We start from the raw sequence: 107,559 nt of genomic DNA on the forward strand, positions 1-107,559 counted from the left end.
TGGAACAGGGGGATGTCCTGTGAGTTTTGCCTGACAGCCCCAGACTGCCTTCTTGATATTGGCACAATTTTTTTTTTCTTGCCAAACTACTCACTCTTCTGGACCAAGAGTGCCTCAAGGCACTGGCTTTCGGCATTTTGTTTCACTTAGTTAGTTTACTTTTGATAGCATCAGAGCTCTTTTTCAGACTCTGTGCTAAACCATGAATGATACAGCTGCCACAGGTGGAGGGGCTGGCGGCCCCAAGGACCTAACGTAGCTCACCTGAAGACTCCTACCTTCCCAAGTTTTATAATTTTCTTGCCAAAAATAGGTCCTGGGAGTTTGAGAAACCTCTTATGAACTGGAGAAAATGAAATCACAGAATCTGAGGGCGGGAAAAAGGCCGGAGTCCAGCTTCTGGCTGGACAGTGAGTCTGCTGAGGCTTCCAGTCTCTGGGAAGGGCCTTGGCAGCCAGAATGCTAATGCTTTGCAGGGAAAACCCTTTTTATAGGGACATTGGACCACTCATTGCAGAGACATCAACTGGATAGACAGCATTCCTTTCCCTCTGGGACAGCAGTACAGAGGACAAACAAGGAGCTCGTGGGCAGGGATCCAGGGCCAGGGGCCAAGCCACCCCGTGGTCAGGCCACTGACTTGGCCAGCCAGAAGGCAGGGGGTAGGGTGGTGAGGGGAAGGGTAGCACAGGCTGCGCTCACAGGCCCCCTTCAATAGCTTCGTTGCCACTTGCAATCAACCCGCAGAGCCACACCCAGCTTGGCGGCTTCCTCAGCTCATTCCAGGGCAAGTTCTGCTCTGTTGGGTGCAGGCCACCCAGCAAAGCAGGTGACAGTCCTGACTGTGGGCTGTGGGCACAAGGAGAGCCAGCTTTGGAGAAATAGATGCCATCACTGGCCAGTTGCTGGGTCACATGGTAGGGTTGGCAGCCGACCTTCAGCTGCCGCCTTGGGGAGACACAAAGGTGGAGGAAAAGCTGGATGGTTCTCCAAGAAGAAAGTCAGAGACTGAGACGAGCACCCTGGGACGGCAGCTCCACTCTCCACGGTCCACCTTGCTCCAGTTACATGCAGATAATGGGCCTGCATTTAGGGCCTGCTCTTAGGGCCTGAAGCTGTGCTCCCTGCAAGGCTGAGGGCTCATGTACTGAGGGTGCCAAAAAAAATGTATACACATTTTAAGAAAGAAAAAACTATTAAAATTGTAATACTCAATATAGACCGATAACAAAAGATGAATACAAGTCACGTTTGACTTCTGCAATTACAAGAGGTGTTCAAAGTGGTTACCATCAGCGTCCAGACACTTCTGATGATGGCAAACTACTGCTTGAGCAATGTTGACCAAAGTGTCAATCGGTATACATGTTTTGGCACCCCCGGTATGTGCCCCCAAGCCGGGATACCAGGCATGGGTGAGTCTTGGGACAGGTGGACCTTGTCAGGAGGGATACAGGGCAGCTTCTGTAGTCAGGACCCTTCCTCAGTGGATGCTGGTTCATCCTCAGGGTTCTCATTCTCTGTGAACAGGGAATAAGATGCTTGTCTGAATCCTCTGGGTGGCTTATGCACTGGGTGTCTCCTTCCTGCTTGGCTATTGTGCCAGGTGGGCCCATGAGGAGCTGAGATGGCGATATGGGGTGAGTGATCTCTGAGGTCACCTCCAGTACCACCCTCCCTGGGAGAGGAGGGGCCAGGGAGAGGGGTGCAAGGGAATTGGAGAGCACGGACACAGAGGCAGCCAGCATCTTCATTGTGCTGGAGACGATCCTGTTGTCTCAAGACCATGAATCTTCTCCTCAGAGGCCTTGTCGGGGAGCAACACCTCCACAGTATAGCTGACCTTCTTGGCGTGTATCAGGCTGTAGGTGTTGTCGAAGCGCAGGACATCTACAAGGACGGAGAAGGAATCAGGCAACTCGAGTACAGCCCGTCTGCACACCTGGTGCCTCCCAGGACTGTGGGTGAGGCTGGAGGGTCAGCCACTGTCCCGTCCCCAGCCCATTGCCCACAGCCATCTCTTTGGATGAGGCCTGTGTTCACTAAAGGACTAATAACACCCCCCAGCAGGCCTCAGCCCCTTCTAGGTGCCAGGCATTACGTCAGCACTCAGAGCTCCCTGAATCCGCAGGGCAGCCCATGGAAGGTACTCTCACCCCATTACATGGATGAGGCTTAGAGACGTCGATGACTTTCCACTGATTACAGAGCAAGGGAGGGCAGGGACTAGGATTCCCTTATCTTGATGCTCCAACCTAGAGAGGAGCTCTGCTTTCCCCAGAGGAGAAGGCTGAGTTCCATAAACCATGTTTTCATCAAGCCTTTCGTAGAAGGCATGTCCTTCAATGCCAAGGTCCAATGTGGACTCTGGGACGTGTGGAGTCATCCAGTTTCTGTCTCCACTCTCCTAATTCTCCCTTTCCACAAAGGTGAACTGGAGATGTATTAGTAAGCATTAGTAAAACTTGTTCTCCTTCTCCAGAGGAAATCAAGCATGGGTCCCCCTTCTTCTAGCTCCCTTCCCGGTAAAGATGGGAGCTCCGCAGATTTGCTGGGCAGTGCTGTTTCTCGTAACACTGACCACACTGTATTTGGTCTGGGTAGCTGGGGAAGGAAGGATAAACACCTGGAAGATTCATCTCTTCAGGATGCCCAGAGTGGGGTGGTCCACGCATCTGGGCAGGCTGGGACCCCTGAAGCTAAGACCATGGCTGTTTTGTACCTGTCCAGCCCAGTGTAGGGGCTTCCTGGCCTCTGATTCTGCAGCCCGGGGCTGTAAGTCTTGCTTTCCACAATGTGTCTCTGCCTTTGTACCCACACCGAGGGCCACTCATCAGATCCAACACCCCAAGCCAATGCCTGTGGCACCCATGGGATCTAGGAGCATGCACAGACCCCCATGCTCTCCCTGAGAGCTGGAAGTAGAGGGGAAAGAGAGAAGCCAGACTGGCAACACACGTCAGCTCATTTCTCTGCCAGGAGGAAGAAAACAACTCCAGTGAACCCTGCGGCTCTTACAGACGCCAGGCTCGTGGCAGGTGAGGCTCCCATCCTCTGGCACCATGTGGGCGTTGTAGCGCTGGCTGGACAGCACCTCCGTCATGTCCCCTACCCGCTGCCGCTCCCCCTGCTTGGTCTTCAGGAAAACCCCAAAGCCGATGTCTGCTCCATCTGATGCAAACTGCCACCTGCAGGTGACAGGGCTGTTCTGATGACCACCTGCCTGGGCTCCGGGCCCCTCCCAGCTGTGCCCAGGTGTGAGTGGCCACCATCCCTACCTGAGCACACAGCCTGGGAACAGGATCTCGTTATCCACCTGCAGGGAGGAGCCGCGGCCCACGGTCGCCGTGTGCTCATACTGCACCCTCACCTGGTTGTGCAGGTAGTAGCTCTTGGGCACCTCGCCCCCGTAGTTGATCTGTGGGTGAGGGTGGGTGAGTGGGACCATGGCCATCGCCCCTCCCTCCCCGACTGCTGGACACCCTGTACCTTGGTCAGGCACTTGGGGTTGCCATCGGGGTCAGTCATGGTCCCCCCATACTCCATGGGTATCTGGTCGGGGCTGATGAACTTTGATATCTCCTGCTTCCAGTTGCCTGTGGGAGTAACAGTGAGGGCTCCGCCGGGACTCAGGAAGGCTGCCAGAGGCAGAGGGAGCCAAGCCCTGGGAGGGGATCTGATGTGTTTTTGGCTTGCTCCCTGGGTGCCTACTCCTGAGAGTACCCAAGAGCTTTACATGGCCATTCAGGGCCCAAAACCTTGCCTGAGTGGACAAAGGCTGACATGTGTCAAGCCAAGGTCAGCACCTCAGTAAAGAAGACGAGCCAGGGTAAAATGGGGCCTTGAGCACTGACTTCTGATTCCTGGGCAGATGAGGAGATGGGCACAGCCAGCAGGTCAAGTCACTCACCTCCTAGAATGACTATCTTCTTTTGAGTCACTTCAGTCAAGAATGACTTGACCAAGTTGAAGGCCACAGGGAACAGCCTGGGGGCTGAAACACATGAAACTCCCTGGGGAAGCCACACCAGACAGGACTTGGATGAAGTCATGCCCAAGGGCATGGGCTGGACAGGAGTTAGGCAGATCTAGATTCTGCCACTTGCTGTGTGACCTTCAGCTAGTTACTCACCCTCTCTGAGTCTTAGTGCTGTTAACTATAAAATGGAGATTAAATTAAACACTATATCCATAATACTTGGCACAGTGCCTGAGTCTCAATAAATGGTTGCCTCCCCTGTTCAGCTATAGGGTTTTGGCAGTGTGGACTCCCCCGTGGTGCCTCTTCGTTTCCACTCTCCAGTTTTTCCCAGGTTGACTTGGAATCCTCTTGGGTGCAAGTAGGTGGGACCTCATGGCCCATCTGAATTGTTCATGCTTACTGGGAGCTTTCTGTGGGCCAGGCTCTGTGCTACGCCTTCTCCACAGACTGTCTCATTTAATCTCACAGCTGTCTTATGAGAAGGTGTCATTACATCTCCATTTCATGGAATGGGAAAACTGAGACTCAGTGAGGTTCAATAGATTTGCTCAAAGTCACAGAGCTAGCTGGATTGGAAGCCAGATCATCTGACCTGGAGCACACGCAGGGACCCCTTCGCTATACCCCTGTCACAGACAGGGACCATTCCTGCTCAAAGTATGCCCACCAACCTATGTGGTCCATGGACCATCTGTTACCAGCCCACTCAGATAAGTAAAGAAAATAATAGTAAACATTTAGAAACTTATAACTTATTTGACATTGCTGCACATGCTTTTGTATATTCCAAAAGTTATCAGTCTATGAAGGACTGAGCTCAAAACAAACAAATACAAACAAACAAACAAACAAACATTCTTCACAAAAGATGCTTTGAGAAGCCTTGAACTCAGCGGCTTACCCACTCTCCGCCACATTCCCCACTCCACCCCCCACCAGTCATCCTCACCTCGAACAACAAGTAAGTGCTTTATCGTCTCAGGATAATTTGCTTCCACGAGGGCAAAATACTGTGGAGTTAAGAAGAGTCTGGTCTAGGCCACGCTCCCACATCCCTGCCTGGATTTGGTGGCCTCTGAGGTTGTGGAGATGAGCCCTCTACCCCGCTATTCCCTGACCCACCCCATCTTCTGTGACACACTTCCTCCTTGGAGCTTCACTGGCTGCTCTGTGGGCCCCCTGGGGGGTATCCTCCGTCCTCCATGAATCGGAAGCTGGTGTGGGCAGTGGCTCCCTACTGTCCTTGAGCCAGCTGCTTACCTTACCTGTTGGTAGACCTCCACAGCTGGCTTCCACAGGTGTTTCAGGCTCAGCCCCTCCAAGTCAAACACAATCACTGCCGTCTCGATCTTCCTGCCCAGCTGCATGGGACAGAACAGGTCTATAGGTCAGACAACAGCTCTAGTTGGAAGATCCTGGCTAGAGAGGCCTGGGCACCACTCCCACCTTCCTGCCACCTCCACTCCTGGCTGCCCACAGTGTTTTCCAAATAGATTGGACCCATCTAAGCTCTGACAAGGTGCCGCATTTGAGCCCTGGCACGGTGGCCCTTATCACACTATTTGTTCAACACTATTGCCTGGAATTAGTTAACCGTGGAACTACAGACATCCTTGGTTGTCCAGTGGGCATCTTTCTGTACAGTAGTATACTACGTCGGCCAGTGTCTGTAGTCACACAGCTGTGTGCAAGCCAGAGCTACGCTGGCAGGCTGTGTGGCCTTGGGTGGGCTTTTCACCCCTCTGAGCCTTCATTTTTTTTTTTTTTTTTTTTTTGTAAAATGGGGATAATTCCAGGCTCTAATAGAATTGCTGTAAGGACTCAATGAGCCCATGTACCTGGCACGTGACTGGTCCCCGGTAAATATTAGCAGATATTATTAGTAATATCGTCATCACCATAATCATTGGCTCCAGTTGGGAACATCCATGCCATGGAAGACGCTGCTTTGACCTATAATACCAGCCATCTTGTTTGAGAGACACACATCTATTCAAACCAGGAACTAAATACAGTGCTTTACAAATCTCTCATGCCTGCCACAAATCTCTGTGGAGGTCCTTTGTGTTTAGCGCTGTGCCAATTGCTGGGGACACAGGCTCTGTGCATGTCATGTGGAGTCAGCCATTCGTCAAAGCATCCCACAGTGACATAACAGCTCCCTCTGGGAGTCTTCTCCTTATGCTCATTATATACTTAGACTCAAACCAACAAGGCATTAGATTCACTCTGAAGGACACAGGCCAAGAAACACAGAGTTAGGGGCAAGGAGGAGATCTGCGAAGGTGGGTGTGGGTCCCTCTTGGCTTAGAAGCCCCATGTCCCACAGGACTGAATCTTTTTTTTGAAGCAGCTCCATAGTAGCTTCTAGGGACCCACAGGGATGTGCCCGGTTTCCAGGGTCACTGCTCTCAGGGACACCCAAAGCAATGGCTCCCCCCATCAGGTGTTTACAGTTATGCAATTTACAATCAGTGGATGTCTTTTTCATAAGTAAAGCTGACCTTCCACTGTTCCCAGGGTTACCGGGAAACAGAATGAGAGCGTTCACTGCACCCGAGGTCAGCATCACTCCAGGTCAGAGGAGAGGGGAAAGGGCTTTAGTGACTCTAGGCTCATGCCAGCAGAGAGTGCCATGCACCTGTTAGATGTTTGTGGATGGGTGACTGGAGGAGAAGCCATGTCCCAGGAGAGCCTGGAGTGCTGGGCTGGGGGGAAGCAGGGACAGGATCCCCTGTGCCAGGCACTCACCTTCTGACTCTGTAGCTCACACTCCTTCAAAAGCAGTTCAAAGGCTTTGATGCGCTTCCGGATCAGTTCCTGCTTGGAAGCTGACAGGAGGAGACCCTTGGGGTCCAGGGCCCCGACTAAGTCGAACCACACGGGGCAGCCTTCATAGTCGTAGCCGCACAGACCACCTGAGTCATACAGCTGGACCACCTGGGGTGAGGTACTGATTCAAACCAGCCCACCGGGCCATGTCCCTGCTCCGTCAGGTGGCTGGACATGGTTGGCGGTAGTGAAGTGGGGGGAGTCGGATGGCCTAGAGGATGCTGAGTGATGCTCACCTCTGAGGCCTGCCATGTGAGGATGTTGTCCAGGTCCTGTTGCTTCCGGAACTCCATGTGCTGTGGAGACACAGCAGGACCTGAAGGCTGCCTGCCCCAAAGGCCTTGAGGGCACCTGGGGACATCAGGCCAGTTCTCTCACTCACAGTCAGCAAGATCCTGCCAGAGCATCCCCAGGTTCTACTGACATGGCACTGGGGGTGGGGATGCCAGGAGGAGAGCTGTGGGAACCCGGGTCTGAAGCAGACAGGGATCCGAGGAGGAAGAAAGAAGAAACATGACAACAGGACAGGGTCAGGGTCCCCACTCTTGGTCTCTAATTCCTGGGGAACAGCCTGTGGAAGGCAGGATGCTGACGAGAACGAGGGCTTACCTTCCGGAGCATGTCCTCGGATTTCTTCAAGTCAAAGTTCTGAGCTGCAAGAAGAGTCGAGGTAAGAAGAGGCTTGAGGCCAGATCTAGAATGAGCCGTTCTCTGGAAACTCATGAGGAAATAAGGGGTTGTCCCAAGACTTTTCCTGACACGCCAAGAATATATTGGGGGTCTGGAAAGTTTGTTAAAATGCAGTGATCTTTAATTCTCTAGATGACTTTGGAGGGCCCTTGATTTCAGTTTCCAGAACTTTTAAAACTCAGAGGTTGGTTTAGCTTGTGATATTTGACGTCCCACTGGGAGCAGAGAGCCCCTCAGAATTAGGGGTAGTGAAGAGTCAGGCAGACTTGGGCTTGAATTCTAGTTTTGTCCTTTTATTTGCTGTGCAACTTTGAGCAAGTCACTTACCTTCTCTGAGCCTTAGGATTTTTAATCTGTTAAATGGGAATAATATCTTTTTCAGAGTTATTAAAAAAATAACATGAGACAAAGTGTATAAAGTGCTTGGCATGTTACCTGGCTCACGGTACATTCTCAGTAAACAGTAGCCATTGTTGTGATCACTTATTTTGAAAAAATAAATGCACTTTAATTGAAAACATGGTACTCTGTTTTAGAAATGCCATGATTGTTGTTCATTGGTTCACTGAGGCATTAGTGTAGTGATGGGCCTTCAATCAAATCCAGGATCAGAGATTTTCAAATGGAAGGGACCTGAGATGCTATCACGCTTCCTCTGCCTTGATCATGAGATACCTCCAGAAAAAAACCACCAAGGCCACCAGCTCTGCCTTGATTATCAAGTTCAAAATTCATTCCATAGGCTGTGCTGAGTTGAAATGAATTTTCCCTAAGCCCTGAGGTGGTTTCTGTTATTATAATAATTTTACACTGTTGCAGCAATTCCTAGAAGCTACTTCTCTTCTACATCCACTTCCTGAAGTGTTTGCTGGGCACCTGCTTGGTGCCAGATTCTCTAAGGGGACAATACAGCTTGTCTTCAAGGCACCAGAGACAGACCCAAAGGCAGGTCCTGAAGACCATGTTTAGCGATATCTGACTCAAGGTCAGTCCAGGCCTGTCACCCTGAGAACTTCCCAGGTGTTAACTCTAACCTCACGTTGACCCTGTGCCCACCTGATGCCAGACATTACACCCTCTACTTTAACACTCACAACAGTTGGTGGGGAGGTAGCCTTAGGTGGATTAAGAAATTGAGGCTCAGCGGAGATTTTGTGCCACGCCGATTTGAAGGGGAGTTTAGATTCTAACACAAAATGGGCTCATTCCAGAGCTTGCGTTCTTTACCGTTCTGTGGCACTGTCTCCCCAAATCTTCCACACCTTCTCTTGAGAAACCTCTGAACCTGCCAGCCTTACCTCGCAGCCAGCGCAGGAGGAAGTAGTCATCAGCTTTGGGCATGGTCGGCAGCAGGTCCTGGAGGTTACCCCGGAACTGGGGGGTGGGGGTGGGGAAGATGATTGTCAGAGGGCTCCCACGATCCCCCGGCCTCCAATTCCATCCCCGGCTCGTCCCACCCTCAGTCAGCCAGTCAGCCCTGCCCAGGGACCCTGCAGGTGAGGACGGCACAGTTAGCAGCAGCCGCCTGGGCCATTTTGCCACCTGGGAATGGGCCACCCCCTCCCCCCCCAGCCCACCATGGTAGGAAGAGTTGAGTCCTTCTCAAACTTTGGAGGATCTCTGCCCCCCCAAGACCATCATTCTATAGGTCTGAGGTGGGGCCCTGCCATCCCTATTTTTGCCCAGATCTCTGGCGAATTTCATGCAGGCCAACCAGAGCATTTGGGGAATATTGCCCCTGATACTGCATCTTGAGGGCCTGGATTTGGAAGCAAGTTACTTAACCTCTCTGAACCTCAGTTTCCTCATCTGCGAAGTGGGAATAATGATAAACTTGTGCCAATCAAAAGAACTTGGGCAGGTAAAGCACTTAGCGTCAGGCCTGGCTTGCAGCAGGTGCCACATAAATGTGGGCACTCAGCAAAAGTGGACTGCCCAGAGTCCTGGACAGTGGAATCTTTGTGGAAACAAAAGCAAAGGTCAGCAGGTAGGGACTGAAAGAGAGGTCAGGGCTGCCTCATCGGGGCCCTGTTGGAGCTGGGGGAAGGAGGGCGGCTGATCTGCTGGGGGTAACTTTTGCTACTGGCAGAGTTTGGGGAAGCCGCTAGGAATTTGGGTTTGGAACCGAGGCTCAGGTTTGACATAGAGAGGAGACCCCACTCCCGTAAGGATGAAGGGAACGAACGGTGAGGCCTGGGGGACTGGGTGTGCTGGGGAAATCTGTGACTGAGAATTTGGAATTAGAAACAGGTGCCAGCGGAGCCATGGGAGCTGTCTTGATAGCCACCCATCAAACAAGCTTTAGCACCATAATGATGTTTAAAATAAGAATGTATTCACGTATTGCTCACACAATTAAAAATAAATAATCAACTTAAACATCTGCCGTGTTAACAACACGAGCAACGACAACTGCTGTAACAATCCCCAGTTGGGACAGACACCTGGAATGGAGCTTCTTTCACATTGACCAGCTGTAACCTCTGTGCTCCTGAGGAAGAGTTTTTTCTGGGGGGGCAAGGGGGAGGGGACGGACACTACCTGAGAAACAATAACTGCACCACTCAGCCCCTCCAGAGGACCAGATTCCCTCCTTTGAACCTGAAGCAGGAGGGGCAGAGGTCATATCCCTGCTTTGCAGATGAAGGAATTGAGGCTGGGGAGGAGGGGTCGAAGGGGTGGGGGGTCTTCCCCAGGAACAGAGTGAGGAAGTTCCAAGGCCAGGAGGAGTCCACGTCTTCCAATCTCGAGGCCACTCCACCCTTGGAGCACATGTCAATCAGCTAAGAGAAAGCCACTAAGCAGGTGCTGGGAAGGGCCTGGAGCAACGTGGAGGAAAAACTCATCTTAGGATGAGGCCATGTGGAGAAAGGAGCATCTGGCAGTGTGACCACAGGAGGTCAAGACTTAGGAAAAAGCGGGAAGGAAATGCTCCCAGGACTAGACCTCTGGGACTGTCAGTGGCCTTTCCCCCTTCCTACTTTTCTCTTTTTCCCTAATTTTAAAAATAGCATTCATTTCTTTTAAATAATGGTAAAAAGAAGAATAAACTCTTTTTACATTGTTTAAAGCTCTTTGGCCCACAGGCACCTCCATCATAATTCACCCCCAAAGGCCAGGTGTCCAGTCCCTCCTAGGAGCCTAGTATCTGGGGCATCTCTGAGGCCACTGCCAGTGGGGAGGGGAGGGTTCACCAGGGGACCTTCTGTCCTTCACCTGAGGACGCCTCCTCATCGGGGGACCCTCTGCTTCTGGAACCTTCTCTTTTACCTGGGAATTCACCAGGGACCCCATCATTCATCTGAGACCCTTCTCTCGTTCACCAGGAATTCACTCAGGTCCCCCCACCCCTCTTCACCAGGGGTTCTCATTCCTCCCTGGAGCACCCTTAGGTTTTCCCCAGGTTAGGAGCCTAAAAAGAACTCATTGTCCAGAAGTCTGAAGCTGCCCTTTCACAGGTCCAAAGTGTGAGGCAGGGCTGTGACCCACCCCCATCCCCCACCCTGAAGTCCCAATTTACTGTCCTGGCCATCTGCAAACCGAATTAACGCTATGGCACCTAAGACTTGGCTACGCTCGCCCTTCCCCATGGCCCTGACACTTCTAGGTGTGGCCTTCAGTACTGTCTTGAAATCACCAAAAACTTCTCCATCTCCCTTTAACGAAAACATTGACAACAGGCCCAAAGAGAAACCAAACAAATGTGTTGCAATCTCGGCAGGAGATCTGGGAGTCTGTCTGCCCAAAGCTTCTCAGAAGCCGGATGGATGGCAGCGCCAGGTCACCCACCCACCTCTCCCCACAACCAGAGAACAAGGGCCTGGAGCGGGCAGGAGTGAAAAGCTGGATTTGCCCAGAGAAGGACTCCTGCCGGGTTTCTATACACAGCTGCCACAGCAACTGCACACAGGCAGTCTCCAGGGTCCCTCCTCAGTCGTCAGATAGAGGCTCCAGCCCAGGTGGGCAGCGTCTGGCTGCTCGGCCCCTCCCCAAGCCTCCCCACCACGAAGCCCCTCACCCTGGCCAGCGCCTCCTGCTGCTGGGAGCTCAGGTCCCCGACTCTGCCGCTCATGGTGCCCGTGGGTGCCTGGCTTTGCCACTCGTGGTGCTCATGGGCTCCTGGTTTTGCCGGGTACGTCAAATGTTTGTCCCGCCCCGATGGGAGAGGGCTAGCTTCACCCCGCCCTGTCCCGCCGGGCTCTCCTCCCCTCTGGGGTTTTTGCCAAGGCCAGTCGCCAAGACGCACCCTACCTGGGGCAAGGAGGTGCCACTTTCCCTCCCAGAGCACAGATTTCAGTTGGGGGAAGCAGGCGCCCCCACCCCGCATCCCAGGGCAAGTTTCAGGGAACACCAAGATCCCCTTCCAGCAAAATGGAGGAACTTTTTATAAACTTGGTTCCACCTTCTAGGTGGTCCTCAGGACTTTATTCCCAAGGGGCCCCCAACCTTCCTCCCCTGACTTTGAACACAGGCTGCACCCTGTTAGTGTTCACTAACTGATAGGAGAGCCCTTATGTGCAAGAGGATTCCAGGCTTCAAGATGGTCTGGAGGATTAGATAAGATAATCTGCCATGGTTCTGCCTGGCATTGCATACCCGGCAAGTGTTGGCTGGTAGGAATATTGTTTCATAATCATTGCTTTTGAGGCTGTCACTGGAGCAGCAAGCCACAGGGGTAGAGACCCAGGAATGGCTCCCTTGTGAGCTACTGGGCAGGAGCCACAGCCCAAAGGCCAGGGAGAGGGAGGTGGCAGTGGGGAAGCCCTGGGTGGAGTGATGGAGGGGTTGGGAGGCCAAAGGGTGTTGGGTGGCTGACACAGGTGTCCAGGATGGCATCCAAGAGTCAGGCAAAGGTCACTGGGGAAGGTGAGAAAACTCAAATTGGTAGGGCAGGAATTTTCCAGAGAGAGGAGCAAATGGGAGGTAAAGGTAAACAGGGAGGTAAATCAGGCCACCAGAACCTTTCCCCTCTGCCCTCCCTTGGGCTCAAACGAAGTTCTAAGCCAGCGCTGACCAGCCTGGTGGCCACAAGCCACATGTTGCTATTGAGCTTTGGGAATTGGCTTGTCACTAGGGAAAATGGAGAAGTGCTGTGAGTGTAAAATCCGCACCAAATTTCAAAGGCCTAATACCCCAAAAATTAAATAGATTCCATTCATTCATATCTTATATTAATGACATGTTGAAATGATAATGTTTCGGGGTATATTGGGTCAATAAGATATATTGTTAAAATGAATTTCACCTGTTTCTTTTACTTTTTTATAAATTAGAATTTCTCAAATTAATAAACTTTATTTTTGGGGCAGTTTTAGATTCACAGCAAAATTGAGCAGAAAGCATAGAGAGCTCTCATATACCCCCCACCCCCACACACAGCCTGCCCCACTGTGGACCACACACAGCAGAGGGCTACATTTGTTAGAACTCAAGAACTACGTCATTGTCACCCAAAGCCCATAGTTTACGGTAGGTTCAGTCCTGGTGTTGTACATTCTATGGGTTTGTACAACTGCATAATGACATGTGTTCACCATTGTGGTATCTTGATGTATCATACAGAATAGTGCCACTACCCTAAAAATTTTCTGTGCTCTAATCTTTTAATTTTTAAAAATGTAGATACCAGGAAAGTTTAAATTATGGGTGTGACTCAAATTTGCAGCTTGCATTATATTTCATTTGGACAGTGCTGTCCTAGACTTTAAATCTGAGCGAGAGAGAGAGAGAGAGAGAGAGAGAGAGAGAGAGAGAGAGAGAGAGAGAGAGAGAGAAAATACAAAAAGCTAAAAGAAAGTAAAAGTGACACCACATCTCTGGAAGGGCATGATCTGTACCTAAAAGCAATGACAGAAATCACAAAGGGACAATCAGTTGTAAGGCATTAAGTCAGTCATTGCTGACGTGAAGTTGGGAAAAATAAAATATACAAAACCGGATATCTTTTAAAGAACGTGTGCAAATTGATAAGAAAAATAGTAAGACACTAAGAAATGGACAAAAGACTCAAAACACCAATTACCAGAAGAGGAATGCAATGAAGCGGATAAATGCTCAACTTCCAGATCATCAAAGAAATGTGTATATAAATAATAAGATACTTTTTTCCTCCACCAAATTATTATAGCAACAAAACAAACATACACAAAGCCTTTAAAAAAACAATAGAGTTAGTTAGCCAGAAGTTGGTGAAATGGAGACATTCATACATTGCTGGCAGGACTAGAAATTGGTTCAGTTTTTCTAGAAAACTATTTGACAATATGCATTAGGATCCTTCAGTAGTTTACCACTTTGCCCAATCATCCTAACTAACAGAAAATATTTTCAGCTTAATGTTGTTTGTGCATTATTAACAGGAAAATTGGAAATATTTTTTCAGGAAACCACGATGCTTAATGTGGTTGATAAAGAGTTTATAAAACACATGGAAAAAAATCGAAGGGAACAATTTGGAAAAGATAGGACAACATTACATATGCCGTATGCTTCTGAAATGTAAAACAAAATCCAGTCAATAAAAGAAGGGCCACACGAGAAAAGAAGTTTGTCCCCAACTTTCTCCAGTGGAGTAGGAAAAGTGATATTTTTAAAATGCCACACGTCACAAGGTAACTTTATTTAACCAGCACTTAAAGGTATTTTCTATGGGCCAGGCCCTGGTCTAAGGATTTTGTAAATATTAGCTCAGTGCTGTCCAACAGCTAGGTAGTGGGAGCCACACAGGTAACTTGAAATTCTCCAGCAGACACATAAAAATTTTTAATTTGAATAATATGTTTTATTTAATATAATGTACCCAAAATATCATTTCAAAATGTGATCAATGTGACCAATAAATGAGATAAATTAAGAATTCATAGTGAGATATCTTGCATTCTTTTTATTTTTGTATCAGCTCTTTGAAATCCAGTGTGCGTGTAGCATACTAGCACATTTCAATTCCAACTAGCCACATTTCAAATGCTCAAATAGCCACATGTGGTGTTATGGGTTGAATTGTGTCCCTGCCCCACATTCAGATGTTGAAGTCCTAAACCCCAGCACTTAAGAATGTGGCCTTACTTGGAAACAGGGTCTTTGCAGAAGTAATTAGTTAAGATAAGGTCAAAGTGGAATAAGCTGGGCCTCTAATCCAATATGACTGGTGTCCTTATTAAAGGGGGAAATTTGGAAACACACACGCACAGGGAGAATGTTATGTGAAGATGAAGGCAGAGTTTGAGGTGATGCTTCTACAAGCCCAGGAACACCAAAGATTGCCAGCAAATCATCAGAACCTAGGGGGGAGGCGCGGAACAAATTTTTCCTCATCGCCCTTAGAAAGGGCAATGCCTGCTGACACCTTGGTCTTGGACTGTTAGCCTCCCGAACAATGAGGGAATAACATTCTGTAGTTGGAGCCACTCAGTCTGGGGTATCTTATTAAGCAGTCCTAGCAAACTAATACAGGTGGTCAATGTTTGCCATATCAGTCAGTGCAGTGTTAGCTCATTTAATGTTTTGGACACATTCTGAGGGAGGCACAATTATTATCCCTGTTTTTGGACCAGGAATCTGAAGTTAAGGAGCCTCCTGAGGTCTCACAGTCAGCAAGCACAAAGCCAGGACTGGAATCCAGGCAGGGTGGTGCACGGCCAGCTGCTCACTATGTCATGTCTTTCTGCCTGCCCAGCTCCGTGTTCCAGGTCACGTGGTTCCTGAGGTCCCTGTTGGTCCAACACAGAGCAGATGTCCTCCCCTGAGCCTGCAGTACACTGCCGCTTGCTCACACTTCAGTTATTGCTGTGTGTGGGGGACTTTCGTTCTAACCACCTGGGTGCCAGGGGTTTGGCAGACGACTCCTCTCTTCCATGGTGTGCCTGGCTCCTCCTGCAATCCAAAAAGTGGCGCATTCTTTTGGTGCCCCCTGGCGTGTGAGCTGAGAAGCTGGACTGCAGTGATGTGTTGCCATGGTACATAACACTAAGTTCACACCTCTTGCCCACTCACTGCAGTGTCTCTCCCTCCCATCTTTCAGGTGCCCCCAAAACTCCTGGCATCGCTCCATGGCCAGAGGTGTCCGGCTTGCAGTCCTAATTCAAGCCTATAAGCTGCCAGCTAAAGGAAACTCTGTGGGGTGAATGGCATCTCCATTATTGGGGTGCAGTTAAGCTTTGCAGGAGCCCCTGCCCACACTGTCCGTACATTATGGCTAAATCAGTCCCATCCCGCAGACGTCTAGGATGGACAGATGCCACTGGATGCTCCTCCAAATACATAGGATTTGGAGAGGTTGGGAGGAAGTGTCTGCTTGACACAGATGCCAAGGGCAGGGTGGCCTCATGCTTAGGCCTGCCTAGGTGGTAGAGATTAGGCTCCAGGGCAGCTTTTGGAGGGTTTCCTTGGCTCCCTCCATTAACTCAGGGTGACCCCAGGGAAAGGAAGGACCTGGTGTGGCCACATCCCCCCTATATTCTGCTCTCTAGGAAGAGAGATGGTCACAAGGGCCTGGGAGAGAGGAGTGGACAAGGGGAGACTGACCCATGACCCCACAGACCTAGCTAGGACCACGGGAAAAGGGGGGTTTGAGGTCTGGGGCCACAGCTGAATTTCTCTTTCTTCCTCTATGAAAGCCAGGAGGTCCCTGACCTTCCCGTGCCACAGAACATCAGGTGGGGGGTTTGTGGAGAGATCTATCTCCCCTTGTTGCTCCCTCCTACCACAGGGCCTTTGCACATGCTATTCCCTGTGACTTAAACACCATTCCCTCACCTTCTCCTTCTGCACTGCCTAGTTAGTGCATCTTTACCATCTCTGATCCCCCACTAAAATGCTCCCAACAGAACCCTACTCCCCCTTTGTGAGCATTATTCTCATTCGACATTGCTTACTTGAACTATTTGACTCACCCCCTTCACATGAAGACCTGGGCCATAGTTGCTGTGCTCACCACTGTACGCTATGCTCCGAATTTCAGAGGCTGATAAACGCTAGAGCCAGAGTTTGAATGCTTATCTGTCTACCCTCAAGGCCTGGATCCTTTACATTACCTGCCCTGGCTCCCTGATGATAGACTGTTATAGTAGAGGCCTAAGCAAGTGCACTGCATTAGGGCGTCCACGGAATGTCCCCCAGAGGAGATGGTATTTGAGCTGGGCTTCTAAGGTAGGAATGGAAGGAAGACGTGGAGTTTCTTTAGGCGGAGGCAACTGTCCAGAGAAACTCACAGAATAAGAGGGAAGAGGGATGCTCTGAGGGCAGGGGGCTCGGAAAGATTGGAGTCACGTCATGAAGGAACTTCAGGCTGCTCTGGGGACTTTGGGACATGTCTTACAGGGATAGGGAGCTTTTGAAGGTTTTAGAGGAAGGGACCGGTGTGAGTCCACCTGTGCCAGGAAGATAACCCTGGGCCACGTGTGAAGAACGAGGAAGACAGCAGAAGTTGAAAGCAGGGATATTGGTCAGGAGGGTATTGCATAAATCCACAGTGGCTGTGGGCGAGAACCGGGGAGGAGCAGACAGTGAGCAGGGGCGGGTCAGAGCCTCACCTCTGTCTGGAGCAGGGGACGGCGAGCCTGGAGTGGAGGCTTTGAGTGGGCAGATAGTGGAAGAGGAGGCAGGTGGGGTCAGCTGTGGACACCACAATGATCTAGCCTGGCTCTAGCCTTCAGCCTGTTCCCAGGGAGAGTGTAGCAAAGATGTTGAAGTGGATAGGGTGGTGGGTGGGAGGGGCAGAGCATGCGGCCAAAGGGCCAGACCCAAGGAGACCCCTCTGTCCTCATCTTGGTGCCCTGGTGCCCTCTTCTAGCCCACTGGACTACAGCCTATGGGGCACTTCTCCATCACCCCCCACCCCAGCTCCATGGTACCATCTGTGCCGGAGAACATGGCAGAATCATGGAGGATGAAAGGAGCCAGCCGATGGATTTTGGAATCAGCTGAATAAATTTGTTATCAAAAGTTTGGAATAGATTGTTGAGTAGGGGTGGATGGTGAGCCCTTAAAAATGAAAGCAGTGAGCCCTGGGAGCCTACGTGGGGTCACCGAGAGTAAGACCTGTTGAGTGCCCACATTTCCATGTTTAGATAGGATTTCCACGTTTGGACAGGATTTCCAGCAAAGTGGTCAACTAGGGAAGTAGTTTGGCTGTCTTCTGGGGCTACCAGTAAGCTGGGCAATGCATGCGAATAGTGGATGCTTAGGTAGAATCTCTGCTGATGGCACAGCCAGACCCAGGGGCCAGACCCAGGTCAGGGTCATGCTCGTGGGGTGATGGGGCCTCTGGGGCTCAGAGTGAGGCCGGGTCTGAAATCTTAATCAGGAGCTTGGATGGAGACCCACGAGTGAACAAATTCTCAGATGCCCTAATACTGGGAAGGCAAGTATGTGGTATGTGTGTGTAAGACAGAAACAAGCATCAAAAGTACTTTCTAGATAGGGAAAGTTGTGACATTGAATTTCAGTTCAGAGTGGCAACTACAGAGCTGCTTGCTGGGTAATTGTATTAACCATGTCTTTGACTTTCTATATTCTGATGCTTTGATACCTGGAGGTACTGCCCCTCCCAGGAATAGCCAATTCCTTGAGATTGTAAACAACTCTCCTATGAGTGTGCTTTTTGAATACAAACCAACTAATATAGAACCCACACTCTGACCACCTCCTGCATCAAGCTCCCACACGCTGGCCACTACTCCTCTGCCCTTGTCACCCTAGGGCCAGGTGCTAGACAACCAGGGACAGCCCCTGTGCCCCAGAGCCCGCTGAAATTATTCAGATTAGCCAATCCTAGTCCTACTTCCCCTGCCTCACCCATTCCTTCCTGTGGAAACCATAACAAAGGCTTTCGCCACAGTTCCTCCCTCTCCCTCCTCCTTATGACCCACACGGTGCTTCTCCCTGTGGCCCCCTGTAGTATGGCCTGCCCCCTTCTCTTGGGAACTGAGTGATACCTTATCCTTTCAATGGCAATAGTTTCTAGATCTGTTGGTCTTACTATATGTCAAATTTTCTATTAACACAATATATTTTAGAGCAAGAACTCATGGCTTGGTATTGGTTCATAGAAAAGGGCCTACAGTTTTTGCTGTGTGTGTGGTCACAGGAGATAAAAATCGGGATGGTGTTTTGTGTTGCTTTGCTGTGGGCATCTGGCCACCACTGGGACACTGCCCCAACAGTCCCTATGATGCAGACCTACTGTGACAGAAGGGCTGGGACTGGCTGTTGTAGAATCCCATCCAGACCAGGGAGCCATTGCCACACCTGAGAGCCCAGACCCAACTCCACTCTGTGCCTGCGGGAGCCAGGGTCCCCCACCTGGTGGGACCTGGATGCACGAGGCACCTACCCTGCCGCCCATCTCCAGGTAGAGCCATTCCCTGCCAACACTTACAGACACCTGCCTTAGGTGAGGCAGGTGAGGCTCCCATCCTCAGGCAGCAGGTGGGCGTTGCAGCACTGGCTGGACAGCACCTCCATCACCTACCCACTGCCCACTGCCCCTTCTTTGTCTTTAGGAAAACCCCAAAGCCGGTGTCTGGCCCATCTGATGAAAACTGCCACCTGCAGGGGACAGGGCCCCTCTGATGACCACCTGCTTGGGCTCCGGGCCCCTCCCAGCTGTGCCCAGGTGTGAGTGGCCACCAGCCCTACCTGAGCACACAGCCTGGGAACTTACCCAGCTGCAGGGTGGAGCCGCGACCCATGGTCGCCGTGTGCTCATACTGCACCCTCAGCCTCCTGGGCACCCCGCCCGTAGCTGATTTGTGGGTGAGGGTGGGTGAGTGGGACCATGGCCATCGCCTCTCCCTCCATGACCTCTGGGTACCCTGTACCTTGATCAGACACTTGGGGTTGCCATCGGGGTCAGTCATGGTTCCCCCAAACTCCATGGGTATCTGGTCAGGGCTGATGAAATTTGGCATCTCCTGCTTCCAGTTTCCTGTGGGGGCAATGGGTGGGGGGCTCCACAGGGACTCAGGGAGGCTTGCCTGAAGGCAGAAGAAGCCAAGCCCAGGGCTGTCCTGTGGTGTACTTTCCACCCTCCCTGGTGTGCTCCTGGTGCCCATTCCCCTAGGATGGAAATTGAGAGGTTCTTGGTCTAGACTGGGAGCTCAGCATATGTTCCTGTGTTGACAAGTTCCTGCCCCCAGGCCTGTCCCTCCAGGCCCGATACCCTGCCCCCTATCTGTCTAGGTATTGGCGCAATGGCCATCCGGGTAGGGACTCAGAACAGCACCTCCTGGAGCGTGAGGCTGAGGACAGGCTGGCTCTGACCTGGGTTTTCCTTTCCTTTGGAGACTGAACTCAGCCTTCCTGTCAACCCATACCCTCAGCTCCTGCAGCTCCAGCACCCTCAGAACAGGGGGGCAAACTTGTGATAGCTCCCCAGCCCTGCCCCAGCTTCTCTGAGATAGTCAAGGGTGGTCCACAGTCAAAGGAATAAGGGCATTGTGGGAACAAAGTAGAAGAAAGCAGGGGTGAATACCCAACATACCCTGAGATAGGTATGTACTGCTTAAGTATAACGGCAACAAAGGGGCTGGCCGGGTGGCTGGAGCATTGTGTTCCTAACACGGAGGTCACCAGTTGGATTCCCACATGGGCCAGTGAGCTGCGCCCTCTACAGCTAAGATTATGAATAACAGCTCTCCCGGGAGCTGGGCTGCTAGGAGGGAGGGAGCAAGCCAGCCAGGGCAGGGGCGAAGAAGGGGGGCAAAATAAATAAATAAATAAATAAATAAATAAATAAATAAATAAATAAATAAATAAATAAATAAATAAAAGCAGCCGGGGACAGCTAAACGGCTGTTGGTTAGAGCGGGTTGGAGCTCGAGCTCTTAACAACAAGGTTGCTAGTTCAGTTCCCACATGGGATGGTGCACCCACCAGCAGCTAAAATGGAAAACTGCGATTGGACTTGGAGCTGAGCTGCGCCCTGGAGAAACACACAATGTTCCCCAATTAAAAAAAAAAAAAAAAAGGGCAACAGAGAAATCAATGTAAAAGCACTCCCCCCGCCCCCCCGAATGTGACAACATAACACTAAGTCAAAAATAAGAAATAACAGGAAAACATAAATTTGGGAAAATGTTTGCTACAAATATGACAGAAAAGTCAATGTGCTTAATATGTAAAAAGCACCTATAAATCAGTAAGAAAAATACTTTTCTAGATGATGGGCTAGTGGGAGCACAATTTAGGTTGGATTTGAATCTGTTTCCTGGGCTGCAGCTCTTTTTGTGTAAATAAATGCTTTAATTAAAACAAAAAAGAAAAAAGAAAGAAAGAAAGTGGGTGAGAGATACCAAGAAGCTGTAAACAAACAAAAAAAAAGTAAAGCATAAAGGAAAATTCTAATTTCACAAGTGAGAAAAGAAATCCAAGATATAAAACAATAATAATCATTTTCCATTTTAAAGATGGCAAGAGACTTTTAAATTATTAAGGGCCAATGTTGGTAAGCTTGAGGAGAAATGGGCACATTCAAACATAGCTGATGAAGTTAAATTCTGACGGAGGTGGAACATTACACTGTAAAACGTGTCAGAAGTCCTAATACATGCATTCTCCTTTGGGGAAAAAAAACCTTGCCATTTCTAGGATTTTATCCCATGGAAAAAATTCCGGATGTGTACAAAGATTTATCTATAAAGATCTTCACTACTGACTTTTTCCTAATGCAAAAACATTACAAACAACATAAATTTAAAAACTTTACCAAAATGGAAAAATGTTTATCACATGATACGTGAACAAGGTATGTTGCAAAAGGGAGTATGTATGATATAAGCCTATTTTAATTTTTTCAAAAAGTATTTCTCTGAAGCGACAGTAAATGTTAACAGTAGTTTTCTGGATGACAGGATTTCCGCCTCCATCTTTATATATTTCTATATTTTCCAAATTTCCAAATTGTATTAATTGTATAATTTGGAAAACTTGGATCTTATTCTCCCTATTTTACAGATGAGGAAACTGAGGACAAGGGCAGGGAACATGACTTAGCTTACTTGCAGCTAGTAACTGGCAAAGCCAACCCTCAAATCCACATCTCCCAACTCACATCTGCCCCCCCATGCTGCCTCTGTGTGTCTCTCAGACGGCTGCTGGCCCCTCTGCCCTCTGCGAATGGGCACACTGGCCTCAGCAGTTGATGCCACAAAGCAGTGGGGTCCACATGCTAGTTGGTCCTGGAGCCCAGTGCCCTAGGATGCAGGAACCATCAGGTCTGTGGAGGGCCAGACCCAGCCCAGGCTCCAGGCTGGAGAGGAGGCCCAGAGCTGCTCTCACCTCCCAGTATCACCAGCTTTGTATGTGTCCCCTCCATCATGCATGACTGGCCAGGTGGAAGGCCACAGGAAACAGCTTGGGGGCTGAAACAGGCACTGTTTCAGGGTCTCTTAGGGTGTCAGTTCCTCACCCTGTTGCCTCACGTCTTCTGCCCCCCACTGCATATCTTGGGGTGGTTTATCCACCTTTCATAACAATTAAATTCTTCAAAATCTCAGGGTAATTTTTGCAGAGTGCTGTGAGAACTATGGAACCAAACGCAGGTCAATGCACAAGCTACAGGTATCTAAATACTGACCCTTGTGTCCTCTCCCTCCTCACCCTCCATGCCCCCCAAGGATAGAGCTCTAGTCTCTGCCACCAGCTGTAGGAGGCACGCCAGACACCCAGGACCCACCAGGCAAAAGAAGCTGCCATTTACCAGTTTCTTGGATTCCTGGATCCTACAGACCTTCTGAAAGCAACTAGTACAGATTCCTGACAGGCTGCAGGGGGATGGCCCCGCCCACTGCAGACCAGGAAAACCTGGAAGGACTATGGAGGGTTCCCCTGCTTGTGGCTTGGACAATAGTTCAGCTTTAGGAATGAGACAGACTTTCTTTAGCATAATAAAGATTTCAAATTACAAGGCACGGCTTTTTTTTTTTCAATTGAGATATAAATCTCACCCTTTCAAAGTGTACATCCAGTGATTTTTTTCAATAGAGTCACAAAGTTGTGCAACCATCCCCACTGTCTAGTTCCAGAACATTTTCATCACTTCACAAGGAAACCCTGAACCCTTTAGCAGTCACTCCCCATGCCCCTCTCCCTACAGCCCCTGGCAGCCACTAACCTCTCTGTCTCTATGGATTTGCTTATTCTGGACATTTCCTATCAATGGGCTCATACTATATGTGGTCTTTGGGGTCTGGCTTCTTTAATTTAGTATAATGTTTTCATGGATGCTCTTAAAAATTTTTAAGTTTTAGGGTCTTTGCTATCCTGGGTTGAGCAGAAAGAAAGGGAAGTGTAGTCTGGCTGCTCCTGGTATCCACGCTTCCTTAGGGCCTTCCTCCCCTCCTCAGAGCTCCCAGAGCTGACTTGCTCCCAGCCCCCTCCCAGAGGAACGGGAGGGACATTCACAGGGACCCTGGTAGGCCGTGGTGACCTGCAAGGCATGAGATGGTGCCCATGAGATGGTGCTGAGCTGACTTGGTACAGCCCTGAGAGACTGTGGGGTTGAAAACATCCCTGCAAACAGGAAGTAAGCAATGAGGACCCCACCTCCACCCCACATCAACAAGTGGGGGGGCAGAGGCCCAGGTGTGTGAACCATCCTGCACCCCCTGGTGGGGCTGCCTCACCTCCCGGGCACACGCCTTTCCTGGCTTCCACAGATGTCTCAGGCTCAGACCCTCAACATCAAAAACGGCTGTGATTTTCTGAACCTTCTTCCCCAGCTGCAAGGGAAAGAACGACAGGGGGTGAGACCTCATGAGAGTCTGTCCCACACACCTGACCCAAGATAGGGTTGGGCCTGAGCCCAGGGCACTAGCCTGGCTTATCTCAGCTCTACCTGGCATGGAAGTCTCATGCCAGCAAGCCAGGTGCCAGAAGGGGCCATCTCAACAGGCATCTCCACACATCTGTCCATGGGTGGGCAAGTCTCTGTGCCTCAGTTTCCTCCTCTGTCCAATGGGGCTGAAATACCCCTCTCCCTCCATGAGACCACAGAGGGCAATGTGATCCAATGGGCTGAGCCGAGCCTTGGGGCCAGTCACGGGGGAGTGAAACCCGGCTTGGCATCTTACTGAGTTCTTGGCCTCTCTGAGCCTGTGTTCACTCCTCCATCTAGGAGGAACAAAGGAGCTCAGGAAGGCAGGTGCTGGGTGTGGCGCTCAGGGGAGTGCCCAGTGCCAGAAGGCAGGCTTGGAGGGTGCCAGGCTGAGGCCGCCCAGGGGTGTGTAAGGGCCCCCTGGTACCCTCCCCTCCTGGTTCTTCCACTGCTGCAGGAGCAGCTCACAGCTCAGGAACTTATATCTGAGCAACTCCTGTATGGAGACCAAGAGGAGGAGGTCCTTGGGGTCCAGGCCTCTGATAACATGGTGTCAGACAGGGCTGCTCTCCCTGTGGTGAAAGCAGATGCCGTTGGTATTGCACAGCCTGACCATCTGGATACAGGAGACAGAAGGCTTGGGGAGCGTGGGTGGGTTTGAGAGAGCGCCAGAATTCCAGAGGGGAGGCCATTGAGGACCTGGGGGCTCACCTCCGGGAACTGCCACACAAAGATGTTTTGTAGGTCCTGTTGCTTTCAGAACGCCACATGCTGCAGGCACAGCAGGGCCTGAAGACCCTGCCTAAGCTAAAGATCTCCAAAGGGACACCAGGCCAGGCCCTTCTGCTTACACCCACTGAGAGCCTGCCAGAGTGTAGAATAGAATTGGAGCTGGGGACAGGAGCGGGAGGAGGGAGACATGGTCTGACACGAAGGAGGAGGGTCAGACTCAGAGGAGGGAGAGAGGGATAAGTGAGGCCTGCACTTGCCAGCTGCTTCTCACTGCATTCTTCTGCCTGCTCCCCACACTCTATTCCCCACGTGGCCACCCTGGGAGCTCTGCAAAGCAGGAGTCAGACTCTTCAGTCTCCACCTTCCAGTTGCCCTTAGTCAAGAACCTACATCCCATAAGGAGGCCTGGCGGCCCTGGGGGATGAGCCTGGGCCATCCATGCAGCCCCACCTCTCCCGTTTGTCTCTACAACACAACCTCCCTATGTTCCTGGAATACACCAGCTCTGCCCACCTCAGGGCCTTTGCACAGCTGCACCCTCTGCCTCTGATCTTCACATGTCTGCCTCCTCTTGGGCACTCATGTCCTAGCTGAAATGCCCCACCTCAGCAGGAAAGGCCTCCCCAACTTCCCTTCTTTCTATTTTACTGTCTTTGTTGCACTTTCCACGATCGGGAATTGTCTTCTTATTTGTTTATCTGGTTTCTTTGCTCTCTGTTTCCACCACTGCACTCTCCCCAGTGCCAGCGCAGGCCAGGCTCACATTGAGGCTCAATAAATGGGCATTGCATGAATGAATGCCTCAGGCTTGAGATAAAAACCAGGGCCAGGCTGGGGGAGATGTTGTCCTCACCTTCTGAAGCATGTCCTCTGATTTCTGCAGGTCGAAGCTCTGAGCTGCAACAAGGGCATGGAGCTGTGGTTGTGGAATCCTGGAGGCTTGTTCAGGTGTCTGGAGAGTGAGGTCCTGCCCCATCTTCCCATCCAGCTTTGCCTCCTCTTATTCAGAGGCCCTGTCCCTGACATGGGGACCCATGGGGGGGGGCTCAGTAAGAGCTGAGGTACCCTGAACCTCAGGAAGACTTGGATATGGGCCACTTGATTCCCTGGGCTGATGGCAGTGGGCGTGCTCTTGCGTGGGACTTGGTGGCCGTGGCAAGTGGAGAGAGAAGCCACTACCTAGGAGAAAGCTAGGAAGAGAAGACGTCCAGAAGAACAGCACTTTGAGTCCCTGTCACATCCACAGCCACTGTCAGGGCCTCGGAGACTCATGCTGTGCTTGGGACTCTTTTCCTATTGCTCTAGAGAAGTCATTGAGAGATCAGACCCTCAGAATCTGGTAGAATCACAGGGCTGGGAATTGTTTCATCAGGGGCCACTTACACTCTTAAAAATCATTGCGGATGCCAAAGAACTCTTGTTTATTTAGATTATATTTGTCGATATTTACTATATTAGAAATTAATATTGAGAATGTTTTAAACACAAGAATACACGAGCACATATCTCTTTAAATTCAGAGCATTGATCTCGTCACATCATGTAGCTTCTGGAAAACTCCAGTGTACACTCCTGAGAGGATGAGAGTAAAAAAGGCAAATAACATCTATGCGTTGTTATGAAAATAGTTTAGACCTCAAAGTCCCCCTGAAAGGGTCTTGGGAACCCTTAGGGGTTCCAGGACCACGCTTTGAGAACCACTGGTTCAGCTTGTGAATGATTTAAAATACACAGGGCGGATCACCCAAAAGGTCACATGTCAACACTGTCACCAACTGGCTGTGTGACTGAGCCGCTCGCTCGCTTCTCTCTGAGTGCAATTTCTTTACCTCCTAATTAAACCTGCCCGTGACCCAGCAGCCCCTTCTCTTGAGATCCATCTGAGAAAAACACTCACATTTGTGCAAAGGGACGTGTACAGGTTTTCCACACTGAAGTGTTTATAATAACGAGAAATTGGACACAACCTAAATGTCCGTCCCTAGTGGGCTGTTTAAATAAATGTTGGCTCCTCTATGTTGTGAAATACTATGCAATCATTAAAAAGGACAAGACAGAGTAAAACAGCCTCATGGACAGATCTCTGAGTTGTGAATATTGTCGAATGAAAAGAGTGAGTTGCAGAATACTTACAATATATTAAATCATGTATTCTAGGCATTTCCATTTTATTGTATTGTTTATATTTTGTATATATTATGTGTCACAACATTGTATATATGTATTTATATATAAATATATATATTTTGATATATATTTCTGAGTGTATACATGAGAATGCATTGAGAAAAGTCAGCAGGATCCATACAAACTGGTGACAATAGTTACTTTGTGTGGCTTAGGAGGCTTCACTGTTATCAGTAAGGTTTGGATTTTTTACAATGAGAATATATTCAGTTGCTCTTTGTATAATTAAACTTTAAAAAAATAACATAACAATAGAGCTTTTCACCATTGCCAGCCACTCTTTAATCCTCAGACCTATAATTCAAATGGTTCATGGAGCAGATGGGACCAGCTCCGTCCAACTGAGAAAGTAGGGCTGCCAGGAAGTGAGCGTTTAAATCAACCACATAGAGTCAACCCTGCCCCCAGAACATTCCATAGCCTTACAACTACACTAGAGTAGAACTTTTTTAATGACTTGGAGAAATGTTCCTGAAATTACGGTATCAGTGGAAAAAAACCCCACAGTATACAGTGTATGCACTCAATCGTGTTAAAAAAAAAAATTATAGGCAAAGTTATCTCATGGTGGTGGTGGGATTACGAGTGATTTGTATAACCCTTTTTGTGTGTTTCTTTTTCTGCAGTTTCTAGATTTTTTCATGATAACCATATTATAATCAGAAAAACACCCAGTGGATGTTATAAACAAATGGGAATTGTGTCCTACTTAGCAGTCCCTGGAGGCAGGCAGGCAGGCAATCCAGTCCTGTAAACAATAACAAACAGAGCCATTTTAAAATGGAGTTGGAGCTGCCCTCCCAGAGCAACTGCCTTGCACATCTTATGCCTCAAATCTTTGGAATGTTAAAACAGGGCAAAACAACCTTTGGACTTGACCTAAGCAAACTTGTGCCCCACAAAATTGTTTGCCAGGGTAAAAAGGAAGCAGTTATTATGACTGCTGGAATGATGACTACAGGGCCGAAAATTAAAAACGTTGTTTAGAATCAGGAAACACTATGTTAGCTTTTCTGCACCCTTAGAAATGTCTTCCTTCTATTGATGTAATTGTTTTCCTCCCCTTCTCATAAATACCTCTTGCCTTTGTTTCCTAATCAGAGAACACTCTTTGGGCTTCGGCCTGAATCGGTGCATCCTGAAGAGCCATTCTTATTGATCTCAGTAAATGCTTGTTGTCTCTCATTTTGAAAGGTCTTGTTATTTTTGGGTTAGCAGTCCTGTGCCCAAGACCAGCCCAGCTGCTAGGGCCATTTCTCGGTTCTCAGAGCCAACATTGTCTCTCTTGGCTCACTCCACTTTGACCTGCTTCAGCAGCACTTCTGCTAAGTGCCCCTGGCTGGTGAGAACTGAGTGGTTTCACTTGGTTCCCAGGGCCCCAGGACTGGTCCTCTCATTGCCTTCATTTGGGCTTTATGACAACCCTGAAAGGTAGGCCGGGGAGAGAGTCTAGTTCCCCATAAACAGATGAGGAAACTGAAGCCCAACAGTAAGAAGTAACCTGCCCCAGGTTCCATCCAGCTAGTAAGAGGCATAGAGAGGATTAGACCCAGGTCTTTAGGGCTCAGTCAGGATTCTCTTCTGATTTGGTGGCAGTTGAAAGGGCATTCTAGGTGGCGGGAACTACCCAAGCTGAGAGAGTGTCATAACTTATATAAACTACACACCACGCTTAGGGGCAAGGTGCCCACACAGGTTTGCAAAGGCTTCTCATCACATACTAAATATTCTGGGCTCTGTCTGTACACTCAGGGAAGCGAATTCTTGTGTAGTCTGAAATAGTTACGGTAGGTGTGACAATCAACATGGTTTCACAGTGGTTTCTTCACAGCAACCAAAAGCAATTCCAGCCTGTCCTTGTCAGAATGGAGACTGAGTGTGGGAATTCCAGCCACAATCTCAGGGCTGCAGAGAAAGGGTTTTCCTGTCTGCATTCAGATTCCTGGAATTCCAACATTTATCTCAAGAGCAAAGCTCTTCCCTATCCTCATTCCCAAACTCTTTCTCTGGAAAGATGTTAAACAATTGGCCTCTAAAGTCCGACTGACCTAGCTTTGCCACTTGCTGGCTGAGTGACTTTTGTCATGGCTTAACCTCTCTGAGCCACAGTTTCCTCCAGTGCAAAATCGGGCTAGCAATAGTACCTACCTCATTGGGTTACTGCCGGGGTTGGGGGGAAGACAATGATAAACAAATATTGCTTTACCCAGTGTCTGGCACAGAATAAGTGCTCAAAAGATGGAAGTAAGCAGCCACTTCCAAGATGGCCCTCAACGATCCTTATCTCCTGGTATTCACGTTCTTGTGCATTCCCCTCCCACACTGAGCAGGGCTGACCTGTGTAGCCAATAGGATATTGCAAAATGATGCGGTATGACTTCAAGGCTTGGTCATAAAAATATTGCCACTTCCTCCTTGTTCTCTTGGATCATTTACTTTGGGAAAACCAGCTGCCATATTTTAAGGACATGCAGTCCTCTGGAGACGTCCCCGTGACGAGGAACTGAGACCTCCTGCCAACAGTCAGCACAGACTTGCCAGATACATAAGACATCTTGGGAGCTGAGCCTCCAGCCCAGTCAAGTCTTCAAATAACTGCAGTCCTGGGTGACATCTTGACTACGGTATAACCTCATGAGAGGCCCTGAGCCAGAAGCATCCATCTAAACCACTCCATAATTTTTGACCACAGAAACTGGGAGATAATAACTGTTAAAGCTTGTTTTTAACAGCAATGTTTTGGAGTAATTTACTACACAGCAAGAGATACCCACTGTATTCTTTTTGCCTTTAACCTCCATCCCACTTCACCCTCTATCCTTACCTTGGAGCCGCATAGGGAGGAAGTAGTCATCGGAGCTAGGCAGGACAGATAGCAAATCCTGGAAGTTCTCCTGGAAATAAGGACAGAGAAGGGAGAGACCTGGTCAAAGGGGCTCCAGAGTGCCCTGATGCCATCCGAGGATTGGCCAACCACCCTCAGGCCTACAGATCTCACCTGCCTTTAGGAAAAGGGATGTCTGAGTAGAGAGGGCCCACCAATGCTGGGGGAGCCAAGCCCTGGGTCAAGTCATAGCAGTTCCCTTTCTCCCTCTGGGAAATGGGACAATAATGAGCCAGCTGTCCAAAGCTTCAGGAAGGATTAAATATGGATTAAATATGGGAGGAGGGGTTTCTTTGCAGGACCTTGATCTCCATCCTCAGGAAGCCTCCAGGCCAATTCAGGTGGGAGGGTAAGCTACATGGAGTCTGAGTCTCAGCGAGGTTGAACAATTTGCCCAGTGTCACATAGCCAGCAAATGGCAGAGTTGGAGGCAAATCGTGCAGCTGGTCCAGAGCCCATTATCCAGGCCTGAATGAAGGGTGGCTTGACCCAGCCTGGGAGACGACCCTCCACAGACAGGTCCCAGGATTTGGTTAGGGCAGTGCCGCAGGCCCCCGGCCCACTCTGGAGGGTCTGAGGGCTGAGGGTGCCACTCTTGCATGAATGTCGCTGACTGTGGGCCAAAGCCAGCCTCCAGTACTGATGAATCTGGTAGGAGAAAGAGCACTGAACAAGGAGTCAGCAGTCCCAGTGTGGCCTTGCCAGAGTCACTTCCCCTGCTCTGGGTCTCAGTCTCCTCAGCCTCCAGATGGGGGCTCAAAGGACTGGCACTGGGCCAACCACCCCAAACAAACTGGTAGCCTTTTTCTTTGGGAACATGAGGGAGCATTTGGCTCTGGGCTAAGCATTAAGTCAATCCTGACATGATACTGCTATTATACCCATTCCCCAGGTGAGGAAACTGAGGCTTGAATTGGTGATGTGATGTGCTGAGCCAAAATCTCAACCCAATTTTTTTTTCAGATTTTTTTTTTACTGGGGAAGGGGAACAGGACTTTATTGGGGAACAGTGTGTACTTCCAGGACTCTTCCAAGTCAAGTTGTTGTCCTTTCTGTCTTAGTTGTGGAGGGCGCAGCTCAGCTCCAGGTTCAGTTACCATTGCTAGTTGTAGGGGGCGCAGCCCACCATTCCTTGAGGGACTCGAGGAATTGAACTGGCAACCTTGTGGTTGAGAACCCACTGGCCCATGTGGGAATCGAACCGGCAGCCTTTGGAGTGAGGAGCATGGAGCGCTAACCACCTGAGCCACCGAGCCAGCCCTTAACCCAATTTTTGACCCCAGATGTCTCGTAAGAGGACTTATTCCTGACCTGTGTGGAATATGCAGAAGCCTCCATGGCCCAGTTACTCCCTCCTTGCTCTTGGAAGTGTGTGAACCTACCCAGAGCCCATACTTGTCGTGTGCAACCGTGAGGGAAAGACCCTAAGAACCCACTGAGGAACTCCTTGCTGGCCAGAGGGGAAACTCATGCCTGCGCCTGCCTCCCCTGGGGTCCTGACTAAGGACTTGCCAGCCTCCCCCTACTGGGCCAGCAGCCCTCACCTGCCTCGTCCAATATGATAGCCACTAATGCTTGAAATGTGGCTAGTCCAAGTTGAGATCAGTTGCGAGTGTGTAATACACACAGGATTCCAAAAACTTAGCACAAAAAAAACCTTCAATAATAATTTTCATATTGATTACATGTTGAAGTGATAATTTGGCTCTATAGGGTTGAATAGGTTCTATTATTAAAATTGATTTCACTTGTTTCTTTTTAGTTTTTTAATGTGGCTACTGGAAAATTGGAAATGACATATGTGGCTTATATTTATGATTCAGTTTATATTTTTATTGGATAGAGCTTGTGTAGCCTTTGGCCACCACGACCCTCAAAATTGGGAAGAGACCCAGAACTGCAGATCTCAGAGGGACCACAGGGGCCTTGGGTGCTGCCTCTCCTGGGGCAGAAGGAGAAATTGAGGCCAGTGCAGGGCTCTCTTCCCTGACTCACCTGGGCCAGTGTCTTCTCCTGCAATGGACTTAGGTCACCCACTTGTTCAGTCATGTTGCCACGGTGATGGGGCTCTCTGCTCCTGGTTCAAGCCCAGTTCTGCCACTTTCTCCAGACCTTCTACATTTGCCCAGCTGGCAGCCCTGCCGATGCCTACCCCTGTCCAGAAGCCCTGCCCCTTCCTGCCAGGCCTCTAGAACCTACATCCAGGGGCCCTTTCCTCGCTGGGTGCCCAAGGCACTGGCCTGTGGACTGACTGCCCTGGGTTTAAAACCTCACTTGTAACATGGGGACATGATGCTTGCCCCACTGCATTAATGTATATTGAAAGTGACACAATCTGTGTCACACACACACACACACACACACAGGCTGCTCTCTATCCTGTGTTTCTGTCCCCCACCCTCTACTCATGTGGTCCCATCAGATGTCCCCTTAAGCCAGGGCAGGCCAACCCTCACTCCCAACAGAGGCCTGGAACCCACTGTCATCGTGTCCCCACGCGTCCCAATGTGTCCCAGACTCCATCTACCACCTGGTGTATCTGGAGTAACTGCTCATGATTATTCATAGCTGTTAGGGCACATGGCTGCAGGTGTGAGGACAGACTTCCCAGGCCCAGGCCCAGGCCCAGGCCCAGCAGGTGGATGTGTAACCCTGAGCTGGGCCACACCTGGCCTGTGGGTGAGGGGGGAGGGGTGGCTGGGCAGTCCTGGCTACTGTCCGCTCCCCCTGACCCCACCCCTGGACAAGCAGCAAGCCATGACCTAAGACGAGGACACGTGAGACCATGCTGTGTGCGTGCGGCCTGGCATACAGCAGGTACATGTTTTCATCTGTTTCCCCCGGGAGCAGACCCTGAGACTGAAGTTGATTCCCGAGGTGATCCCAGGGAACATAAATTGGGGAGTGGGAAAGTTAGACAGAGGACGGGAGGCAGCTGTGCAGGGAAGGTAGTCATAGAAGTAAGGAAGAGCTCAATCCCACAGGAACAAATGGGAGACCATGTGGGATACCTCAGAGTCCCCTCCTACGGCTGAGGGAGCTAAGGGATTTATACACCAGCTCCACACTGTCCGGGGGCTGTCCCCTCGGCTGGCACTTCCGGCCTGCTGTGCACGTGGCTCAGGAGGCTGGAGAAAGGCCGTGGGCAGAGAATGGCGGATGCAGCAGCTGGGGAGTGGTGAGGTTGAGAGAACAGGGGCTGGGCCCCGGCGACTTCAGCTCTAACAGGGGACCGTGTGTTTGGCTTTGTGCCCAGTTCTAGGCCAAAGGCTTCACATGCTCTGTGAGCCCCAGACTGTTCCTCTTCATCTGACAGAGCCTGGAGGAGGGGAGCAGAGTGCTTGAGGCCATGCCGCAGATGGGTAACAATCAGGACTGTCTGACCTTAGCACTTACTCAGGATACTGTATCCCACAAGCACACACCTGGGTGGCCTGACTGAGCATCCTCGTGACATCTCCTCTTGGCCTTGCCTGGCGGTAACTGGAGCTCATCTGTCTCTCCTGCAGAATGGGCCTCCCCGGCACCCACAGACCCACAGGTTAGAGCTTTAGCCCAAAGGGCAATGCAGGCCACCCTCCCCGGCCAGGCCCTTACCCTCTCCCCCTGGTTCCCCACCCCAGCACCTCTGACCCATCTTCTTGAAGCCCGCCTGTGGGTTCATCCCTACCTTGCTCCAAAGCCTCCTTTGGCACCTGTCATCCTCAGGAGAAACTACGAACCCTTAGGCTGGAGTGCAAGGCCCTTTGGAGTCCATCCTGAGCTGATTTCTCCTGTTCTCCTTCCTTATTCCAGGCCCCTTACCTCTCCGCCATTCCCTGTCCAGCTTTGTCTTATGCTGTTCCCTCTCCCTGCAGCCCAAGCCTCCATCAAGCCTATTTCAAATGCCTCCTCTTCTGCAAGGAAGGTCTTTTCTGATTGGCTTAATTTGCTGAGAAGTGGATCTCCCCTCCCTGAAATCCTGCACCCCACTGTTATCTTCTATCTGCCCATAGATTGTGAGCACCTCGCAGGTCCACCCTTAGGCTACTTGAGGGGCTGGTTCATCTTTGTACATCCCCACCCAACACCCACCATGGCATGGTATATGCTCAATAAGAGCTTGTCAAAGGTGAGTTGGCAAGGGAAGCTGGGGAGGGCCACCTCTCCCTTTTTAACTAACCCTATCGTTCTCTAGTGCCCCAGGGTGTTCCCAGCCTGCCCAGGGCTTGCCCACTCTCCAGTGCAAGCATTACCCAGCCTCCTGCCTCTACCCACCCTGTCAAAATTTACCTGACCTGTGTTATGTGGGTTTTCACTCAGTGAACTCATTTTTGCACTTGTGTGCCTTGGCTAACATGGTACCCTTCCCAGGGATATGAGGCCATGTCAGTTATAGTAAGTATGTTCTGGAAGGCCCTCAAGAGGGGAAATGTCTCCCTCTCGTCCTTCTGCCCTATTTCCACCCTCCCTTTTCTCTTCTTTCACTCCCTTCCTCCTTTCTTCCCTTTTCCTTCTTTCTCTCCTTTCTCCCTTCCTCCTTTCCGTTCTTCCTTCTTATTTGTCTTTCAATATTTATGAAGAACTGAATGTGTGTCAGGCAGTGGACTGGGTACCGCAGACCAATTGTGTCAATAAGACCCAGTCCCCGTCCTGGAGGAGCCCACTGTCGGGAGCTCACAGACAAGGAAGTCCGCAGGTCTGGCTCTGGGTGAGCAAACTAAGATGGGGGAGCCCGGAGGCCCTAAACTAGCCTGGGAGCTGGGGTGCCAGGAAAGGCTGCCCAGAGGAGGCATCAGAGCTTGCTTTGGAACGCATAGCAATATTAGGCCTGCAAAGGGAAGGGGGACTTATGGAAGGGAAGCAGCATGTGCCAAGCCACAGAGGCTTTCAGCTGCAGGGCTCATCCTCAAGGGCAAGGGAGAAGGATGGCCTGGCCGCCCGCATCAGGGGAAGGGTGGCTTGTAGGGGTGAGCCTGGGGGAGGGAGGCGAAGCGGGAGACCAGGTGAGGGGCAGAGCCTGATCCAAGGCAGGCACAGGGCTTGGTGAGTGTTAGTGTCCAGGGGCTGCTGTAACAAAGTACCAGAGACTGGGTGGCGTAAAACAGTGGATATTTATTCTTTCACAGTTCTGGAGGCTAGACGTCTGAAATCAAGATGTCAGCAGCCACGCTCCTGCTGAAAGTTTGGGTAGAATTTTTCCTTGTGTCTTCCAGCTTCTGGAGGTGGCCATGGACCATTGGCATGTTTTGGCTTGCAGCTACCTCACACAGATCTCTGCCCTTGTTCACATGGCATTGTCCCTGTGTGTCTGTCTTTACATGTCATTTCCCCTTCTGATAAAAACACCAGCCATATTGGATTAGGGCCATGCTACTGATCTTGATGACATGTACAGAGACCCTATTTCCAAATAAGGTCACTGATAGGGAACTTGTGGGGGTAGGGGTAGCACTTCAACGTATCTATTTAGGGGATACAGTTCAACTCATAACAGAGGAACAGGTGTCTCCAATGAATTTTTCCCACGGGGCATCCATGACCCCGGTTTTGGCTTTCACATGTCAGGCTTACAGATGACTGGTCACCGTGGGTGTCCCCAGCCCCGACCTGCACAAAATGTCAGGACTGGCCAAGACCAAACTTGGCACCGGGTGCCCCCTGCTGTCCAGGTGTAGCAAGAGCAGTCTGGCTCCTGCAAGACACAAATAGCAGAGACCCTTGGAGACCTCATGTTTTTCAGCCATGGAAGAGCCCCCAGTCCTGAGGCTGAGGTGGCCAACTAGAATGGTATTGAAAGTTTAGAGGCCATGAGCATTGCTTTGGCATCTGACTGACCTGGGTTTGCATTTTACCCCAGTGGCTGCCTGGCCGGGTGACTCTGGGATGGTTGCTCAGGCTCTCTGTGTTTCAGCCACCTCCTGAGGGAGAAAAGGGGATCGTGCATGTTCCAACATGGCTCAGGGCTGGGCACAGAATGGTTGCTCAGTACACGGCAACTACTTACTATAAAAATATTCATTACGTTAATAAAAGAGTTAATAACTACAGTGCTCTTAAAACAAACGAGGCAGATGATAAATGCTAATGAAGTAATTTATATTCTTGGCATCTACGATCTGTCAGATTTGTTCTCCTTGGACCCCTAAGGGCCTAGAAGTGCCAGTATTAATAATAATAAATAATGTAATTATATGTATATTAAAAAAGAAAAAAGCTCATAAATACAGAGAACAGATTGGTGGTTGCTGGAGGTGGAGGATGGAGGGTGGGAGAAATGGGTAAACTGTTTTTTTTTTTTTTTAGTTTAAGTTTATTTTTAAAAATAATATATAATAATATTATTATTGACATTTCTAGGCCCTTAGGGGGATTCAAGGAGATATAATTATGGTGTTCCACAAACCCAGGCTGTTATCATATTGCACTAAGTCACATCTTTGATTAATAAAAGAGAAGGAAAATTATCTCATGGATTTGGCGTCACTAACATTTTTCCTGAGAATAGTCTTAGCTATTGCCAGTATTTATTTATTTATTTATTTATTTATTTATTTATTTATTTATTTATTTATTTATTTATTTATTTATCCTTAGGTCTCTCCACATGAACTGAATCAAGACTTCAAGGGTGTGCTTATTTCTTACTGCAAAGAACATTATGAGGGTGCAGACAATGATTCTAGGGGGTTAATGGGATCAAACCACTCCTAGGCTGACCCACCATCCTGGTTGCTTGGGACCAAGGAGTTTTCTGGGAATGTGGGAACTTTCAGTGCTAAAACTGGGCCAGTCCCAGGAAACTGAGACACTTGGTCACCCTAACCCCTTTATACCCTGCTTGGACCAGAAACTCACTTCCAGGAGGAAGCCTGACTCAAGCCCAGGGAGAGAGGTTAAGAGCTGACTGATCAGGCTTTGAATTCTGGCTCTGGCACTAATTAGCTGTGTGACCTTGGGTAGGTCACTTAACCTCTCTGACCTTTGAACTATAAAGCAGGGAGGCTGCAGATATTCCAATAAGTTGTGCACGCACTTGGCTTGGAGCCTGGCACAAACAAGTCTCCAATGGGGTCATTTGGCTGTGGTTTCTGCCTTTCATGTCGGGTCCCTGGTTAGAGACCCAAGAGTCCCAGAAAGGGCCCCTGTTTCCCTGGGGAGGCTGAGGAAGGCAGGTTGGTTAGAGCAGATGCATTCCCACCCTCGTTGGTCATACCTGACTTGCCTTGGTTGTTTGGCCGCCATCTTCCTCTCTGGACATGAGCTCCAGGAGAGCCCTGGGCCAACTTGCTAATTGCTATACACTTAGGGCCAGCTTGGGGCTGGGTGCACAGAGATATCTGATGAATACCAAATATTTTTGGATTAATATATGAAATCCCAGGGTGTAAGGGGGAAACCAGGGCCTAGGTAGAGTTGGAGCACCAGCATTGGTCGGTGGGGGAGAAGGGGTGAACAGGCACTAGCGATGGAAGGGGTTCAGGGTCCCAGGGAGATGGTTTAGTTTTGGGTTTGATACGTGACCTTGGGCAAGTCCTTTGCCCTCTCAGAATATCAGTTCCCACATCTACAAAATGGGACAGTTACTGTGCCTGCCTCAAAGGGTTACTGTGAGATTAGAGATTGTACAAAGAACCCTTAGCCTGGGCCCTAGACCTGCTGCTCAATGCCCACGGAGTGTTCCCCTCCTCCCTGTCACATACACACACACGCACACACACACATCTCTCTCACACACACACACACACACACACACACACACGATCTTCCAGGTCCTGGGAACTTGTTGGAGTCCTTCAACCACACAGGGCTTCAGCATTTTGGCGCACACCAAATCCTTGCCACACCATGGGTTTCTGTCTCACAGATATACTCACATAGGCACCATCATGCTCTCTTGGGGTCCCCAGTACCCACCAGTCATCACCCACCAGGGCCCTGCCAGTCACCACCACTGAGGCTGGTTAACAAAAACACAACATCGAATGTCTTTACTTCTGAGGTCTTCCCTGTAAGGGAAGGCATGAAATAGGACATTCTTTTTTTGGAAGGAAGGGGATTTAAATTTTTAAAAAGGTATAATTAGTCAAATACTGATCTCAGGCCTTCTCTGTGTGCCATGGGCCCAGTGCTGGCTGGCTGCGTCCCCACAGCAGCCCCACCTTACCCCAGGGACCGGGGTGGCACCAGGAGGGGTGTGGGGGAGACCAGCAGGTCCCTGCCAGGCCCAGCAAGCAGGCAGGGTGGGGCCGCTGGACTGGCGGGATGTCACCACTGCAGAAAGTCCCGAATGAGCTTCCAGAGCTTGGTGACCCACAGGTTGACGCCAAGGTCCATCAGGTACTGGATCTCGGGTGTGAGCATGCGACGACAGAGCTGTGCGTGCCGCTGCCCAATGCTCTTCTTGAGGTTGTAGCCCAGGATGGACTTGGCGCCCAGGGGCTGCCAGGGCTGCATGGCCGAGTCCTGGATGGCAGCAGCGTCCACGGCGTGGCCCCCATCGATGCAGATACGCCGCATGTGCTCATTAGCACGTCGCAGCGCGGCCACCTCACGGGCCATGCGCTCCCGCCCGAATGCCTCCACCTTGCGCCAGAAGCTGGCATTGAAGTGGCGGTAGAGGCGGGCATCCAGCACGTTCCAGGCGGTGGCACGCTGGTACAGTTCGCCGGACAGGCGGGGCACGGCCGAGGCGCGGCGGGCATTGAGCTTGAAGTAGAGCACGTCCTCCAGTTCCCAGCACAGCAGGTCTTTGAGCAGCACCAGGGACTCGTCAAAGTACTCCTGTAGGAGCACCAGGTGGAAGCGGCGCTCCACCTCCAGGATGTGCTCCTGCACCAGCGGGCTGCTGGGGTCCAGGCCGCTGTCGTAGCCCAGGTCGAAGAAGAGCAGGTTGCGGAGGTAGTGGGCGTTGTAGCCGTTGGGGTCATAGTAGCGGTCAGGGTCCTGCAGGAACTCGGCCAGCTTGTCGTGGCTGGAGAGCTTCCACGTGAAGGGCACCACCGAGCCGAAATAGTGGAAGGAGGACTCGAAAAGGCGAGCGGGGTCACGGAGCACAGTGATGAAGGTGGCGTTGGGTGGCACCAGGCCCCGGACCTCGTCGTAGTGGAAGCGCATATGGTTGCAGATGATGTTGAAGCAGGCCCCCGGATGGTAGTCCTGCACCAGGCTGCGGGCGAAGAAGGCTGGGTAGTCGAAGTCGTTGCGGCCATTGGGGAAGGCAAACTTGAGCCCATGCTTCTGGCCGAAGCGGAACAGGATGTTGAGCAGCGTGCTACTGGCCGTCTTGTGTGTCTTCATGAATACGATGTCGCGCCGAGGCTGGCACCCTCCCACCGAGCCGTTAGCCGGGGTTGCTGTCTCTGGCTCACCCGGGGCTGGGGAGCAGGGCGCTGCACCCTCCGGGGTCCTGCTGGGGACAGAGTGGTAGGGACAGCCTCAGGGGCTGCTGGGGACACCAGGTGTCAAAGTCCCAAGCTCTGGTGTCTAGAGAACAGGGTTGTTGGGGATAGTGGTGGCAGGGGAGCCCGGATGGGAGCCAGATGGAATGCCTGGGCCTGTGGTTTGGCCTCTCTGGCCTTATGTTCCTCATCTATGAAAAGGGGGAAATAACAGATCCTATTTGTGGTGTTGGTGTGGGTCAAAGTGAAATGTGCATGCTGGTTCTCGTCTCATTTGTTGCCACTGAGTCCTTGCAGATTTATCATGAATTAGCATTAGGTTGAACCACGTGAAATTTTGTAGGTCAAAAATGGTCAATTATTAGTAATTTCCTCTAGTTCAACTTGATACCACCAATGAAGGGCACGGGCTATTCCAGGCATAAGCTGAGCAGCCCCATGGGAGGTGGGATAGCCTCATGGCTAAGAGCCAGGCTTGGAGGCAGATAGACCCCAGTTTGAATCGAGGTCCTGTGCCAGCTGAATGCTCTTGGAAAAGTCACCCCCACACTCCCACCTCCCAGCCCCGTTGGAGCCTCAGATGATGGTAATTCAAGCCCTGTACACAGATGATGTTATCTGATTCTCATGCTACATAAGGCAGGCTCCATTATTATGCCCACTTCACAGATGAGGACACTGAGGCCCAGGGTTACACAGTGAGTTCTGCCCTCAGTGGAATTTCTACTCAGCACAGCATGGTAGAGGGTGCCCCCTCACCTGCACCCCACCCCTTAGGTGCCCAGAAGGGCCACTCACATGGAAGCCAGGCCAGCATGCAGTGGGGGGACGGCGTATGAGTACAGCAGCAGCAGGAAGCTGGTGAAGAGTGCTCCCAGCACCAGCCCCTTGGCCATCGACTCCCAGCGCTTCTTCTGTGGCAGCGGCATCTCAGACACCTGTAGGGGGCACAGAGCAGGGCAAGCATCAGGAGGCTGGCTCCAGGGCGCCCCCACTACTTCCCCAGGCCTGATTGGGTTAAGGGGCAGCCTTTGACATTGGGTCCTGCCTTCACCAGCTCTGTGGCCCCCTAGCAAGGTTCAGACAAGGACAGAGAGACAAATACATGGAGAGACATGGCAAAAGGGGTTCAGACAGAGATGGTGGGTGAAGCCAATTCAGAGAGAGGTTGGGGAGTGGGGCAGCAAGTAGGTTCTATTGCCTGGTTCAGTTTTAATTTTTTAAGCTGAGTGATGGGGTGGGTACATGGGTGTTCTTTAGTTTACTGTTCATACTTTTTTAGACTTCATAATGAAATTGTTTTCTAAGAAAGAAAAGAAGACCCTCTCCCATTGCCCCATTCCCTCAGGCCTGGCGCCAGGGCTATCTACAGAGAGGGGCCATGAATCCCTCACCTTTCAGAAGCCCCAGACCTACCCATCCCCTGTGCCACCCTTCTCAGCTGCTCAGTGATGGGCTGACGTTCCTCATCTCTTCACTGGGGTCCTGGGTCTGTAGGGAAGGCAGCTGGAGAAACTGAGGCTCAGAGTGAGGAAGGAGAGGGCTCAGCCTGCCAGGTCTCTGCCCACACAACCATCTCCTCTACGGTTGCCAGCAGGGAGGGTTGCCCAGGTAAATCTGAATTTCAGATAAACATCAAACAAATTTTTTAAAGTATAAGTATGACCCAAATATTGCATGGGATATACTTATACTAAAAATTATTCAATGTTTACCTAAAAATAAAATTTAACTGGGTGTCCTGGTTTTTGTATTGTTTTGTTTTTTTTTTTAGTTTTGGGGGGTTTGGCATGAGCTGTAACAGAAGCAGTTTATGCTAGGGATGGGGTTCAGGAAAGAGCCGGGGCTCAGGAGCCTCACCTTAGTTGTAAGGCCAAGGCACAAAACTTTCCACTCCTGTTCCAGTGCATTCAGCACAGGACCCTGGGCCCAAGGCCACAAGAGGTCATGCATGCTGCCTTGTGAGCCTGGCACCTGGTGAATGTTTGATGAATGAACCCCCATGACCACGCACATGGCACATCACCACAATCCCTGGGGCCAGAGGCCAAACAGCCCACCTGGAGGAGGACACCACATACTTCCCCCTGGAAAAGTTACTCGAGACACCCAGCCACGAGCCCTTCCCAGAGAAAGGGCACTCCACGCCCACCCCACCAGCCACAACGGACCCTGAGTCCTCTGCTCATCATCTAGACATTTCTCCTCACAGGAAAGGACATGAAGAGGCAATTTGCAGAGGAAGAAAATATACAAGAGGAAATTGGGCCTCCCTCATGACAACGATATACCCCTGTTCACTCAGGTGGGCAAAATGGACAGGGTCGGGGGTGGATGGGAGCGTGAGTTTCAGAGGGCGGTTCTATCAAAGGAGAAAGCTACAAACTCTCTGAATTCCAACTATTTTATGGAAATACTTGGGCAAAGTCACACTAGCAAGGGTGTTCATGGCAGTTTGGTCAGAAATACAAAAAAAATCAGAAACCACCTCAGTGTCCACCAGTGGGAAACTGTTCCCAGAAGGAGTCATCTGTACCCATTTAAAAAAAAAAAAAAAAAGGCAGAGCTATGTGGATAGGCTCAAAAACACACCATGATCTATTAATGTGAAAAAAAAGAGAAAGTTCCAAATCAGTACACCCCCAAATCCATATATGCATATAAGTAAACATATATGTAGGCCCAGAAACAACTGGAGGGCAGTATTTAAAATTTTAACAGTGGTATCCTCTGCATAGCTGGGGGAGGGGTATATAAGGAAATATTTTTCTATGTTATGTATTTCTACAATGGTTGCATTTTTTAAAGGAGCATGTGTGACGTTTTTAATAAGAAAAAGTCAATAAAATATATTTAATATATTTAAATAATAGATCATAAAGTTTGTGGGGTGGGGTAAGCCAATTAGCCATGGTCTGGTCATGGAGGGGCCCCAGGAAGGAAGGGGAGGTGCTGACCACAGTCTCTGAAAGACCCAGTTCTATGTTTCAAACACAGAAACCCTTTGAAGCCTCAGTTTTCATCTGTAAAATGGGGGGGCTGGTAGCCCCGCTCACTAGCTCTTCCTTTGATGGGGCAGGCAAAGTGATTAGCACATAGTTACCGCTCAGAGTTAGCTGTTCCCCTCCTGAGGCCCCAGGGACCTGCTCTGGGCCTGTCTTTGTCACCCTCAGGGTGGGCCCCCTGAACAAGGAGTGGCCACTGGGCCTCCCCACCAAGAATAAACCTGGCCCATGCTTCAAGTGCCCCCATCAGCCTTCTGCTCCCTGAGGGCCCAGAGGAAAACAGGGCAGAGCCCTGGGTCAGGCGAGAACCACAAATTCAGGCCCAAACTCTGAGTGGAACCCCAGGCCTCAGTTTCTCTGACTTTAAAACGAAGAGGAGTTAGGATTCCCACCTTCAGAAAATCCCCTGGGCCCACCCCTCCCCCAGCAGCCCCACTCACCAGGACGCTTTCCAGAACTCTGGGAGGCTGATAGCAGAGGTTCTGAGGTGAAGGCCAGCCAGCAGGGGGCAGACTAGCCTCCCAGAACCATCAATCAGGCTCTGTCTGACCCCGCCCAGGACAGCCCCCCAACCACCATCAGTGCTTCACTCATTCATTCATTTTCCCACTTGGGCTTCCTCAAACAGTGCTGGACCCTGCCAAGTGCCGGGTCCTGGGCCATCGCACCTTCTGGGATCACTTTTTAGCCCCCAGTATGAGCCAAGTGCTAAGCAGGGTCTTCTACAGAGCATTTCACTGACTCCGCCCAGCTATCCGGGGAGGCAGACTCACTGTAACCGCCATTTTGCAGACAGGGAAACTGAGGCTCCAGGTAGGTAACTTGCCCAAGGTCATTCAGCAGGACAAGGTTCAGAGCTGGAATTTGAACCCAGGTCTGTCAGCTTCCAATGTGCAGCTTCCACCTTTCTCCATGGCAGCCCCTACCTGGAGTGTCCCAGGTCCAGACCCAAATCGAAGAAAAGGAGGGTGTGTGCAGCCGGAAGTTTTATCACCGGAGGCGGAGGTATGTCCCAGCAGTGCAGTGTGGTCTGCCCTCTGTGGGCTGGGCCAGGGCAGCCAGGATGAAGGGTGGGGAAGCAGAGGGGACCCTGGTGGCTGGTCCTTCCTGTCTTGGCAGCCTGAGGCGTCCAAGACTGGTGGTTCCCTTCCTGCCTGGCCTTTTTGAACTTGGGTACATCGCTCACCCTCTGCGAGCCTCAGTTTCCTGTGTACAATGGATACACAACAGCAAATTCAGGGCAGACAGCACCCTTAGTGATCATAGGCAGAGCCCCTGGGTAAACTGAGGCAGAGAAAGAAGCTGGCTGGCAGCCAGGAGCTCCGCTGGGGGGAAAATAGTTATGAGTTTGTGAGATTTGAATGAGCGAATGCATTCACAGGTGGAGATCAATACATATTAATAATTATTATCACTATTGACCAGGACCCAGTCCCAGTTCATGGGACTGGGCGTGTGAGAAGAGGGATCCCTTCCATGCCCAGCTGCAGGCAATTCAGCTGCAGGTGATTCAGCTCTGAGCTCTTTGAGCCTGGCACCTGGTGAATGTTTGATGAATGAACCCCAATGACCCTCAGGGCAGAATGTGGTGAGGGCTGACAACATATGTGTGAGAGCTACACATGTCAGTTCTACAGGGGAGAGTCACAGTTCTGCACCAGGGTCCTGGGTTTGAATCCCAGCTCTGCTGCTTCCTTGCTGTGTGCCCTCGGTAAGTCTGTGCCCTTCTCTGGCCCTCAATTTCTCCTCCAAAATGATGATACCAACTCTCCCTCCATGACAGAGTGGTATGAGATCCTCTGTGTCCCACAAGGAAAGTGACCGGCACAAAGGTGGCACAGAGCAGACATTGAGCATTGTTATTAAAATCGTTATTATTTCCCTCCCAGGGTCCCCGTCGTGGCCCGTTCAAGGTGTGTGTGCCCACTGGCCCACGATGGAGGTTCGCAGGCAGCTAATGGCACTAGGTCTAAGGTCATGGGATACTGAGGACAATCTCAGCATGGCCCTCAGGCTCACAGCCTCCAGTTTGGAAAATAGCACAGCAGGAAGGCTGAGGCTCAGAGAGGGCAGGGCCACCCTCAAAGTCACACAGCACAGCAGCAGCAGAGACTGGACGAGAACCTGGGTCTCCTTCTTCCTCTGCCTACAGAGGTGACAGTCTCAGGCACTCAGGGCAGATGGTCCCCCTTCCCTAGCCCACCCCATCTATTCCTGCCCTCCTGGGTTACCCCAGCCACACTGCCCTCCATTTGTACCAACGTCTGGCTCCAGGCCAGGCCAGCAATCCTCCAGTTTGGCTGAACCAGCACCCTTCACGGAATGAAGGAGAAACAGGACTCATCCTCCACAACGTGCACACAGGGAAACCAAGCCCAGGATGGTAAACCTTCTGGTCTAGAGCAGGCAGGCCTCAGTCTCAGGGTGTCCTGCTCCCCCAGGGACCCCTGTACGATGATAGAGGAAGAGACACTCACCTTGGGCCGCAGCTGGCTGCCCCTTTCCTCTCCCTGCCTGAGCCACGTATGACTCCCAGGCTGCCTCTCCGGTCACTGGGAAACAGGAACGCTCCAATGACACCCAGCAGTATGGTGGCTGGCTCCCTCACGCTCCAGCGGGTGTGAATATTCATGAGTTCCCTCCCTGGGGACAGCAGGTGGCATGTCTCTGTATCCTGCAGGTGCTGCCCTGGCCTTCTGCCCTCTGGGTGGTCCCTGACCCTCCCTGGACCTCAGTAGCCGGGCAGCTCCTTCATCCAAGGGCTCAAGAAGGTCCTGGGTGCCCTTGGGCCAAGGACACAAGCAGCCGCAGAGCCCTGCAGAAAGCCTGGGACAGGCTTGAAGGCCGGAGGGACAGAGGCAGGTGGGGTGGGGAGGCTAATGGCTCTTGAAACACATCTCATTTAACACTGCCCTATATGAAGCACCACCATCAGTCCACTCCCCAGGTGAAGAAACCAAGAAGGCTCAGAGAGATGAACTTACCTGTCTAAGGTCACACAGCAGAGGGCAGAGAGCCAAAAGTCCAAATGTGGACTTGCCACACTCCAGATCTTAAAGATGCTGAGACATGGACCAGAGACCAAGGTTTGTCTAAAATCTGGGGGCGCCCAGAGAGCGAGCAACTCAGCCCAGGCCTCTTGGAGGGAAGCACCTGACCAGGGCTAGGAGGATGTGTCAGGTGAGATTTTGCCTAAGCTCCAAATCCTTCATCAAATAGGTACAGTACGTAATCCTGCCTGTCCTGCCTCCACCCCTGTATGAGGGATGGGGGCGCAGGCCACCCTGGACTAGCCTTGAGGGATTTGAGCTAAATCAGAGGTGCTGAATCTTCCCAAGGTCTCTAGGAAGAGGCAGTTCTAGGAGGGCTGGCCCTAAACCCCAGGGCCCCTCAGGCGCAGTCAAGGTGCTGGAATCTCTCACTCCCCGCTCTTAGCCACGTTAAGATCTGTCCTCTCTCCTCCTTGCCCATGGACAGACTGTGCTCAGAAAAGCTCCCTTCATCCTTCCTTCAGCTCTGATGCCCACAGCCCCTACCAATGGCCCAGACATGGGGCTCTAAGTAGGTGTCACCATCAACTAATAATAATCACTGTGACAGCCATTTATTCCACACTGAGTACCTTCATAGGTTGAGCTGCTGCCAGCCGCCCCCGAGGAGCAGCAGGCATTTGACACTTTGCTATGAGTACTCTTTCCCCCAAGCCCCGTCTAGCCTGGGATCAGCCCCCTAGGCACCCATGAAATACCAGAGCTCACACGGCCACAGGAGAGGCCCAGAGTCCCCATCTGAGTGCTGGATCAGGTCCAGGAGCGGGGGAGTTATTTTATCTTTTCCAGGCTGAGCGAGCTTAAAGACAGACGACTGGGATGAATCCGGGCACAGAGGGCATCAAATAGCCAGGACAGTGGTTTATAAGCATGGATTCTGGACCAAACAGAGTCCAGTCCATGCTCAGGACTTCCCATGCATTGCTAACCCTCATAATCCTCTTGGGGAGCCCCAGTTATCACCCCTACTTTATAGAGGAGGGAGCTGAAGTTAAGGAGGGGAAGTGACAAAGCCCAGTGTCACACAGGGCTAAGAACCTCATCCACATGAGAGTAGAGCTCAGGAACAAAAGGTGAGCTCATGGGTGGGATTAAGAAGAGCCATGTGAAGCAAAGCTTTCCAGAGTAGGGAGCACTGATGACAGTGCTCCAGCCCTGCCAAGGGGGTGACCTGAGAGCAGAGCTGGGAGCTAAGGAGGCTATGGCGGTAGGGTCTCCTCCAGAGAGATCAGTGACATCAGCTCTAGCTGGTTCTCCTCCCAATGAAAAAAAATTTTTTAATTATAAAAACAGTCCGTGCTTGGGGCGGCCGGTTAGCTCAGTTGGTTAGAGCGTGATGCTCGTAACACCAGGGTTGCCGGTTCGATCCCAGCATGAGCCACTGTGAGCTGCACCCTCCACAACCAGATTGAAACAACTACTTGACTTGGAACTGAGGGGTCCTGGAAAAACACACTTAAGAAAAACAAAAACAAAAAAAACCAACAACAAAAAAAGCAGTCCGTGCTCATAAAAAAATTTAGACAATTACAGAAAAATATAAAGAAGACAATGAAAAGAGCTCCATCCCCAGAAGTCACCATCCTTTAAGCTTTAGCATAAGCCTCTTCACGTTTTTTCTATCTATACATGCAGATGGGGGAGGGTTCTCTTTGGGGAAGCATATTTTGTTTTTAACTTGCTTGTTTTTCACATATGAATAGATTGTGGACATTGTTTTGTGACCACGATGAATTTTAAATTGATGTATTCATAAGTATTTACTGAGCACCTGCACCTATACTTCCCAGGATCCAGACCCAAGTTCCCTAACCCCCAGATTTCACATCTGGGGAAACTGAGGCACAGATAGGGAAGGACTCACCTAAGTTCCTATGGCAAGTCAGGGCACTGGAACTAAGTGTGGGGTGCCCAAGCCATACCTCGTCTCTGCCCTGGAACTGGCAAGAGGCAAAGAAGGTATTCTCTGGGACCCCACTTCCTCCCAGCCATCACTTCTCACCTGGTGATTCCACCGGCTCCCAGCCCACAGATTCCCATGGGCACCTCTGCTCCGTCCTGCCTTCCCTGTCTGGAGTGGGATAGGGCTCCTAACCAGGGCTTGTCCATATGCCTCACTCATCAAAGCAAAGCAAGAAGCTCTTCAAGATCCTGCTGCCACGCCTGGAATTCCACCATCTGTACATCATTCTCCCCGTTAATCATTGCCTCTTTCTCCAGGGTGGTACACTTAGTCCCTTAGACCCCATTGAGAGGGAGGGACCGTAGGGGACACTCCTCCCTCGTTGGGTGACACAAGGGCATCAGACCCAAGCTCTCAAACATTGACCCATGCCCATCGGACAAGGGGATGCCTGGGAAGCAGACAGGCTTCTTTGTCCACAGGGCGCTTCCTTCAGGCAGCATTCTGCCTGAGGGAGAAGCAGGGAATAAAGCTGCCTGAGGTGGCAGCTGGGAACAGGGCTCTGTTGTCTCTGATCTCAGCGTAGCAGACTGCTCACCCCCCGAGTGTCAGGCAGAGCTGGGAGCTAGGGAGGCTAGGGGGGTGGGGTCCTGAGCTGGGGGTTTGGGACTGCCCGGGCAGATCCAAGAGGCTAGGGACCCAGAGGTCCTGAACAGGGCTGGGGTCCTGAGATGCAGGCCAGGACAAACATCTTGTGATTTGCAGCCACCTTCGAACTATGTGACCTTGAGAAAGTCCCTGAATCTCCTTGAGCCTCAGTTTCCCCCTCAGGATAATGAGAATAGTAGCAATGCCTCCTTCGCAGGGCGAGGTACAGTGCAGCTGCATAGGAACTGCTCTGGCCCAGGCCTGCCCTGGGTCTTATGCTCTCTGGGCCTCAGGTCACCCCCTTGGTAAAGGAAGAGGTTGGATTCTCCCAACTGGACTGTCCTTATGAAGATTTCCATGGCACCTGTCACCTTGGCAACCCAAGTGATCAGGTGTCAGGCCTGCCACCCTCCCTCCCTCCCACTGGTGTGGGTTACTGCAGCCAGATGTGTGCCCATCACTCTCCTGGACCACAGTCTTGCCCTGGGCTGTTACCAAAGTTCTGGCTTGGTACTGAGGGGGGCAGGCCACGCTGATCCGCCTTCCTGGGCACTGGTCCAGGTAACAGGGGAACTGCTGAATTTCCTAGGGGACCCCTACTGGATACCAGGGTTTGTCCCATTCCCACAAGCCTCTCCTCGGTGGTCTTGCCCCTGGTCTTGCCCCTCTGTGGTACAGGACATAGCCTTTCCCAAGCAGAGGGTGTCCATCCCTTACCCTGGCCCCCAGCCCCTGCTCTGACAGCCCCCCTTCTGGGGAGGGTTGGTGGGAAAAGGGTAGATTCCTGCCCCTCCTCCCCCAGGGTGCTGGCTGCTGTGTCCAAGATTAATCATTAATGGACTTCCAGCTCAGCCCCACCCATCTCGTCTAGGGACTGAGTAAACCCTGGAAATGGGGACCCTAGGAAAGAAACCAAGGGCAAGGTGAGCACCAACCTGCACCCTCCCTAGCCTCAGCCTGCCCATCCATCCGCTGTCCGCGGGACCCTGACGCTGTAGTGTAGCAAGCACTCCCATACCACTCAGGTCCGAGAGTCGGTCTGACGCGCGATCCCAATTCGGAGGTTAGGGTAGTTCAGGTCGGGACCCAAGGGGGTAGACTGAGGCAGGGTGCCAGCTGGTGATGGGTGCTGGGCCCCTAAGACGTACCTTGTCCCCTTCCTCCTCGGCCTTTGCGTGCTGGCTCGGCCCGGGCCGCGCCGCCCGGGCGCTCACTAGGCGGCGGGGCGTACCCGCCGGAGCCCCCCGCTCCACCGGGCCTGGACCATGCTCCCGCCCCGCCCCCGCCGCCGCGCCGGCTCGGGCCAGGTGCGGCCGCCAGCCTCGCCCAGCCCCCGGAGCCGCGGCCAATGGGCTCCCGGTACTCCCGGCCCCTCCCAGCCCCTCCGCGCGCGCCCGGGACGCACAGAAGCCGCATTCAGCGTGTCCGGGGCTGCGTTGCGCCCCCGCCGGCGGCCCAACAAGGCGCGTTTGTCTCCGACGCGCCAACGGGGCCATTGTCCCGCCGCCGGACCCTGAGGCTCAGCCGAGCTCCCAGCCCCGGAGGGGATTCGAGGGTGCCTGGAAACGGGGTGGCGTGGTGGCAGTGAGGGCAGTCTAGCTCTGGGAAAAAAGGAGGTGGCTAGGCTAGTTGTTTTTATTGGGGGTTCTGGATCCCCTAGAGGATCCAATGGAAAGTGTGGTCGCCTGTTCCAGAGTCAGTGCAATCTAAGGACACGTTTTTGGCTTCTGAAATACGGATGGGGTGGGGGTGGCGTGCCAGTTTCCCTGGGAAGTTCCAGCCAGGGACCCATCTCCAACTGGTCAGCCACATGGAGGTCTCAGCTGACCCCATCTCTCCAAGGCACCAATCAGGGCTGAGCACAGCACCATCAGGATGCGGGTGCCCCATCCAGGATCCACCCTTTTCCATTCCAGGGCTTCCCTCCTTCACCCCAGAGGACCAAAGATGGGGACTAATGCCTGCCCGGAGTTAGGAATGCCCAGCTGTGGGCAGTGCAGAAGTAGCTGGCCGCACAGCGGGGCATGGGTCACGTCAGAGCCCAACTGCCCCCGCCATAACTGGGCGACTCTGGAATGGGGAAAATTCCACATCAGCGTGACTGCCAGATATTTCCTTGTCTGACGGACCCGCTCTCCAGCCTTACCTTGGCACCCCTGCCACAGCCCTGGGATGCACATGCGTGCACCCAGGCAGGCCCATTACCACCCAGGGCAGCAGGCTTTGGCTCCGGAGGCACTGCCCCACCGCCATGAGCATGCGAGTAGAACGTAGCCCTTTCCAACACCCAGTGACAACCAGCAGAGACAGGGGCCTGGGTTCTCTGCTCCCTCAGCCAGAGCCGCCCAAGCTCTTGCCTTCCTCCTGCACAGGCTGGGCCTGTAGCCACCGACCAGAAAACTTCTAGAGCCTGGGCATGGTGAAAGGCAGAGGACCAAGGCCTCCCGGTGCCTCGCATTGGGGAAGGTGGAGCCAGCTCCAAACCCACTTCCTCACTGGGTCCCTGCTCCCAACAGCACTCAGCCCATTGGGGGACCCTGGAGGAGGGGATTCAGAAACTCCCTGCCTGCCCTGGGAGGGGTTGTGACCATTGTGAGCCACGGATTCTGGCCCTGGCTCTGCCATGAGGCCCTGGCAGTCCCAGGCAAGGGCTTGTTCCCCCTGGGCCTCAGCAAGGGCACTGCCAGGGTCAGGTGGGACACTGGATGGACCACCCAGCAAGGGTAACAAGTCAGGCTGTGGCAACATCCACACTGGGGGTTCCTGGGACATTATGCCCAGGAGCCCACAGGGTAAAGCTCAGTCCCCTCAACTCAGGCCCCCCAGATTTTTCCGGCACCTGCTCTTATCTTCTGGGCTGACTCAAGCAGGAAGTGATGACAATCAGTTGGTGTTTACCAAGCACTTTATTCCACACCTCACACTACTGAGTCTGCGTGACACCTCCATACATCCCTGCGAAGCAGGCTTCAGAATTTCTACCCCTAATTTACACGAGGAAGCAGGTCCACAGAGAAAAAGCACTTGGGCTGGACTGTGAACCAACGGCAGACTGACCTCAGAGCCCAAGCCCAGAACCTCTGCACCTACCTTCTGGCATCCTTGGCCCCAAAGGGGTCCTTGGACATCCAGAGAGCTCTGAGCAATGACCAGCCCCTTCTCAGTAAATACCCAGGCTGATTCGGCCTGGAGTCAGGGCACGAGGTGGCCCTTCTCCAACCCCACGAAGGCTCATGAACACAGAATTCAATTAGCTGCAAAACTTCAGCCGTTTATTAACAAATGCTTTCCTACCCTCCCCCAGCCCGTCCTCACAGCACCAGGAGAAACGTGGGTGTAACTATGTGTGTGTGGCGGGGAGGGGGACCACAGAAAGCCAGGATGAATGGGAGCAGCTGGGGAAGCGCTGGCTGGGACCCTCCTCTCGATGTCGCTGACTCCTGGGAGGAGATAGCCGGTTTGGGCAGAGGCCTATTCTCGGCCCAGCCACAAGCAGAGCTCCATCCAAGGGAGGCCAGGCCTGCCCACGGGCCCAGCCAGAGAGAATGAAAGGAAGCTGGGGCTGGCGGGAGTCGGAGGGGGAGGAAAACAGAAGAGACTCTGGGTCGGCCACCCGGCCTGGGTCCTCTGGCCTGCCTGTGCCAAGTCTAGCGGCCAGGAGCTGGCCTTTCTATCAAGAGGCTGCCACACTCACACTGGCCTTGCCTTCTTTGCTTTCTTCTCAGACCTCACGGACTCATCGTGGGCTTTCCGCTTCTCCGCTAGTTTGTTGGCCTATGAAGAGGAAGGGAAGGATCAAGCTGTGATGGGGGCAAGTGAGCAGGGAAGGGGGTTCCCCCTTTTCCTACTTGAGGCCATCCCTTAAAAGCAGAGCTTCCAGAGAAGTTAACAAGGCAATTACCACAGGGAAAAACAATCTATCAGAACAACTTCAGATAGGGAAACAAGCCTTCACGTCTGCTTTTAAAACTATTATTTTATGGGCCCACAGCAAATTAGGAGGACCCCTGGCTCCCAGAGCTGGAGGCAATTGCTCTGTGGGAAAGCTGAGTGCCACTCAAATCTTTACCAGGAGCTGCTGGGGAAGGGTCAAATTGGAACAGTCTTTCCCCCAGGGCCATCTATCTGGCAACACCTATTATAAAACAGGTAAGCCTTTCAACCTGGAAATTATACTCCTAAGAATTAACCCTGCAGAGACATGGGAAGGTAGGCAGGGACAGCCCAAGGATATTTTCTAAGAATGAGTCAAAGTGGAAAACAATCTAATCCTAGCAGCAGGAACAGGTCAGGTATGGTATGACATTCACGCTATGGTTAAATAAAAAACATGCTGCAAAACAATGCATATGTAGTGTGACCCCCCCAAAATAAGGTCTATTATTACACGCACACAAGAAACCTGGGGGGCTGTTACTACAGGCCACCCCAAGGGCAGGGCTGTGAGCCACTTCCACGCCATTCAAAAGTCCTGATGTGCAGAGAACTTATATTTTTGCACTTTTTTTACAGTATTAGGTTGGTGCAAATTGCGGTTTAAAAGGTTAAAAATAATTGCAAAAACCGCAATGACTTTCACACCAACCTCACATATGTGGCTTTGTGAACAAGAGGAAAAGAGGAAAGAAAACAGAAGCTTAACCAAAACCTCCCGCAGGTCCTCCTGTTCTTGGCACTTAAAGCAGGCTTCTCTTAAGAAGAGGCCTCTGTGCCCAGTCCACCTCTATTCATACAAGCAGGCCCTGACGCTGCTGGTACAGCCCTGTCCCCGGGCCCCAGCCGACTCAGAAACAGCCAGGTGTGGGAAGGAGACGGAAGCCTGAAGAAAACGATGCGGCCAGGCTCGGCAGGCAACCTCAGAACAAGGCTAGGAGAGGGCCCGGACCTGCCCAGAGAGCCGGCTGGCCCAAGGTCCACCTGTGCAGCCACACCAGGTGGCCACACCTGGGGGCTCAGGCAGGTGGCAGGGACTGACCTCGCGGATTTTGCGCCGCTTGCCAAACATGATCTTGTTGTAGAGGTACTTCTCCCGCTTCTTCATCATCATGATGGCCAGGCGCTTAGCCTCACTCTCCTCCTCCTGGGCGAGCCGCTGCTTGTCCTCCAGCTTCACGGTGCCTGCCATCACCCTGGGCTTCTGGGGACACGGGGGGACCCTCGTGGATGCAAGTCCCCACACTCACCCCTCCCGGGGGGGCCAGGGCTTCCCAGGCTGCGCTCCATTACCTTCCCCTCCATCCTCTGCTCCTCCAGGGCCGTTAGTCGGGCTTCTTCCTCCTTTTCTGAACCAGCCTCCACATCTTCCTCCTCCTCCTCTTCGTTTTCTCCCTCTTCATCACTATCACCACCATTGTCTTCCTCATCTTCCTCTTCAGATTCATTCAAATTTCCTATAAATAGCCGATGGCTTCTGAAGGCGCTGGGAGCCTACTCTGCCCCTGGTGGGGCGAGAACTAGCACCTCTTCGGCCCTGGGCGCCTCCCACAGGCAGTGCTGGGCTGTCCCAACCATGCCCCTCTCCGACCACAGTCCCAGCTGTCTTCAGAGGAAACTCCAGGCCCCCCACTCCTGAGCTCCACACCTACGTAAACGTCAATGACAATGTCTAAGACCATTCTTCTGCTCCGTTACTCTGAACATCCAGGAACACCTGATTATTAAGACAAAGACGTTCCCTTCCTCTAAGACTTACTCCAAAGGTGGGTTTAAAAGTGCTTTGTGCCTCTGCTACCCTTTCCTCCGGAGCTTGCCACCTTTGAAGCCAAGAAGGGAACCAGGCAGCTGAAGCCCAGGGAGCCAACGCCAGCCCGAAGGAACCCGCCCACCCCAGCTTCTCCCACTCACCTGGGTGCTCTCCTCGCTGCAGGGCCAGCAACTTCAGCTTCTCAGGTGGCACGTAATCTCCTTCCTTCTCTGACACGAAGGGTGAAAGGTGTGGGGGCAGCTGCACCCCAGGGAAGTAGTCTGCCACGGGGAGGAGCAGCCGGGCATTTACAGAGTCAAACACCCACTGGGGCTGCACATAGTACCTGGCGCAAAATGGAGGCAGAGAGAGGTCATGGGAGCCACCCGAGGTCCCACTGCATCTGCAGGGGCCTTGAAACAGATCCCTGAACCTAGCTCCCCGAATAGGCAGAGGGAGACAAAGGCCATGGGGGCCTACCTGCCGATGACAGGGGTCTGCTGCCCGGGCCGGTCAACAATCTGGTGGGTGATGCAGGAGTCTGTGACGTCGTAGGTGGCCCCGATGCACAGAGACTTGTCCCAGGACACATCCCCTCCAAAACTCCTATAGGCACAGGGGGAGCCCACAAGAGCACTCAGGTATGAGGTACCTGCCTTGGGACCTACTGGCCCACAAGCTCACCCTTCTAGGACACGCCTGTCCCCTCCCCACCCCAGGATCCCCCAGCTGGCCTACACCTTCAGTGCTGGCCCAGTGGAGACCTTCTGCCCTAAGCTGGTGAGAAAGTGACACCAGCTGCCCTCTGACGAGTACTTCCTGCGTGCTCGGGGCGTGCTGAGCACTTTCCACGCATCCTTTTGTTGAATCCTCACAACAGCCCTAAAAGGGGATACTGGGCGGTGTCCAGGACCGCCCTGTGCAGGGTAAGACCCAGCCCAGAGTGTGGCAGAGCCAGTGCTGTTGGGCCCCCTACCTAATAATAAAAGCAAGGGCCTCACGGGGCACCTCACGGTTCAGGAAGAACTTCAGGCCCTCAAAGAGCTTCTTATGCTTCTCCTGTGCCTCCAGCTCCTTCCTGCGGTCCTCCTCCTGTCCCGTCATCTCCTGCCGAGAAAGGGACCGGTCTCGCACCATTGAGCCCGCCTGCACTCCCACTGGAGGGCAAGGGTTGGAGATGACCGCCCCGCCCCACTTCCTTCTAGATCCCTCAGCCCCAGTGCCCCCTGCCCTGCGCACTCCTGGGAGGCAGCCGGTCCTCACCCCATCAGCAGGGAACTCGTCCACCTCGGCCTCCTCCTCTGCAGGCAACACCGCGCGGGCCAGGCTGGCGCTCAGGGCTGCCAGTTTCTACAGAAAAGAAACAGGGCTGCGGGGCTGCTGCTTGCAGGTGGGGGCCTTACTTGGGAGTGCGGCCAGGGTTGGGGAGGGGTAGTGACAGTTCTGGAACATCAGTGGTTTGGATTCTGAGGGAAGCCCTGAGACCACATATGTAGCCACGACCCTCGCCACCCCTGGACCAGGGACCACCCTTCTGGGGGATGAAGGGCCGATGTTCTAGAAGCCCCTCTCACCTCCATAGAGCTCTCAGAGTCCAACGCGTAGCTGTCCTCACGGGCCTTTGCCTCTGTGTGGGCCTGATTCTCGAGCTGGGAGGCAGGGGAAGGTCAGAGGAAGAGGATGCCCACAGCCCCCAACCTCGTGTGGGGATAGAAGGGCTGTGCCCCCCGCACAGTGAGGAGGTGGGGCTGGGCTGGGCTGAGGCCCTACCTTGGGTGGGTAGTGCAGGTTGAGTGACTGGTAGAGACGGAAGTTGACGAAGCCCAGCAGGGTGGTATAGAACTCAGTGAAGGTGGCCATGACCCTATAGTCCACATCTGTCGGGTGCTGGGGGGCACAAGAGGTGCTTTAACATGGTAGGCGCAAAGACAACACTGACAACGTACACAGGGTGAGGGGCTGCCTGCCCAAGGACCAGGAGCTCTTCCAAGGTGGCCCATCCTTTGGAGCTCTGCCCTACGGGAAGGGACTGTGTAGCGTGTCCCCATCCAGGAGCATTCTGGGCACCAGTGAGGCTCTGGACAGGGGTCCTAGGAGTTAAGGGTGTCCTGGAAGCCAGAGCCAGATCCCCACGCCATAAAGGGGAAGCCAGGAGTGAGCAAAGGGATGCCGTTGTCATGCTGTGCCCAGGAATGGCAGGCACCCTCCTTTTCCTGCCCCAGCTCAGACTTCTGCCCCTGCACAGGCCACTGTCTCTGCCCAGTCTGGTCAGAGCTCACGCCTTCTCCATTGCCCATCCCAAACTCTTCATTTAATGTCTTCTCCAGGGCTAGCCCGTGAGCGCCTGACTGGGGGAGCAGTATGCCCCGAGCCAGAACCATCACTGGCCCAGCTGGGAGAGGTGGCCCTGGAGCAGTCCGTCTACCCAGTGGGGGTAGGGGTGGATGGCACTCAGTGCCCCCAAGCCCTGGCAGGAGACTTGGGATGGACACTCAGGATTCAGTGCCTAGGCTGAGGGCCCAAGCCAGAGAGGGCTGGGATAGCTGCCTGACTCAGCCCCAGAGAGCTCTGGAGAAATGGTGGGCAGAAAGGCTGCCTGCTTGGGGCAAAGGCAGAGCCACGCCCTCAAGCTGTCAACCCAGCAAGCAGGGGACATGGAAGCGCTCATCTTTGAGATTGAGGAATCGATACAGCAAAACATGGCAACGATCAGAGACCTAGACCAAAGCACCTCAACTCTTGAGAAGCACTGTTCCCCCGTCAACCAGGGAGGCTAGGGGCTAGCCCAGTCCTGCTGACCCCTGGACCTGGACAGAAGGCCACAATGCCGAGCAACGTCTAAATCGGCAGTGATCACAATGTCCTGTTAGTACTGGGCATGCCTGTGACTCTGAGCTGTTTCTCCGTCCTGTCATCAGGCAGTTACCTGGGCTGTAGGGGCACAGGGCCAAGAGGTACCCCACCTGTCCCCCCACTCACACACCGCTGTCCTCCCGAGAGCATGTGCCAGGGCCCTCAACGGGCCTGGAGAGCACCTGAGCGCCAACTCCATTTCCCATAGCACAGCGCTGAGAGGCCCCCACCTGCCTGGGTCCTACTTTGGGGAGCCCAGCACTGGCTGCTCGGGGATGGGGCACATCAGGGCCTCAGGACCAGTCCCCCATCTGCTGAGAGGAAGCAGAGGTAGCGGGCTGGCCAGGGAGAAAGGAAGAACGGGTGGCCATTCCCTTCCCCCAGGCCAGCTGTGTGGAGGCTGGCCTCCAAAGGGCCCTATTCATGACCCGGGAGGACACACAAAGACCAGTCTGAGCAGCATGGGGGTGGGACATCAGAGAAAAGGAAGGAGCGGAGGGCTAGAGAGGAAGGAAGGAAGGCAGGAAGGAGGAGGAAAGGAGGAAACAGAATGGGGAAGAGGAAAAGCCACGGGCTCTGGCACATATGCCTGTCCCAGGGAGTGGGAACAGACTACAGCCTGCCACCAAACGTCACCACTGCTCCGTAGTCAGGGGTTCTGGCCTTCAAACCCCCTCCAGCCCAGGCTAAAGGAGAGGAGCCCAGACCCCCGGCTCACTGCCGCACACCTGATAACCTGGTCAGCAAACCCACTGTCCAGCCAGGCTGGCCCGTGTGCTCTCCACTAAAGGCACCAGTTCCCACTCAATGCAGAAGCAGGCAGCTGTGCACACGCAGGCCCACAGAATAAGAAGGTGGCGAGCCTAGCTGACACCCTGCGGGGACTAGAGGCCAACGATGCCCCATAAGGAGGCAAAAGCAGGATCTCTCTCCACGGATCCCTGCCCCAAATTCCCAGTCTAAAAAGAACAAATTAGTGCCACGCACTAAATGCTTCCCTTGCGTTCACCCTCCCCGATCTCCCCGCAACCCCCCAGCCCTACGGGGGTGATAGGAGTGGGAGAAGCTGAGGAGTTAAGCAAGCAGCTTGGCCACGGTGTGGCAGCTGCCAGCGACACAGCAGGATGAGGACCCCAGTGGGGCCGAGGGCAGGGCTGGGCTTGGTCTCTGTCCAGACCCCCCAGCTGCTCACTGTTCATTCAGCAACCCCCAAAGGCCAAGCACCAGGCGCTTTGAACAATTTTGTTCATAAATTCTCACAACAATGCGTAGAAAGGGGAAGCACATCATACATGAAGTACACAGAGGTGAAGGAACATGCTCAAGGTCACCCAGCTGGGGGTGCTGGAGCCAGGCTGGCTCGAGCCCTTATTACCACGCTGTTTCCCACCCGACCTCACAACCCACCAACACTTAGGAACCCAACACACGCTGGACTCGGCAGGAGAGCAGACGGCCCGTTCCGCTTTGCTCACGCCCTTATCTCTGTCTAGGAGCCGGAGGGACAGCAGCCCAGCACAAGCCCTTGCCGTGGGCACACTCACGTCGTGGGAGAAGGCATAGGGAGTGATCCACACAATGGGCTGCCCCAGCACCTCAGCCTGGTAGTAAACGCCTTTGATGGACAGGAAGACCTGGGGGGAGGCAGAGGACAGCCTGGTGAAAACCAAGGGGACAGCGGGGGCGGGAGCAGGCGGGGCCCCGCCTGTGGCCCTGGGCTCACCTTGCGCAGGGCGCGGGCAGCGATGACATAGTGCAGGAACTCCACAGTGAGCCGGCGGCACAGCTGAATGGTCTGCACATGGCACTTGCCGGTGCGGGGAAAGGTGGAGAAGAGGAAGCACATGGACAGGGCGTCGTCCAGGTCCCGCAGAGCGTCTATGAACGTGGGGTACCTGCATGGCCAGAAGGGGAGCACTCCTTCCAGGCTCAGTCAGGGCCACCCCTGGAGGCCCCAATCCCCAAGCCTGACCAGAGTTGGCCAGTGCCCAGGGGCCTGGTAATACCAGCTTCCCCACAGCCCTGCGAGGAACCACAGAACCTGAACATGCCCACTTAGCTCTGAGGTCAGAGAAATCCTGACGGGGATCCCCAAGATACCCACTGCAAACCAAGGACTCGGCCTCGACCCACTTCCACACGTTGTGGTCAAAGATTGCAGACCAAGTCCGTGGCTCTCTTTCTCAAGGTGGAACCTTCTTTCAAAGGAAATCTATCTTTCAAGACAGAAAGCAGAAAAATGTGACACTGCCCTAGGGGACCAGGGCAGAGGCTGGGGGCACGCCTGCCCTCAGCAGCACCTATGTCCTGACATGGTCACAGGTCACCAGAGTGGGCTGTCCTGTCTCTCATCACCCAGACCTCTGTCTCGTTTACAGAACCAATTAGAGCCAGACAGTAATAATGCTGGAACTGGGTCCTGGGCCAGGAAGAGCCAGAACAAGAAAGTGCTCCCAGGAATCCTGTTGTAAATCAGGAAGCCGATGAGCATGAGCCTTCCCTGGCACGGTCCACTACTGCGTGGCTGCCCCACTGAGGGACAGAGGCATGGGTCACGGAGAGGACACTGGAGTATGAGTACTGACACCTAAATTCCAGTCCCGGCTATGACCCTGGGTGGTTCACTTTTTCTTGCCCAACCCCAGTGGTCTCATGTGGAAAATGACACCATTGGACCAGACTGTTGTTTAAAACTGGGCTCTTGCAGCTCCCTGGAAGCACCTGGGGGACAAATGGATACACAGGGCTTCAAGTCTCCCTCCTCGGCCAAAGCAGCTTGTCAGAGCCTCTGGCATCCAAAACGCCTTCCAGAAAGCTTCCTTTTGCAGAAAGGCTTCTGCTGCTTCAAAAGGGGATTCTGAAAGCCATGGGACCAGAGACGGCCAAGGTCTTTCTAGCCCTCAATGGCATTACTCACTGAAAACAAGTCAGGAGGGGCCTGCCAGGTGTTCAAACCCCGACCAAGATGGAAGAAAGGCTGCAGGCACCTCACAAAAGACAACAAACAGGAGAAGAGGCATCCTGTTTCCTGGTGCCTCCGAGTTTCCTCACTCCCCACCTCCCAGACAAACCCACCAACCCAGGCCTTTTGTAGAAACAGCACTAACCATTTCCGAGCCACCTGCTTTTCTTTCTTAACCAATGGCTAAGAAGTTGGGGCAGGGGAGGGTAACACGGAATGGGACCCCCCAATCATACTGCCCCGTGTGCAAGAATCCAGACACTTGCTTTTTTTCCATGTTCCACATCATAGCTGTGTGTTACAGGCAGGACAGGACCTACCGTCATCTCTCTGTTAGAGAGAAGGGCCCGCTAGGGGCAGAACTGTTCTCGGGGAGTCCAGCTTGTGGGCTACAGGGCTGGGGGGAGAATCCCAGCTGTCAAGCTCCTAGGCCAGGGCTCTTACTGCACGAGCACATGGCTGGCCTGACTCAATGAAGCCAAGTCCATCCAGCCTGAAGCTAAGTGTTCCCAGGTCATCAGCCCGAGAGGACGGACATTCACTCAGCCCTGGGTTTCTGAACCTTACCATATTAACGTTCTGGGCCAGGTTGTTATGTGTTGTGGGGACTGTCCTATGCACTGTAGGGTGGTTAGCAGCAGCCCTGGTCTTTACCCACTAAAAACCAATAGACCCCCACCCCCATTCAAGTCATGAGAACCAGAAGTGTCTCCAGACTTTGCCAAATATCCCCTGGTTAAGAGCCAACACGCCTGGTTAAGAAACCCTGACTCAGACAATGAATGAGCAGGACTGAGAAGGCGGGGCAAGGGACAGCTAAGATCAGGTATCCAGCCACGTCCTCCAGGTCTGACCATGCACCTGGTGTGCACGCCCCAGATCTGTGGCTCTTACCCCAGGACCTTTGCACTTGCTGTTACCGTGCTTGGATGGTGCTTCCCCTAGCTGGCTCAGATGTCTCCCCTCAGAGACGTCCTCTGGACAAGCCTGTAACTAACATGTCCCCCAGCTCCCTGCACGCACTTAGCATACATACATCATGGCACTCTGTGTGACTTGCGAGCAGTTTGGCAGTTTGGTTTTTGGTCTGCTTCCTCCAAAAGGATGCCTGCGGCTTGAGCAGGGTCTCGGGCTTGTTCCCCATAGTCCCCCCGTGCTCAGACTGAGCCCCCCACGTACCGCTCCTTGACGATGTGGTCAAGCTTGTAGTTGGGCTTGTTGTCCTTCAGACGCTCCACAGTGTTCCACTCACTCTTCCCATAGGCCTTTCGCAGCTTCCGGACGAACACCTGGAAGAGAGGACACCATGGACGCTGGGGCCAAGGGCTCCTGGAGATCCCTCTTCCATGCAGGAGGGACACGTGGGGCAGGAGGACTCCTGAGCCTGCCCGACCATGTCACCTGCGCCCTCAGCCAGGACCTGCAGAACAGCCAACTCTAAGGAACATCAAAACGGCCCCCTGTGATGAGCAGAGCCCACATAATGACATTTCAGTCAACAGAACTGCATATGGCAGTGGTCCCATGAGATTATAACGGAGCTGGAAAACTCCTCTCACCTAGTGATGTCCCAGCCCTCGTCACGTCGTAGTGCAATGTCTGTGGTGACGCTGGTGTAAACACACCTACCGCACTGCCAGTCGTACAACCGGGTAGCATCTTGTGTATAGCACGTCATAGTTGACAATGATAATAAACAACTGTGTTACCGGTTTATGTAGTTACTATACTATACTTTTTATTGTTATTTTAGAGTGTACTCTCTCTACTTACTAAAAAAAAGTTTGCTGTAAAGCAGTGTGCCACGTTACACCACAGCAGCCTCAGACATCTCTTCAGCGCCCCATTTTGTCTTGTGCTTGATTTAATCTCCTGTTGTTTTGTACAGTAACATGCTGTACAGATTTGTAGCCTCGGAGTTACAGGCTATCCCATACCGCACAGGTGTGTAGCAGGCTAGACCATCTAGGTTTGTGTAAGCACGCTCTGCGATGTTCGCACGAGGAACTCACCTAACGAGGCAATTCTCAGGACGTCTCCCCATTGTTAAGCGGTGTAGGACTGCAGCAGCAAAATAGGGCCAGCCATCCACCTCAGTGGACTTGGGCCAGGGGGCCAGCAGCAGTTGCCGGCCAGTCCCCCGTGGCCACCAGGTGGCGCCCCACCCTCCCATCAAGGGCCTTAGCCTGGCCCTGCTTCACCAACCGTCTATTTTTCTTTCTTTCATTTTTTCTTTTTACTGGGGAATATTGGGGAACAGTATGTTTCTGCAGGGCCCATCAGCTCCAAGTCATTGTCCTTCAATCTCGTGGTGGAGGGCGCAGCTCAGCTCCAAGTCCAGTTGCTGTTTTCAATCTTTAGTTGCAGGGGCACAGCCCACGATCCCATGCGAGAGGAATTGAACCCGCAACCTCGTTGTTGAGAGCTCATACTCTAACCAACTGAGCCATCTGGCCACCCCTCCGGAAGCTCAGAGGCAGCTTGTTGTCTTCAATCTGGTTGTGGAGGGCACACCTCACTGGCCCACGTGTGAACAGAACCATCAACCCTGTTGTTCAGAGCTTGCCCTCTAACCAACTGAGCCATCCAGCAGCCTCAAACTGTCTATTTTCAATTATCTGCATTTGGTATAAACAGATTTCTACTTTCCCCATGGTATTTAAGTATTTAATGGTTTCTATTTGTGGAATGAAAAGCTTGGTCTCCTGGGACCAATTCTAGAAAGAATCTGAATAGGAGCGGTTTCTTTGGCAGAGAACACACCTCAGGGCCTCTGAAATAGTACCATCTTTGTCTCAGAAGCAATAAATTTATGCTTTTTCAGAAGAACCAGGGAAAAAGTACAATAGATAAAGTATTAATCATTTGCCAGATTCCGTGCAAACGTTTTCCACAGGTGAGCTCAGTCAATCCTTGAGACACTCCTTTGAGGTAGAATTGCTTGCTCAGAGAGACTAAACAATGTGCCCAAGGTCACAGTTGGTGAGTGGGGTCACAGAGCTATGACGGGCCCATCCAGACACACCCTAGAGCCCAGGCCTCACCTTGTATTCCCGGAACTTGTTGACAATGGGTTCATGGAGGAGGAACCTGATGTCTTTGATGAGGTAAAAAGTCCGGGCTGCCGTGGAGCCCTTGTTAACCTTCTTCTTGTGTTTGGGTTCATGGGGATAAATGCCCTTCAGGATACACAGCCGCCTGCAAGACAAAGGCCATTCCTTCTGTCAATAAACATGCCAAGCCTGGGAAACAGCAGTAAACAGGGAACATGGGGGCCTGCCTCTGGAGAAGTCACATTCTAGTGCAGGTGCCAGACAATTACCAGTTCCCCCAAAATCACATAATGCAGACTGTCACAAGCACCAGAGAGAAAACAATCAGGATGTTGATGGGGCCAGATGGCAAGTACCCCTTTTAGCAAGAGGAGTCAGGAAAGGCCTTGCTGAGAACCCGACATTTCAGCCATATAAAAGGTGGAGGGAAGAGCATTCTGAAAAGGACAAGGGCTGTGAAGGTGAAAAGTGCTGGGCACACCTGAAGGACTATAGTAAGATAGGTGGCAGTGCCCACAGGCCATGCAGGAGTCTGGGTTTGACTCTACAGGGAGTTGAGAACTCCGAGGTATAGGGTCCGGGGTCTCTTCTGCTAGAAGAGACGGGAGGAGCGACAAAAACCCAGACAGAGAGCAGCAGTGTGTTGTATGGATGGGCCCATTCTGATGACCGAAGGCAGAGTGACCCAGGTCTCCTACAGCTTCCCCACAGACCACACCTGGCAAAGCACAGCTCCCTAAGGCAAGGCCAGGTGAGAAAGAGGGTGGGTATCAGAATTCTAGATGGAGTTTGTGGCAGCGCAGGGAAGACAAGGATTCAGTCCCCAAGTACCCCAGAGGGCCCCCTAACACACCTGAAGTCGGGCAGGCTCAGCTGCAGCTTCTTCCGGGCTTTGTTTCGGGTGATGTAGTTGGTAGCAGAGCCTCGTTCATACTTGGGGAGAAAAAAAAGCAATGACTGCAGTGACTGACATCAGTCTGAGGGCACGCTTCGTGCCAGAGGCAACTATCACTCTGGATAAGTAGCCGAGAGGCTTCTGGGATAGAAAACACCACAGGGAGGGAGCCCACCTGCCTGAAGGAATTCTGCACTGTCCCTGCAGTGGCCAGTATAAAGGACACTACATCTTCATGGTGCCACGGACCATGAGGTTGGTATGATCAGGTGCTGTGCCAGGCACTTACCAGTAGCTCTAAGAACTGGCCATGACGGGTAGTAATTTCCACACGTTATTTCATTTAATCCCCACAACACTGTGAGGTGGGTGCCATTAAAACTCCTACTATTGCACGTGGGAGGAGACATCTCAGTGAAATACCTTGCCCAGGTCACATAGCTTTTTAAAGGCTGGGGCTGGGATTCAAACCTAGGTTCTGCGTCCAGAGCCTGAATGCCTAATTCACTAAGCCAATATTTTCAATTTTTTTTTAAAATCATTATCACCCCACCACCAGCAGAAGCCTTTTTAGACCTTTCCTCCCCTTAATCACGCCCTCTCACAGCGCCAGGAAAGTTATAATCCACCGATGTACTGCAGATCAGTTTATGTAATGTGGTCCTTTAGAGGACCACGACCACCCCACACCAATTGTTGACCCCTTGGGGGTGATATCATCTGGCTGAGAACGCATTCTCTAAGCCAGAAAGCCTCTCTCCTTCCCCATTCATTGATTCATTGATTCACTCATTCAACAGACAATAACAGGATCTCTACAACGTTCCGAGCATTAAGCTAGACGTTGTAAGGGCAATCAAGACAAAAGCCCTGGTCTCTCCATCTGCTTCCAAGGAGAATGCTGTGCAGCCACCTGGATGTGTGTGGTCCCAAGCTGCTGCCTCCCTCACATCTCTGTGAGTGTAGCAGTGCACTATACCAAACACCGTGCCATGAGAACCAAGCACGTCCTTTCTAAACAAGATCTTCCTCTGGGGTAAGAAAGCAGGGGCCTCGATGGCCAGGTGCAGCTCTCAAGACAGACACCTGCAGCCTCCCGAGGGATGTGTTTATGAATAACCCCACAGTCATGAAACATACCCTTCATTCATTCTTTCCTTCAGGCATTGATTATCCACTGGGGATTACGCCCAAGCCAAATCCTGGGGATACAGTTTCAGACTGTCTCAGAAAGTTGAGTTTTCATTAAAAGTGTTTTCCATTGCCTTATACCACACATACCTCTGTCACCACGCTTATCCTTTGAAACAGTAAGGGGTAAGTAGTTCTTGGCTGGGGGATTTTACTCCGTGGGTGTGTGTGTGTGTGGGGGGGGATTAGGCATTTTGGGCTGTTGGGTGCTACTGGCACCTAGTGGGTTAAGAGATTGCTAAACATCCTACAATGCACAGGACCGCCGTTACCACAACAAAACTTTATCTGGCTCAAAGTGGTTGTGAAACCCAGCTTTAAAAACTGTCGTGATTTGTTAATATATCTGCATCTGTGATGCAAGGCAGGATTTCCCATCTTACATCTTAGTAAGCAGTTCCAATCATTTGTACCCATTGGGTGCTCAACAGTGTGTCGGGTTAAACACAAATTGGCAAAAGAAACTTTCAAGCTGAAAGAAACACTTGAGTTAACGACATCTTCCTCACCCTCATTCCTTCCCCAATCTTTTCATAACACCAAAGTAATTCTCCATACAGCAACAAGAACTCCTTCAAAAACTGATGTTACTGCCCCTTTAGTTGAGTCGTACTGTGCTTATATTAAAAGGCAAACTCCTGTCACCGTGGCTGACAGGACTTGCATGGTCCAGTCCGTCTCCAACCCCCATCTCGGCTGCTGCCATTCTTCCCTTGGTTTGTTATTCCCCAGCAATCATGATGTCTTTCCAATTCCTTGTACACAGCAAGCCTTCCCCACCTGAAGGCCATGGCACTTAGTTTCCCCTGCCAGGCTTGTTTAGTAAGCACTCCCGTGTCCCTGATCCCATCCGAGGTCTTCTAAGCTTTCAGATTTCAGCTTAAATGCTATGACTCTGAGAGATCTTCCAAGACATATAAGTATCCTTTGACATTCTCCATCCTTATCCCTCGCGCTGCATCCTTCACAGCACACTTAACAATCTGTGATAGTTTTATTTGGTTATACCTAAGAGTTCACCTTCCCCACTAGCAAATGAGCTCGGGCAAAGCAGGACCACAACTGATTGTTTACGTTTCCATCCCCAGTGTCAAGAGCAAGGGCTGCTTCCAGAGAAAAGGACATACGTTTTAGATACCAGCTGGCCTTCGGCTAGGCCTGCTTTTGGGGTGAAGCTATGCTTGGTACCCAATTCTCTTACAGCCCTACTCCAGGGTTCTTTCCCGGATTTCACCGGACGAGGATTGCCTTCCTCGCCCATCTTCGGGCCCCTTCTCACGGGTGTCTCCCGTCGCGTGGAACCCAATCGTTTCTGTGCCCACGAGGGACCAAGGCCGAAGAAAGGTGCAGTCCCCAAGCTGCGTCGCGTTCCTGTCTCCCACCTCCCACCTCGCCACCCCGCCCCGGCATCTCTCCGACTCACCTTCTTCTTCTCCAGGCCTCCCATGGCTCCACGCTGAAGGGAATACGACTGACGCGCGGACTGATAGCGCCACTTCCTCCCGTGCGTGCCTTGCCTAGGACCCCGAGGCTCCACGCCGCCGGTCTGTGAGGGCTGCCCAATAAGGTGCCTGAGCGAATCTAGGAAAAGATGGGCTTTCCTCCTCAAGATTTAAAACTAAACCCTCCAAAAAAAATCGCTATGACGGCTCTTTCGAGATCTTTTCTACCTATGAGATTACTACAGACAGTTTTGATGTTTAAACAAAGGAGTATAGTCAGGCACTTTCTATAATTATCTCGATGACGAACGCATGGCGTTTAAGCCCCGTTGCATGTTGGGATGGAGGAGGGCGGAAAACTTAAAGGCAACGCAGTGTCTTCTGGGATGCAGAGGGGAGCATTTACTCCGAGGAGCGTGGGCGCAAGTTTCGTTGTCCTAGTAACAGTTGCTAGGCGGTGTCGGAACCTGGCTCTCGGAGCTGAAATCCCGCCGCCAGGGGCGCTAAGTGAGGCTGCGGGCTCGCTTCGCTGCGGGCCATCGGCTTGGCTTTTCCTTTGGTTTATTCGCTGTTCCGGGGATAAAGTAAAGCAAAAGCAGACATTTTGCTTAGAGACCGGAGAAGCCACTTATATATTTTCTGAGCCTTAGCGGTGGGTTGGAAAATGACGAAAGGCCAAGCGGAGTTATACAACTCTTAGTATATTTTAAATGTACATTTAACACGTTTGAGCTTTTAATATGTACACATGATTTTCATATTGTGTTCCTCAAAGGATAATTACAAGATTTATACAAATATTCACACCAAGATGTTGTGGTTTGGGAAGTAAAGTTTTAAGGTTGTTTGATCTTTTCTTCCTTTAGGCCTCCAAACTCGATTTGGAGATTGCCCCAAATTTTTAAATTTGAGGCTCTTGGGAATGTCGACTGGCCTAAGGTTATGTATGATCATAGCACTCACCCTTTAGTGGTAGATAAAAGACGTTAAGCACTGGCCGATGCTTGTTTTGAACAATGTGAACTTTATTATCTACTTTAAAGCTAAAACCCAGCGATTCCACAAACCATAAAAAAATAAAACGAAAACTGGTAGGGGAAGGTAAGCTGGCAGAGAGTTTGAAGAAACTTGCCAGAAAGATGTGAAGAAAAATAAGGTGTTCCAAGTAGAAGACAGAGGAATGTTTCAAAAAGGTTCTGAGGACAAAAGGGGTGGAGCTGGCAAAGAGAAAGAAGAAAGAGACCACCCAGGCCAGGAGCAAATGCTTGGGGGATTCAACATGATAAGAGTCCGGTATGACTGGAGGAGCATAGAGGGTGTGACTGGACCAGAGGGGAGAGATGCATCTGAGAGGGCAGTAGTGGGTGACTCATGAAAGGGTCACTGGAGCAAGACCAGTATTGTTAGAGGCATGAGACCTGAGCAGTTGCCCACAGCCCTGTGCTTGATGCAATGCTCCCTCGCTGTCTTGAAATTCTGAACAATTTTTTAACAAGGCACCCTGCATTTTCATTTCTCACTGTCCCTCATAAATCATGTAGCTGGTTCTGAGCAGGACGGACTCTGTTTTGTTCATATTAATTTTGAGAGGTGAGTGGAAGACACAGGCCGCGATATCTAGGAAAGCAGTGTACAGTCAGGTCTGGAACTCAAAGTAGAGGTCAAGTAGGTACCAGATTTTACAGATAAGGAAATTGAGGCTCAGGGAAGTGCAGTGACTCACCCCAAGGTCCCTCAGCTGCTATGTAGTGGAAAATGGACTTTCATTAGGCAGCTCCGTTGCAGAACCCGCTGCTGAAATCACACTTCACTGCCTAATGAGCTGTGGACAGCCCTGTGCACACCAGTTAATTGCCTCCTCTCTGTCTTGTGGAAAATGTGTAAATCTAGGACTATGCAAGGCAGTTGAATTCCATAAAGGGAAGTGGTTTTTAACCATAGAGCTGTCCATTCATGGACTGCTTTGTGAAATACCAAGCTTCGGTCATCATTGTAGTGAAGAGCCCAGACTCTGCAGACAAACATTCCTGGCTTTTTACCTCCAAGCTATGGACAAGCCACTTTACTTCACTGGACTTCTCTTCCTCATTTGTAAAATAGGGACAACACCAACTACATAGAGTAGTTGTCAATTTAAATATTTTAAAATTATTTAAAAAAATAATAGCGGTACAACTACTTTGGGAGACAGTCTGGCAGTTTCTTACAAAGCTAAATGTGGTCTTACTATTCAATCCACCAATGGTACTCCTAGTTATTTACTCCACTGATGTGAATACTAAATGTTCACAAAAAACCTGCATGTGAATTTTTGTAGCAGCTTTATTCATAATTGCCAAAATTTAGAAGCCACCAAGATTTCCTTCAATAGGTGAATGGATAAACACACTGTGGTATATCCATACAATGGAATATTATTCAGCAATAAAAATAAATGAGTTATCAAGCCATGAAAAGACGTATAAATCTTAAATGCATATTGCTAATTGAAAAAAACCAGTCTGCAAAAGCTACATATTACAAGATTTCAATTTTATGACATTCTGGAAAAGGAAAACTACAGATGGTTAAAAGATCAATGGTTGACGGGATTGATGGTAGAGGGAAGGAAGGTTGAATAGATGAAGGGCTTTCTTTTAGGGTGGTGATACTTATGTATGATACTATACTGGAGGGTTTATGACCCTATGTATTTGTCAAACCCATAGAATATCACAACACAAAGAATATATCTTGTATGCAAATTAACAAAAATCACTTAGGAGGTCAGTGGAATCCCAGGATGTGACAAAACAATCTAAGAGTTGTTTTGTGTGTGTGTGTGTTTTTTTCCAGATTTTTTGGGGAAGGGGAACAGGACTTTATTGGGGAACAGTGTGTACTTCCAGGACTTTTTTTTCCAAGTCAAGTTGTTGTCCTTTCAATCTTAGTTGTGGAGGGCGCAGCTCAGTTCCAGGTCTAGTTGCTGTTGCTAGTCGCAGGGGGCGCAGCCCACCATCCCTCGTGGGAGTCAAGGAATTGAACTGGCAACCTTGTGGTTGAGAGCCCGCACTCCAACCAACTGAGCCATCCGGGAGCTCAGCGGCAGCTCAGCTCAAGGTGCCGTGTTCAATCTTAGTTGCAGGGGGCACTGCCCACCGTCCATTGCGGGACTCAAGGAACTGAACCGGCAATTTTGTGGTTGAGAGCCCACTGGCCCATGTGGGAATCGAACCAGCAGCCTTTGGAGTTAGGAGCACGGAGCTCCAACCACCTGAGCCACCGGGCTGGCCCCAATCTAACAGTTTTGTGTGAAACAACCTTACTGAAGAGAGTGGGGAAAAAAGGTGATGACACAAGTAATCAATTGACTATATATGTGAGGATTTATTTCAAAACATAATAAGTTTTGAAATCGAGAGGGTGAATCTTCAAACTTTGTTCTTCCTTTTCAGTATTGTTTTAGTTATTTAGGGCCCCTTGCAATTCCATATGAATTGAGGATAAGCTCTTTTACCTTTGCAAAAAAGGCCATTGGACTCTGATAGAGGTTGCATTAAATCTGTAGATTGCTTTGGGTAGTATTGCCGTCTTAAGTCTCCCAAACTATGACCATGGGATGTCTTCCCATTCACTTAGGTCTTTTAAAATTTCATTCAGCAATGTTGTATAGTTTTCAGTGTACAAGTCTTTTGCCTCCTTGATTACATTTATCCCCAGGTATTTTATAACTTTACATGCTTTGTAAATCAAATTGTTTTCTTAATTTCCTTTCTATATTGTTCACTGCGGAGACTCTGTTTCCCTGCAGGATCATGGAAAAGAAATGCTAAACCATAAAGTGCTAAAAAAAAATTAAGGTGTTAGGATTATTACTGGGGTGATAATAACGAAGACTAAAGCCTCTAGACCTGCATCACCCAATATGGTAGCCACCAGCCACATGTGACCATTTAAATTTAAAATAAAACCAAATAAAAATTAAATCCCTCAATCACAGTAGCAATATTTCAAGGGAAGAATAAGTAAGATAACCCACGTGACGTACTTGATACCTAGTAAGTTCTCAAGGACCCTTGGGTGCAGGATTCTACCCCTGTCCATAAGTCTAAACTTTTTAATTATTTATTCAGATATTTTTCTCCTTACTGATTTTGAAAATCTTTTTGTTGAAAACTAACAGACGTACAGAAAAGGGGACAAACGTGGTGGCTATGAAATGCACCTCTCAGGTCTCCTGCATAGAGCACAAGGGTCAAACCTACGTTACTGACGGCTGCTCTCCCAACTTCCCAGCTCCCTTCCATGTTCTTCACGGGCATTTCCCCAATAAGTCTTTTGCACATCCAATTCTGTCTTGGCATCTGCTTCCTGCAGGACCTAGGTAACACAAATGGTGCCAGTAGTGGTCCTTTGACCACTAAGCTTGTGGTAAGATGGGGATCCAGGACTGGCTTGGCAAGCCAAGAGGATACCAGCCTAGTTGATAGATGGGACATAGAGAGTCCACGGCACAAGGTGGCAGCTCAATTGCAAAAGATTTCACGGGTAGTAACCTAGGAAAGTATCTGAGTGTAGGGAAGTAGCAGGAGCACTGATTGCAGTATTTGAAAGAGATGAGGGAGGAGTAAACAATCCTTACAAGAGAAGAGAGTCGGCTGGTTGTTGCCAAGTTGTATGGATGCCCTGTGAAGGGAAAATGACAGGCCAGAGCTTATTAACAAGCAATCACTGGCTACTTGTTAAAGTCAGAGGGCCCCTGAGTTATCTGACAAGGAAGGCAGACTTTATCTCCTGCATTGGAAAGTAGACAAAGCTCAGCAGCAGTAATCCAGTGATATTTGAATGCTCGCCACAGCAGGTCTACTAGGCTAAGGTCAGGGCTGAGTAGGGTAAATCTGGGACCTGAAATACGGGGAAAAGGTATTGAATGTTGATTCTGCTGATCTCTGGGCTTGCAGAGGTGGTCCATTCTTCCCTAGTAAGAATGTATGCTGTGCTGGAAGAAGCTATAGAAATATCACCACACACACACATACACACACACACACACACACACAACAGCAACAACAACACACCCTACCCCATAAAAGATATCCTCCGCACGATTTTTCCTGAGTGCCAGGCCAAAAACTAGGGCTAACTTTAGGAGAGGAGGTTATAGAACTGGCCTCATTAGTATCCATGGGAATGATCTCCAGAGTGGTCCAACAAGAGTGATGCTTAACATCTATAACAACAAAACAAAGGTAAGAAGGGATGAGCAGAAAGCTGAGGGCAATTGACTCTATAAAAAGTCATGATTCTTTGCTCGGTTTCAAGACCCAAAGCTGTTTTCAGATGTAGAACCCATTGACTAAGGAGGTGGCCAGGTCCCTAGAAGACAGGACCCTTCAGTACCATGACATATAAAAATTATACTGATTTACCCCAGTCCTTCCCCAAAGGGACCTGTGGCCATTTACTCAGGTGATTACACACTGGGGAAAAGGAAATACCCAGACATTTGGAGGAATACAGTGGTACCTCGGTTTTCGAGCGTCTCTGTTGATGAACATTTTGGTTTATGAACGCTGTAAATTTTATGGATCTATGGTATCTTTAGTGCCTGAAGCTGCTTCTCTGTGTCACAGCGACTTAGCGCCTCCAGGCATGTTTCATTCTTAAGAATATGATTTCAAACAGCAAATTCCTGATAGTTTGTGGTTTTAGGGAAAAAAGGAAACCTTAGTAAAAAACTAATAGTCATTCCAAGAACATGGTTATTGGGACACTTTACAGTTGTAACTTGACCTTGGGAGAAGTTATGATTCCTGTTAACGTTGCAGCTGGATTTATCTGCGCCTGTTCTGATGCATGGGCAGGCAGACTTTACTTGCTCGTTCCAAGCTAATTTTTACTTTCTCAGCTATAGTCTCCCAAATAGAAATCCTGAACCAAATGATTTAGTCATCTTTCTCTTTTCCTTTCCCTGACCACATTACCTGAACAGCCCAGCTTCACCCTTAGTCATTCTATCTCTAACGGCTGTGGGAAATGCACCTGTACCCACTGGTCACTGAAGTACCTCCAAGTCCTCGGGGATCAGAGGTGACCCTCCCAAAGGAAACTTCTCACCAGAGGCCAGGCCATGGGGAGTCTCTCCATTATGGCCGCCTCTTCCAGATGGCCCTCGTAGAGGTGGCAGGAACCAGCATCACCACCACCCACCACAGAGGGGTGGGGGGCAGGGCAGTCCTGTCTCGGATCAAGGCAGCTCCATGCACTCAAACTGCTGAGGCTCCTCTGGAGCTCTGAACCGGAGGATCTGCAGAAGTTGGGCCTCCTTTCTTCTCCAGAACCTCACCTGGATGGGCCACACCCAGTCTTCCTGCACTGGCCTGTCTAATTTTAAATTTATAAAGTACTTCCGTAAACAGACGCACATCTCTGTATAGTCATGTACAGCTATGTGCTGAGAAACTCATCATAGGCAATTTCATTCTTATGTAAACATCATAGAGTGATTTACACAAACCTAGATGGTATAGCCTACTGCACTCCTAGGCTACAAATTTGTACAACATATTACTCTGTACCGAATACTGTAGGCAATTATAACACAATGATAAGTATTTGTATATTTAAACATATCTAAACATAGAAAAGGTACAGTAAAAATACAGTATATGGTACGCCTGTATAGGGCACTTATCATGAATGGAGCTTACAGAACCGGAAGCTGCTCTGGGTGAGTCAGTGAGTGAGTGGTGAATGTGAAGGCCCAGGACACGACTGTCCACTGCTGTAGACTCGATAAACACTCTACACTTAGGCTGCACTACATTTATAAAAAATATTTTCCACTCTTCAATAATAAATTAACCTTAGCTTACTGTAACTTTTTCACTTGATAAATTTTAATTTTTTTAACTTTTTGACTTTTTTATAACACTGAGCGTAAGACACAAACACATTGTACATCTCTACAAAAATATTTGCTTTCTTTATGTCCTTATTCTATAAGTTTTTTTCCTATTTACTTTTTTTTTTTTTTTTTTTTTTTTTTACTTTTTACACTTTTTGGTTGAAAACTAAGACACAAACACACACATAAGCCTAGGCCACCACAGGGTCAGGTTCACCAATATCGCTGTCTTCCACTTCCACCTCCTGTCCCATTGGAAGGTCTTCAGGAGAAATAACATGCGTGGAGTTGTCATTTCCTATGATAACAATGCCTTCTTCTGAAATACTTCCTGAAGGACCTGCCTGCGGCTCTTCTTGAGGAGGTTTAACTCTTAGAAATATTTCCATGGTGGTTTGCTTGGTTTGTGTCTTTTTTCATTATAGATTTGCTTGCAAGCAGATAATGCACCATGAACATTCCTCTCTAATGAAAACCTTTCGGTGCTGGGGTCCATGTTTTCAAACTTTTTAAGGAGCTTGTTGAGGTCTGAAAAGCTTTTGCTTAACCCTTCATTGTGAATTTTCTTGGGCGTTCTTTTTCTTCTGAAGTTTCCTGTTCTCGGCCTCTTGTTCAGCTATGTGTTCCTGTTCCAGTTCCAACAACCTCTCATTAGTCAGTTCCTGAGGAACCACGTCTAGGAACTCCCCAGCGGCATCCTATCCACACCCAGGTTAAAATTGTTTGCCATCTCCCACAGCTTTGTTCATTTCTGCAATATTTGCGCTGTGATGTTATGATGGCTATAACATCACTAGGCAACAGGTATGTTTCAGATCCATTATGATTTTATGGGACCACCGCCGTATATGCACCATCGACCGAAATGTCGTCATGCGGTGTATGACTGTCTTTATCTATATCAAGAGCTTGACTTGTGATAAGTCAGGCACAGAAACAGATTATCTTGAAAGAATGAATGCCATAAAATAATTGCAATAAAAAGCTTATTTGGAAGTGATTAAGGTGGTTTAAGGTCTTAACATCTTCACAAGTAGAGCTGGAAGGGAGCTTAGTCTGAATGATTTTTTCCCAACTCTCTCATCGCACACAGGAGAAACTATTTCAAATTCAGAGAGGTTAAGCGACCTGGCCAAGGTCACACACCACCACCAGAGTTAAAACTCTTATACATTGATTCTCCTGTGGGGCCCGGCAGATAAGGAATCTTTATTCTCTCTCCTCGCATAGATTTTTTTAGGTTACTTCCCTAGTCCTGAAAAATAACCCTGCTCCTCATGGCTTTGTGTCTCAAATGATTAAATCCAGTTCCTTAACTTGTTTTGTCTCCCAGAGGCTCCCAGCTTTCCGGTTGGTTAAGAAAACTAGCCTGCTTGGTTCCAGCACAGCCAGCCCCACCCCTCTGGGCGGAGGACAACAGCTGACTAAAGCAGTCTCCCTCATGTGACCATTGTAACTCCCGCTTTCACTCCCTGTCCAGGCCAGGATTGGCACTTCAAGGGGCTCCTTCGGTGAGGGGCAACAGGTAGGCCGCCCAGCACTGCCGGTGCACCGCTGGAACAGCTATGAAGATACCAGACAGGCACAGTCAGACAGACTTAGGCAGAGCTGGTGGCGGGCTCTTTAGGCAGTGGGGCGGAATGTAGCTGACCTCAAGATTTCTCACACTACCCCTATGTGCCCTCCCCTTCCCCTTGTGCCCCCCCACCAGGAAAGCTGCTCTGCCCTTCCTTCCTTCCTCTGTTCTTTGGCCTTCCTTTCCCCTCAGTTACAGACGGTTTCCCCCTTTTCTCTCTGCTGACTTAGCAGTGTGCTGCCAGCCGTGGAGAGATTAATCAGTGACAGAAAGCTGCCACTTTCGGATCAGTGACAGCTGTGGTCAGGAGAGCCTCTGCAAGGCGAACCCTAGGAGTCTGTCCATCTTCCCACCTGCTGCTGCCATGGGGCACCTTGGGACCCTCCTCTTCCTGCTGGGGGCCCTGGGGGCTCTCGCTGACATCTGCAGTAAGTAACCATAGCTACCCTGTGCCTCTTTCTTCCCGGGTCCTTAGGAGGGAGGGCCATCTTGTCCAAGCCCCTCATTATATAGCTGGGGAAACTGAGGCTCTAGTGTGGAGGGAGGTACAAATTATCTGCCCCGATGGGCTCCCACAGAATTTTGGGGTTAGCTGGACCTCAGTGTTTAAGCACGTTGTATGACTGACTCCCCGCCAGACCCGACTGCCTCCACTAATTCAGTCATTTGTTCACTTATTCATTCAACGCACATTGATTGAGACGTCTCTGTGACAGGTGCAGTGTTAAGCTTTGGGGAAAGAGCAAAGAGCAAGACAGATCCATTCCTGCAATCCTAGAGCTTCTGTTCTAGTGAAGGAGACAGACAAAGGAAGTCAAGGGGCAAATTGGTGCTGTGTTTGGGGGCTGTGGTGTGTGTCAAAGGAAGCTAAGCAGGGCCAAAGTCCTCGGATTCAGGGAGAGATGATGGGGAAGGATTTCCAAGGACCAGGGGATGACAGGGGAACTGAAATGTGAAGAAGGAAAGGGAACTGGCAAGAAAAGGGGGGAAAGCCTCCAAGGTAGAGGGAAGTAAGTGTGGAGACCCTGGTGGGGAGATGAGCCTCAGAGGGTCGCCATGGTGAGACGTTTGCATTATTCGAGTATTCTTCGCTCAGGCTCTGTGTCCCAGCGCTGGCCGGCTCCCAGGGGCCTCTCAGGACCTGTCTGTGAGTCTGAGTGCACAGGCTTGGTCTACCTGGACATAGGGGCCAGGCAGGAAGCAGAAGCCAGGAAGGGAAGCCGCTGAACCCCGGGCCCACCCACCTCTTTTCTCCCCTCCTATACTCTGCCAACGACATTATGCTCTGCAATATACTTTCACCACCAGGGTCTCTTACGATCCTTGGAGAAACTGAGAGGCAGGTTCAGTCATGTCTAGATGATAGATGAAGCAGTCAAGGGTCACAGGGGCCAGGTGACCTGCCCAAGGCGCTCCAGCTTTGCAGGGCTTTGCCAGACTCAGTTCTCAGAAGTCCAGGACAAGGTCTCTGGTACCAGGAGCCTTCGGCCTGTGTTCCACAAGTGCAACCAGACCTCACAGCCCTTGGCTCTTGGTTCCAGTCTAGACAGTTTCCAGGGGAGACCTGGGACTTGGTCCTCAACCTCACCGGTCGTGAACATTTCGATGGTTGGCCCGTAGGCCTGACCCCAGAAGAGTCCCCTCCCTGTGGGGCTTGAGAGCCCTGGGCTGGTGCAGCTCACTGCTGCTGAGCCACTTAGTCTCTCCCAGCCTCACTCCCTCGCCTGCAAAGTGGACTAAGAATGCTCCCTGGCCTCCCTCCTCTGTGTGGTGCCAGGATCCCACACACCGGCTTTACCAGCTTAACGCTATGAAATTGGCAGGCATGTTGCACCAGTGCTCATGCAAGGTGGGCTCCTGTGCTTTGGAATGTCGATGCCAGTCAGGCCTCAGCTGGCAGAGCTGGGCGGCCCTGTGAGCAGGAGGCCCTGGTGGGGAGCCAGCTCACTCAGGGGCACTTTTATTACCCTGTGTGAATCTGCCTGGTTCCTTCCTTCTAAGGAGGCTGTTTACAGCTCCTGCTCCTCTTCTTATCACTTCTAACCCCAGGGATGACTCACCTGCTGGCGGTCAGAGCCCAGGGTGGGGGCAGGGACTCCCTCACCAGTTTGAAGAAAAGGAAGCGGGAAAGAGAAGTGCAGGGGGAGAGATATCCAGAGATAGGATGAGCCTTGTAGAGACTGAGACAAACAGAGAGAGAGAGAGATCCTGAGAGAGAGAAAGGGCGAGAAAAGCAACTCCTCCTTACCTCCCCCCGTCCTATTCCCCCTACCCTCCTGCTGTCATAGCAACAGATATCTGTGACATTGGGGAAAACAGACATCAAACCAGCAGAGATGGGGCTTTGTGAGAGGAACCCTGGCCCTCGTGCCAAGAGGCCCAGGAGGCACTCTGCCCAGCAGTTCCTTTGCTCAGTCCCCTGGGAGGAGCATCCTGTGCCGTATCCTGGGACAGGGCACAGAAGAGACAGCTAGAGCCCTGCAGTGACCAGGAGGCAGTAAATGGGGAAAAGTCCAAAGTCACTGCAAGGCCACCTACTCAGCTCAAGTCCCTGCCCTAAGCAAGAAGGTGAACGGAGGTCAGAGAGAGCTGGGAAATATCCCTGAGGCTTCTGCTTCCTGGATACTGCTGGTATTCCCGTATTTTAGTGCCGCAGTTTCAGGTGAATCCCAAAGCACACAGATGAATGGTTGAAAACATAATAGCTTTGTCACGATTCACCTCACAATCTCAGGTCCTCTTCTAAACAGAGGTGGCAGGAAAGGTTATTTCGAGAACTGCGCAGAGGAAGTTCACCAGGCAGCCCCAGGTAACCAGTGGGCAGCGGGCAGTACTTTCAAGTTGGATGTGTAACATGTTCCATGTGTGGGTTGAAGCTTCTGTAACGAGTAGAGCAAATGTTCAGCAGAGCGTCCAAGAGCATGGGCTTTGCAGGCTGCCCATCGGTGGCTCAGCAGCCTCACATAAGACACGACATGACTTTGGACTTCTGTTTCCTCTTTTGTGCAAAGCAATCATGACAGTGCCGACTTGTGTGATAGAGCTGGCATGAGGACCTAGTGAGGTCTGGTGGTGCCCAGGACACACCGTGCGGCTGGGCATTCCGTCTCTCTGTTACTCCTGATAGGCAGAGTTTTTGCCTGGCACCAGCTTCCTGAGCCCTGGGCCCGTGACCCCTCCCTGACCCTCCAACTGCTCTTTTGGGATACCTGCTTTCCCCCCTTTACCCTCTGCCTTGCATTACAGCCAGATTTTCCCACGTGAGTAGGGTGTGAGGTGGGTCCTATTCCCAGGAGAAGGCCCTGGTAAGGTAAAAGCAATTCCTTGCTAGTGGCCTGGCCCTGCGACCTCACTTGGCCTGTTCTCTTTTCTAAGACATACCAGAGGTGGACAGCACGCTGGTGCAGAAACTGGGCCAGCACCTCTTGCCCTGGATGGACCAGCTCTCCCTGGAGCACCTGAACCCCAGTATCTACGTGGGCCTGCGCCTCTCCAGCCTAGAGGCTGGAACCAGTGAGGACTTCTACCTGCACAGCCTCAAGCTCAATTACCAGCAGAGCCTCCTGGGGTATTGCCACTCTCTCTCGTCTCCTTTTCCCATGTCTTGCTCCACATCCTAAGAGACAGAAGACCTGTGTTCTGGTTTGTGCCTGTCATTGCTTGGTCGGGAGACTTTAGGAAAGTTTCATCTCCTCTGGGTCTTCATCTGCAGAGTGGAGTTGGTCTGACTAGAATGGAAATGCCAATACAGGGCCCTTGTGCTGCTTCTACATGCCCCCATACCTGAGGCAGACATCACTAATCCATGACCACACCCTTCCATACTGAGCCCAGAGGCAGCATCTGTCTGGGCTCCCCTCCCATGCCTGAAGCAGACATCACTAATCCATGCCTGTGCTCTTCCATACTGAGCCCAGAGGCAGCATCTGTCTGGGCTCCCTTTCTAGGTGATTAAGAGGTGGGGGGCTCTTCTGAGGTCCAGTGTGGGAATTTGAATTAGAGATAAAAGATCAAGCGTACCATAGAACATCTCTTGCTTGGACTCCCTCTTGAGAAGTGTACGCAGGGTAGGGAGAGGAAAGAAAAGGGAGAGTGCATGGGTGAAGCATGACCAAAATAGTAGGGCAAGCACAGGCCATTTGGACGGGAGAACCCTCAGAGTTTGTCCTTGAGTTTAATTTTTCATCGTTATGAAATATGTGTGGCACACACCTCACAACTTACATAGCTGCCTACATCTGCTTTGGGGGAAGTTCTAGCACATTTTCCAACTGCTAGGATTTTTTGCCACTTTGTGATGTTAGTGGGGGTCACCCCTACTTAGCCAGGCTTACCTGGGTGCTACTTTCTCCTGGAAGTGTTGTTAACTGGCTTTGTCCCTAGGTCTGCCTCCAGTGATGACAACAGTGACATCCAGGCCAAGCCGTCCATGGGCCAGCTGGCCCTCTACCTGCTGGCTCTCAGGTCCAACTGCGAGTTTGTTGGCGGCCGCAAGGGGGACAGGCTGGTCTCACAGCTGAAGAGGTTCCTGGAGGATGAGAAGAGGGCAATTGGTAAGAGGAGGCTGTCTGCGTGGGGTGGAGAGGGCTCGTCAGAACTTTGGGTTTTCTCCCCAGGTCTCTTTCCTGCCCTCCATTCTGCCTATCTCACTATCCACCTAGAGGCTCGGGCCTGCCCCAGTAGCCATCCTTCATCAAGCCTTTTCTGCACCCCACAGGCACTGCATCAGCAAGTTCTGCTGCTCAGCCACCAAGATTGACCTAACTATCCACCTCTGGGACAATGGCACAGGCTTCTTACTACTTATTCCTCAGCCTCTCTCTGCTAACTTTCTTACCTCCTACCTCGACCCAGCACACACAAAGCAAGCGTTTTGAATATAAATCTGATCTTTTAGCACTGCTTAAACCCTGCAGGGGCTGCTCACTGCTGTGTTCACAGCCCTCAGGTCTAGCCCTTCTGCCCTTTTCTCCTCTCCAGTTCTGCCCACCCACTGTCTGGCTCACCACACTCACCTGCCCTTCGGTGGGCTCCTGCCACAATGGCATTCTCTTAGCTTGCAAACCAGGGTCTCCATATATGTTCCCTCTATCTGGAAGGTTTCCTTCCCTTTCGAGTTGTTTCCTGTCCCATCTCCCCAGCATCACTGCCTTACAGACTCCTGTCCTGATGCCCTAGCTACTCAAAGTCCTCTGTTATAGGGCCCCACAGACCTCGGTCCATGTTTCAGTTCGAATCGTACTCTCATGAGTGTGGGTTGTGTTATTGTCGGAGGCCCTGGCTGCACTGTGCCTGGCCTGTTGTCACTGTTTCATTACCTCCAAGCACAGCAACTGACACTTAGTGGAACCTCAGCAAATATGGGTTGAGGGTGAAAGGATCTCATGACCCAAAGGAGGGTGTTGGAAAATATCAGCCATGGGGATCTATGTGCTAATGGGGAAGGTGGCTGGGAGGGGGCAGAGAGGCCACCCCTTGGGCCTGGCATGACACCCCTGCACCTCCGTTTTCTGCCTCTCAGGGGACCATCACAAGGGGCACCCCCACACCAGCTACTACCAGTATGGCCTGAGCATCCTGGCCCTGTGTGTCCACCAGAAGCGGGTCCATGACAGCGTGGTAGGCAAACTCCTGTATGCCGTGGAACACGACCACCATCCCCACCAGGGCCACCTTTCTGTGGGTGAGTGGGCCAGACCTTGCGAGGCCAGGCTGGTACTCCTCCAGCCCCAAGCCCCAACTGAAAGCCCGTGCTCACCTTTCCTTGGGCCCCCTCCTTATCGAGTCCATTAGGAGTGAAATGGTGAGGGCTTGTGTGGAGTGTGGCAGCTGTGAGCCAGCACTGGAGCTGGACTGAGATTCTGCAATCCAGCTCCATGGCACATGCTCATTGTAGGATGCCTGGCCAAGTCAGCTGGCCTTTCTGATTTAGCTTCTCCTATAAAATAACCTTCCAGCAGCATCTTGATAAATGATGCCTTGGAAGCAAAAGGCGTTGCACAGTGCCTGGCATAGAGAAAGTTCTGGATGTATAGCTATGATCTTATCATTGTATCAGCTGGGAAGCCGGAGACCTGGATCCTGGATCTGCTTCCTCACTGTGTGACCTTGGGCCTCCAGTGCCCTTTTTTGTCATTGTGATTCAACGTCCCTTCTGGGCCTGGTTCTGTGAGTGAGTGTGTGTGCCTCGCACAGGGTAGGGTGGGATGGAGTAAGGGGGATGGGTCGGTGGCCAGAGAGAAGAGGGCAGCAGGGCCCCTGCCATCAGAGGGCTTGTTCTGCCTCAGAAGCTTGTAGAAAAACCATGTGGACACATTAACTCACCTTGGGGCGGGGGGAGTCTTTAAACCCAAGCAGCATCCTGGATCTATTAAATCAGACCATCTGGGGGTGAATCCAGGTGTCAGTTCATCTAAAACTTGCCTGGTGATTCCAACGTGCCGGCCCTCATTTTGGAATGAGGGGTGTAGGATACAGTCCTGTTGGGCCTCCCTTCTCCAGTCTCTCTCCCAACCTCTAACCTGTAAATAGTAGACAGGAATAGGTGACCAACCATCCCGGTTTGCCTGGGACTAGGGGGTTTCCCAGGACACTGGACTTACAGTGCCCAAACTGGGGAAGTCCTGAGCAAACTGCGCAGGGTTGGTCCCCTGAGCGAGTGGAAACTTTCTAAAATGCTGATCTGACCATGCTGACCCCCCATCGCCCCTAGGCCCTGCCTGGGCTGACCCAAATTGGCTCTGTCCCCTGCAGACACGATGGCCATGGCAGGCTTGGCCTTCACCTGCCTGAAGCGCTCCCACTTCAACCCCGATCAGAGAAACCGGATGACTCTGGCCATCAGGAAAGTGCAAGAGAAGATCCTGAAGGCCCAGACTCCAGAGGGCTACTTTGGGAATGTCTACAGCACCCCTCTGGCGTTACAGGTGGGTGGTCCACCCTGGTGGCTGGTGGGGGTGGGCTGGTCAGGGACTGGAGGACCTGGTTTCTCCCCGCTGGCTGACCCACCTCCTCCTTCTCTACCTCACTCTGTCACCAGTTGTTGGTGACCTCCCATATGCCTGGCGTGGAGCTGGGCATACCATGCCTCAAAGCAACGACTGCTCTGTTGGCCAGCCTGCAGGATGAGGCCGTCCAGAATGTTCTCATGATTTCCCAGCTGCTGCCTGTCCTGAACCAAAGGAGCTATGTGGATCTCATCTCCCCAGACTGCCTGGCACCAAGAGGTAGCCAAGCCTTTCACGGAAGCCTGGCTGTTTTTAATCTGCAGGGCACTCACTGAGGTCTGCATGACCCAGTGAGGGGTAGTTGTTTGGTACTGATTTACTGAGTCAACAGGGGTTTGTGGGTGTATGTGCGACACACTGACAGCTAAGATGTGGTTGCAGCTTCTAGAAGCTCACACTGTGGGGAGTCAGACTCCAAATGGAGAGCTCTGGGTGGGCCAGGAATCTCCAGCCCCTTCTGTGATAACCTAGTACAGAAATGTTTGGATAGATGGATGGATGGATGGAGGGATGGATGGATGGATGGATAGATGGATGGGGAGTGACACATTTTGCTTAGCTCTTATATATCATAATGAGTCCCAATGAGCAGCTTGAATCAGGGCTTCCTCTGGGAGAGGGACTTGACTTGGTGAGTGGGATTTGCCGGTAGCAAAGAGAGAAGGAAGGCAGAACAGAGAAGAGGCAGCAAGAAAAAAGGCACAGAGGTGTAAAGACTAGAATTTGGGAGAAAGGTCATGCTAAAGAGTGGGGTTGGAGAGAATGAGCTGGAGTGGCAGGCAGAGAATAAAAAGGAGAGGAGGTCCTCAGAGGGAAAGGGGAGTGACATGAGCAAATGTATATTCTAGAAAGAGCCCTCTTGGCTGCTATGTGGCAGATAAGTGGGAGGCAGGGAAACCAATGAGGGGCTTGACCTGGGCAGCCGGGGATGTGGGGACTGAGGTTACGGGCTTTTGGCTGTGTAGGCGATGACTGTTGAGTGAGATGGGACCTTAGGGAAGTTGGAGTTCACAATGGTCCACAGTGTCTTTAAGGGAAGAAAGAACTAACACCCAGCCCCCCTGCCCTCACACCAGCTGCCCCTTTTTCTCTCCCTGGCAGTTATGTTGGAACCAGCTGTGGAGACCACTTCACAGAGCCAAGTCCCAGAAGTCATTCATGTCGTGTTGAAAGTCCCCAGTGTCTGGCCACCATATACGCACTCCATCTCTGTCCCTGCCGGGTCCTCTTTGGAAGATGTCCTGAAGAAGGCGCAGGAGCTCGGAGGATTCATGTGAGACCTTCACCTCCCAGCCCTCACCCCACCGACTCCACATCTCTGAAATGGGATCATGCCTAAATAAGTCGGGAAGGATGCTCATGTTGCCGATGGGGAATCTGGTCCAGAAAAGACGAGTGCTTTCCACCACGTCACCTGGACCCCAGACTTCTTGTCCAGAAATATATGCCTCAGTTTGAGAGGGCTCCAATTTCTGTCCCCAACTGGATTTCCCAGAGGATGCAGCCAGGGATGGCCCACAGCTGGTGCCTTGGGGTCATCTGGGCCCAAGGAATTTCAGGCCAGAGATATGCAAAGACCCACACCTTGAAAGGACAAACATTCTCCTAGAGCCCAGGTTAACTTACGTCTGTTTTAATGACTTAGATGTGTACTACTAATATGTTTACTCTTAAAAGTCCTTTTTGGCTCAAGACAGCTATAAATCCTAAACAACTTTGCAAATTAAATACAAAGAACACTAAAGCTGATACATCCAAATAAGGACTATCTGCCAGGTTGCAGGGTGAGCCTGATGCTCTCAGCAATCCCTTAGGTTGAGCTGCCGTCAAACCTGAGTTTGTACAGGCAGCTGTGGCTTTGTCGGCTCGTCCCTGGCCCCCGACACTCCATTCACTGCTAAGCCACGGTTCTCTTCCCGGGAGCCTGCAGTGCATACAGCTGTACTGCTGGGGCCAACATAGTCCAGACAGCCACACACACCGAGACCCTTGGCAGGTCTCAGTCTGGCAGATTACCCAGAACCTGCTGGCATTTATGTTTGGATATTGTCATCAAAATGAAAAAGATAGAACTTAACATTTTTGTTCAGGACTCCAGGACCTCTGAGAAGACATCATGGGCACCAGTCTGAGAAATAATTATCTTGTTAAGGGGTGGATGCCTGACGGGGTTGAGGGGCCAGGCAGGAAGGCCAAGTTCAAGGCACAGGAATGCACAGTAGAGAAAGCTGGACTGCAGAAAGAGAGCGAGAAAGGGAGAGATGGAGACAGACAGACAGAAAGAGAGAAGAGAGAAAAACAGACAGACAGACAGACAGGCAGGCAGGCAGGCAGGTAGACAGCACTCAGAGAGAAGTGCTGCGAGCAGCCACGTGGCCCCACAGAGTTAGGGAATGACTGGAGAAAGGGGGCTGCTCCATGACACCCCCTAAAACAATACTTTCCCTTTGCCTAAATCACCCTGAATGGGTTTCTGTTTCTTTGAACTATAAAAACCCACCTTCTCTAAAACCAAAACTGTTGATAAGCCTTTTGGAGAGAGAAGGGACAGGACCCATGGAGGTTTAAGAGGACGCTTTTGCTGTGGCATCCAGATGGGTTGGAGAAATGCAAAGTCGGAGTCAAGGAGCTCAGGAAGGGAGGGGTGAGTAAGGAGATTTTGGTTGCAAGGGCCAGAAATATAACTCCAGTGCTCTCTGGTAATGAGGAGCGTGGTGTATGTAGAGTCAGATAGTAAACTGAACAGCCACAAGAAGGGAATGCCATTGAGCCACAGAAACTTCCAGAACCAGAGACCCAATGCCACCACCAGGGTCTGTCTCTGTCCCCCATATTCCGGCTTCTCTCTGCACACTGGTTTCACCCTCTCTCCCTGGACATTTTATGTGTGACGCCGGCAACTTCTGATTCTCACCCCTACAGCATCAGCCCTCATAGAGGGCCCAGTTGCTGGGTTGCTCACGTAGGTGCCCCTTCCTACGTGAGCAGGCCATGGTCATGGTCAGCACAGAAGGGATGAAGTTCCCTGACAGGGCAGTGTCAGTGGGCCTGGAGAGGAGGGGTGGAGGTGAGACCCAGGATGAGGTGGCTCAGGAAGGGTTTGGCTAGTGCTGGCCCTGAGGATATGTGGGTGAGCTCCACTTCTATCCTTGGGTGGACGGGAGCAAAAGGCACCTTTTCTCCCTCTTCACCTGTCCCTTTGGTAGGTATGGAACACAGGCCACCTTGTCTGGCCCTTACCTGACCTCCGTGATGGGGAAAGAAGTCGGGGAACGTGAGTTCTGGCAGCTCATCCGAGCCCCTGACACCCCGCTGCAACAAGGTGAGTCTGGTGGCTGGAACACACCTCTGGATGTGTTCCCTACCCCAGCCCTATCCTAGCAAGGAGGCGTCATCAATGCGCCCCAGCTTTCCCCGGAACCTTCCTGGGCCTCAGCCTAGGATAATCATTGATGCTCAAGTTTGCACAGTTTATTTAACTAAATTCTTAAGAAATTTTATGTACATTATTATGACAATGCTAGGAAATCAGGTAAAAAAGAAGACAATTCAAATCATAATTTTCTACCCAGGAATAACTTCTTTTAGCTTTTGATGTATTTTCTTCCAGATAAGTTTTAAATATCTAAGTTTGTTGTTTCATAAAAAATGAAGCCATGCTTTATAGCAATGCTGGCTGATAGAAATAAAATGGGAGCCCCACGTGTAATGCTACATTTTCTAGTTGATGAAACTAATATTAATAATACATCTTATTTAACCAGTATATTCTAAATAGTATCACTCCAAGATGTAATCAGTTAAAATTATTAATGACATATTTGGCATGCTGGTTTTTTTTTTTGTACTAAGATTTCAAGTGTTTAGTAGCCAGGTATGGCTAGTGGATGGCATATTGGACAGCACAGGTCTATATACTGTTTTGCAACTTATTTTTTTGTTCTAAATCTATTATAGGCATCTTTCTATGTCAGTGTGTGTAGATATTCCCCTTTCTTTGTAATAGCCACACAGAATATGTTATCTATTAGGAAGCTTTGAGCTGCAAGTAACAGGAAATGCAACGCAAACCAGCGTCCACAGTATAACCTTGGTTGGCTCCTGTGACGAGTCCAGAGGGAGTGAGGACTTCCCTCCCTCACAGGGGCTGGTATAACCTGGGCTGTAGGCTGTAGGAAGTACACTAGTACTTCCCCGGGATTCCATCCCCCTCTCTTGGTTGGCTTCCTCCTCCAGAGAGGTCTTTCTGTGTCTTCCCAGGGCTGCTCTCTTTTATGATTCAGGAAATTTGTCTGAATACCCAGCAAACTTCTTCTGGAGTCTTGAAGGTGGAATTGGGACACAGGTGTATTCCTGGACCTATTCCTGTTGCTAGGAGATAGCCACATTCTGCAACCACATTGTCTAGAGAGAAGGGATCATCACATGACTGGCTTAGGCCAATCCCACCGCTAGCCCACGCCCTGGGCTGGGTGCTGCTCTACAGAGCGTGGAGTGGGATGGGTGGACTGCAGCCTGCTGGACCTCTAGGCTGTCTCCAGTGTTAAATCTTACATCCCAAGCTGTCATGAGCATCCATGTGCATCAGTCTAGTCACCAGACAGACTCTTAAAGGTCATCTGTCCCTGCTCCTACTACCTGGAACATCTACTGGGCATTTACCGTGTGCTAGGCATTGGGCCAAGGCTTTTGGAAGGTGGGAACTTTCTGAGGGAGCCCAATAAGAAGCATTGTCTTTCCCTGCCTGGCTTTTGAACAAATTGAGAAATAAAACAAAGGGGTAGCAGATGGAGACCACTTTATCTATTACTGATAAAGGCTGGATTAGAGGATAGAGCCGAGGGGGAAAACCCGATGGACTCAGCCATGAGGCAGACGTAGGTGGCTGTGTCCTCTACCTCCTATCCTCTCTGCAGCCCCAGCAGGAAGCCCACTCCCACGAGAAGAAGGAGAGCCCAATTGGTGATATCTTTATTATCCTCCTTTCAGAAATGGGCACGCCAGCACTCACAGAGGTTAAATAATTGCCCAAAGTCACACTGCTAATGAGTGACAAAGCTGGGGCTTGATCCCAGGTGTCATGCTGGAAGCTAGGTTGTCTCCAGTGAGCAAAGGCTGGCTCCTCCAGACCATTTGTGGTCCAAGTTCTCCCTCCAGACCACACTGAGGACCCTCTTCCTGCCGGCCCCTCAGAGGCTATGAAGACAGTCACCTTCAGGTGCTATTTTGGTTCCGGGGAAACGTTGTTGGCAGTGGTGATGTTGATTACCGCTTAGGGGGCATGTACTTGCTAGACACTTTCTTGCATAGCTCTGAGGAGGTTGATATTTTCGTTGTCATCTCTGCTCTCCAGATAAGCAAACTGGTACTCAAGGAAGAAAAGTGACCCACTTCAGTTGTCAGGGTCTCTGGTTCCTTTTGCCCCTTGTTGGTCATCCATGCTGTCCTTACCCTCTGTTATCTCCCCACTGTAAAATGAGCCTGTGGGCTTCAGGGAGCCTAGGTCACAGCTGAGTTCAGAGTCTCTGCAGTGGCTCTGGATAGTCCCCAGTTTCCCACCACCAAGCTCTGAAGAATCTGTCAGACCGTAGCCTCAGGGTGGGGGGTCCAGAAGATAAGGTTGGGGGCTGGGACACTCTGCTCTGTTAACACCTCCTTCCCCACTCAACCTGTTTCTGCAGGTATTGCTGACTACAGACCCCAGGACAGAGAAACCATCGAGCTGAGGCTGGTTATCTGGTAGCCTCCCGGCTCACCCACCCCAGCAGCTTCGCACAAGCCCTGTACTTCCACCCTCCCTCCAGACATCCTTGTAACAGGCACACGCCTGACCCTGCTGCCACCTCATGTGCGCTTGGAGCAATGTCCCCAGATCACCCCAGCCACCACCCCTGCAAGGCTCCTAGGCCACCACCATCCAGGAGCAGGGAGCCAAGCACCTTCCCCGGGAGGTCTGTCTGCCTGGGTCTGGCCCAGCCTGGCCCCACAGGTGTCCTGTGAAGACCATTCCTAGTCTGAAGGGCATGATGCTTCTCAGACCCCTCAGCACCAGGAGAAGTCCACCGGCTGCTGACGTTGTGAGTACTGCCTGCTCTGGGATTGGGGTCCCGCAAGGAGACCTCTGCAGCCAGGGGCTGGGGCCCTGAGCCCAGCTCTCCAGTCCGCTGTTAGAGCGGCAGCCCCGGAGCTCGCTGTGACATAGCAACTGGTGAGGGCGCTGCGGCTCTGCAGGGCGGCTCAAAACCTACCTCCGAAATGATTAAAGTGTTGATTGTGCTCATGCCCTCGCGTCCTGATGCCTCATGCTAGCGAGTAAGTGCAGGGGCTGTGAGCAGAGAAAGGGGAGACACCTCCAGGCGGGGAGCAGGGAGGGTCAGTGAGCGTTCTGGGTCCGGGAAATGTCCCTGGCAGTGGTGATGTTGATTACCGCTTAGGGCGCCTGTACTTGCTGGACACTTTCGTGCATAGCTCTGAGGTGGTTAATATTTTCATTGTCATCTCTGCTCTACAGATAAGGAACCTGGTACTCAAAGAGGAAAAGTGACCCATTCCTGTGTCAAGCAGGGGACATGGCTTAGGAGAGAGACAGACCTTGCCTGGGGTGGCTTCCTGGCTCCTTCAGTGACTGTTACGATTACATGACAGAGCCCAAATTTAGCTGGAGGCCCGGGAACCCAGAGCTTGGGCTCTCACTCCTGGCTTTTCCCCAATGCAGTCAGGGTACTACCCCAAGTCTCAGCAGCCAACGTGCCAGGACCCTGCTTCTCAGTGGGAGGGCCCTGGACTCTGGGCTGCCCTCTGCGAACTGGGATTTAGGCCAGGGAGGCAACCTGCATGCCCTACCCCACCGAGGTTAGGAAGGAAGGCTGCCCTCGAAGGGGTCTTGACAGACAGCACGTAGAGTGATTCCCAAAGCTGCAGATTAAACAGATACTTCTTTCTAGAGCACCAGTTTCAAATATTTAGGGCCTGGGCAGGTAGGGGAAGTAGGTGATTTAGAAAATTCTTTTTTTGTTTTGAAATAAGCATCAATGTATCAGAAAGCCCACTGAAAAAGTGGCCTCTGTTTCTAAGATGAATTGTCTGTGCCCAGAACCCAGAGTGTCTGTTCACTTGTCATTCCTTAATCGTAACCAGGGGCACTTCTGGGAGGATTCAGGACCTGCCCTGTGTTGCAGAAGGGTAGAGAATCAGAGAGGTCTTGGCTTGCCTTAGGTCACACAGCCTAGAGGTAGCAGAGCCCAGATCTTCATCCTTTGACTCCATCCTTTGCCACTTGCCACTGCACCACCCTGCCGTCTCCTCACCCCTTGAGACACCAGCTGAGAAAGCCACGAGCCCCTCCCCTACAGGGGACGTGGGCGGTGGCAGGTCTCAGACCAGGTTAGAGAGAGGGGGGATGGTAACTACAGCGGATGTCCCTGCTGTGGGCCCTCAGGAGTCCATGAGCTTGGTGTGATCCACCCTCCAGAGGGACTGTCTTAGTCGGGGTATGTTTGGCTCTGAGGAACAGGAAGCTACTGAATATTGCTCAAATCAAAAGAGATTTGCTGAAAAGACCCAGCCCACCAACTCAGGGGCAACCAAGGGCGGTGGAGAAGTGGAAGTTGGGACTTAGGGTTCCGTTGCTTCCACTATCCTCAGGCCTTCTCTGAGTCCTCCCCCTCAGTCAGCTTTCTCTGAGTACAAGCCCAGCAGTGACTCTGCCACCTTTCAGTTCAAGTCCCTAGCCCTCTCTTATTTTGTTAGCCTGTATCCCAAAGCCTGGAGAGAGATCTGACTGGCACAGCCAACCAATGGACACTGGGTCAGGTGTCTAGTCTGACACAATTGATTGGGACCCTGAGAATGGGTGTGGGTGAGAGGACGTCACGTCTGGTGCAGACCCCCACAGTAAGCGTCTGCTAAACAGAGGTTCTCCTTGGGGACTGGGGTCTAGGATTGTATCTAGCCTGTGTTTCGATCTGAACGACTCCAGACAAGCCACTTCCCCTCTCAGCCTATTTCCTAAGTCATAGCTCTAGGATGGCACCTTGGCTTACACAGCACGTTCATGCCTATCCGCTCATCATAGATCACAAATGAGGAAACTGAGGCCCCAGCAGTGAAGTGATTTGTCTAGGGACATGCAGCGACAAGAGGAGAGGCCCGTCCCATAGGCTCTATAGCCCAGTTGCTGGAAATGGGTTCTTCTCCCCTCCCGGTGTTTCCCAGAGTCTCTCCCCACATCACCTGTTTCCACAGCAGCAGCCTGAGCCCCCAAAGGGCAGCACTCAGATCTGGGGCATTTGGGAGCCTGTGGGCAAGGGCAGGGTGCCCTGGGCTGCTCTGGGCTTTCAGGTGGACCTCAAAGAGTGAATGGGAGCCCCCTGCAGCCCTCTATGAAGCTGGATGCCCCTCCCACCCCACTCCCATTCTCCCACAAAGGAATAACCTGTGGGGAGCCCAGGTTAGAAAGTGGAGCTCTGGAGCCAGACAGACCTGGTCTAAATCCCCCACAACAAACCTGGGCATGTCGATTCCTTCCTCTCACCAAGCTCTCTGCGGCATCCAGCTCCAGGAGTAACTGTGCAGAGTAGTTAGAATGGAGAGCTCTCTATTCCTGGCAGCCAGTGGTGTGATGTCTTTCTGTACCCTGGGCCTTCTGGACTCCCATGTAGGATCATCTGCTAGATCACCTTGGGGTTCTGCCCTCAGCCTCCCTCCTGTCCCCCACCCACAGTGCGCAGCTCTCTCCATCCTACCAACGCACCCAGGCCTCACCTTGGTTAATTCTTATTCCCCATAGCCCACCCCTCACCAGACAGGGCAGGTGGGAGCAGCTTAGTGGCAGTCATGGAGGAGGTGTAGACAGAGTTTCACTGTCCACCACTCCCCGCCAGCAAAGCCCTGAGGTCAGGGTGTTTATTAATTTTTAAATTTATAATTATTTTTTATTAAAGGAAACTTACTGGGAAACTGACAGAATCCCAAAAAGAATATAACCTTTAGAGGGCCCTGATTCCTACTCTTCAGGAAATATGGATGGAGGGATATGTCCCCTTGGCTGGTTGAGTTTCCCTCCTACAACCCCTCCTAGAGAAAACCTGTCTAAACGCCCTCATATTTTGGTCCTTGGCCTAGAAATCCTCTGACACACAGTTTGGACTATTCAGCAGTGATTTGCAGTCTCCAGAGGGCGTCAGGGTCACCAGAGCAAATGTAAAAATGCAGATTCCTGAGCTCACCAGGGAGCGTCTGAGTCAGTAGGTCTCCAGTGAGGCTGGGGCTTTTAAATCCACGTCCAAGGTTTGTGATGGGGGTTGAGGGACACTTGCAGCCATTCCGCCGTCTGACCACCAGAGGGGGCCTCAGACCCTTGCGGACTTGTTTTTCTAGACAGGTTGCTGTCCTCACAGACTAGGGATTAGCGGTGTCCAGTGGGCAGGAGCTCCCGCAGAGAAGGCAGCCTGACGTCAGGAAAGAGGCTGGTACTAAGCACCTGGCTGGGAGCTCAGAGAGGCCAGGCCTGGGCCTAGGATCTAGATCTATTTGTCCTGCCTGGGGCATCCGTCTTTCAGATGGGAACACGGAGACCTAGGAAGAGGCAAGGGCTTAGTGGCAGCTGCTCTGCCTCCCAGACCACCCAGGACATTTGTCCTGCCACGGCTGCGGGCAGAGGGTGGATCCCAGAAAGTCCAATTATGAGTCAGCTCTGAGTGCCCAGGGGATGGGGCAGGGAATGGATGCTGGCCAGCGGTACCCTGCTTCCGCAACTGTGGTGGCGTTAGTGATTCAGCTTCCCTCTGTCTGCCTGGAGGTGCCCGCCCCGGGATGGAAGAGGGAGGAGGTGCTGGGACTAGGGAGGGGCAGTGGAGGGGCCTTAAGGGGCCCCGTGGTCCAACTCTTCTGGAAGCTGAGGTCCCACGGGATAATTGGGCCAGAGATCGGATGGTCCCGAGACCGGTCCTGGAGTGGAGGCCCCTTGGTGGGGGCTGGTCCTAGAAGGTGGAGTCTCCTGTGAAGCTGGAATTTTATCGGGCTCCCTTAGAAAAATACCCGCGTCTCCCACCTTGTTTTGATCTCTATGGGGGATTCGCCTTGGCTCTGGGTGGGGTGGGGCCTGATTTCCCACCAGTGGGGGAAGGGGGACAAACAGGCTGACCCTTTCAGCTGGGGGGTGTCAACTGATGGAGGGAACGCAAGGCCGATGGAGGAGGGTGGGCCAGTGGGTGGCGTGGAGGCGGGGCGAGACGTCCCTTGCGGCTCCGGGGGCGGGGCTTGGACAAGGGCGGGGCCGGGGGCTCAGCCCAACTTTCCGGGTGGGGCGCGGGCGGCGGTGGCGGAGGCGGGGCCAAAAGCGCAAGATCTCTCTGCGCGGCCCGGGCCGGGGCTGGAGCCGAGTGGGAGCGGGTGCCGGAGCCGCAGCCAGTGCTGCTGGGAGCCGGAGCTGGAGGGCAGGCCCTGCCGAAGCTGAGCCGAGCCGAGCTCACCGCCTGGCACCGACCGGAACTAGGACCGGCGTGTCAGCCGCTGGGCCTGGTCACGGTGGGAAGCAGCGAGCCACAACCATTGGGTACCACCCGGCTCGGGAGCCTGGATCGCCCCTGCCAGGCCTGGGCACAGCCTGAACACGCAGGAGAACTGGGGATCTGGACCGAAGAGGCAAAAGAACGAAGATTCCATCTACGCATAGTGCGGGCACTAGGCGGGGAGAAGAGTGCAGGCTTCACCAGGCACTGGGCAGAGGAGCCCGGAGCTTACTAGGCCAGACTTGAGCACCAAAGAGCCTGGCATTGCAACAGCCACGACCTGCGCTCTGCCCTTCCTGAGCCGGGAACACAGCATAGCTCCTGGACCTCGGCTGGCACAGGCCTGGCACAAGAAGCAGTTTTCTCACCTGTCTGAGTGGAGGGCTGGGATCAGAGGAACCAGGATCTGGCTTGGCCCTAAGGGGGGCTCTCTGGTGGCCTAGAGCTGGCCACTGGGGAGCTGGCCTCCTGCCCCAGCCCCACTGGTACGGATGTGCCACTGTCCTTTGAAGCATCATGACGGCAGGATGACTTCTGCTGAGGCAGTGGCAGTGGCTAGAGGTGCTCGGGTGTCTGGATCCCCCGAGTGGCCCCCCACTCTTCCCCAGGCCCTTGGACGACCTGGCCGGGCCCGGGTGGCTATAGCAGCCTTGGTGTGGCTGCTGACAGGAGCCAGCATGTCCAGCCTCAACAAATGGATTTTCACAGTGCATGGCTTTGGGCGGCCCTTGCTGCTCTCAGCACTACACATGCTGGCAGCAGCACTGGCATGCCACCGGGGGGCACGGCGCCCCATGCCCAGTGGTACCCGTCGTCAAGTGCTGCTGCTCAGCCTTACGTTTGGCACCTCGATGGCCTGTGGCAACGTGGGCCTGAGTGCTATGCCCCTGGACCTGGCACAGCTGGCCACCACTACCACGCCACTGATCACGCTGGCCCTGTCGGCACTACTGCTTGGCCGTCGCCACCACCCGCTACAGTTTGCCGCCATGGGCCCACTCTGCCTGGGGGCAGCCTGCAGCCTGGCCGGTGAGCTCCGGACACCTCCCGCGGGCTGTGGCTTCCTGCTGGCGGCCACCTGCCTCCGTGGCCTCAAGTCCGTTCAGCAGAGTAAGTGCCTGGGTCACTGGCCAGGGAGGTGGGGATCAGGGTGGGTGTGTGGCCTGGATGGCCCTGTGAGGGCTATGGCATTTTACAGAAGAAGAAACTGAGTCCTCATGGTTTTGGAAGAAGCAGAAACTGAGGCTCAGAAAGGTTCAATAGCTCAGTGAGTTCCAGGCCCCAAACTTAGGCTCTAGAGGCCCAACTAATATTTAATAATAGTTGCCATTACTCTGTGTCCCATGTTTTGTTTCTTTATCTCGCTGGATCTCCAGACTGCTCTGATCAAGGAACTCACTGTATTGTCTGCATTTGACAGGTAGGGGCTTGCCCTGGGCCTTGTGGCCAGTGAGCGCGAAGTAAGATTTGAACCCAGGCAGTAAATCTCTATGCTGTCCAAGATGTGCCAGAAGGCTGTGGATGCAGAAGGAAGCCTGATAGTGGGGAAAACTGAGAGAGAAGGTGGGCAAAGACTTGAGTGGGGATTTGGAAGGCCAGGGGTTTGGCTAAGTCTGGCATGGTTCATGTTTACTGGGAGCTGCAGTGTAACAGGTCCCATGCTGGGTGTTGACCTTGAGTAGTCATGGCAACCAACACCTTCACCCCCATTCTATAGATGATGGAACTGAGACCCTCAGAGTTACATTATTTGCCCAGGGTCACCTTACCTCTGATGAAAGGAGACAGGGGAACTCTGGGCAGAGGGTGGAGTAGAGGCTCCAGGACTAGACTCTGCTAAATCACTCTGTGACAGGCAGAGTGGAGGCGGCCGTCTTTCTGCCTGTCCTGAGGGGATCTGAATCACAGACCCACCCTCTCTCTGCCTGAACCCAAAGGAGATGTGGGAGAGGCCAGGGCCCCCACTCGGGGCAGGGAGGCATGGTTTCCAGCCACACATTTGCTCACGTGCTGGGTGACCTTGGGCAGGTCCAGGTTTTACCTGGGCTTCAGTCTCCCCGTCTGTTCAGTGGAGGAGAGTTGGAGTTGAAAGAGTCCTAGGGGCCCAGGCCTCTTGTTTTCCTTTCCTTCCAGCTCTAAGATTCTGTGACCCAGGCCTGGGAGAAGGAAGGGGATACTCCAAGGGCACTGGGCTGGAGTTGGGAGCAGCCTTCAGCCATGGAAGGCTGAAGTCAGAGTATAGCCCTGCCCTGGCATCTTTAGAGCCAGGAACCAGAGGTCCTGTCCCTATCCTCCCAGGCCCTGTGGTAGGGACGAAGCCCAGTTCTATTTTTGCCCTCAGGTTACATGAGAGCTGGTGACTGAGCTCGGGCGTGAGTTCTGGGCCATGGGAAACCTGACCGCACGGGCACACCCACTCCCCACCCCAGCCTAGACAGGGTCACAAGGCTAGGAAGGCCCCAGCCTCACCATGCCTGCTAAGGCCCAGTGTTCCTCGCCCAGAAGGAGCCCCAGCCTGCAGGATGGGCTGTGGCCGGCCAGGTCAGGCACACTGGCACGGAGTGGCAGGTGCCTGGCATCAGGCCATCTTGGCCTCTGCCAGCTCGCTCCACCTCCCCTGTGTCAACTACGTGGCCCTTGAGGTGTGTTGGGTGTTCACTCCAGACTCCCGCAGCACCCTCTGCTTCCCGAATCAAGACTCTGAATGGCCTGTTTTATAGCCATTTGGTTACCTGTCTGCCTCCCCCAGACTGGAGCTCTGAGAGGCCATAGACTAGCTTGGGGCATCTCTGTGTTCCCAGCACCTGGCCTGCAGCCTGGCACAGGGCAGGTACTCCTTAAGTGGTGGATTTATTAAAGGCTCTGACAGCTGGCCGATTAGGGTATATGGCTCAGGGTGCTAAGGAGGGAACTTAGAAGGCTAGAGACCCCACCAACAGAGATGGGGTCTGGCAGAGATGGGGAGAAACAGATTGGAGCCAAGGGGGTAACATGGGTTTTGGACAAGAGGAGGTTTCTACTTCCTGAGATTCCAGGAAAAGCACCAGGACCAGATTCAGACTAGAGTGTAAATGGCTCACACCAGATTCTATCTTGAGAGCAGATTCCATGGGAGCAGAGGATGAGAGTCCAGGAAGAGGAACACCCAGGCAGCCATAGGCAAGGCCAGCAGCCTTCCTCCTACCTGAGCCAGTTGCAGACCCAGGGGGCTACAGTGGGGAGAGGAGTGATGCCAACCTCCCACTCACAGAAAGGCTGGGAAGTGGGGTGCCAGCTTGTTGAGCTTGTTCTCAGCTGTACTTACCTGTGCGTACATCAGGGAGCAGCCTGATCCGATCCCTGTCCTCTGAGCTCTCAGGCTGTTGGGAAGACACACTCAGAAACACATCACAACAGCAGGAGAGAAGCTCTAGCGCCAAGCGGACAAAGGTGTGGTGAGAGTGGTTACTGCTAAGAGGAACCAGAGAAGGCTGCCTGGGGAGGAGGCACGCAGTGGTGGTAATAACAGTAGTGTAATAATAGCAGCAAACACTATGTACCCATGCTGTACCCAGCGCTTCATACACCAGGGCAGGAAAGGGCATTCTGGGAGCAGGAAACAGGGTGTCAGCCAGCAGGAGCAGAGTGTGGGGATCCAGACAGCTGCTGTAGTGTGCAGTTACTGCTGGGCACCAGGCCCTGTGTGTGTGGGGGGTGGGGGGGGCGTTGTCACTCTCCTCATGCTACACACAAGGAGACAAGGCCATGAGAGGGTGACTTGCCTCATACCACACAGCTAGTAAAGGAGTAAGGATGGGAGAAGCCAGTAGCCAGCGGAACAGGGTCTAGAGAACGTTTGTCTGCATGTGGCAGATGCTTGGGTATGTTCAGATGCCGAAACAAGTGTCTGTGAAGAAGGAGAGGTTAAAATGGAAGGTTTTTTTTGGGGGGGTGACACTGGCAGAGGAGGGGCACTGCGGAGGCAGGATGACAGGCTGGCATTTTGGGAGCCTCGGGTGGAGTGAGTCGCCTCTGGCAAGGGATCACTGTTCTTTCCGTGGGCTGCAGGGAGGGGAGGTGGAGGGCAGAGTGGGGAGGTTAGGACCTTCCTCCCTGGCAGCCTCAAAGAACTGACGTCCACCTGAAATCCTAAACACCCTCTAGTGATTAGATCTTTAATATGCAGGCCACAGGCAGCTCGTAACTGCTACATTCGGAGTGAATGAGCAGGAGGCATTCCAATTATTTGATCATTTCTAGAAATGCTGGAGCTGGAGGGACTGTTGCCTAGAGAACGAAGCCAAAACATCAGATTGACATCGAGAGAGAAGTGAGAGTTCCTATTCTAAGCATAGCCTATGAGTAAGCTCCTCTGTGGCTCTTTGGAAAGTGTTTGTCAGAAAATGCACAGAGGCTCGGTGAGCCCCTGGGTCGATTACTCATCTCTCTCCTCAAACACTTGAACAAGGCCCCAGTCATTGCCCTCTTGCAAATACTCCCATTCACCTGTGTCTGATTTTGACGATGGGCACCATTTCCTTTGTGAACCAGCTGGGTGGTAATGTGCGTGTGCGTGCGTACACACACACACACACACACTCACACACACGCGTGTGCACACACACACACGCTTGCATTCACACATATGCAAGGTGGTAGGATCCCCTCTTTCCTTGCAAAGTTAAAAGGTTTCTTTTCAGTCCTGGATCTCAACAAGCCCCACTGTTGGTAGCAAAAGATGCTGCTTTAGTGAGTGAGAGGCAAGCACAATTTTTTGTTGTTCCCTTGTCAGCCCAGTGGTCATAAGTGAATGAAACAGGAGAGGACCCAACCTTGGACTCAAACGATTTCTTATTTTAAAACTCCCTCTCTCTCTTTTTTGAAATGTGAAGGCCACATAGTTAGTAAATGACAGAGCTGGGACCTTCTGCTGGCCTGTCCCTGCTATGGTGGTGGGAGCTGCGCTGTGGGTGTAATAAAGGCTGAGGCCAAGCCAGGTGGGTTTAGGGCCTTTAACGGTAGTTCAGAGCCTAGGGTAGTTTTCTCCAGGGCCTGGGGAGCCCCCGAAGATTTGTTTGTTTTTGGTTTTTTTCTTTTGAGTCACATTTCATGTTTATTGGTCATTTTGGTATCACAAGCACATTATTGTTTCCGTCTATGGAAGGCAGTTTGAAGTGGGTGATAACAGGCCTATTTATTTTGTTTTATCTTTTTACATTTATTGTAAAGCACTTACCTCATAAGGGCTTTATGTACATTATCTATTTTGATCTTTATAAAACCCCTGTGTATTAGGTTTTATTACCACCCAACTTGGCAGGTGAGGGAACCTAGGCCTCTAGAGGGTAAGTGCCAGGTCACAGCTAGTAAGGACTGGATACAGGTCACAATCCAGGAAGTCGGATTCCAGATTCTTGACGTTACAGAGCAGGAGCCACTAACTCTGCCAGGAGGGTTGGGGCAGGCTTCCCGCAGGATGGGCCTCGGAGGTCACGTTGGGTGGCCGAGTGGGGTTGTCTCCCACTGTGTGCTGATGGCTGCTCTTCTGGTTGCAGGTGCCCTGCTGCAAGAGGAGAGGCTGGACGCGGTGACCCTGCTGTATGCCACCTCGCTGCCCAGCTTCTGCCTGCTGGCGGGCGCGGCCCTGGTGCTGGAGGCCGGTGTGGCACTGCCGCCTGCGCCCACTGACTCCCGCCTCTGGGCCTGCATCCTGCTCAGCTGCCTCCTGTCTGTGCTCTACAACCTGGCCAGCTTCTCCCTGCTGGCCCTCACCTCTGCCCTCACCGTCCACGTCCTGGGCAACCTCACTGTTGTGGGCAACCTCATCCTGTCCCGGCTCCTGTTTGGTAGTCACCTCAGTACCCTCAGCTACATGGGCATTGCACTCACCCTTTCAGGAATGTTCCTTTACCACAACTGTGAGTTCGTGGCCTCCTGGGCCGCCCACCGGGGCTTCTGGAGGAGGGACCAGCCTGACAAGGGTCATTGAGACCTGGGAGTGTGCACGGGCCACCTTGAACAGCCCCAGCCTGAATCCAACCTTGGCTAGTGGCTGTGGGAAAAGGGGAGAGCAGGCAGCCTCTGGAAGCATGGGAGGGAGAGGTGCCTTTGGGACGGGCCACCTTGGAGGCTGGAATGGGCCTCCCGGAGAGACTCACCTGTCCCTGCCTGCTTCTCCTCATCACAGACCCCACTCACCACGGGATGGTGGTTCTAAGCCTGGCACAGTCACTGTGTAATTACACAGTCAGAGTAATTATTATTAATATCAACTACTACGCTGAAAATTGCTGGCCAAACTTTGAGAACCTCGCCACGTTCTGATGACAACGGTGATGATTCTTGGTAGTTGCACAATCCTTCCTCCAGGAAGTGGGGGAGGCAGCTGGGGGGCCCAGGGAGGGGCTTCTTTGCTGCTGGGCTCCCCTGAAGAGGTGGGGTCGTCTGTGCCAACTCCTGGCAGCTGCTGTGGCCTCATCCAATTTTGGGTCTTCCGTCCTCAAATAAACTATTTTTGTTTGTATACCTGTGTCATTCCTCGGGGTTACAGCAAAGGAAATATAGGGAGAGGGATGGGCTCCCTGGCCACTAGCCACCCACAGAGAAACGTGGACATCTTCCCTTACCCACCGTGTCCTGTCTAGGTCCCCAACCTAGTTCCGTTCTCTAATATCCCTCCACTGGCCAGGTGGCCACTGCCCATCTTCTGGATGGCGGCAGTAGCTTCCTCCCTGCTCTGTTCTGGGCCCTTGACTCATCTTCCACGTGGCCCCAGGGGGATCTTTCTAAAACATACACCTTCTGTGGCTCCACACTGCCCTTGGGACAAAGTCAGAACTTCCTGCCCCAGATCACGAGGCCCTCAGATCTGGCACCTGTGGCCTCTCCAGGCTCCTGTCTCGCTTCTCTCCCGGGGTGTCACCTTCCAGCCTCGCTGACTTCCTTCAGGTCTCCCATGATGACGGGCCCCCTCACCGGAGCCTTTGCACATGCAGTCGCCTCTGTCTGGTATTCTCTCTCCCTACCATGGCTAAACCTTTGCCTGGGGGAGAAAACCCAAACCTGCAACTCTCCTTTAAAAGAAAAGCTAAAACGGAAGCGTGATGAAACAAGAGTCTCGACCAGGGGCCATATCCAGGGCTGTGAGTGCAGGGTGACTTCATGGAAGAGCGAGCACTCAGCAGGGAGGGCCTGGTGGGCTGACCCATGGGCTGAGAACCCAGGACAGCGCTCCTAATCCCTGGAGCTAGCCCAGACCATCCCTGACCAACTGGCTGAACTCAGCTTCATCCCTTCTCCTCTCTCATCCTTTCCATGACTGTACATTTAACTGCCCCCAGCCAGCTGCGTCTGCTGGAGGCTGCCTGTTAAAAACCATGAGAACACTGCCTGGATTAGGGAGAACTGGGATCTAATCCTGCTCTTCCCACCTTAGTGTGTACCTTAGGTAGGTAGCCTCCCTTCTCTGATCCTCAGTTTGCATATCTGCAAAATGGGGATGATGATCCCCACGGATAGGTTTCTAATGAGGAGCCTGGTAGGGCCGGGAGAAGAGAGGTGATGGTGTCCGCTGGCTTGGTCCTTATCTTGGGCTATCATCCTATCATCCACTCGCTCTGAGGCTCCAGGCCCATCTGGGAAGTGGGAACAGTCTTGCCTTTCTGTGTGAGGATGGGAGCTAGACCAGGCTGGGGGTGGGGTCTAGGGGCCTGGGACTCAGGGAGGAATCATTCATTCCTTCACACAGCCCAAATTCATGGGGGACCACTGTGCCAGCTGGTGCGAGACGGGTGAGCCCAAGGCTGGAGGTGGCGGCAGGGAGGGCCTGGGAGGCACTTGACCCAGGGAGGACTGGTGCAGGGTTTCCTGGCCCTGCCCTCCACTTGGGAGGGGAAGTGGTCCCAGGCTGAGTCACTCACCACCCACCTCCCTGTGACTCAGATGCCACTGGTCCAGCCCTGTCCCTGTGTAGCCTAGGTATCTCCGGGCTCCACTCTGAGGCTTGGCTAGATAGGACAGAGGATACATGGCTTTGGGTAGGCAGAGCCTCTTTGGTACTCAGGACCCTTCCACATTCAAGGGAGCCCATTGCCATAGTAGGAGCCACCCTGCAGTACCCTCGCCTCAGCGCCTGGGATCCACGGAATGCCTGACTTAAGAGCGAGCCTAGGGGCGGCCAGTTAGCCCAGTTGGTTAGAGTGCGGTGCTCTTAACAACAAGGTTGCCGGTTCGATCCCCACATTCGATCCCCACATGTGTGAGCTGCGCCCTCCACAATAGATTGAAATAACGACTTGGAGCTGAGGAGTCCTGGAAAAACACACTTAAATAAATAAAAGTTTTAGAAAATATATTTAAAAAAAGAGTGAGCCTACTTTCAGATCAAAGCCAGCCTATGGTGGTTGTAGGGGAGGGCAGGAGGGGGAACTGGAGGGGTGCTTGGTCTGGGGACTGGCTTGTCACCAGACTCAGGACCATCCAGCACTGAGGTGATTTTCCCAAGTTCATAGCTGAAGCCCTCCCTATCACTTTTCACCATGGGCACAGAGAGCACTCGCCTGGGAGTCAGAAAGCCTGGGTTTGTGTCCTGGCCCCTCCTCATGGTGTGACCTGTCTGGTTTCTCTTGGCTTCACAGTGTTGTTGGTAGTGAGGATCACGGGATCACCAGGGGGAAGGGCTTAGCGGCTGATTCCCACTGCCAGGCCACTGTCCTTCTAGGCTCTGTCTCTTACTCGTTCTGGTTCCTTGGGCCAATCACATCACCTCTCAGCCTCCATTTCTGTACCCAGTTCCCGCTAGGAAGCCTTCTCCTCAGGAAAACAGATTTCACCTTCCTTGAGAAGCTCTTTCCTTTCCTCCTTCCCTGCCCTGCCCCACACCAAGCTGAGTTATAGGTCAGCCCAGCTCCCTGCACTTCTCCAGTCAGGGCCCTGTGCACAACCCATTCTCAGAACTGGTTTATCGTCTCTTCTCCACTGGACTGGGCTCTGGGAGGGCTGAGACAACTGTCCTGCTCACCAGTGTCTTCCCAGCACCGGCACAGTTCCTGGCATGGATGGAGTTGGTGGAAGAGAAATACTAGTCAAGAGCGGAGGCCAGATCTGGGTTCAAATCCCAGCTCTGGCGTGTCCGAACTGTGTGACCCTGGGCAAGGGCCTTCCCCTCCTGGGCCTCTATGTGTGAAGTGGGGGCAGCAGTAGAACCTAACCCTGTCTAGCTCCTGGAGGCTGCAAGTGCTTAGCAACAGTGCCTGGAACCTAATAGGTCTTCAAGAAATGTTAGCAGACTGACTCACTACAGACGCCTCCCAGTTCCTCCCCCAAGGCTTCTCATGCTACCCCCTCCCCCAGCCCTGCACTGTACACTGAGAATCCCCAGGGCATGCGCTTGCCTAAGCAGAGCAGGATGGATGCCCCAGCTTCCACTGCCTTGCCCTGCCTTGGAGGAAGCCGCAGAAGCTGGGTCTGTGCTGGGCATTCTGCCATCGTGGAGTCAGAACAAAGCTGCTGCCTTGTCTCAGCCCCAGCGGCCAGGAGCCCCGCCCACCCTCCCTAGAGGGCCCTTGGATTGTCATTCCAGGGGCCAGGGCAAACAAGGACTCTTGCTTCCTACTCTGCTCCCAAATCAGCTTAGGGATGCCAGAAACTCCACCATTGCAATGTTCCTGCTTGGTTGCAAATACTTCCTGGAAATAATACAAAACACAATGGAGAACCACGGAAGGTTTTGAGCAGGCAAGAACCATGATGATGTTCAATAAATATTTCTTGATAACGGACCTTCAGTTTGGTCTGGGTCCAATGTGGAGGTGATATTGAAGGGACTTGAGACTGGTGGCAGGGAGACCAGGGAAGAGCTATTGTTGCGGTCCGTGGGGACAGTGGTGTCAGTGTCTTGGGTAGAGCACAGAGTAGCATCAGTTGTATTGATTTAGGGTAACAAATTATCCCCAAATATTATGGCTTAAAACAGCGAATATGCATGATCTCTGTTCCTGAGGATAGGGAATTCGGGAGTGGCTTAGTGGAATAGTTCTGGCTCACGGTCCGTCATGAGGTTGTAGTAAAGGTGTCAGCCAGAGCTTCAGTCATACAAAGGCTTGACTGGGGCTGGAGGGTCCACTTTCAAGATGGGTTATTCACATGGCTAGTGGGAGGAGGCCTCAGTTGCCGGCCACATGGGCTTATCCGCAGGGCTCCTTGAATGTCCTCACGACGTGGCAATTGGCTTCCACTAGAGTAATTCAAGGGAGCACGGAGCCATAATGTCCTCTTCGACCCAATTGCAAAAGTCATACTCATTTCTCTAATATCTTCATTTATTATTTCATTTTAATATCATTGCTTCTTTCAGGTCTTATTGGTTACACAAATCAGCCCTATTCAGTTGGGCCCTCCCACCTTGACTACGCAAGGGCGTGAAAGAGCAGGAGGGAGGGATCACTGAGGTCATCTACATCAGTGAATGTTTGTTGAGTGAATGATAGGAGGACATAGCCTGGCCATTTAGTCCTGCTCCAACCTGCGGCCACACCTCTGCATCCTTTCTGACACAGTGCTAAACAATCATGGCCCACAGAGGGCACTTGGCAAATGCTTGCTCAGTGAGGGCTGGAGGCTTCTTTCTCTGCTCCCCACTGCAGACAGGAGAAGGCCTGAGCTCCTTGGTCTGGTATTTGAAGCCCTGGATGCTCTGATATCTCCAAGCCCACTCTCTGTGACCCCTCCAAATATATGAGGTCACCCTTGCTCCCTGTGCCTGATGGAACCTTCCAGTATCTAGACCTCCTTCTGCACCCTCCCTCCTTCTGTAAGCACTGCCAGCTTCTAGCTGGGCAGATACTGGCCCCCCAGTACCTTCTGCCTGGGCTGGGCATTTCTCTTTGTGGCTTTAAACTTTCATTGGTGGAGGAGCCCTTGTCCATGCACATTATGCTGGAGCCCAATATCAGCCAAACCAAAGCAGAATTGCCCTAGCTAAACCTGAAACCCCCTTTCCCCTGAGGCACCTATGCCAACCGTTTGAAAACCACAGCTCTAGTTCAATCCTTATCATACATGTGAGCAAATTGAAGCTCAAAGACGAGGAAGAACCAAGAGGAATTAGTCCGTTCAGGCTACTACAACAAAATACCACAGACTGGGTGGTTTATAAACAACAGAAATTTATTTCTTACAGTTCTGGAGGCTGAAAGTCTGAGATGAGGGTGCCAGGGTACCAGCATGGTTGAGTGAGAGACCTCTTCTGGGTCACAGACTTCGTTGTATCCTTATAGGGCAGGAGGGATGAGCTAGCTCTTTGGGGCCTCACTAATCCCATTCACGAAGGCGCCACTCTGATGACCTCATCACTTAATCACCTCCCAAAGGCCCCACCTCCTAATACCATCACCTTGGGCATTAGGGTTTGTGGAGAAAAAAGGGGCCACATACTAAACCTAACAAGCTCAGGGGAGGCCAGCATGGCAGTCTCTACAAACTTAACCACATAGAATGGCTGGTCTGAGCATAAAAATTTCTAACTAAACTCATGGCCTGTAGTCACATCCTTGGCTTGTAGCTTCCTGGACTAAGGTCAATTCTTTACCTTAAGCGAGCTTGTCTATTGTCTTTTTGCATCTAAGATAGCAAACCCTTGGAATCAATGTCAGAGTAATACCTTTTTCCAAACCCCTCAGGGAACAACCCACTGCACCAGAGCAGGAGACCACAGAATCCCTCATTGTTATCTTGTTCCCCAAATACCATCTCTCGGTGCTGTAAATGTTAATTATCCTATAACCCACCAATGTAAAAAAAGTATGTGTCTCTCCATTTTAATTTATATCCAACCCTAGAGATTTCTCGCTTTGCTTTCTCCGACCCCCTTAACCTACCACCAATGGATTTCATGTTAACGCTCCTTACGTTTCCTCCTTTAATTCTAATATATAAAATAAGTTGCAAAACTGCCATTCTCCAGAGCATTTTCTTAATCTGTTGAGATTTTGCTTTGTCATCAGTTTGGCTCAAATAGACTCATTGAACTTCTCTACAGGGTTGGATGTTTCTTACGTCGACAGTTTTTAACATGAGTTTGTGGGGACACATTCAGACCATAGCAATGATCTTATGTAAAGAGGGAACAGCTGGGCTGGGACTTCAATTCCTAATTCTTGGGATTCTACCATTTCCTGCTCCCCACTCTGCTGTGAAGAACAGAGTCCGGTGTGACATTATGGGGGTCTGGCCCAGGTTCACAGGGACGGTCTACCACAAGAAGGTGCCAGCTGGGTATCTTCTAGCTTAATCAGCAAAAACTTTTTTTTCCTTCAGGGCAAAGGCATTACAAATATTTTGCCAAGGGGAAGTCTAGAAAGATTTGTGTGTGTAAAACTTTCTGCTTTTGAGTGTGTCTCAGAAACACTGAGAGGCGGGTAGAATGGTGTGTTAGTCCAGGTCCTCTGAGAAGCAAACACTAAGATCACATTACAAGTGCAAGGATTTTATGAGGACAAACATCCGTGAGAGAAAATGGGTGGGACTTGGGAAGGTGGGGAGAGCTGGGAGACATGTATGATGCAAGTCTGACCCTGAGTGGAGGAGAGAGGGAAGGTGGGTTGGGTGGAAGCATTCTTGACCATGCTGCAGGCCAAGGAAGGTTCAGCAAGGCCATCAGAGTTCTTGAGGCAATGAAACGAAGCAGAAGAATCCATGTGTCCCTAGAATAGGCCTGCCTTATATGCCTGCTGTACTCAGGAACTGGCTAGAAGGAGCCTGAGGGAAGTTTAGTCCCGACATAGGTGGAACACGGTGATGGATTTCAGAGTGCCACGGTCGGGGCCTTTGGTCAGCTTCGCTTCCTGTAATTGGAGGTCTGAGGGGCACATTCTTATTATGGCCACCACAGAGGGCATCGTGACTCCTATCTGACAGAGTAGGCAGAATTCCAGAAACACTCCAGCGTCTGCGTCAAGTCACAGAGCAGGATGAGAATCCATATCTCTTGACGTTCATTCCAAGTTCCTTCCTAGATGACCTAGGTCCTCAGTGCAGACGTGGAGGTTGATGGGTTCTTAGGGCACTTGGACTTAATACCCCAGGATAGGTCAGCCGGGCTGTGTACTTCAGGGTCAAGAGCTACCTGTCCCTGGGATCTGTAATGAGATCCCCATCTCAACAGAGGTTGTTCAGGGAAAGCTCCACGGCCACCGCCATGTCCCTATTTATCTGACAGGGTATTACCGTGTTTCCCCGAAAGGAAGACCTAGCCGGACCATCAGCTCTAATGTGTCTTTTGGAGCAAAAATTAACATAAGACCCGGTATTATATTATATTACATTATATTATATTCTAAAGACCTGGTCTTACATTATAGTAAAATAAGACCGGGTCTTATATTAATTTTTGCTCCAAAAGATGCATTCGAGCTGATTGCCCGGCTAGGTCTTATTTTCAGAGAAACATGGTATAACCTTCACAGAAACTTCTCAGATCAAATTTAATTGACTTTATCACAAAGAAAGAAAGAGATGCTGCACTTTTGGAGTGGGAAACTTAAAGGTTCATGAAATCAGAGGGCTGGGATTTCCATCCCCGAACCAGAATGTTGGGCTGTAAGGACCATCGCCTTCTCCCTTATGAGAGGATTGTATTAAACCTCCAACATGACCTTCTTTCCCTAGGTTGTTTGAGTAAAGGGCCACTCTACTCTGAGTCTGAAAGAACAGAGTCAACTGTTTGGGAAAAGAACTTGGATCCTCTCAAGAGCCTTCAACCTCAGCCTCTCCCACTTTAAGATGTGAAATCCTGGTCCCACCACATTCAATTCTGAATATTTAAAAAAAATAATTTTACAAAGGAGGATCCAACATTTTTTTCTCAACTATGAAAAAAAAATCTGTGGAAGGAAGCAAATAGATACAATGACAAAATGTTGACTTGGTTACAGCTTGAAGATAGTACGATAGATGGACCATATTTTGCTTTCCTTTTTCCAAAAATGAACATGTGTTTTTCAAAATAAATTTTTCAGGGTTCCCGTTCTGAGTAATACAGAGTTAAGCACAGTCTGCCCTTCCCCCTGATGTAACTAAACATCCTGGACAGAATACATGAAACAGTTATCTGAAGACTCTGAAGAAAGGGTAGCAGATGAATTGGGAAAGGAAATCAGAACATGAAGTATAAAACAATCTGGCGGCAAAGTTCCTGTGTTGTTTTTTGTTCCTGTATCTCCTGACCTGGTCTCAAAGGCAGGATGGACCCTAGAAGTGTGCAGTGGACACGGAAAGAGACTCCAAGAGAAGCCCTATCTTTCTGGTCTGAGTATTGGAAGGAGGTCCCTTTCAGTACAGAGGAGGGAAAGCCTTTCTTTTTTTCTTTTCCATCTAACCCTGTCCCCAGGCAAGCCTCATATTGAAGTTTAAACTTGGCAGCAGCAGAAGAGGCTGTGGCAGCTGGAAAAGCACCTAAACTCTGAAGGGGAATCCTTCTCTCTGACCAAAAAAACCTGTGGACTGAAAAGCATGTTTGGGGGAAGCAATCTTCATTTCCTTTTTTGTCTCTTCATCTTGTCACTTGGCCACAGAGCACACCCAGTCACAGAATGTTATTGGCAGAGCAGGGAGACTAAAGGCCCTGGAGTGTGGGAGGAGGTTGTAGAGAGGAGGGAGCTTGAGAAATGGATCCTGTAAAGTTGTATCTGTAATGCTAGGCTCACATGGATGGATCTGACTTTAAACAGCATTTCAATGACTGAGAACTAAACTACTAGGGAGACCACCCATTTATCAGACTGGCCCCTAGATGGCCCAAGCTTAGGACAGATCTGACTTACATTGCAAAAGTTTTGAAAACTGAACTGATATTGGAAGTATGGCCCTGTTAAAAAAGAAAATTCAACTGAGTAAACTTTTAAAGCTCTTATTGGTTTTATTCAATGGGGCAGGAGCTCTAAGGAGCTGTACAAAATGAAAAATGTTTATAGGCAGAAGAGAGCAGAAACAAGGAAGTTATCCTAAGAGAAAAGGGGGTTGGTTATTGCAAGGTTATTTTCTTTTAGGGGATGGCATGGGTCTGTCAGATTACTTAACTACTACTGATCAGGTGATTCCTGATTGACTGGTTTAAGATTCCATTTCTGGTTGGCAAAAAAAAAAAAAAAAAAAAAAATTCCATTTCTGGGAGAGCTGAAACTGTAAATTAAATCTTGGTTTGGTGGTATGGGGTTTAGCATAAGTGACTCCATTTTGGTCCTGTTGTCTTGTCTTTAACAATCCACAGGAGGCAGATCAGATCAGAACTGAAACTAAAAGGGTCAATTGCCTCCTAAAACAAAAACTCAACAATTTCCATAGGATTTAACAACCTAGAGTCTCATAACATAACATTCAAATGTCTAGTATACAATCCAAAATGACTCCACATACAAAGAGCCAAGAATGTCTGAACACTGAGATGACCTAGATGTTGGAATTATCAGAAAAATACTTTGGAAATGAAAAGATACCAAGTCTCAGCAGAGAAATAGAAGATACAGACAATAACCAAATGTTATTAGAATAGAAGATACAGACAATAACCAGAAATTTTAAAACTAAGAAAATGTAATCATCAGAATTTGAAAATATACTGGATGACCTTAGTAGCAGAATGGAGATGACAGAGGAAAGAATATGTGAACATGAAGGATAGATCAATAGAAATTATCTGATGGGCAGAATGCCCACCTCTGCCAAAGATGTCCATGCTCTATTCCCTGGAGAATGTGAATATTATTTTACATGACAAAAGGCACATTGTAGACACAATTGAAGTTATGGACTTTAATATTGGGATTGTCTGTATTATTTATTTGCTGGGCTAGTCTAATCACACAAATCCTTAAAAGCAGAGAATTTTCTCTGGTTGAATTCAGAAGAGATGCAGCAGAAGGAAAAGGTATTCAAAACATGAAAGGGACTCAACTGGCCATTATTGGAGGAGACCACACGGAAAGCATTAGAAAGAATGTGGGCAGCTTCTAGGAGAAAAGACCAGTCCCAAGCTGATAGCTGTAGTCCTCTGCCCTACAACGGAAAAGAAGTGAATTTGGCCAACGACCTCAATGAGTTTGGAAGCAGAATCTTCCTCAGAGCCTCAAGTAAAAAAAATGCACTTGATTTCAGCCTTATGAAACTCCTTGATTTTGGCCTTGTAAGATCCCAAGCAAATGACTCAGTCAAGCTCAATGTGACTTCTGACCTACAGAAATTGTAAAATAACAGATATTCGTTTTTAGCCACTAAGTTTGTGGCAATATGTATGGCAGCAAGAAAAATCTAACACGTTATCCAATATGAACAGCAGAGAGTGAAAAAAATTTTTTTTTAAATAAACAGAGCCTCAGGAATCTATGGGACAATATCAACAGGTCTAATGTTCATGTTATCA

At 51.4% G+C, this 107,559-nt stretch overlaps 5 protein-coding genes and 1 non-coding gene across 12 annotated transcripts; 3 read left to right on the forward strand and 3 right to left on the reverse strand.

Annotated features, from left to right (window-relative positions):
* Window positions 1-1,261: 1,261 nt before the first annotated feature.
* Window positions 1,262-11,637, reverse strand: LOC117017653 (SEC14-like protein 4). 2 transcript variants are annotated; one of them, XM_033098120.1, is made up of 13 exons: window positions 11,523-11,637; window positions 8,803-8,878; window positions 7,424-7,467; window positions 7,051-7,110; window positions 6,734-6,922; window positions 5,248-5,343; window positions 4,932-4,992; window positions 3,911-3,994; window positions 3,490-3,596; window positions 3,279-3,418; window positions 3,019-3,188; window positions 1,732-1,890; window positions 1,262-1,520 (listed from the first exon to the last, which is right to left on the reverse strand). In XM_033098120.1, the coding sequence occupies exons 1-12, from the start codon at window positions 11,574-11,576 to the stop codon at window positions 1,751-1,753; spliced, it is 1,221 nt and encodes a 406-aa protein (XP_032954011.1). In that variant the 5' UTR covers window positions 11,577-11,637; the 3' UTR covers window positions 1,262-1,520; window positions 1,732-1,750. The 2 variants fall into 2 exon arrangements, with proteins under 2 accessions (XP_032954011.1, XP_032954010.1); XM_033098119.1 differs by having other exon boundaries at window positions 1,262-1,890.
* A 24,059-nt stretch (window positions 11,638-35,696) lies between these two features.
* GAL3ST1 (galactose-3-O-sulfotransferase 1) lies at window positions 35,697-48,424 on the reverse strand. 6 transcript variants are annotated; one of them, XM_033098458.1, is made up of 5 exons: window positions 48,256-48,386; window positions 43,984-44,149; window positions 39,918-40,118; window positions 39,300-39,439; window positions 35,697-38,512 (listed from the first exon to the last, which is right to left on the reverse strand). In XM_033098458.1, the coding sequence occupies exons 4-5, from the start codon at window positions 39,428-39,430 to the stop codon at window positions 37,369-37,371; spliced, it is 1,275 nt and encodes a 424-aa protein (XP_032954349.1). In that variant the 5' UTR covers window positions 39,431-39,439; window positions 39,918-40,118; window positions 43,984-44,149; window positions 48,256-48,386; the 3' UTR covers window positions 35,697-37,368. The 6 variants fall into 6 exon arrangements, with proteins under 6 accessions (XP_032954349.1, XP_032954348.1, XP_032954353.1 ...); XM_033098457.1 differs by lacking the exon at window positions 39,918-40,118; XM_033098461.1 differs by lacking the exon at window positions 39,918-40,118 and having other exon boundaries at window positions 37,065-38,509.
* On the forward strand, window positions 45,864-45,937 carry TRNAT-CGU (transfer RNA threonine (anticodon CGU)). Its single transcript has one exon. It is a non-coding gene; the product is annotated as a tRNA-Thr (tRNA).
* Window positions 48,425-50,357: 1,933 nt separating the features above from the next.
* PES1 (pescadillo ribosomal biogenesis factor 1) lies at window positions 50,358-65,314 on the reverse strand. The gene is made up of 15 exons (XM_033098267.1): window positions 65,168-65,314; window positions 62,512-62,591; window positions 61,650-61,803; window positions 59,785-59,894; window positions 57,367-57,538; window positions 57,188-57,277; window positions 54,561-54,677; window positions 54,365-54,439; window positions 54,054-54,140; window positions 53,767-53,897; window positions 53,271-53,396; window positions 52,952-53,136; window positions 52,334-52,497; window positions 52,083-52,244; window positions 50,358-50,881 (listed from the first exon to the last, which is right to left on the reverse strand). Exons 1-15 carry the CDS (start codon window positions 65,189-65,191, stop codon window positions 50,798-50,800), a joined length of 1,761 nt encoding a protein of 586 aa, XP_032954158.1. The 5' UTR covers window positions 65,192-65,314; the 3' UTR covers window positions 50,358-50,797.
* Window positions 65,315-73,467: 8,153 nt separating this feature from the next.
* TCN2 (transcobalamin 2) lies at window positions 73,468-86,936 on the forward strand. The gene is made up of 10 exons (XM_033098392.1): window positions 73,468-73,597; window positions 73,879-74,076; window positions 77,024-77,216; window positions 78,032-78,201; window positions 79,170-79,331; window positions 80,402-80,574; window positions 80,688-80,874; window positions 81,757-81,928; window positions 83,862-83,977; window positions 86,337-86,936. The coding sequence occupies exons 2-10, from the start codon at window positions 74,013-74,015 to the stop codon at window positions 86,396-86,398; spliced, it is 1,299 nt and encodes a 432-aa protein (XP_032954283.1). The 5' UTR covers window positions 73,468-73,597; window positions 73,879-74,012; the 3' UTR covers window positions 86,399-86,936.
* A 3,997-nt stretch (window positions 86,937-90,933) lies between these two features.
* Window positions 90,934-97,668, forward strand: SLC35E4 (solute carrier family 35 member E4). The gene is made up of 2 exons (XM_033098402.1): window positions 90,934-92,276; window positions 96,701-97,668. The coding sequence occupies exons 1-2, from the start codon at window positions 91,658-91,660 to the stop codon at window positions 97,132-97,134; spliced, it is 1,053 nt and encodes a 350-aa protein (XP_032954293.1). The 5' UTR covers window positions 90,934-91,657; the 3' UTR covers window positions 97,135-97,668.
* Window positions 97,669-107,559: the final 9,891 nt, after the last annotated feature.

The sequence above is a fragment of the Rhinolophus ferrumequinum genome, chromosome 25, assembly GCF_004115265.2.
Source record: "Rhinolophus ferrumequinum isolate MPI-CBG mRhiFer1 chromosome 25, mRhiFer1_v1.p, whole genome shotgun sequence".
Lineage (NCBI taxonomy): Eukaryota > Metazoa > Chordata > Mammalia > Chiroptera > Rhinolophidae > Rhinolophus > Rhinolophus ferrumequinum.

What these genes read in the sequence shown, in the direction of transcription:
- LOC117017653 (XM_033098120.1), bottom strand. Translation starts at nt 11,576, where the DNA reads ATGAGCGGCAGAGTCGGGGACCTGAGCTCCCAGCAGCAGGAGGCGCTG. An exon ending in GCACTTACTTGTTGTTCGAG is followed by an intron (nt 3,995 to 4,931) that starts GTGAGGATGACT and finishes CATGTGTTTCAG; the next exon opens with CCCCCAGGCTGTTCCCTGTG. An exon ending in ACCCCAAGTGCCTGACCAAG is followed by an intron (nt 3,419 to 3,489) that starts GTACAGGGTGTC and finishes CCTCACCCACAG; the next exon opens with ATCAACTACGGGGGCGAGGT.
- GAL3ST1 (XM_033098462.1), bottom strand. Translation starts at nt 39,430, where the DNA reads ATGCCGCTGCCACAGAAGAAGCGCTGGGAGTCGATGGCCAAGGGGCTG. An exon ending in CATGCTGGCCTGGCTTCCAT is followed by an intron (nt 38,513 to 39,299) that starts GTGAGTGGCCCT and finishes CTCTGTCCCCAG; the next exon opens with CAGGACCCCGGAGGGTGCAG.
- PES1 (XM_033098267.1), bottom strand. Translation starts at nt 65,191, where the DNA reads ATGGGAGGCCTGGAGAAGAAGAAG. An exon ending in ACAAGTTCCGGGAATACAAG is followed by an intron (nt 59,895 to 61,649) that starts GTGAGGCCTGGG and finishes CCTCTCTTCCAG; the next exon opens with GTGTTCGTCCGGAAGCTGCG. An exon ending in ACTCTGAGAGCTCTATGGAG is followed by an intron (nt 54,141 to 54,364) that starts GTGAGAGGGGCT and finishes TCTTTTCTGTAG; the next exon opens with AAACTGGCAGCCCTGAGCGC.
- TCN2 (XM_033098392.1), top strand. Translation starts at nt 74,013, where the DNA reads ATGGGGCACCTTGGGACCCTCCTCTTCCTGCTGGGGGCCCTGGGGGCT. An exon ending in GGATGAGAAGAGGGCAATTG is followed by an intron (nt 78,202 to 79,169) that starts GTAAGAGGAGGC and finishes TCTGCCTCTCAG; the next exon opens with GGGACCATCACAAGGGGCAC. An exon ending in GCACCCCTCTGGCGTTACAG is followed by an intron (nt 80,575 to 80,687) that starts GTGGGTGGTCCA and finishes CTCTGTCACCAG; the next exon opens with TTGTTGGTGACCTCCCATAT.
- SLC35E4 (XM_033098402.1), top strand. Translation starts at nt 91,658, where the DNA reads ATGTGCCACTGTCCTTTGAAGCATCATGACGGCAGGATGACTTCTGCT. An exon ending in CCTCAAGTCCGTTCAGCAGA is followed by an intron (nt 92,277 to 96,700) that starts GTAAGTGCCTGG and finishes TTCTGGTTGCAG; the next exon opens with GTGCCCTGCTGCAAGAGGAG.